Source organism: Liolophura sinensis, chromosome 4 (assembly GCF_032854445.1).
Source record: "Liolophura sinensis isolate JHLJ2023 chromosome 4, CUHK_Ljap_v2, whole genome shotgun sequence".
NCBI lineage: Eukaryota > Metazoa > Mollusca > Polyplacophora > Chitonida > Chitonidae > Liolophura > Liolophura sinensis.
Window position 1 is genome coordinate 9461023 of NC_088298.1, and position 144179 is coordinate 9605201.

Sequence of the window (144179 nt, forward strand, 5' to 3'; positions counted from 1 at the left end):
GTGCATATTAAATACCCTACATTACTGAATTCCTGACTTAGTGTATTTTGTATTAGAATCAGAGTTAAACAAAGTGTTATGGGTGGCATCCCAAAAAGTATTGTATGTATTGACCTGAAGTTTTACATGCATATAAAGCACAATGACGCATGGCGGATGTTCCATCGCTGATGTTCTGTGAGCATATTAATGACTGTAAATCACCCAAATTCACGTTTTCAGTTATGTATGAATTGAGCTGAAGTTTTGCACTCATGTGTCTCATACAGGGGAGCCCTTTGGTAACTTTGCCACTAATTCTAAGTTATTATCAGCTTTGTTATGACGCTGTTATTGCCAGTTCGTCTTCTTAACCAACAAAATTTTTCCAGGCTTGCTGTTAATTTCCATTTTTAGCCCCCCAATAAGTCTTGGTATATAGGTTGGGAATGGTGGTTAGCCGGTCGCATTTTTGACATTATTTAGTTTATGAGGTGCCAAAATGCAAGAAAACATTAAAACTTTTTTTGGGGTTTGTCGTAGCTGTTGCACATTAGTTTTTGAGTATGCGCTGGTAGGTGAAATCCTGATCCTTATATGTTGGAAGTCTGTCAGTTGCCTGCCAAAAGGTGTTGGTTTAAACCAGGGTCTCTGGTGTACTCAGCCTGTGACACTTACTACTGTGGTATAATTGAAATATTGTTGAATACAACATAACGCCATATTTAGTCAGTCAGCCAATAATGCATTTAAATTTTACAAATGCCGTTCATTAAAATGATTTTTATATTAAATGTGTCTTTCAGAAGAAATGGGATTTTCATTGCATATGATTAAGTGTTCCTTTCTTGAAAGGAAAACAAACTACATGTAGCTGTGCATGTAAAACAGTGTAGTGTTTCTTACTTTCACTTTCACTTTGCAGGAGCTGCCTTACCAGGCACATTGCCGATGCCCGCTATGCCTTTACAGCTGCCCACCCCAACACCTTTACCTAACTTCTCCATGAATAACACAGGTGTGCCGGAGGGTTCAGGAGTAGCAGCCACTGCTGCCCCAGAAGTCACAGCAACAGCTGCCCCAGGGGTAAACGTTACCTCGCACATCAAGGACGCAACCTCGTCCACTCCGGCGCAGACCCCATCAGTACCCTCAAATGCTACACCAAACACAGTTGCAGATACATCATCAAAGCCCAATTCTGCGATAAACTCGACGACACCGGCGTCGGTTGTTGAAACGCCCCAAACAGCAGCCTCATGATCAACTACCCAAGATAATATACACTGTGACTTTGAACCAGCTTTTGTACAAACCAAGAGGATGTTTTTGTTTTGAGTTTTTTTGTTTGTTTTGTTTTTGTTTTTTTAGATATGTATACATACGTCTATATGTAACATCTGTGACCAAGTTATGAAATTTTATTTCCTCAAGATGGCTTCCCCTGTACAAATAATTGAACACAGTAATATGTCAGTTGGCAAAGATGAACACATGGAGTATACATGAACACAAAAGATGTATATAAACACAGTATCAAATGCATGGTAAATACAAATGAGGAGTACCCCCAGGTTGTCTGGTGTGGTCTGGTCAATGAAAAACAGCCATCCAGAGACCAAATGAAAGGAACTTGTGAAATCAGGGCCCAGGTTGACAAAGTGGTGCACAACATTTTTTTTTGTAGTACCTTTGTTGTGCGATATTTGGTACATCACTATTACCATACCGTTTTCCTATGTGTACAATTATCGTAAATGTACTACATCTTTGGGAAACTTGGTCCTGAATTTTGTATAAGAGTGACCAACCTTAACGTAGCATTCAATCCAAAAAGTTTAGTTTTCTGAATTTTCTAATTTTCAGGCTAAATTTTCAGCTTTAAGTTCTGTAGTACTGTGTTTCACCCAAAAATGCCTTTTCAGCAGGAAGTAAAAATAAAAGTTAAAATAAATATTTGATGCCAACACCTTCAAAAAAAAACTTGTAAGTGGCCCCCTAAGGTGGATGAATCAATCAGAATCAAGAATCAAGCACCACTTGAAAAATGCTTCTTAATATTTATCATTTTTTGAACATGTATGCAGCATGAATGTTGTACATATGCTATAGACATCACAGATAGTTTCTGTGTTGTTTATCTTCCCAGCTGTGTTGGAGTTTCTTGGAATACCCTCAAAATTCCAGTGTGAGAATATTTATCTCTCTTACCTCTGTTTTTTTCCCCTCCCTGTGCTGTAAATATACCCAGCCACCCACCTGGCCCAAAACCCTGCACCACCAACCGTAAAAACCTGCAGCACCCATCCACCCCCACCTCTCTGCATCCACTCACCCACACACCATGCCCTAATTTCACCCATGAACACATCCCCTGCTAGTAAACTGCTCAACAAAGACTAAGGTGTTGTCAAATGATAACGGAATGGTGCTCACTGTGAATGCTGTTTTGATAACCCGTATGTGTCTGTGAGAATCCCCTGTACCCTGTATTCATAACTTTATAAAAATGGCAACTTCATAATATTAGGTGAAATATAACATGAATTACCCTGATTCCTCAACCTTTTCAAATGTGAAAGACCAACTTTCGGTGCAATTTGAAAACTTAGTTACATTGGTTGGATTGTCCAATTTCAGGGCTGCACAAAAAGTATAACTTTGTTAGTCTACAGAGGATGATGCACTCACAATCGGCTTGATTAAACACTTTGTAAACATGCGGAAAGGCTGAAGAATTGCAGAAGGTACTGCAGTAAGGATGCAAGTTCTTTAAAGACTGGCCAATTGCCTGTCGTTTCCATGTGGTGCAGTTGTGGTGTGCCTGTAACGCGTCCTGGATGCCTGTAGCGCGTCCTGGATGCCTGTAGCGCGTCCTGGATGCCTGTGTAAGAATTGACTAAATAGATTTAACAACTTTATAAGAAGAATCTTGAGGTTGACATTTACTGGGAATAGTTTAAGATTTTACTGTTGAAATATTCAAGAAAATCGGGAAACATGGAAGTGGAATACTGGAAAGTGGAAATAGTGAGTCCAGGAAGAGTTCCTCAAAATGGGTACATACAATACACAAAATGTAGACATTTTGATACAGCCTAGTTGAGCATTGAATTTCAATGGTAGTTACTGGCTTCAGATTTAAGATATTCCATGATGTACAGAGAAGTAATGGATTGTATAAAATACGTATTTATTATTTGCATTTTTGTGGCAATTTGAATACTTCACAGATAATCAAGTTGTTGTACAAATTTTTTTCCTCGTTGGGATCATACTGAGGTGTGAATACAATGATTGGGCTGCAACTTTGGATAAAATTGTTTGTTATTTGTAGGATTTGTAACAGTCATTCCTGTTTTTACTGTTATTGTTTTGCTTCAACCATTATGGTAACATGCATGACAAACGAATAGACAGTTCTAATAATGGAACCTGGCTGCGTCATGTATTTGTACAACCCATTTTGTCAAAAAGAGCTGAAAAGTTTTTAGATATCATTTCATCCCCCCCCCCCTTTCCAACCAAAACAGATAGAAAAATTACAATAATTCTTAAAGAGCTTATTCAGTTGGTTTAAAAACAATAGTTAACAGATAAGGATTAAGGTAATCTGGATCAGCCTCAAGTAGGGTTGAAGTATGGCCACAGGTAATCCTCTTGTGGTGCTTTTGACGTCATTCCAGCAAGTTTGCCTTACGTAAGGTCATATTTGCCTTATGTAAGGTGATGTCTGCCTTATTCCCAGCACACTGGGGAGGCCACATATTTTTTAATCCCGCTAGGTGGCGCAAGTGTGAAGCTTGTATAGACTTTGAGCCATTGTTACTTCAAAAATGGATTTTAGCAAAACGTCTGTAATGTTACAATGTGTCAGTTTCTGCTGTAATGTGATGCTGTTCGCCACGATGAGCTGGGAAAGAAACATTTGATGTCAACAAAGTGATGTTATGGTCCTGCTGCTGGACGTTAGCAGGTCCTTATTCTAAGGCTGGCCTTGGCACGTTATCTTGCATTAACGTAGTGAGGTGGCACTGAAGTGCTGAAAATTTAACAAATAGCGCTGATATTATTCTTGATCACACTTCAGTTATACCTTATAAACCATTTTAGCTCTTCTATAAGGTGTTCTTGAAACTTTTTTTTTTTCTAATTCTGTCGAGTTTCTTATAAAACTGGAGACATCTTCATTGTATGAGTACAACACTGACTAGCATTATGCATTTTGAATCGTGTTTTAATGAAAACAACCAAAATCAAAGAAGTAAATAATATCCAGTATTATGGTACACTCGTAGAATCTCAAAGCGTTCAGTTCATAAGATTCCAGTAATCAGAATGTAATCCATTCACATTTCACAATCGGATGATTTGATAAGAGATGTGCATATGAGAAACACAGATCAAAAAAGCACACGTTTCAGCTGCAGTGCTGTATATACATGCATACGCTGCCTCTCAAAATTGTTCTTGTTGCATGCATTTGACACAGTGCGGGACGGTAACAAAAGTAGTTTTAAAAGATAGTAATAATAATGTAGGTTAACTAATATAGTGGGGATGTTTAAGCAGGCTTCTTCTATTTATGTAGCTGGTACGTTTTGATCATATATCCGTGGGAAACACAAGAGAGCATTTATTAGTGCAAGTAGTGAACACCCTTTCTCACCACTGGATTTTGACTGCTGTCAGTTGTAGTGTGCATTATATTTTTTCTTGGGAAGTAAGACGTTAAACCCCAGCACTCACTCACTCACTCACTCCTTCCTGGGAGGTGCCAGAGGAATGACAATTCTGTTCTTTTTGTCATATTTTGGATGCTGTTTTTGAAATAAATACCAGTTAAACAAAAGTTGACTCAGTTTGTCATGCTGGCTACTTTGATGATTTTCCAAATTTGAAATGAAAACATGCTTTTTTCCATAAATGCTCAATTTCTCAATTTTTTGTTTTCAAAAATGGAACTTAGTTCAATCAAAAGTGGTTAATATTAATTTCAGGATAATTTCAAAATGGGTTAGTTTGTATTTTTGAAAGTAGATCTTACTTCAAAAGTGGTCAATCTTCGTTTTGGTGTTTATTTTCAGAAATGGTTTTGACACGGCACTCATGGCTAGTTAGTGTTTTTTCACTGTTGTTATGAGAATTGTGACCGTGAATTAAATGTCACTGATGAGAGTGAACATGATCAAAAGTGGTCATTCCTAGTAGCGAAGTGTAGAAGCTTGTAATTCGCCAAATGTTCGTCCATCCTCTTGTATGAAGAAAGAGAGCAGATGCCATCTGTAAATAACTGATTCACATTCAACAATGCGACAAGCAGTGTGTAAAGACAGCATGCATGAATACATGAAGAAATTGTAGCCAGGGAACGTTTTTGTGTGGTCTTACATGATGATCCTGTATTATATACTATTCATATTTTTCTGTGTTTTTGTGTCCTGGCACAAAAACTTTAGAAATCTGTTGTATTGCCTGTTTAGATAAAGACAATGCAAATCAACTGTGTTATTACCCAGACAAAAGCATTTATGCAAGATAACTGCGGATGTCTGTACATTTTGTCAGTGGATTCCGTTCAAGACCAGAGAGTATGCAGTTGTGAAGAATGTAGCCACTAGTATATGAAATGTCTCTTTTTGAAACAAACCTCATATTGCTTTGCGAACAAGGCTTGGAGTATGTAACCATTGTAGCTATAAAAGTAAAGAATATGACATGTAAACTTGCCATGCATGGTTGAACAGGTCAGATTGGGGTTACAACTCGTGTAAAGTGAAATTATTTCTTCCAAATGATAGAAATGACAGGCGAACAGGAGATAACATGCTCATCTCATTACAGGAGTGCAAAGCCTTAATTTGCTCGGCTGTAGGCTCAGTCATGTGCTGATGATGTGTCATGTTTGAATTGATAATATTTTTGCAGCATACAACTACACTTTTCCTCCTTCCACTGCATGTTTTGAGTCCATTGTTAGCTTCTCATCTATAATTGCTGATATACTGCTTATTAAAACTACTCAGTGATTAAATGTCAATTGTAAATGTATAAAATATGTAAAAAAAAAAGGAAAAATGTATAGAATTCGTTGCCATGATTTGTGCTATGGGGTAATGCATTCTCAAATAAAATCTTCACTCTTTCACAAAAATTCAATTTTGTTATTACTTATTTTTGGAAGTTTAGATAAGATTACAGAAGCCCACACCTCATCAGAAAGGTTGATGTGGTGGTGAGTAGACTGAAAGTGCCTGGCATCGTTAGCATTCAGGGGGTTACTTGTGGAAAAGTTTGTCTGTAAATTACCAATATTTCTGTGAATCGTCCAGTAACAAACCGCCCTATGCTATGCTGAGGAGGAGTCAGTAGGTGTATGTGCATATACTGTGTCTTGTGGTACAGCGGGTCCATGTTGCCAAAGTGCTGCCTCCACTGAAGTATCATGCTGAAGACACCAGACATGACACCCCGCCCAGTAACATTATATCGACACTGGACCGACCAGTCATGTTTCCTTGCTCTAACCTCTCACTGCTGAGTGCCAGGCAAAGCAGCAGCAATTTTATAAGTCTTTGGTATGACCCGACTTTGGGTCTCCTGACTTTGAGGCAGACACTCTTACCACTAGGACACCGAAGCAGTCCCATTGTGCTGTTCACCTTTGTGTAAGTGAAATATTCTGGAGTATGGGGTATACTCCAGTTAAATAAATAAATACCAAGTTGGTGAAAAATCATACAAATTTTACTCCCAGCTCGTACAGCATGGTGATTAATTGGTGAAAACATCCTTGGGACTATAATAGGTGTTTTAGCATACAATCCAGAAGCTGGTGGGTTACTGCGGGCAATAGGAGTTTTCCCACCCAGATCACTGACTGTCTTCATTCAAATGAACAGTTGTCCAGTACTTCCTATGCCTCCTATCAAATGAACAAAGTCTATAATATACCTTGTGACCCTTCCTGGCTGATTTGGTCTAAACACATTATTCACTGGTTTCGTAGTGAAGCTTCCTGACTACACCTAGGATGTTTGTAGCTTCCTGACTACACCTAGGATGTTTGTAGCTTCCTGACTACACCTAGGATGTTTGTAGCTTCCTGACTACACCTAGGACACATTATTCACTGGTTGCATAGTGTAGCTTCCTGACTACACCTAGAATGTTTGTAGATTCCCGACTACACCTAGGATGTTTGTAGCCTCCAACTACACCTAGGATGTTTGTAGCCTCCGACTACACCTAGGATGTTTGTAGATTCCCGACTACACCTTGGATGTTTGTAGCTTCCCAATTACACCTAGGATGTTTGTAGCTTTTCGACTACACCTAGGATGTTTGTAGCTTTCCGACTACACCTAGGATGTTTGTAGCTTCCCGACTACACCTAGGATGTTTGTAGCCCTCCGACTACACCTAGGATGTTTGTAGATTCCTGACTACACCTAGGATGTTTGTAGCCTCCGACTACACCTAGGATGTTTGTAGCTTCCCGATTACACCTTGGATGTTTGTAGCTTCCTGACTACACCTAAGATGTTTGTAGCTTCCTGACTACACCTAGGATGTTTGTAGATTCCCTGACTACACCTAGGATGTTTGTAGCTTTCCTACTACACCAAGGACGTTTGTAGATTCCCGACTACACCTTGGATGTTTGTAACTTCCCGACTACACCTTGGATGTTTGTAGCTTCCTGACTACACCTAAGATGTTTGTAGCTTCCTGACTACACCTAGGATGTTTGTAGCTTTCCGACTACACCTAGGATGTTTGTAGCTTTCCGACTAAATCAAGATTGTTTGTAGATTCCCGACTACACTAGGATGTTTGTAGCTTTCCGACTACACCTAGGATGTTTGTAACTTTCCGACTACACCTTGGATGTTTGTAGATTCCCCTGACTACACCTAGGATGTTTGTAGCTTTCCGGACTACACTAGGATGTTTGTAGCTTCCCGACTACACCTAGGATGTTTGTAGCTTCCCAACTACACCTTTGATGTTTGTAGCTTTCCGACTACACCTAGGATGTTTGTAGATTCCTGACTACACCTAGGATGTTTGTAGCTTCCCAAATACACCTAGGATGTTTGTAGATTCCCTGACTACACCTTGGACATTTGTAGCTTCCGACTACACCATAGAGGTTTGTAGCTATCTGACCTCACCTTGGGTGTTTGTACACGTAGCTTTCTGACCACACCTTAGATGTTTATAACTTTCTGACCACACATTGGATGTTTGTAGCTATCTGACCATACCTTTGATGTTTGTAGCTCTCTGACTACACCACAGAGGTTTGTAGCTATCTGACCACACATTGGGTGTTTCACATGTAGCTTTTGGACCATACCTAGGATGTAAGTAGCTTTTGACTACACCATAGAGGCTTGTAGCTATCTGGCTACATAATGGGAGTTAGTAGCTTTCCAACTACACTTTGGAGGTTTGTATGATATGATGACTGCACCAAGGGAGTTATAAGGTTACTTCAGACTACGCTATGAAATTTAATTGGTCTCACTAAACAAATGGCTCTACATGCAGAGGAATGACTTTGTCTTGGTAAGATTACTGCTGAATGATTGAAGTTAAATGACACATTATCACTGAATGTTTTATACCAACAAAAAAAGCCTCAAAAGTTTTCTTTACAAATCAAGGTTTATTTAAAAAGACCCGATACAGTCATTATTACCCTGACAGATGAAATGAGTCGATGATTTGTACAATGACGCATGGATTTGTATCGTGAGACAATTAACAGGGTCAACAACACAGTGTGTAACCACACAACAGCCGTTTTTGGTCCTGACCTTGAAAAATTACTTTTCAAGGTTGAAACCCTTCAAGGCTTTGCATGGGTGCATTATGGATGCCAGTGTTAACAGATGCCATCGAAATAATAGACACATTAACATATAACACAGACCTTTTCAATGATAGTTTGCAAAGCTGTTCCTTAAGCAACGACAACAACAAAAAAAATACATGGATATGTTGAAAGTTAGAAAATCTGTCATGGATTTCAACAGCTTTGCGAAAAGAAAAGAAAATATGCACGTACATATCTACGAACAACGGATGAGCAATGAAGCCCACAAAATAATGATGTTGATCTCAGTGTACAAATTTGTGATAATATCAATCAATGGCTGTTATATTAACATCTGGGATTTAATGAAAATGCAGGCAAGCATATTCACACATACCAACAACATCCCACTAGCCTGGTAGTCATAACAGATCAGAACTAGGAACAAATACATGTCCACTATGCCTGTCTGCCACAGAGCAACATCCAGAAAACAATGATTTAGGCTAAAACCTTAACTTCTGGTAAATGATCTAAATGAAGTGAAGCAAATCAGTACTGGGCTCAGGTACATGTTTCACAAAGCGACATCCCCAAAACAATGAACTAAAAACCAGCTAAATCCATCACTTAAATGTCCTAAAAGTTTGCCTCAAAAAGACATTTTTAGAAGTAACTAAATGTTATAGGGGGTCACTTTTGGTTCTGAAACTTAGGATATAAACCTACCTTAATTTCAAGGAAAACCCTCTTAACACTTGACTACAATCAAAGGAACTTTCGGAATCAGGAAGAATGTGCAACTCTGTCATGGGCAAGACTTCAGGTCATTTACCCCGTGGAGTTTTTCATGTGGTAGTGGTGTTCATACAGATGAAGACACTTAAGCTCGCTGCACCCCACAGTAATGGTACCTAACATTAGTTGTATGAAACCCTGGTGGTACCAGTGTCATAATAATGGTACCTGTACAATAGATGTCTCAGCAATGGTACAGATACTAGTGCAATAGGTGCCATAGCAATGGTGGCAACACCAGTACAATAGATGCCATAGCAATGGTGGCAACACTAGTACAATGAACACATTAGCAATTGTACAGATATCAGTGCAACACTTGCTATGGCAATGGTACAGACACTAGTACAATAGATCTTGTAACTATGGTACAGATACTAGCATAATATGTGTCATAGCAATGGTACAGACACTAGTACAATAGTTGCCATAGCAATAGCAATAGCACAGACAACGGATCTTGTAACAATGTATGAACACTAGTACAACAGATACCATAGCATAATACCAACACTAGTCCAACACATCTTGTAACAATGGTACAGACACTTGTGCAATTAATTGATGCAATAGCAATGGTACAACCCCCTAGTACAATGGATCTTGTAACAATGGTACAGACACTCATACAGTAGATCTTGTGGCAATGGTACAAAAACTAGTACAAGGGATCCTGCAGCAATGGTACACAAACATAGTACAATAGATCTTGTATTAACAGTATATAATGAAATACTTAACAAGCTGGTGGTAAATCGGAACAGTGGCACGTATAATGACATCAACTTTATGACAAATGAATAATGTAGACATAATCTGACAGATGTAACAATGTAATAATACACACTTAGCCAAAATGGCAGTGGCTAGTGGTTGCCATGGTAAACACATTCTGGAGACGAATAAAGATAAAGTATTCCTTGCGAATGTTAATACTCGAGTAGATGCATATTGTTTTCTTTTGGAATACATTGTTGTTTTTGTTTTTTGTTTTTTTTCCAAAATCATTTTGATCAGTATCATAATACCCGTGTTGAATTGGTTTCTGCATAGAAAATAATGTACATCTGATACTTTTGACAATACTTGCAGTTTTGAGACATGATTTCCCAGTATTCACAAAACCAAAAGGTTCCTTCAGACCTTTACCCCCATAGTTAGTATGGTGACAAAGTCTGACCATACCACTTATTCATTTTCATTTGAGAAGCTTTCATTAAATGACAGTGGAATACGAAACAAAATGCAAATCTATTCCAATCCAACTTATTTATCTGAATTTCATTAAACTGTACCATATTTTAAAAACCTCACACTGCCCTGTAAGCAAAACTTACATTATTACCAAACCAAAATGCTTCCAAAATCATTAAATGGTGCATTGGCATGTCAGTCTAATATTAGAAATTTTCACTGCATTTCACTAAGGACATTTAAACATGTGTAACAGCCCCATTCTTCCTCCTCTTTAACCAACATGAGAGAGCGAAAAAAACAAAAAAACAAAACAAAAACAAAACCACAAATCAAACTAATATTAATGTTCTCAGTATTAGGACTATGCAAGCTTATTCTAGGATTCTAGACATAAAAGCTTGAAGCCTTTGTACCATCCACGTTTACTTAACACCACTAATTAGCAGACATTATAAATTCTTCTAGTTTTTAGGACATCTTGTCTGCCCTTTTCATGTCAATACACATATAATTGTAACAGTTTCTATTTTCAGTCCATCCACAGAACGCATATCCATTCATGATCTTTCCTTTATCACAAAACTGATGAGGATAAATGCAATTTTTAGCTTCAGCACTTTTACTATCTGTCCTAAAATAAGAGATACAGTATTCTACGACTGAATCTGATCAGAGCAGATGCAAGCAAGGATTAAGACTGCTGTCTATCTTAATCCCAGGCGCAAGTAATGCTGAACTTAAAAAAACCCTTTCAGTTGGACATAAATGTAAACGGCAGAATACAGGAAGCTAATCTGATGAAGCAGCTATACGTATCTGTTGAAAACACTAAATTCAAATTAACCAGCTCTAACAAGCCTGCCTGTTTAGTCTGGATTCCTAGAAAATCAGTTTTGTAAAGCAAATACAGAAAGAAACCACAAGTGATAAACTTAAGCTACATCAAATTCTACTCTCAATGTCTCAACAATGAAGACTTTGTTTTCCCTAGTGTTCCCTAACAAATGCCACAGATAACCTCTTCATCTCTACAAGCCTGTAGCCAACTAGTCATTTGGTATTTACTCCTTTAGCTGAAAATGCTTCTATAATATGATCAACATTACACATGAACATATTTGCTACAAAGATGAAAAATATAAGGTCCAGTATTGTCCAAAGATAACGTTAAGGTCTCAACGCAAAAATAAACTATCGTATCTATAGTTTTACCACAGAACACTTTCTTCACCAGGTTGGTATTTTCGCCTTGTATTATGCCATTGTGAATGATGCACTGTTTGAGTGATGCGTCCTGATTGGATATGCTGCAAAGAGCGTATAACCTTGAGCTCACCTTCAAAAAGCAAAAAATCCTTCATCTTTCGTAAGAAGTTGTCATCTCTATCAAAATTCCTAAGTCACGAGGACTAACTAGAGAGTTAGTTATGAGTATTAAATGGAGTGAAAATGCCTTCTGAAGGTATGTTATTCATTTTTTTAAACAAACTCTGTCCAAGAAAGGATTAGCCATAACATTATAACAGGTCAAAACAACGCTGTGCCTTGTTTCCAAGCTGTACATGACAAACTGCTGGATTTACAAGGAACTGGAACTTCTGGTGTACAAGTAACTCTATACATACAGAATTTCTTATCATATGTACTTATGGTTTTTGACAGAATAGGCCAGAAAGACAGGAAGGATATTTAACTGAGTATGCAACCATAAGTTCTCAGACTGGTGGAATTCACATTATGGAACACAAGAGATATGCATCGATTAGGAAAATGGTATGTTCAACCACAATTACACTTAGTTACGCAGTTTAACAAAGCACCTGAAAAAGTGTCAACGTCCACATTTTCTACTATTAAGAAGGATTCACTGAGATTCACCGGGAATTCGTTTTGTAAATTATCGAAAAAAAAAAAAGATCATGGTGTAACTGAACTACATATATTAATGGACAGGGCGAATGGACTGTGCTACAGCATTATCCAATCGTATCACTCAACAGCTTCTACAAAAGTTCAAAACCGGCCAATCAAGCCAACCCTCTATGACTTCTAGGCCAATCAGGATCACTCGAATTCATTTCAAATCACCCAATGAAAATCTGATTATTATTATTATTATAAGATACCTTGAAAATCCGACACTGGTAACAACTGACAAAAAGCTTTGGCAAAAAAAGCTGATCACATCTGGAAATTCAAAAAGAGCAAGGGTTGGATTGTTCCACTATATTTCCATTGCTCTTTTTTGGTATTTTGCTATACATATAACCCTGTTGTACAGAGAAAAAAAACACCCCAGAAAACGAACGAAACATTCAAATATATATACAAACTCCTAGCCATGCTCCATAACAAATTTCATATTTGACACAACTGAAGACTACATGCATGTCCATAGTATGCTAATGACTGCTTCAATGACCAATCAGAATGCCGCAATGAGTAAAATATCAGTATGTATCTAATGCCAATGACAATAACAGCAAACACGCTCCCCCATTTTCCCCATCCCAGACTGTTGGTGAATGAATTTGTAACTCAACTTTGTCACCTCAAATTACTGAAGAACTCCAGCTTCACGTCCATCGTTGCCACTTTAATAGCTGATTCTAGGCGTGAAGTACAGTGTCTTTTACAAAATCGTGAGGGAAAAATTCACACTTTTCGGGCATGAGTCTTGAGGTCGATTCCACAAAGAGATTTTTGACTCGAGTCAAATTACAAACCTAAGCATATAAATTTGCACCTATTTGTCTCAACATAACACTTTTCACCTTAAACGCTATAGTTAATCCGAAGATTGAAATGATTTGTACACATAAAATCAACTCATTCTTCCAATCTTGTACTCATAAAATGATATCCTGCTTTCAGTTTTGTCTTCATAAAATATCCTCCTTCAAATTTTGAACTCGTAACATGATATTCTGCTTTCAATTTTAAACTCGTAACATGATATTCTGCTTTCAATTTTAAACTCGTAACATGATATTCTTTCAATTTTAAACTCGTAACATGATATTCTGCTTTCAATTTTGGGCTCATAAAATGATATCCTTTTCCAATTTTGTCCTCATAAATGATATTCTTCATTCAATTTTGTGCCCTTAACATGATATCCTCCTTTCAATTTTAAACTCATAACATGATATTCTGCTTTCAATTTTGGGCTCATAAAATGATATCCTTTTCCAATTTTGTCCTCATAAATGATATTCTTCATTCAATTTTGTGCCCTTAACATGATATCCTCCTTTCAATTTTAAACTCATAACATGATATTCTGCTTTCAATTTTGGGCTCATAAAGTGATATCCTTTTCCAATTTTGTCCTCATAAATGATATTCTTCATTCAATTTTGTGCCCTTAACATGATATCCTCCTTTCAATTTTGCGCTCATAAAATATCTTTCTTCTAATTTTGAACTCGTAACATATCTTCCTGCCAATTTTGCGCTCATAAAAATGATACCCTTTCGTCAATTTTGTACTCATAAAATGATCTCATTCTTCAAGTTACGACTACCCGTGTTTTATTCTACTTTATGACTACTGATCCAGTTACCCATGAAGTATCAAAAACCTTTATAAAGCGTATCTGAGTGCAAAAGGGTCTCATTTTTCAGATTAGCACTACCTGGACTTGAAGTGAAAAGTCTCAGCTGATCTACCTGATTTTAATACTTTTTAAATGTTCCAAATTTTAAATACTACAGTGCAATAATAATTACTACACACATTGCAAATTTTCACTCAAGTCAGAAATGGCTTTGTGAAATAAGCCCCGGGAGCCTGTGAGTTAAACCTTACAGTCATGTCAATCAATGATGATCATGATGATCAGTCATGATGATCAAAGGTTTATGTGAAAAGTCATCGAAACACATACACAGCATTTAATATAGGGGAGCATAATGGCGTCACATATTTCCTACAGATACATTCCACAATGATAATAATAATAATAATAATAATAAAAGTAACAAACATTACTGAAATGTCTGTAACTGCTATATGAACAAGGGAAGGCACCGGATAATTTACAGAATTTGGTCAAACTGTCTACCGCTATGAATATTTGCAATATAACATAAAGTATACAGGTTCATGTATGGTCTATATACAGATATAAGGGAACAACAACGGGAAGGACATTCTGTAGTCTTCAGTTCTAAAATGTTTCCTGGGCTATGAAATTAACACAATCATCATCAACAACAACAGCCGGATTGCTTTCCCAAATAAAAAAAACAAAAACATACACCATCTTCTCCATATACAGAGCAATATTTCCTCACAAGCGGAAAACATCTTGCCACAAAGGAGAATATTTCTTTCTCAGCACTGAGAACATTTTCCTCACATGAGAACATTTCCTGGAACAGAACATTGTATCTCCATAGAACATTTCTCAAAGTTACAGTAAATCTTCCCCTGAGAGCATTACAGAGAACAGGTCTCCCATTACCATGGTAACACGTCTTAATTACACACATCTGCATGAAAAAAATGAAGAGGCTATCGTGTGATTTATTTATTTACGACAAAAAAATTAACACGTAAAGAAAAAAACAAAGGCAAATATGATGTGTTGTGAAGACTGAACTTGATATGCACAATTTTCCATTTTTCCCACAAGGAAAACAATGTTTTGTTATTCAATGATATTTTTGCATCATTAATATTTACCTGAGAATATTTTACTTTTTGGACAGCAGTGGGTCTATATAACAGTTCCATTGGAACAACAGTCTACAGCCTAGCATGAAGACGTGTCACTATCCACAGTGCCACATTTAGATGTCGGCCGTTTTGATTCACTACACTTGTAAGCAATGGCCAAAATTCCAATGTTTTCAGTGTTTTATTCCACCAAAAATTGTTCCAAAAACACACAACTTCTTTAATCAAGTCATTTAAGACCACTATGCTGAAAACAATTTTGAAGTACATTGTCTTTATTTTTCAAACTTACCAGAAAGTAAAAACATAGTGCGTGTGTCGAAACACAAAATTTGGTCATTTTGCAACCACAAATTTTCTATTTTCGTTTACTTCAAATAAATGAATAAGATTTCGTCTCGTTTCTTGAAAAAATGATGCAGAATTTCTCCGACTACTGGAGATGACCTTTCCTATCATCAGTAAATGGGTCATTTCTTACAATTGCATTTGTGAAAAAAATGTTTTATAGACTGAGAAGAATAATCCAACAAAGCCATGTTGTTTTCGCTGGAGTAAAAAATTTTGAAGGCAACAGAAATGTTTCCTATTGGATAACAGCAGTTTGAACTGTTGAGTCACCTAAAATGAGTCATGTTCACAATTAATTTACCACAATTTGATCTTTCAAAAATAATATATGTTGCATCATACTGAAATTACATATTTTGACTTGAGAAAAACTTTTTTTGTGGAACTGGAATTCGGTATATATCTTATGGAACAGCCTGAAGTCAGTGATAATAAAACTTCATGTTCAGCCATACTGTCATGTACTTAGACACACCTCCTATCCATGCATGGACTAATTTTGTATCATTGTTGCATCACTGCCCCAAAAAAGTACAATACGCTTTAAGCTCACCTCAGCAAAAGTCACAGAAAATCTGAACAGACAAGAAGTCTCTACCTAGAACCTGATTTTAGGGGACGACAAGTTAGAATAAAATCAAGCTGTTGTTAAAAGATTTCAGCTAAAGTGGGTAAATCAGAACAGAAGGGAAAAAGATAACACAAAAAATACCAGAGCACAAACACAGTAAAATGGACATTGATATCAGAAGTGGGATTTATGAAATAAAATAAATGAAGCTGATGTTTATGTACAAAATTTAAATTCATCTAACAGCTACTACCTTGCCAAGTGAATTCATACAATTATTATTTGCAGAATTAGCAACAATAGCAAAAATCAAACAAATACGCAAATGCACAGCAGCCATTGAAACATTAGTTTTTTCCAGCGAAGTTAGAAAAAAAATTAATATGCCGTGCTTTCAAATCATGAATATATCCAGCCTTGTAGGACATTCCAGCTTTGTCAAGTCTCTTCATATTTAACCGGTTTCTACAAAAATTCTACCATATCACCACTGTTTTCAGCCGCCTCAAAAATTGGATCACATATTTTGTCAGTTTGTCTTTCCAGGAATATCACCAGCACATTCCACCACTTCATCCACCCAGCCTCCATTTTCTCTTTGTCTCCCTGTAGTGTCGGGCTAAAACCTCTGCCATCACTATGGAATGCAAACGTTCTCCTCACGGTCCAACATTTCAACAATCAAGGGAGGTAAGTCTCCTGGCATTTCTAATCGCAGATGAAGCACCTTTTCAGCACCTGAAAACACATATACAAGTAAACGCTGAATTTGAAAGTTTCCAATGTACATTATTTCTGTTTTGTTTCGAAACAATCACTTCATTACCTTACTACTTACAGCGTTATGGCTGCAATACTGACAAAGTAATCATTCATTCATTACTTTATAACATTTACAGGTGATACATTAACGATCAGTGTAGACTTGGTGTCTACTTGGTATCCTCAAGTACCACATCTACACTGGTCACACCTGTTCCATTTGCTTTACTAAACCATAACTAGGTAACACCTCTACCATGGTGGTCAGCTTTACTGCTGCTCAACACCATACTCACAAATTTTTCACTAGCTCACAGTTTCACCGGAGGAAGAAAGCAAATTATCAGGGTAAACCAATGACCTCTGACTAGTTAGATAAGAACTCTCCCTCATAGGAGGTAAAATATGCACACCATACTGGTGGAAGTCAAGAGGTTTTCAACGAATGTTAAACAGCGCTAATGGCCACACGGGTGTCAACCTCATACTGTCACCAAGACTCCATGAACGATGAGACCTGGTCAGGTTTTTATTAACGACACCAATGACAATATCCATAAAAACCTCACCAGGTAGCTGACGTAAAGCTGTGGGCCGTCTCTTACTACCCTACTTCTCCCGTTGGTTGTCACAGTTGCGGGGACAGCACTATTGGTTGTGTTGTTAATAATTCCTATATGCTGTTTTATCTATGAAGGCTTTGAGGAAAAATTGTTCATTGTAAATTGAACGAGCTACCTTCAATAAATAAAGATATTATTATTATATACCTCATTAGGTACAGTTTTACCACCCAAAGAAATTAACAGTTCACTCCTAACTGCGGCTGCCCTCCTTAGCAAATGAAGATATGCTGCATTTAAAAGGAAGTGTCGCGTCATGTCACTTATCTCTAACACTCAGACACTCCTACTATAAAAGACTATAGCATAGAGAGTAAACCGACGCTGATTCATTTATTTATTTACTTGATTGGTGTTTTATATTTAATATAATATTTCACTTATACGACGGCGGCCAGCATTATGGTACGAGGAAACTGAGACGACACTGTGACAGTTGGCAAGTAGTCACTACCCTAATTCTTCTATTTTTTGTGACAAATATTAGTAGTGTTGAAAGTAGAATATTACATTTCTTTACCAGCCTTTTGGAAAAGTAAAGATATGAGTATGTTGTTCATTAGATGATCTAATCATGCGAGAAAAAACGAAATTCAATATTCCTGCTACAATTAAATATATACTGGCCAAAATGAGCAGACCAGGTGTCCCAAAAATTAGACGAAATAGGGCATCACTTCCTGTCTGTCAACTTCATGAGCAGTTGTGCATCAGTGAGCAGTTACAAAGGGCTATGAAGAGCTACAGGGCCAGTGACTTGCAAAGGTAATGCTTGCCTGTAACACTCGAGCTTCTCAAATCTGACAACTGGCACTGTTCTGTGTTGACTAACAAAATTATACTTTTTGTGATGTCCTGAAAATGGCCAACTCAACAGATGTTGATTTGATACCACAGGCAAGTTAAAAGGGTCCATAAAGTGCAATGGAAGTTGCTCTTTTTTTGGAGAAAAGGTCAAGAAATTAGGGTAGTAAACTACACGGCTCTAGCACCATGGCTTAAGCGGGATTAAGTATACATACTGAAATGCAGTCAATGATCTAGAATAATTCAAATAACTGTCTTCTCATCATATTTAACATACAAAAAAAAACACAAAACAAAAAAAAAAAAACAATGCAAATGGAGATTTATGGGACCAATTACTATTACCATGGTAACACTTACCTTTAACACTCAAGCTTCTCAGGTCAGTCAACTTCATGAGCAGTTTGGCAAAGATGTGTGGCTGGGTGGGTCTGCGTGACCTGATATAGTGCTTGAGGGCCTCCAGGATTGGCTCTTGCATCTGCTCTATCCTCTCGGGGTCTTCCCAAACCAGAGCGATCTGAAAAAGACATTTCAGGACTTACTGGTTGGGTGGGGTGCAGAGGGGTGGTGTGAGAAATAATCAGAATGATTAGTAACTCGTGTTATTGTCTTGTGAAGAACATGGATTGGTGGAGAAGAAAGAGAAAGTTTCAGAGAGAGTAGAGAAAGATTCATTGCTGGAGAAGCAACAGGGTGACTGACTGGCGCAGAGACGAGAGAGAGAGTTCACTGACTGATGGAGAGACACAAGAGAAAGATTCACTGACTGGCGGAGAGACAAGAGAGAGAGTTCACTGACTAATGGAGAGACACAAGAGAAAGATTCGCTGATTGATGGAAAGACAAGAGGGAAGATTCACTGATTGATGGAGAGACACGACAGAAAGATTCGATGATTGATGGAAAGACAAGAGGGAAGATTCACTGATTAGTGGAGAGACAAGGTAAAAAGATTTACTGACTGCTGGAGAGATGAGAGAGAGTAGTCAATCACTGGTGAAAACACAAGAGAGACAGATTTTCTGACTGGTGGAGAGAAGAAAGTGAGTAGTCACCTATAGGTAAAAACACAAGAGAGACAGATTCGCTGATTGGTGGAGAGATGAGGGAGAGTAGTCACTCATTGGTGAAATCACAAGAGAGACCGATTGGCTGATTGCTGGAGAGATGAGAGAGAGTAGTCACTCATTGGTGAAATCACAAGAGGGACCGATTGGCTGATTGCTGGAGAGATGAGAGAGAGTAGTCACTCATTGGTGAAAACACCAAAGAGACATTCGCTGATAGGTGGTCTCCACCACGTCTCCACCAGATACCTGACGACCCCCCCTGATATAATCCACCTGCTAACAATTCAAGGGCAACAGGCATTGTTCCAAAACCAAAGAGTTCACTGCAACTCACCTCCGCTTACTAAACATATTGCTGATAGAATTGAGAACTCTGATTCATCGACGTCCATTCTTTTCAACGAAGCTGCAAAGTTGAAAATCGTGTCTGTTAAAGATCCAAATCCTCCAGCTTGTAGCTCGTTCCGCGTCAACTCTAACCCATTGGAAAACATCATGACGTCTTTTTCCAACGTGTATCGCAAACACAACCGTAATATCTGAAGAAGAACAGAAAATTATAAACTTTTGTTAATAAAAACTCAACAGCACGGTAATTAACAGAAAGGTCCCTGCGCAATATAGAACAGATTTATTTACTTACTTATTTGATTCACGATTAACACTGTGCTCAAAGACATTTTCACAGTTAGTTTCAAGAGGAAATACAAAATAAACCACCAACCTTTGCTCAGTAATCTACAAGCTTTTCCACAGGTCATGTACATATGTATATTACACTGGTAGAAAGTGATCTTCAATGAATTTCATGTAACAATTGTTAATTGTGCTTAGAGCCAAGAAGACCCTAAAAACAGTGGAATCAGGGGACTCAATGATTACACCCGGTCACAACATGGGATTGAAAACAACAGACCCCAGAAACAGTGGAATCAGGGGAATTGATGATTACACCCGGTCAAAAGATGGGATTGAAACAACAGACCCCAGAAACAGTGGAATCAGGGGATTCAATGATTACACCCGGTCTCAACATGGGATTGAAACAACAGACCCCAGAAACAGAGGAATCAGGGGAATTGATGATTACACCCGGTCACAACATGGGATTGAAACAACAGACCCCAGAAACAGAGGAATCAGGGGAATTGATGATTACACCCGGTCACAACATGGGATTGAAACAACAGGCCCCAGAAACAGAGGAATCAGGGGAATTGATGATTACACCCGGTCAAAAGATGGGATTGAAACAACAGGCCCCAGAAACAGAGGAATCAGGGGAATTGATGATTACACCCGGTCAAAAGATGGGATTGAAACAACAGGCCCCAGAAACAGAGGAATCAGGGGAATTGATGATTACACCCGGTCACAACATGGGATTGAAACAACAGACCCCAGAAACAGAGGAATCAGGGGAATTGATGATTACACCCGGTCAAAAGATGGGATTGAAACAACAGGCCCCAGAAACAGAGGAATCAGGGGAATTGATGATTACACCCGGTCAAAAAATGGGATTGAAACAACAGACCCCAGAAACAGTGGAATCAGGGGATTCAATGATTACACCCGGTCACAACATGGGATTGAAACAACAGACCCCAGAAACAGTGGAATCAGGGGATTCAATGATTACACCCGGTCACAACATGGGATTGAAACAACAGACCCCAGAAACAGAGGAATCAGGGGAATTGATGATTACACCCGGTCACAACATGGGATTGAAACAACAGACCCCAGAAACAGAGGAATCAGGGGAATTGATGATTACACCCGGTCACAACATGGGATTGAAACAACACACTATTACTCCACTGAGCTCCCTATTAACCACATGACCACGACCACAGGCAGTTTTAATTCCTACAGCAGAGCAGATACTCGGTAACCAGATTGTACAATAAGACGCATTACTACACAGTACCGCCCAGCAGACCTGAATCTGTTCCTAAATTGGTGAATTGGTGGGCACTTAGATTGTCATATTGGAAGTATGTCAAGTACAAAGGGAGATAAATAACCGAATGGGGAGTTTTGATATGAATTATTTACTACTCTGACTTTGTTTTACGCCCTACTCAAGAATATTTCCCTTATACAAAGCCGGCAGTTTTGATATGTAGCTATGTAAATCACTTTGTAATCATCATACTACTCTAATTCCTCAACTTTTTCGCATGTGAAATTTTATGCACATTTATATTTTATTTTTTTTTAGACAAAACTACAATGACTGGATTCACCAATTTCACGTCTTGACAAAAAGTATAATTTCATCAGTCTGCACAGAATAATGCCTTCAGAATACCTCTGATTAAACACTTGCAACCATGCAAAAAGCTTGAAGAATTACAGTAGCACAAGTATTTTAGGCACCATGTGATTTTCGGGATAAGTTACCAAAAATTGATTCAAACAGTTTTGTAAAAGTAGGCCCAGAGCTCTACCTGTTTAATGGTGTTACACAACAGCTTTTTTCAGAAATGCTGTCAGGTTTCTCCTGGAGTTTTTTTTTTTTTTTAAATTAACTTTAAAAATTCAGTCTGGCTTCTCTCAACACTAGAGTACATGTGATTGGGGCTCTTTCACTGCTCAGACTGACAAGTGTATGTGTTACAACTCACCATAGAGTAAACACCAGAGTACACCTGCCTGTGGCTCTTTCACTGCTCAGATTGACAAGGGAATGTGTTACAACTCACCATAGAGTAAACACCAGAGTACATCTGCGTACCACTCTTTCACTGCTCAGACTGACAAGGGAAAGTGTTACAACTCACCATAGAGTAAACACCAGAGTACATGTGTGTGTGGCTCTTTCACCGCTCAGACTGGCAAGGGAATACGTTACAACTTACCATAAAGCAAACACCAGAGTACATGTGCCTGTGGCTCTTTCACTGCTCAGATTGACAAGGGAAAGTGTTACAGCTCACCATAGGGTAAACACCAGAGTACGTGTGTGTGTGGCTCTTTCACTGCTCAGATTGACAAGGGAATGTGTTACAACTCACCATAGAGTAAACACCAGAGTACGGGTGCGTGTGGCTCTTTCACTGCTCAGATTGACAAGGGAATGTGTTACAACTCACCACAGAGTAAACACCAGAGTACGTGTGTATGTGGCTCTTTCACTGCTCAGATTGGCAAGGGAATGTGTTACAACTCACCACAGAGTAAACACCAGAGTACGTGTGTGTGTGGCTCTTTCACCGCTCAGACTGGCAAGGGAATACGTTACAACTTACCATAAAGCAAACACCAGAGTACATGTGCGTGTGGCTCTTTCACTGCTCAGATTGGCAAGGGAATGTGTTAAAACTCACCATAGAGTAAACACCAGAGTACATGTGCCTGTGGCTCTTTCACTGCTCAGATTGGCAAGGGAAAGTGTTACAGCTCACCATAGAGTAAACACCAGAGTACGTGTGTGTGTGGCTCTTTCACTGCTCAGATTGACAAGGGAAAGTGTTACAACTCACCATAGAGCAAACACCAGAGTACATGTGCCTGTGGCTCTTTCACTGCTCAGATTGGCAAGGGAAAGTGTTACAGCTCACCATAGAGTAAACACCAGAGTACATGTGCCTGTGGCTCTTTCACTGCTCAGATTGGCAAGGGAAAGTGTTACAGCTCACCATAGAGTAAACACCAGAGTACATGTGCCTGTGGCTCTTTCACTGCTCAGATTGACAAGGGAATGTGTTAAACCTCACCATAGAGTAAACACCAGAGTATGTGTGCCTGTGGCTCTTTCACTGCTCAGATTGGCAAGGGAATGTGTTACAGCTCACCATAGAGTAAACACCAGAGTATGTGTGCCTGTGGCTCTTTCACTGCTCAGATTGACAAGGGAAAGTGTAACAACTCACCATAGAGTAAACACCAAAGTACATGTGCGTGTTGCTATTTCACTGCTCAGATTGGCAAGGGTAAGTGTTACAACTCACCATAGAGTAAACACCAGAGTACGTATGCCTGTGGCTCTTTCACTGCTCAGACTGGCAAGGGAATACATTACAACTTACCACAGAGTAAACACCAGAGTATATCTGCGTACCACTCTTTCACTGCTCAGACTGGCAAGGGAATGTGTTACAACTCACCATAGAGTAAACACCAGAGTACGTGTGTGTGTGGCTCTTTCACTGCTCAGATTGACAAGGGAATACGTTACAACTCACCATAGAGTAAACACCAGAGTACGTGTGTGTGTGGCTCTTTCACTGCTCAGATTGACAAGGGAATACGTTACAACTCACCATAATTTCTAAGCAGGCCGCTTTTAACAACGTGATCTGATCAGATGTTGTTAAGGACATAAAACCTGGAATCTTCTTGGAAAATTCCACTATTTTGATTATTCCTTTGGACGACAGCTCGGTGACCCTCTCCCACAACATCGAACTCGGGCCGTCTGGCTTTTTTAAGGATTCCTGAAATGGAATTTCACAGATATACACGCATGCTAATTTTTCAGTTAATCACAGAATCATTACTGAAAAAAACAAAACAGCTTGGTTAATTTAGATGAAAGTGTCACCCTTACCATTACTCCCCACTTGTCTCTCTCCCAAAACTCACCTTACAATAAAAGACAACCAAATGCACATATGCACTGATAAAGCATTCCTCATGACGTTTAAAAAGGATGACTTGATTTTTCTTTAACGTTACACAACCGAGATATCACGGTAAAGTGAACCGAGCGCACTGGGAAAATCGAAAGTGATGCCATCCTATTAATTTTAACCAATCAGATGAACTTTATATCTATAGCCCTAAGATGCAGCTTGTCCCACTTACAGTTCTGCCTTTTAACCATGTGTGCATGGGGTACAAGTGACACAACACAGTATTTCTGTTTGCTATATTAACATGGCATACCCCATGGCCTTGTCATTCCTGATTAAAACTTGATCAGAATATGCAGTCACGCTAGAAAAAAAACATGTGTTTAATTAGATCTTCCTAACTTACTCAGGTTATATTGTTGTCTTTTCTTTTAATTTCCTACATCTGAACTGGTATACATGTACATGTAGCTATACCAATGCCTCTCCCATCTGCCTTCTCTTCCTTCACTCTCCCCTGCCACACAGTATCTACGTACCACCATTTTGCGATCCTCCTCTTGTTCCTCGTCCGTCAGGTCACCCCGAGGGAAGGTCGCCTGGTGTGCCTCCAGAATGTCCTGGATTATGTGCGTGTCGTTGTCCGTCAGGTCCTCCGAATGCTGGGAAGATGATGACGATGTGGAACCAGAGTCCATTGGCTGTTTGGCTTTCTTCTTCTTATTGCGGTCGTTCCTCACAGCTGAAAAAGCGTAACTAAGAATTGTTACTGAAAGTCTTTATATTTTTGTAAAGAAATAATTCTTGAATGCATGGACACGAATGTTTCTTACAGCTGATAAACATAACTCAGAAATGTTCATTTACAAACATGGAAAACATCTTAATTACACAATTGTTTCAACCTAAGGATTCAGGAGTATTTATTTACATATCAGTGGACATCATTATAGTGGGAGGAAAACAGGCAGAGCTTGGGGGAAAACCATGCCCATCCGCGGGAGAGGAAGCCAGCATGAGATGGACTCTCAGCAATTGCACAACTGTGAAGCTCCATCTTTCACTGTATTGCCCAAGGCCACGAACAACTAGGCTACAGAGGTCCCCTCTTCATGAAACTGCTTCGACAAATATCTAAGTCAACTAGGACATATAACGCAGTCTGCCAAGGCTAGGCCTTAGACCTTTTTTGAAACCAGGCCATTATGGCAAGAAAGAGTTTTATCATCAGCAGGTATATATATCTAGAAACACATGAAGTATACACCAATGATGACAGTAATATTCCCTGCTAATGTTATCAAATCTAATAAAGCAGTGATGCTAAGGTCAATACAAAATGAGAAAACTGTATACTGAGAAATGACTATTCATTTATTTATTTATCTGATTTGTGTTTAACGCTGTAATTTTTCACAAATCAGGTCAGGTATATGTGTGGAGGAAACCAGAGTGCCCAGAGTAAAAAATCTTTGCTAGATATGTCGCAAACCTCCTGACTTAAAGCTACAGCTGCAAGAGTGAGTGAGTGAGTGCTTGGGGTTTAACAATTTACTTAATGAAGGAGGCCTTAGGGTGCATGTAATGCACCTCCTTGTTGCAGGACTATTTTATCGCAATTTCCATCGCTATTTTATCTTGTGCTGCCTCACTGAGACAACTTACTGAAGGTAAGTAAGTCACCCCGCCCGAGCCATTATACTGATACCAGACGTGCCTACTCCTTGTGAATGTAATGTGTACAAACACTCATGTACAAATTAAATCTTATGTGTACAAAATCGCGACAACATTGTGGCAGATATATTTTTATCTCTTGCAAGCAAAGTTTTAACTAGAGTAACATTTTACTTGTGTCACTAAAACAGAGTTGTCAGGAATTCCCCCCCCCCCCCCCCCAAAAAAAAACAGGGGGCTAAGGTACCCCAGAGGACAAAAAACGACATGTTTGGTGTGCTAGTTTGGGTCAATTAGAGGAAAATCATGCATGTTCTAGATCAATTTCAAAATAATCATGTTATTAATGATTTAACATGTTGAGCTGGTGCTTAAAAGTATAATTTCAATTTTTCAATGCTTTTGACACGTTCTTTTTTAGACGGATTGCTTAGTACGCTGTAAAAAAAAATTGCGGATTTGAACAAACATCGGATATGTGGATACCCTAAAATATTCATGACAGGAGCAATCTTGAATTCAATGAGTTTGACAGCCGTTCTACACCGGGGACATGTAATGATCAAGGGGTGCTTGTTCAAGAATTTCCCACTGTAAGTGATTTCATGCTTTTACATCTGCTTTCTTTGTCAACATCATCACCAGGCAATTAATCACCAGCCATTTTGTCACCGAAAGTGTGCTCCACCACAAGGGTTGACTTAAAAAGACGGAATAAACGGGTCGCCATTGGGAAACCCTTTGCGCGCTACATTTAAGCTATATTAATTCACAAGTTGGGGGTTTCCTACTAAATCCGGGCAGTAATGTGAATGCTCAACTTGTGGATCTGATCTGTGTTAAAATAAAAAACGGAATTGGATTTCGGGTTTTATTTTCTTCCGTGCATGGCCCTGGAGCGTATTTTCTACATGTTTTGAGTACAGATCAACCAGTTGTGGCACTATTCCCTTAATGCAGAACGCCAAGCGAAGAAATTACAACCTCTTTTTAGGTCTCCGGTGTGACCTGACCCAGTAGCTGAAACAGCAACAGCTAGATTTGAACACACGAACTCATTGGTTCAGGACCTGTGAGATGCAGCAAGCAGGTGCTTTAACCATCTGAGCCAGCGAGGCTCACTACGTGGAAGTACAAGCAGTAATTCCCTAGTACAAAACCAAAAACCCCATGTTCATTAAAGTCTTCACATACCTTCTTTGGACATGCCTGTGGCGAAACACTTTTGAAGTCGACAAAACTGACATCGGTTCCGCGTCACCTTATTGATTGGACAGTTTCTGTCTTTGTGACATGTGTATTGCATATTTTTCTGAACGCTTCTTCTGAAAAAACCCTGAAAGAGACGACACTTGAAATATACAACACTGACTTCAACTTAAGCACAAAATACATACGTGTACGGAGGAGATCAAATTAGAATTTTTCCATATATTTCAGACAAGAAGGAAAAAAGGCTTTTTACATCATAAATATCCAACTTTTTCCAATAACCCACACAAAATCATGCAGTCTATTCATCACAGTGCTGCTTATAGATCAAACAATTCCGAAGTATTATAAAACTACGGTAACAGATTATACAATACTTCAGAGCTGTTTGGTCGATATGCAGCAAAATGGCCTAACCTCGTGCAAACAATATTTCGTATGTGTCCAAGCAAAAATGAGTTTTTTGCTAAAGGATTACTTCCAAACGATGTATGAACTTTGACCCCTGACCTTACCTTGCAGCCTTCACAGGAACTGACCCCGTAGTGGAACCCCGAGGACTTATCGTTACAGACGACGCAGGGTTTATACACACGTGGTGGCGGGGGTGGGGACGGAGACTGGTTAGGTTCTGACAGCGTGGTGGGACTTTGCAAGTCCACTCGGTACATTCCCTGCTCGTACAGGTGCCCTGAGGATTACAACAACAACAACCACTTATATAGTTTTTTCGACAAGTGTGTTTTCATTAACAAAACAGCAGTGTGGTTTATGACGTCAAAATTATTTATTTGATTTTATTTCATTGGTGTTTTATGCCGTACTCAAGAATATTTCATTTATATGATGGCGACCAGCATTATGGTATGAGAAAACCTGGCAGAGGTTGGTGGAAACCCATGACAATCCGCTGAAGACCTTCTCACTTACGGCCGGGAAGGAGGCTAGCCTGAGCTGGGCTTGAACTCACAGCAACCACATCGGTGAGAGGCTCCTGGGTTATAAACGCTGCACTTGTGCGTTAACCAACTGAGCCACGCAGGTCCCCCGTGATGTCAAAAGTAATTTCTTCTGATGTCACACAAACCCTGAAGAATTCTCAAGCACTTCAGAAAACTATGACTGAGGCCGTTTAAGTCTGTTTCCACACCTCTAAGGTAACTAAGGTTATATCATTCCTTGTTTTTTAAACTCGTGTATTTCACCTAAAATTTGGCCTGTAAAAATGCACCTTCAGGAGCATGTTAAGGCCTTGAAATGACACTTCTGATGCCAAACTCTTGTGTTTTCCTGATTAGATATTTATCAAACTTCACAAAAACCTCTCAAGTGACCACATAAGGTGGCTGAATCCATCAGACTCAAACCAAATGTGTTACTTCAAAAAGGCTAGCCTTAAAGGCAAAGAAAACAGTTAAGTATTTATCACATGAAAGACCATTAAACATTGTCCAGGAAAACAGTTTACTTTATTTTATTAGAATTTTATTAGAAACGGACTAAAATGCATTTAAAACACAGGATTCTATGGTGATCTGTTGCGGGACCCAGAGCGCATCAGTCACCTCACAACAATTTTGGGGGCTTGAAATAGTTCATTTCAAGGTCCATTTGTTAAATACATTCATAGCTCTAAATGAAGATGCATTCTGAATGATGAAATATAGTGCTATGTGTATCAAGAGGCCAACATGACATCACTGGTACCAGAAAAGGTCAGAAAAGGTCACTGATGAATCTCAAGTTTTAAATGTATTTTACAAGGTCGAAAAATATTCCCCAAAAACTATTTTCTCAGACAATATTTAATGGTCTTTCATCTGACATGTACTTCATGCTCGTGTGTTCTTTGCCTTTAAGGTGAAACAAGCTCCCATTAACCTGGTCGGATATATTTTTGGAAGTTGAATACACCGGTGCTGGCTAACTGCCGATATCTTTCTTACAGAACTTACGCTGGGGGTCACCTTGCTGGGCGAGGCACGTCATGCGGTAGACATAGTTGTCATATGCCTCAGGGTTTGTAAATGTTGTCTGACCCATACCGTATGAGTCACTGACTGGTGGCATCTCCATGTCTGCAACAACAACGTCGACTATCAAACAAAAGTACCGCTGCAACAACAACAATGGTCAAAAACCAAGTCACTACTGGCAACAGGCAGATCAACATTCATTTAAACCATGAAATGAAGTTTTAATTTAACCCGTAGTCTATTTAAACTTTCAAAATTTCCTTTCCTTGATTATACATGTAAAAAATACAGATTTTGTGTGAGTTATAAAAATCATTCAGCTACCTGATATTTTGTTTTTGCCAAACGTGTGCTTTGCAGATTTGTTCCTTGTTCAGACCTCACAATAACGTCAAAAAATTTTCGCAGAAAACAAAGCAAAAATGCTTTTTGTGACAACCAAAATGTTGAGGTGCACATATTATACAAATACAACATCGCCTGAATCTTTACCACACTGTTTTAACAAAGGAGTATTAAAGTACCCAATTTAATAATTACACAAGGCACGTGTCACCCACCATACATGTACATGAGCACTTAAAGCTGAAGCAAAGCTGAAATTAAAACAATGAAGCAATGGCAAGATGCATGATTGAGTGAGTTAGCAAAACGTAAAATGGACCGTCTGTAAATGCATAAAACGAAAAATCTGCAATACAAGAGAAGAAAGTAAGCACTTAATGATAGAGGTAAAAAGCTTTTGAGAAGAATGTTTTGTTTTTGGGTGCATACATATATGTTTTCTTCTGCGTAGCGCACAGACCAATAAAATATTCATTTGATTATTTATTTTCGTTGTTTAACACAATTTAACACAATTTTCAGTTGTATGATGGCCTTCACGATTTTATGTAGGGGAAATTTCTCAATCTTACTTTCCTAGGTACGCAGACAAGCCCAAATCAAACAAGTTACAAAGCTCATTTGAGTCAGCAGCCCCATAGGTCACGATTACAAAGAATGTTCAGTTTGTGCGATTGTTTTCAGGTATTGGGTAGAGAGGTTTCTCAATTCTTTTTTGCTAGGTACGTAGACACGCTCAAATCAGATTTTAATATCCAGAGCTCATTTGACCCCAAAGGTCAAGGGCAGATTGTCTAGACAAAATAACTACCCTAATTTTTCAACCTTTTCAGCTGTCTCTGGTACCAATATTCTGAAACATTCTGAGAGAGGTATAGAGTGTAGAGAAATAATTTGCACAGTCTTACAAAGCTTGCATCTTTAGTAACATAAACAACTCATTTTAGTGTCATTTTCATAATAACTATATGCATACATGTAAATTCCAGAGAAAAAAAGTGCTTTAGTGGTTGAAAAGGTTAAAGATTTACAGCATATATTTAGTGCTGAGTAAAATAGCAAAGGCCACTGTAAAATATTTGTTTTTAATCCGGTAGATTTTGCTTATGTTCAAAAAACTGCCGATAATGTTTCTTGCAGCAACTCCATGTAGCTGCAGTTAAAACATTCCCATGCTTGACAAAAATTAGCCTGCTTTTCTATCAAACTGTCATTTTATCACCAATGTTTGGCTAATTTTCTGCACGTGCAGCTAGATTTATCACTAACAAAAAAATTCACGATTCAAACCAATTAAAATCTCTCAGTTACAGACAACTTGCATTATATCTGACTAAAAAAGTGTAAAAAATATTCTATAAGCATATTAAAATGCTAAAATATTTTACAGAGCAAATTACCATTCAAATTATAAAAATGATGACGATGTTATGAAAATCACAGAGCTGCAATTGTTAAATATTGTCAAATAAGTTTTTGGGGGAGGGGGATAGAATATTCAAAATGATGAAAGCTTCGTAGTTAGCATATATATGAAAACGGCAAATCGGGAGTCCCAAACTACGTGTTCAGTTAGATCAACTCAACTGCCAGGAGGACTTTTCCCCCTACTATCTGTATCCCATGTTTGTTATACTAAATGTCAAGGTCCTTGCACTAAAGATTTGAAATTTCAGGCATGTTCAACACATTTCCCGGATTAAAATTACCATTTTCAAGAAAAATGGAACAAATACTGTACACTTATACAAGCTTGAAGCAATGTAAAATAACCTTAATTATTTGAGTTTCCAGTCTTTCACATATATACAGCAGTGTAGTAAGCTGTTTCAATGATGTAAAGGAAACTTTCTACAGATAATGTCAGCATACTATAAACAGTAGCTCAGGGTGGTTCTGTAGTCAACTTTTTGAAAGATAACTACAAAAAAAAAAAAAGCCTGGAAAAGTTTCACAGTTCTGAACCCTGAAATTTATGCACCACTTACAGCTTTCGATTTTAAAGTTCCACTGTAGTATATTTCTTCGTTTATTTATTTGACCGTTGCACAACGCCATACTCAGAAGTACAAGTTAAATGTCTGTGTGTATATTTTTTCAAAGGCAAATATGTGTTTAACAACTATTAATTTTAACAACTACACTTAACAAGTACTCCTCTTAACTACCACTCCTTTTAACAACTACTCCTCTTAAATGCTACTCCTTTTAACCGCTACTCCTCTTAACTAGTCATTTGAACAACTACATGTACAGTCTTTCTCATGAATATTCTATTCCAAGCACCTATATACATGTATACAGTAAATTAAATGTGCATATATGTCTCCACCACAGAAGCAAGCGAAACATGTACCGGAGCATTTACATGCTTGTTACACAAAGCTAACTGGACACCTTTCCCCCTGCAGTTATGGTGACTTAAGCCTAAACCAGCATGACCATTGGTCTTGGTAACACTTTGGTACTGTGTAACCAGCTGGTACACAAATCGTCACCAAACACAGAAATGAATGATAAAGTTTAGGCCCAGGTTAATTTAGAGGGGGGAAAAATGCCACATAGCAGCCTACACTGCTTAACCTTAATAAGCACATAAGTATTACATGTATACATTATATACACATCAGATGAGTGATCAGCATATAAAGGCAAAAAAGCAGCAGGCATTCCAGTACAGACAAGCACAGTGCAGTTCCCCCTGAGCACTACGCTATGGGCTGGCCAGGCTATACCAACACAGCCATATAATGGCCACTGTTATGGCAACAGGTAGTGCACACTGTTGAAGCGGGTGGTTCAGGTGGTACCTTTGGAGGTGTCCTCTTTGGGTTTCACCTTGGACTCCCCATTGTGAGGCTCAGTTCCAGTGGGTGGATTCATGATTATAGGCTTCATTAGAACAACTTTATCGAGGTGACTTCGCACTCACACCAACAATACCTGCGGCAGAACGGGTTAAAATGGACAAGGGTTATCTCCCTTCATATAAATGCTCCTTGTCTTCATTTGCAAAATCTTCAATTCTTTTCAATATTAATAATCTAAAACCAATGCAAAATTAGATCAGGATTTTAGACTCGTAAACTGAAATCATTTATAATGAAAATTTCGAAATTCTTAAAATAAGTTTCAAAGAATTTAAGGCGATGCGTCACGGGAACAAGATGTGTTGATCATGTGACCTCTAAATTCCAGTGTGTCAAAGGCGTAGATTTAGCCAGAATTTGAAATCAGGGTCTCTCATTTCCAATTTTAACTGTACTAGAATAGGCTGGGTGCCTCAAAGACACTGAGACGTCCCCAGGTTAAACCTGTGGCTGACATTCTCCACAGCATCGGTTGTATGACTACTGGCACTGAATTCTTAGACGCCCATGTCTGTTCTACTGTATCCAGATGAATGAAAATGAAAACTGCTTCGCTGTTGTTGTAACTGAACAAGTTTTCAAGTGTGCTTAAGATTAGGAGGATTGCTCAAAGTGAATTAAGTCGCTGACCTTTTTTTAAGTCTTAATTTTGACTCGTAATCACTGTATTTTGGGTGTTTTTCAGGACCTTTAATCAAGGCGTGTTAAGCGGTATGCCTTAGACCTGAATTCAACCCCCACAAAAATACAGGTGTAAATTTGTATCACTGGGCATCATGAACACAGTGTTAATGTATGTAGGAGTGTCTCTCTGTGATCATTTACCTGTAACCTGCCAGTTATATTTATTCATTTTCCTTAAGGAGCCACCAATTTTATTTTGTTTTACACGTGGGTCAACACTAAAAAAATCCAAAAAATGAAACAGAACAGTGAAGATTTTATTTTATTTATCCTCGATTTTCCGACCACATAAATATGTACAAGAACAATTCCTGTGAGACACTACACATTTTCCACAAATTAAAGGATTTTTAACTTCTTTGTTTTCAAACCCTCCCAAGACACTGAAACAAGTTTCGTTCTACTGATAAACCCAAAATTAAGGTGGTGTGACCCAATGTCAAATATCTCACCTATACAATGACTATCAGTTTGAAGACTGGAGAAAAGAGGAAACAACGCTTTGCTTTCGCAAGTTACAAACCGTCTCTTGTTTTCACTTTGTTCTCGCCACGATATGGCTACAATATTGTCGATGTGGCGTTAGGCCATAATCATTTATTCATTCATTCAATCATTCATTCACAAGTTAAAAATGAACCCTCACGAGCACCCTTGACTGTTTTGTTGCCCCCATAACGCCCATTCACAGAAAGGGCACCACGGGAAACAGTCTTATCTAACTTCAACCTTTTCGTATATGACAGAACAATTTTACGATTTGATCTTGAAGAAAAAACTACATTCCCAAAAAATTAAATTTTATTTTCTCCACAGAATTATACTTTGAGATTATGGCTGAATAAACAGCTTGCAAACAGGCCATAAGGTTGAAGAATTACAGTACACACATAAACCCCATACGATTCCTCAAGACGTGTTCACAATCCTTCCTTGTTGTTTTGATTACTTTCCTTCTAAATCTATGTTTTTCACATATTCTTTTTACCAGAATCCTTCGCTTTACTGCAGATGAAAATGTGAAATAATGCCTTACCTTTATGGTAAACACAGACTTGCGACTCAGTGTTGCAAAGGGGAGTAACTCCTTGTCACGATCAGGAGAGTTCTGACATCTGGATCACGGAAAAACACCTGAGATTCCATCAATCAAGCTGGGGAAGAGGTATACCTGTAAACACACAAACCATTTCTACTCCATCAATACAATTTTACAAGGTGTCCAGGTAATTACTTAAAAACTTAGACAAAATTAGTTAAACTTTTCGGAAAATGAATATTGTGTTACTACATGTATTCTAACAATGAAGGAAATTTTGTTACACTGAGGTAACAAAACCACAATAAAAAAATAATGTTAACTTTTATTTTGTAGAACAGGCTAGTCATTTAAAAAGTGTGCTGAAAGAAACAGTGTCAAGTAGCACAGTGTAAATAAGCCAGACAGGCAGCTGAAAAGATGTCAACATGCTCACCATTTTGTATCATGAAGCACAGCCAAAAGCAGTCCCAACCATTGCCTCAACAATGATTGAATGAATGAATGATTATGGCTTAACGCCACATTGGCAATATTTCAGCCATATCGTGGCGAGAACAGGACACGGTTCCTCAACAATGACAATGCACTCTTAAAAGTTTTGAAACAATTTCTTGATTTGATTTAAATATGTCGCCTTTACCGAATTAGGCAACACAGACAAAGGAGTTAAGACAGAGTTACGATGACCAATGGCATCCATTCTGTGTACACTGAATTGTGTTTATGAGTACACGTACCATGTTCAACCCAGCCTAGGTGGGATGGAATGAATTTAAGAAAAACAGTGACATCATCCATTCTCATTCTACTTTTGAGGACGGGAGTGCTCAGTCATATAATACTTATATCAAAACCTGTCTCATTATAAATAGTATACTAAAAACAAATGACACTGCGATACGTGTACTGATAGGGTCTTAATCACTGACACATCATTAACTTGAGTGCTTAAGAGTTGCTCAGCCCGACCAATACCACCGTGCATACATGATAAAGAGAATTCATCTCAGTCAAAGTATGTAGACACATACTCTCTCCTAACCTCAACAGTCAAAAACCAGGAAAGACTAGGAATTGCAGAAAGGGCAGTTTTCAAGCCATCACAGTCTACGGTCATTCTGACAAGGGCTGAACTTCTTGTACAATGTTAAAAAGGCTATACCAGAGTTTTTTTGTCAAAAAACAAATCCATATTCAGTAATCATATCAAATTGTCTATATTTACCAAACACATCAAACTATTGCCTTTCCAGTAAATATCACACTCGCAACTGTATTATTTATATAATTAAAATGATTCTGAAGTTTAAAAAAAGATATATTTTGACCTGCTTTATGAATTTTGAGAACTGTTGTACCAATTTTGCGTGGCAGCAACGGCACAAGCAAAGATGATATTTTGTGATGGGTAATTACTTGGACTACCCTGAGTCCTCAACAAATTAGACCAGTATGCCATTTGAAAGAATGATTAAGATTTTCAACACTAAAAATTTACTGTTTAGGCACATATGAACTTAATAGAAAGTGTACAATAACCTGTCCAAATCAGACCTCTCTTCTAACATGCCAAAAAACTTGCACAATGCAAGTGATCAAATTTGCTGAGGACTTAATAGGGTATTCTCAAAATTAACAGCAAAAATGTAATTCAATTTGCGTTGATCATTTCTCCAGTACAGCCTCTTTAAGTGTCCATCTGTCTGTGGTCAGTGAAAACTGGGTTAATCCTTATATCAGATAGCATAGCTGTCTACTGCACAGCGGTCAAGGACCAGGCAAACATCAGCTGTACACAGGCTGTGGTCAGGTATTCACCTACCTGGGTAGAGCTATCTGTTAAACTGACCACAGGCATGGTCAGCATTGATTAGAGTCCCATGATGGTTCTATACTATAACCTTAAAGCATTGCAGTGTCCAGTACACGGTCTCTGCCCCACTGTGTTAAATTACACAGTTAAATAATTTCAAATGTGCAGGCTGTTTCCCCCACTTTTCCTGACCCAAAAGTCACATTTTTCCGAGCAACTCTGAATTATTTACACAAGCTTCAAGTAAATGTAAACTAATCTGATTTAATTTCTCATAAACACAGTTGTGCATCAAGCAATTCCATAGATGCTGTCGGAGATATTCCGCCAGGAGAAAGTCTGATTGCTGTATGTATACATTTACACTGTTTTCAAGTATAAATCTCTGGTGGGTTTCGTAGTTTATCTATGCATTAGCCCATAGTATGAGTGCCAACCTGGTTCTCCATATCAGGGCAAAGTTTCCAGACCTAACCATAACAATCCTGATTTTCCAAGCTTTTCAAGAATACAAGACAACTCATTACTCACAATGGATTTTATAATTTCAACACAACCAATATCAGACAGCTTTCAAAACTACACATGTGCAGGTAAATTAAGGTAAAAGGAAAGACAAAAGAAACTTCTGAATTACACTTCTTTGCTGACTGGTTATTCAAAATTTCACATTCACTGCAATATTTGGAACTCCTTAAAAGGACAAAAAGAAAGGAAGAAAACATGAATGCAGAGCGAGAGTTTTTTTCAATGCCACATCAGATATTTTATATAAAAAAAAAGCCCAAGGCCACATTTTCAGCTAATACTTCCACACTTGGGTACAGGTTTTTACAGGTAAGTCCTTCAGGTAGATGTACATGTAGCTAAGGTGGTCACAATCTGTACAGGTACACAACACAGCTTACCTGACATTCCCTCGTTAACACCAGATTTATCTCCACCAAATAGGTGAAAAGTTGAACTGAGGAAATGAGAGTTAACGAAAGGTCAGCGTATTAGTGACCCCTGCAGCCAGAGAAACTATTAGTGAGCCTATGTCCACTCTAAGCTTGACCATGACTGGTCACTCCTACTGCTGGACACTTCTCTTATGCCATACTACAGCATAGTGGGACTGACCACTGTTCAGTGGGCACTGGGTTTAATCTCTACTTGGTAACACATTTCCCTCAGTAAGGCCAACCTTACTCACAAATCCGTTTAACAATCTGGTGTTTACTATAATAAGTAATACTGTAGACCTCTTTTTCTTCAACCAAATATCAGTACGATGTTAAACCCCACTCAACCAAATATCCCAGAGAAAACCACCTACAGGTACTGACATGATGTTCCATATAATTTGATTAGGAACAGAATGAAAGGAATTCTTTTCTTCATTCTTAACTGAATATGCAAACCAAAACTTGGCATACCTACTACAAAAAGTTTAATTGCTTCCTTAATTAACAAGGAACCTACCCTAAAACGATACCAAATTCACTATACATGCCATGTTGATGAAGGCAAGTTTATCTCCAATAAAGTTTGTGCAAGGTCACATACCCTAAATAACCTAAAATTTTGGCCACAAAAGTGCATTTTTAGAGATAAATAATTGTGCTTAAATATTACATGTATTTTTGGGTGTTGAGGCTTACATTTTACCAGCAGGATAGCATCTTACCGTCCAAACTAACCATAAGGCTCCTTTCTGTAATCATCAGAACTCTCAGAAACCGGAAAAATGAGCAAGTTTGTCACAGACGAAATTTAAGGTCATTTACAGTATAACACCACCATGAGCACCACAGTCACCAAGGCCATGAAAACGCTAGACTTTGCCAAATATGGGCGTTACCATTTCCACACGGTGTTGATTGACAGTTCAATAGACAAGGTTCAGTTGTGTGGAAGTTGGCTGAGCCAGTTCTTACTCTGTTCAACATAATGAGAGATTATTAACGTTTTAAGTGAACTACCCTACATCACCTAAAATCTTGCCCACAAAAGTGCATTTTCAGAAGCAAATAAATGTCACGAAATATTGTTTTTGGTGTTGAAACAGCAAAATATCATCCCATGTTCCAAGCAAACCTCAAAACACTTTTCTAAACTCAACAGAATCTCAGAACCAGGAAAATTGAATCAGTTAGTTATGGGCGAAATTTATGGTCATTCAGGGTACTCGACCATATTAGGCGACACTGTAAATGTATACGCGCAGGAAGATACGCAATATCTGCCAGTGGCTGGATATGAATCAGCGTATGTTTCCTGTAAACGTTTTCACGGAAAAGTATCAATGCATTGTTTTAATTTGCATTGATGTCATAGCTCCCATGAGCCAATCAACAGCACCCTCTGTGGTCATGTGAGGAGACCGAGTAGTGGAGGTGTAAACAAACAGAATTTGGCATGATAGGCCTTGCACAGGCCTCATCCTATACTTCAGATTTGCAAAATATCCACCAACCCCCCACCACCCCACCCCGGTCACGCAAAACAATAAAATAATTTTAAAAAAAGAGAAGAATTTAGGAAACTTTCTTGAAAGTAACCACAATGTGTCTAGCCTTCAAATATCACAGTTCCATTGGGCTATAGTACATGTAAATACAACTATAGATATATGCAAAAATCAGCATTTCACCCATTTAGCTCTATGCTGTTTATCACCCACTCTCACATACCGTATTTGCTCAACTTTTTCCCATATGAAAGAGCAACTTTCAGTACAACTTTTGGTAATATTTTATTTATTTTATTATATGGTTTGATTGCCTAATTTCAGGGCTTCACCAAAAGTATAATTCTATCAGTCTACGCAAATAATGCCATCTGTATATGCCTTAATAAATACCTTCCTAGCATGTGAAGAGGTCAAAGAATTACAGACAATAGTCCCTGAAGTTCAAAACTATGGTGTGGGATCAACCAGAAACAAGACTGCTAATTGCTATGGCCTTGTTTCACCTCACACTCCATAGGTCAAATCTGCAAATGTTACATAACACCTGGTTGTTGCTGGCAGGTTGCCAGCAACTGACCACTGCCTCTCTAGACTGGCCATACAGCTAAAGGCTAGCCATGTGGACACGCACACCAGCCAGGCCTCCTTCGCAGGTATGGTCAATAGAGCAAAGCAGGTAAATAACAGGTAGATCTAAAGAAAGGGCCATTAAATAGCTGGCAGAAACATGCCACAGGGGGTGTTGTATTTCATAACAGACTGTCAGGGGAAAAGAAAATACCAGGTACACAGATAGATTGCACCTGAGGCCAAGGTAAAATCCCCAATAAAAACACCATGTACATTCCAACTGAACAGACTATTTATAAAAAGATTTGGGACAAAATTTCAAGCAGTTCAAATTGAGGTGAATTTTTGCTATTGCTATATTTCACATAAAGTTGATCAAAAGTAACACATTTTGCCTAATTCTGATTCAACCACCTTACAGGGCCACTTTACGAGTTTCTGGTAATGTTTGCTTAATTCCTAAACAGAAAAAACCCAAGCATTTGCACGAAATGTACCATTTTAAGGCCTTCATTAACTTTTTGAAGTCATTTTCATAAACAAAACTATAATATTTTATCATGCATCCCAGATATAATTACCCATTACAAAATATCTTCATCTGTGCATACACATACATTACCATTTCACAACTGATGACAAGGTGCGTCAAATTTATCACAGGGGTTACTTTATAACTTAATAATAATACCTTTACTCTCTGAGGGAGATCAACTAGTTCCTCGAGTCCCTCATACTTACACACATTCACACAGAAGGATATTACAAAGTAGACATATATCAGATAGTTTGGATGAACCTGATATGAGATATCAGTATCGAGTTGGTGAGACAATGCTACTGTATATTCCTGGTTGGTTTTTTTTCTTCTTTTTTTTTTGTTTTTTGTTTGGCAGGGTCATCAGTGGAATTCTGGGGAGTAGGTAAAATAAAAACGCTGGAACTGTATGTTTTCATGTGTGGGTTTCTGAGGCTTTGAGCTGGCTTACTGTAATATTTTTAACATATTTACTGTAAAAGACATAAAATTTCGCCCATAAAATGACCCATCTGAACTGATTCTGAGAGGCCTAGTGATCTTAGAAAGGTGCTTTGTGGTTTGTTTGGAAAGTAAAACGGTGTGACCTATTTTCTCCCCTACTTTTTGTTTTCGTGACCTTCTAGATCAAATACGGCAAATTATTCACTATGACCCACGAACAATATAGAAATTCTCCAGCCTTTTATAAGCAGGCACAATGACAAATGAACACTGCTGATTAAAAGGGCGTTTTAATCTAGTATATCTACATTTAGTTTTACATTTTCATGTCACTTCAATTTTGCTCACTTGGTTGACTAACACTCACCTGAGCCCTTTTAACGAAACTTCTTAAGTTCAGTAAATTGTTTGACTACATAGTATTTTGACTAAGTTCAACATGAAATGTGTCTCGAAAAAACTAATGTACAACACTACATAAGTAAAATATTATGTTACAAAACACACCTAAAAAGTTTCATGAAACCAGACCTGGATTCACAAATTTACATGTATTTGTTTATGTATTAATCTGATATTTCAATGTATTAAAACACACACCAAAATGACTATTTTGTGCAAGATGAAAAAAGTATCAAAAGTGCCAAACCCAACTAATTTGGGTTAAAATATTTTCATACATTAAGACACCAAAAAATATTGATTTACATGAATATACCAAATTATTTTGTCAAATTATTAATTATAAATTTGTGTACAGTCAGTATATACAAACATAAGGAATTGCTTCAAAAAATGTAAGTCAAATATATCAGGTAATATTCCCCATAATTTCATCTTTTTTTAGGGTATGCTGTAATTTGGGCACCCTCTTTAAGAGTATCAGAATGCCGTACACACATGCATATCTGGTAGGATATGTTAAGCAACGCTATTTTTAGTCAATTACACTCCCTAAAATGTCTGCAAAGTCTCAAATGATAATGACCAGTGTGCACGCAAAGAACTTAAGTGGCTATTTTGCTCACCCAGAAAGCAGTAGGGTCTCTAATTAACTCCCCTTTGGGGAGGTCTTCGCACTAAACTGACCTGAAGTGATCCCAGACACTCTCCAGCAGATTAGATTTCTAGGTCAGCTGAGTACACTTAAGAGGCTATGTTTACCCGTTTGTGTACACAATCTAAAATACCTACATGTTTGCCCTTATTTGTCTACAACCTAAATGCAAATGAATATGTATTTTCACATGGAAAGCTTGGCCTAAAAGATCAACGTTCTTAACAGCTTTGTTCAAATGAGGTTAACAAGCATCTATGTTCTTTACATCTGTACAAATCTAGTTAATTTTTACCAAACAGTTTTGGATAATTTATCATTTTGAAATCACTTTTGACCAATCCAAGGTGAAACCCAAATATGGCACATGTATGTGAAAGCCAAATTTTATTTCACATTTTGGTGTTAGAGGTCTGAGCTTAAACTGTCCTTTTATGGTCAATTAAATTTTATGCCATCTGCTCATAAATTGGAACAATATTTTTAAGAATTAAATAGGATCAACAAATATAAGTTCAGTTTAATTACGGACAAAATAAACCCTGTATTTGACCTAAAGTTTGAAAAGTTTGCTGAATTCTCACTTTGTTCAGAGAGTCTATGCTTTTACACTATAGTACTAAGTTTAGTGCTGGATGAACAAGTTTAAGGGCCATAAAACTTGGCCACACTCTGGAGTTAGATCTGAGTGACCTGTATAATGGATCATAAACCTTATCCTCAGACCTGTGCTGGTCAATTCTGTAAACAAAGAAGACAAAACAAGGCTGGACAGGAAATTGCCCAAACAATGACCAGGGTACCCCAATACACTTGTGAAAACACCACACTAAAAAGGCAATAAATGTCTCAGATGTCAAAGGGCTATGAAAGTTGTTTGTTCAAGAAAGAGTACAAAGTGAAAAAAAAACATATCATCCAAATAAATAGCGGTGGTAATGTTCTTGAGTGGTGCTGTACTGCACTGCAAGAGTTTTGTCCAAAATATACCACAAGGCTAAACGTACCGTCTAAAATTGAAATATTATTGAGGATTCTTGGTCTTTCATTCAAATCCCTGAACAATCTTGTGTAAGATATGAAAGATTTATTTATTTACTTCATTGGTGTTTTAGGCCGTACTCAAGAATATTTCATTTATACAAAGGCGGCCAGTATTATGGTGGGAGGAAACCCAGGCAGAGCTCGGGGGAAGCACACGACCATCTGCTGGCTGCTGAAGACCTTCCCACGTACGATATGAAAAAGGTTATTAAAAAAAAATAGTACTGTTTTACTAAATCTAAAACTATTTAAATATAATCATTTAAAAAGTTTTAAAATAAATTCTAAATTTCACATTTCTCAAAAATTCCACATTATTTTACTACCATTTCTGCTAATAAGAATGTAAATTTTCCTGTCTACAAAGACATCTAGTGAGAACAGGACCCTCAAGTCCTTCATAACTAAACAACAACAACTTCTCCTCTGACTACATACAGTGATACTGGACCATGAGTGATTACAACAAGATAAGTCATTCCAAAACATACAACATTTCTACAACAAAACTATGCAAATACATAGTTCTCCTCTGTCCACATACTAGACACTGAGTGACCACAAGACCATTCATAAACAACATTTTCATACCACTGGGAACGCACAGCCCTCCTCTGTCCACATACTGGACACTGAGTGACCACAAGACTATTCACAAACAACATTTTCATACCACTGGGAACGCACAGCCCTCCTCTGTCCACATACTGGACACTGAGTGACCACAAGACCATTCATAAACAACATTTTCATACCACTGGGAACGCATAGCCCTCCTCTGTCCACATACTAGACACTGAGTGACCACAAGACCATTCATAAACAACATTTTCATACCACTGGGAACGCACAGCCCTCCTCTGTCCACATACTAGACACTGAGTGACCACAAGACCATTCATAAACAACATTTTCATACCACTGGGAACGCACAGCCCTCCTCTGTCCACATACTAGACACTGAGTGACCACAAGACCATTCATAAACAACATTTTCATACCACTGGGAACGCACAGCCCTCCTCTGTCCACATACTGGACACTGAGTGACCACAAGACCATTCATAAACAACATTTTCATACCACTGGGAACGCACAGCCCTCCTCTGTCCACATACTAGACACTGAGTGACCACAAGACCATTCATAAACAACATTTTCATACCACTGGGAACGCACAGCCCTCCTCTGTCCACATACTGGACACTGAGTGACCACAAGACCATTCACAAACAACATTTTCATACCACTGGGAACGCACAGCCCTCCTCTGTCCACATACTGGACACTGAGTGACCACAAGACTATTCACAAACAACATTTTCATACCACTGGGAACGCACAGCCCTCCTCTGTCCACATACTGGACACTGAGTGACCACAAGACCATTCACAAACAACATTTTCATACCACTGGGAACGCACAGCCCTCCTCTGTCCACATACTAGACACTGAGTGACCACAAGACCATTCATAAACAACATTTTCATACCACTGGGAACGCATAGCTCTCCTCTGTCCACATACTGGACACTGAGTGACCACAAGACTATTCATAAACAACATTTTCATACCACTGGGAACGCATAGTTCTCCTCTGTCCACATACTAGACACTGAGTGACCACAAGACCATTCATAAACAACATTTTCATACCACTGGGAACGCATAGCTCTCCTCTGTCCACATATCAGACACTGAGTGACCACAAGACCATTCATAAACAACATTTTAATACCACTGGGAACGCATAGCTCTCCTCTGTCCACATATTAGACACTGAGTGACCACAAGACGATTCATAAACAACATTTTCATACCACTGGGAACGCACAGCCCTCCTCTGTCCACATACTAGACATTAAGTGACCACAAGACTATTCACAAAAATCATTTTCATACCACTGGGAACGCATAGCTCTCCTCTGTCCACATACTGGACACTGAGTGACCACAAGACCATTCATAAACAACATTTTCATACCACTGGGAATGCATAGTTCTCCTCTGTCCACATATTAGACACTGAGTGACCACAAGACGATTCATAAACAACATTTTCATACCACTGGGAATGCATAGCTCTCCTCTGTCCACATACTAGACACTGAGTGACCACAACACAATTCATAAACAACATTTTCATATCACTGGGAACGCACAGCCCTCCTCTGTCCACATACTAGACATTGAGTGACCACAAGACTATTCACAAACAATATTTTCATAAAACTGGGAACACATAGTTCTCCTCTGTCCACATACTAGACACTGAGTGGCCACAAGACAATTCATAAACAACATTTTCATACCACTGGGAAAGGCATACTTCTCCCGTGTCTACAAACTGGACATCGAGCGACCATAAGACGATTCATAAAAACCATTTTCATACCACTGGTAATGCAAAATTCTCCCCTCTCTACAAACTTGACACTGACTGACCACAAGAAAATTCATTAACATCATTTTCATACCATTGGGTACGCATACATCTAGCTCTCCCCTCTCCACAACTCGGACACAGACTGACCACAAGACTGGACACAGAAGATGATGACAAGACTACAACACAATTGTGTACAGACATTCTATCAGGAGACCCGTTAGTCATTCATTCTGTCCACGTGTGGAACGAGTAGATTAAAGAAAATCAATCGTGTAGCGAGATGGGCATTCACATAGAGGGGGGGGAGGGGGGGGGGGGGGGGGCTGGGATTAAGAGGGCAGGGGAGATGTAGTGGGGTAGCAGAGAGGAGGGGAGAAGGGGACAAGGGTGGTAAGGTTGCAGTAAGAACACTGTAACTTGAGCTTAGATAATCAGTGACAAATGCACTTTGGGATTTCCCCCATGATGAGTATGCTGCATTTCTTCACAGACAATCATAAATCCCTCCCGGAGAAGAAAACAGCAGTTGCACCCAGAAGCAGTACAATTAACAGATGCGATACCGTAAATGTTTAAATAATTTTTTTCCATTTTTTTCTCCTTGGCCTGGAAACGACTTTCTAACAAATTGTTCATTTTAAGTAGACAATGGTCTTTTTTAAAGGTTAGAAAAAGAGTGAATAATAAAAATTTCTTTGACTTAAAAGCTGAAAGTAAACTGAAAATTGTTACTGTCTTTAATTATGTTATTGTTCAATGGCAGATCAAGTTCTTTATTATTTCCATGGGTGCTGAGAATGCTTCAGTTAATCAATTAAACAGCAAAATCAATTAAACAGTAATCAAGTGAATAGTAGCCAGGTTGAGGGGTTAAGGACATTAAATGCAGGCTTGCTTACTTCAAAGTAAATGATCACCAAAACAAACAAGTAGCAAACAAACTACCTGACAAAAAAATACAAAAAACAAACCCACAAAAAACTCGCAACAACAATGAATACTTTGTACAACGAGCACAGTGAAATTTGTTTACTTTGATATTTCAGAATTAATGGGGGTCTATTTGTCAAAAAATTAAACAAAAATAAAATCATAACAGCACCAATCTGGAGCTAGGAAACATTATAACCTGAATATAGTCATTTTCCTTTTTTTTTTTCATTTCCTTTCTTTTTTTTTTCCTTTTCTTTCTTTCAGGTTGGTTGACCATCTGGGCAACCATTATATTTTGTCCTAAACACAGATTTTTAACTGTCACAATTATTCAGGAGTTTACAGTAGCCAGAGATTCCAATCTCCACCCACCCAAAAAGGGCTTCTGTTTGGGGTAGAAGAGAACAAAGCCTGACCTGAATTCAACCAAACTAAGAATAATTACACTTCTGTTCCCCAGCTGATAACTAACAGCTCTGAAGCGGCAAAAAATGGAATTTGGATTCTGACAATTAACATGGTTTCCGAAATCTCCTCTACCCAAAAACAGGGTAGGGGTCGTGGAAGGGGTTCAGGTAGTTTAGTGGAAAGGGTTGTGGTAAATGGTAACTACATACTTAGAATAGAGGAATGCACAAACTGAATGATATGATCTTCAATCAGAGAAAGACTTGCACTTGCAGAGAACATGCACTTGAAATATTTTTAAATGCCCTTGTGCACAATACAGTAAAACTCATACTTTGAATTTATTTATTATTAATTCATTTGATTGGCGTTTTACGTTATACTCAAGAATATTTCACTACTGATACGGCGGCCAGCATTGTGTGTCATGGGAGGAAACCACTTAAATGCATGCATACATGTGCTCCATGAGGTACACATGCATACATGTGCTCCATGAGGTACACGTGCATACATGTGCTCCATGAGGTACACACACAAACATGTGCTCCATGAGGTACACATGCATACATTTGCTCCATGAGGTACACACACAAACATGTGCTCCATGAGGTACACATACATACATGTGCTCCATGAGGTACACACACAAACATGTGCTCCATGAGGTACACATGCATGCATGTACGTGCTCCATGAGGTACACTCGGAACCACACAGAAAGTGACGGAGTCATGTTTTTACTTCCACTAATCAGTTTATATTGATTTGTTTGGTGTTGCCACAGGTTGACTACCAGGAAAAACTCAGTTTATTTATAATACAATTGGTGTTTTTTATTATGAGTTTGCTCAGGACTATTGCCATTTACACAATAATTGCTCTCTGATATATCTAATATGATTCTAAACATGAGCTTTGTATTACACGAGTAATTTCTAACATAATGAATGAATGAATGAATGATTTCAGTTTTTTTACATCATACTTTAACAATTTTTCAGTCATGTGATACACACCATACACTGTGACCTCTTGTGACCAATACCTACCGATGTGTGTCACATTTCACCTAAACTTTAGCAGTTTTCAAATGACACAAACTGTTTGATTCCCATTCCCCCTTATAGAGTCACCAAAGAGCCTTTCTTGTGAGTGCTTGCTTGCTTGGGGTTTAACGTCGTACTTAACAATTTTTCAGTCATATGATGACGAAGGAATCCTTAGAGAGCAGGTAATGTGCCTCCTTGTTCCAGGAAGGGTTTCCACCTCTCTTTTACCTGGTGCTGCTTCACTGAGATGCCTGCCCGAGCCATTATATTATTATTATTTCTTGTGAAGTGTGATTAATGTTCTATCAGAAAAATTGACATGTTGGCATCGAAAGTATCAATTTAAGGTCTCGGTGTGCCTCTGAAAGTGCATTTTTACATACTGGTACCAGACTTTAGGTGAAGTACTACAGCTGTGTCCTCTCATGCACCAATGAGATCTATTTATTTATTTATTCATTTGACTTGTGTTTTACACCGTACTCTGGAATATTTCATTTATACAACAGCGGCCAACATTATAGTCAGAGGAAACTGGACTGGGACCAGGATAGCTCCAATGACCGTTCGTAGGTTTATGTAGCTGTCAGACCTTCTGAACTCACAACCGCATTAGTGAGAGGCTAAGTAATAAGTAAGAACAATGACCATAAATTTTGTCCATGACTAATTTGCCCATTTTTCCTGATTCTGGGAGCTCTGTTTTTTTTACACAGATGTTTTGAGATGTGCTTGGAACATGGAATTATATTCTACTTGAAAATTGTAGTTTCAGCACCAACAAAATTATATTTTGTGGCATTTATTTGCCTCTGAAAATGCATTTTTGTGAGCAAATTTTTATGTCATGTAACATGGTAACCAGCGTCAAATACAGCTTATAAACTAGGGCATTATGATAATTTGGGCTAAAATATTTTCAGATATTAAGAAACTTAAAATTCATGTCTTACATACCAAAATATAGAGTCTGAAAGACTTACAATTTTTTGTACATTTAGTTTACAATTTACATGAATATTAGGAATTTTTAAGAGCATTTAAGCTAAATTTATCACTTGGCCCTGGCAACTGACCTAAATTTTCGCTTAAATTTTTGCTGGAATCTGAGAGCTCTACTGATCTTGTAAGGCTGTATTGGAAAATTATACTAGCAACAAAAAAGGTGACCCAAAAGAAGCCATACCCCTTTTTTGGGGTTAATCTATCAATTTTGGTGGCTTAAATTACATGTAGAATGGATTGGCTGAGTCCACAATGTTTAGTCTGCGTAAATACAACATTGCAATGGCCCAATCAGATGCATCTCAATTCAGGATGTGACAGGTGCAAGTTCACGCTCTGTGTAGACGAATTAACCATTAGATCTACTGACTGACGTGTAAATGTCAGCAGCCCCAATGATAAATTTGTAAACTGAAGGCTCCAAAGCCGAAGTTTTTTAGGTCCGGAAAATCTGTGTTAGTGTAACGATGGCTTAGAAGCCTATAAGAAAAAATGAAGGTTTCAACACAAAAAACACTCGCCTCTAAATCTGCACTTTTCGCAGATAACTCCAAAGCAATAGTCGAGAAAGGTGTGCTCAGACATAGCCTGGAATCAAAAAATGGAATCACAGCAAACAGCTCTGTTACAATACACACCATTTCTTTTACAAAACATTTTGAAGAACAATGATATGGCTGTATTAAATCAATAATCTTCCTTCACAAAACCCACATAAAAAGCTTTCTGTGCCATTCTTCATAATCCTTCATATCATAAAGATGGAGACAAAGCTAGTGATTCAGAACGGTCAGCTAATCTACAGGTATCTCACTGACCACTTCAACCACTCTACAGCCACTGGTCATCACTTGGCCATCTGCTGCCATTCCCAGATTAATTCCACACGCTAATGGACACAGAAAATGGACCTAAAATTTTCAGCACATAAACATGTACATGTAGGCTTTATACAGAAAATAGCTCAAATTTGTGCAAAAATATGTTAACAAACCAAAAATTCCAACTATAATTTTGTCCTTAAGAAAGTCTTTTGTGACATACACCAAATTTATACATTTATTTGATTGGCATTTTATGCTCAAGAATATTTCACTTATATGATGACAGTCAGCAGTACAGTGGGAGAAATTTTATGCCCAACATTCAAACAAAGAGATGTGCATGTGTTGCATTTGACCCAAAATTTCAACTAGAACACTAAGCAAATGTGATTTGAGGTTAACACGGAAGGTATGATGATAGAATAAGTTTCAGCACCAAAAGTAATATTTTATGACCTACATTAGCCTCTCAAAATCCATTTTTCGCCCAAGACATTTTTCGATACAAATTTGAGGAAAAGTAGGTGTCTGTTTCACAACATTAGGACATTACACATCAAACTTTGTTCATCAAGGGAGATAACTCTTACAGCTCCTTTTCACACTGTACAATCTTCAAGAATTAACTGTATACATAAAATATGTGACTTTGCAGTAAAAGTTTGCAAAGATGTTGAAATCAGTGTACTTGAGACATACATTTACAGGTGGGCGCTTCAAATAGTTATGAATATTAGCATAATTAAAGCAAAATATTACTACAGCTCTTTATCTAACTACATACATGTATATTTAAAACTAAATTTTTTTTTTGCCAGTTTATCGAAACTTAGTTGTTGAAACTGTCTTCGCATGACAAAGTCAAAATTATTTCTTAAAATATCCACTGTGTACACACACAGTATACAGGTAAGTCAGATATACACAGCCATTTCTCAGTTGTCTGAATTATCTGATGCCAGTCAAGTTGTCCTCTTTTCAAATACACACGCAGATATATTGAGCGTACAGCTCAGTCCATCCGTTTCCCTGTTTTTCTAGGCATGGATCGGTCTGATTTGACTTAATGAAGTAATGGAGATTGTCTTCCCATAGGGTGGTAACCAATTTAAACAATGGTGTGTTTCCCATAAATTTTCTCCCATAAGATTTGAAACTTGATTGCAACTATTTTACTTGTGCTGTTTTTGGGATTGTAAATGTATGGTGGCACTGATTTCTCTGGCTAGAGACCCATTGGCTGCATTGAGTAATGATTTAATAGCTCAATAAACCGGAGACAGTAGCCCACACCCTCCTCTACATTCACAAAAAAATGCCCCTTACCTTTTTCAATACAATGGCACCATGGCTATTTTTAGTGGAATTTTACTCTGTTGTCACGGTAACGACAATCCAATCTGTCTGTCCATCCTTCACAAGCTTTTGGTTACCTGTAACAAATACAAAAGAACTTTCATGAAACCGACTCAACTGTTTAAAGATTCAGTTATGATACATGACATCTAACAACAAGAGTTTTCTTCAAGCAGAGATATCTACATGTAACCTATAGCTGCAATAATTGCCCGGAAATACATCGACTAGATAAGATTTCCATGAGTGTCTTCGCATTTCTACTTAGCATTTCGCTCACCTAAAATCAATTAGGCCAAATGCGAATAGTAGTCCAGATGGATGAGAGCCTCTCACCAGGTATCAGTCGGATAATAACACAAAGATTATACATACATGCATATGCCATTATGCCAGCAGAACACAATTATGAAACGTTATGTTACATTTTGTTTTTTACAAGTTTATTTACAAGTCACATACAACATGAAGAATGGAATAAGTTAACAATAAACTACTCATATATATGTATACAGTGACATATTGGGTCGGCTTTAATCATGCACGACGCTGCATCTGCAGACTGGATGGGCGTTTTCAATCACTGGCTTTCAAGGAGAGAAGATTGTCATCAGTATTTTGGTACATGGATAAGATCTCGACCGACTTTGGAGATGAGGTAGTGTCTAAAGCAGAGTGTTCCAGGCAGCTGTTTACCGTACATTTCTATCATATCCAGTCATCTTTTCTACGGTTAACCCTGTGAGTATAGCCATTCTGGACAAGAAGACGTCCACCTCATTGGGAAGGCCTAAAGCTTATCTCTGTAGCTACCTGTGCCATCTTACAACAAGATGTGAAATGAATTTTCCAAACCATGGGAAGCTTATTTATATTATCTGTGATTGATGATCAGATAATCCAAAAGTGGTAAATGTCACTGTAATCCACTGAACATCGTTAAATGTGTCACTCAATCTAAGACGTGAACATCTTTCTGTCTCATGCTGTTAACAGCGCCGTGTGGGGTTAATCCTAATCCCCCAGTTAGGCGAAATGCAAATAAGCGAGTTCAAAAAGTAGGCGAGATGGGTATAAACCTTTCCAGGCGCTATCCAGCCAGATGGGCGCGTCTCGCTTGTTAGAGTCTAGTTATATGCACCGAATGACTTTACATAAAGACACACAACATTTATAGTGCAATGTGCAAAGAGACAGCTCAACAAACCGCCAACATCGTCTGAGAATAAATCGAGTAGATTATACAGAAAGTTATACTGTATTCCCATGTGTGACAGATGCATCCACTTCAACGGAGCATCCATTACAACGAAGAGATAAATTCTAGAAAAAAGCTTTTGTAATTTAAGGAATTTAGCCCCAGCCCTGACCCCCATGGCCCAGCTGGGATAGGCTCCTGAGGTGTGAAGGCTTGTAATATCCCAATGTAGTAAGCAGGAGATAATCTGACCTCCTGTGACTCAATCTATCAATGATTTCTTTTGACAAATCACGTTCATGCCACCAAAATCTACAACCAATGCCATTAAAAATTCTTTCAGATATTCTAGTGTGACATTGTGGAACGGACTACCTATGCATGATGAAATATCACAGCATGTCAATGTTTTCAAAAAAACAAAAAAAACAAATTGGAAATGTTTATCATGTCATAATATATCTCTGTTGATCAAGTATGAAATTGTCTATGATGTGCTACATTGTATATAGTCTTTGATCATCTTACATCAGGTTCATCTATATTTTATATACATGTATACTGTATAGACCTTGTAAATATCGTTTTGTGTGAATCTGTGTATGCATGAGGGACTCGGGGAAGTTTGGTTTTGGTAACTAATTGATCTCCCTCAGAGAATTAAGTATTATTATTATTATGCTGAGTTTGGTGGGCCATTATCTCTGTAGACACCTCACATTTTGTCTTCAGATGGTCAAAGTCAAAGCATGGCCTGTCACGAAGACGTGGCTCAATATGCACAAGCCAAGTTGCTATTCTTTGACTCCTTTAGTTTGCTGTTTCACCTGTCGCTCTGCGCTAACAGCAGACATGATACCCACAATACATCTACATGTAAACAACTTCCAGACAGTACACAGGTCCATTGTTCATACATGTACAACAGCCGCAGGGTTTTCTAGGAGTGAAAAAGTACGTTCTTATGTACTGGATGGTATGTTACACAAGGACACACCCAACCTAGTCTAACCACGCAACTACACTGAACACTAGTTGCCGCCTCCCCACATCACCCCCAAATACCACTCCTTACTTTGTAACAATTGTACGTTGTGATTTTGTATCAATTTGATTACTGCCCACACATTATTACACTGACTGTGAGAATGTGATCACAAATCACAACACCTTTCAGCATGTAAATACTGATTTCAGGTCCAAGCTCTATAGTACACAGGGTTCATATGCAGGCTATTTTTCTTATTACCATGTATAAAAAATGTTATGCCAAAGGAAAAAAAAAAACCAATGTAAGACATCATATAATTTTTAAAAAGATGTGACTATTAATATAAATATTAAACTTTTGTGAAGCCCTGAAATTGGTATAATGGTGCTGAAAGTTACTCTTTCAAATGTGAAATATGTTTAGGAAATAAGGTATTATTATTAGTTATAAGTGAAGGGATTCAGGCCTATGCATACAGATAATAATGGTACTAGATTCTATACAACACAATGCTGAGAGCCTATCAATGACTCAAGATTTCACCAAGTGATCATAACACAGTTTTTCACGAATGTTCATTACCCATATAAAACACGTATTTTCAGCTGCAAACTCTTAGTCTGTCAGTTGGTCACTCAAATTTTTCACATGTACTTCTAACATGGGCCATTCACTTAGCAAGTGCAATTACAACACCTTTTCCAATATGTTGTCACTGTGGATGTTTTTTGTTTTGTTAGTTAGGCCACCCCAGTTTTAATTGTTCTTTTACAAGCAGAAATAATTCTTTCAGTATCAGAGGAAGGTAGAAAAACAAAACCTTTCATTTAACTTGAGAAAATGTGGACTTTTATCATGGCAATTTTTGCTGTTGAATACATATTTGCAAGTTCAACAAATCTAGAAAAGCAGGATAATCATGAAAACAGAGATCCCAGAAAATGAAAAGGTGGATTTTCAGCTTGATTTTAATTTCCACTTTTGGAGGTTTGGTTTGACCACAAAATTACACAAAATAAAATTTAGCCTGCAAGAATTAGTACTTCACTAAAAAGCATACAGACTTTTAGGTACTTTAGGGTAATCCCTGGGTACAAGAGAAGCACACTTACAATAACTATATCGATTACTGTAACACTACTTAAAAACGTTTGTGTCTACACTGTACCATTTTGTTCTGCTAATAGGGCCCTATTCATAACCACACTCACATAAAACAATCAGTTAGAATGAAAGACAGCACCTGAAGGACTACCATTCAAAGTATCTTAAAAAGGCATTTAGTATGTTTTAGACTTTTTTTTCAACCCAGCAAAAGTTTAGTGAAACCTCGTCTTGACACAGCCCGAGCGCGTCTCCATTATTGACAGCAAGGTGACGTCATGTTTACACTAGCTCTCTATCGTCAAAGGTATTTTCCATATTATAGTCAAAGCAGTAGCCTATGACAGGACTTTGGTGATGAACGTCCAGTGATAAATAGTTTTCTGGGAAATTGGACATGCTGGAAGGATATTTCTTCCACTGCTTGATCGCTTGATATAGTTAAGCCTGCCGTATCATTTACAGTTTAAGTACCCTGCAGACGCACGGCTAGGGTATACTGGTTCAGGTCTTACCCTCCAGCAGGGTTGTGCTGGTGATTTGGACCCTTATTAAATTAAGCATTTACAAAATTACAATAGGACTGTGGTACAACTACATGTAGATTCAAGCTCAGTCCTGAAACAAATGGAAATAAACCTAAGCACCAATAAGGCTGATCTAGACATTCGACTGTCGCTGAATTTTATGCTTCGGTTTTCTGGCTGTGGCTTCTGAAATGAAAGCAGTGCTGACCTAGTTATCGCGGATATCAGAGAAAGCACTTCGGCTCGGACACCACGTTTCAATAATTTTACTGAATTTTATAAAAGAAATAGAAAAAAATCCTCCCTTGCGTGCAAGAAAGACAAAGGAGCAAAATTAAAATTTTTGAATTCTCATAAACTTGAAAAATTGATATCGTAATTTTTAATTAATTTTAAGCCTTGTCAGTGATTTTAAGCCTTCTCATCCACCTTCAGCATTCCCTAATGAATTTTTCACTGATTCTGATATCTGTTACTTAGAAACTGCTGAGTAAACAGTAAAATGAACGACAAAAAAATGTATTTGAGTAATTTGAAGAGCATGTCTAAGTTGGCCTTGGGTCTACTGGGGATATGAATGTGGTTTTGGCCGATACGGTAACTTCGCTGAATATTACACAGCTTAGAAATCAATTGAATTTACGTCTGTGGTGGTGCATAAATGAAACAGACCTGTCCCACAATATTGTGTGGAATGGCCCCTCGACTGTACGTAACTAAATCGTTGTAAACGATCTCAAAATGATGTCTTATGCAATAGTTCTGTGTTATCACATGTCACTTCAGGGAGTGAATAGTAAAGGCTATGTCACAGCTTAGGCTGCGCCATCTGATAGCAAAATGTTCCAAAATTCTCCAGATGTCTGTCTCGATTCACATCAACCAAATGTGCAGCATTGTCACTTTGTTCTAGATGCTATTCGGTGAAATCTCATTAAAATGATACTTTTTAGAAAGCTTGAGAATCCTGCTTTCGATTGAAATATATTTTAGCCAGGTGCTGTCTTGTCCTTTAAAAACTTGGTTGATAAATTTGTAATTTCCAAGTGATGTCATAGCTTCTCTGAGCCAGTCATCGGCATACCTGTCTAGAGCATTAAAGGTGAAAACAAAGTGAATTTAACCCAGGCATTGAAGAAGGTGTTCAAATAAAGAATGAAAAATATAGCTTTTAGGTAAGAAATTCTTACTGGAAAATCTATCAGAATGTATCTAGCCATCAAATATGGTAGTTTCAATGTTCTGTGGTACTTTATGAATGAGCAAAAAAATCAGGATTTTGCCTATTTAGCTTCTTTATTTATCACCTCCTTCTCCTTGTGAGGAACCCAGGTGTTTGACACCATGAATTGGGAGGATGGCCTTTGGTTGTTGTCACATGTGCAACGTACATGAACCTAGCCTGATGTTGTGTTCAAATTAAAACTTCTAACAGATGTTTTTACCCAATAATATATATTTTTATACTGTAAAACAAAAACAGCCTTCACCTTCTTCTTACAGGTCACTTTATTTGCAAAAGGATTTAACCAGTAAATCGTAACATGAAATCTAATTTCAAACAAATAATATGATTTGAGCTGATGTAAATTTGTATGTACATGTAATGATGTAGTATTGACCAAAAACGGATTTGTATTTATTTATTTATTTGATCGCTCCTTTACGTCGTACTCCAGAACATTCCACTAAAAGAGGAACCACCACTACATGTATGGTGGGAGGAAACCAGGCAGAGCCCAGGGGTAACCCACGACCATCCACAGGTTGCTGGTGGACCTAATTCCCACATCCCCCCTCCCCCTCCCAGAACAAGAGAAGCACAGTTACAACAACTATACTGATTACTGTAGCACTACTTGAAGTGGTCTGTATCTACATTGTACCATTTTGTTCTGCTAATACGGCCCATTCATAAGCACACTGATAAGAAACAATCAGTTAGAGTGAAAGACAGCACCTGAAGGACTACCATTCCAAGTATCTTAAAAAGGCATTCATTTCTTTTTACATTTTTGTATATATTTCTATTTCTTTAAGTATCGTTGTAAAGGGCTTCTGGGATAAGCAAACTGTACAATCTGACAAAGTTACCCTCTTAAAATAAAGGTTTCGTTCATTCATACGGACATCAATTAACTCACAAACTCAGGTGACTTAGGTTTTAACGCATCGACTCTACAACCTGCGACTAACACCAATTGCATCCTTGACTATATGGGCTATATTAAGATCCGCCACACAAGCTGGGGCAACAAAGCCTTATCCCATTGGAGCCCATACATTCCTACCAGAGCCCCAGGTCACGGTGACCCGCTGTGACATAACCTACGACCTTGATTCCTGACTTCTGACTATCAATCAGAATCAACTGTACCAGGTACCGTATCTATCTTAATAACCTGAAAGCACCATAGCTGAATGTACGGATCAATATGGCACGCTAAAGACGTATTAAACTAGTTGTAGAAGGCTGATCAATGTACCGATTTTAAATACAAAAGACACTTCATTACCTACATGTACACTTGGAGTAATTTTAGACCTTATTTAGAGAAGCAGAGCATTCCCTCATGTTACTCCAAAAACTCCACCACCAGATGCAAGTCTTACTACAGGAATTTCTCCTGAAAAAAAAAATGCATTTTTAGAGGCAAATAAATGTTATAAAAAATGTAACTTTTGCTGTTAAAAGTAGTACTGACCTACCTTCCAAGTAAACTTCAAAACACCCTCTTAAGATCAGGAAAAAGCCCTCTTAGAATCAGTTAAAATTAAGAAATAATGTCCTTGTAATCTTCTCAAGCCAAGGTATGACTCATAAGTCGGATCTATATCACTTGGCTGGGAAAGATGTATTCTTGGGTGTCATTTTTATATCCTTTTTTTAATTTTTCAACCTTATCCACCTTGTCGACTATAAATCTGCCGCTAGACACCCATATCAGGGACATTATTTCTATTCTATAACCCTCCCAAAAACGTTTAATGCGGGTAATAAGTAGTTAAATAAGAAACAAAATGAAAAGAACTCTAGCACACCCATGCGAAGTAGCATTGGAAAATCCCGGCACAGTAACGCTCTAAATATCGCACGGCTTCAAATGTCGTACACACCAGGCAAAATCATTGCTCCTAAACAAAAGGTGTAACATGGTCGCTGATTTCTGCTTGAACAAGTATGAAATGAACTGCAAATGCGATTGTTGGATATAATCTATGTACTGTTCTGAAGGATGAAACTTTTGTAGGTAAAGGTAATCTTTGACAATGACACTTGTCTTGCCGTGAAATGAATGCTGTTGGCAGGTGCTGTTTACATACCGTCTGACACACACCAGTTTGTACATATTTTCTTTGCTCTCTGTGAGGTAACTGATTTCCACAGAAATGAAAATACAATAATAATAATAAATCGCAACATGTGTTAATAGTGTAGGAAAACTTCCTAAAAAAATATACATGTGCAATGTAGGAACAGGTCAACAAATAGGAACGTTGTATAATAAATAGGAACATGTCTTAACAAATACTAGTATGCAATGTAGGAAGATTTCACCAAACATGAAATGTGCTTAATAAATAGGAGCAGTCTTCATAAATATAAAATGTAGCACAATGTCAACAGTAGGAAAATTGTTTAATAAACACATGGGGGGCCTCCATGGCTCAGTTGGCTCCCGGATGTACCTGGGGAGGTCTGTGAGCAACCTGTGGATGGTCGTGGGTTCTGCTCGGTTTCCACCCACCATAATGCTGGCCGCCGTCGTATAGGTGAAATATTCTTGAGTACGGCGTAAAACGCCAATCAAATAAATAAATAAATAATAAACACATGTAGGAACAACTCTTTCATAAACAGGTAAACTTCTTACTAGAGGAAATAAAGAGAATTTGTCTCACAAACAGGCAGATATGTTAATAAATAGGAGAGCCATGGTGGTATGATCCATTATGACAGATGTGCGGAGATTAATACAATCTGTATGCGAGATCATAATGTGTTCAGACAAGCATTTCTGATAGGTGCTATACAGTCCAGCCCAGCTCTCCCGTCAAGTAACAAATCACCCTGAACAAAGCTTCCTCTGACAAGTGCCTCCCACTGTATGTGGTTATGATTTTGACATAAAAGCCAATGTGGCATAAAAATGTAGTCATTTATATTTACAGCTAGTTTAACACCTGACTGGATGCAGCTTGTGGCATATCTCCAAACTGACACCCAGAGGGTGGAGGTTTGAAAGCAGGGGAGGGGGTATAACAAGCGTGCAGATTTGTAATCCTATCAACTTGTCACACTCTCATGGTAGATATATCAATACATCTATACAGATATTTTTTGTTCTAACCAAGGTAAATACAAACAAAAGCCTTGTTTAAGAATATATCAATATTTCCAATGTTTAATACATATATTTGGTCAATATTATTGGGTATTTCTGAACATGACATCAGGTGCTAATCCAACAGATAATAACAACATATTGTACAAGTAAATGCAAAATCAGCTGTCTTATCTCTCACCTTTGCAAGCACCACCACCGCCGTTTACACGGCTGGATTACTGTTTAAAGATAGTTTACCAATGCTGGCATTAACATATTACATTTTGGCCAGTTTAGGGATTTGGTGGTTGGCAAATATTATGCAGGGTTCGAGCGTTTTGGGGGGTTTTTGTTTTTTAAGGAAATTGTCATCGTGGAAGTCTTTATGACCGAAGCTGGGTGTTACAGTAGGAATGCTGAGCCTAGCTTTGGGCTATCCTACACGTTAGGACATGCCATATAAAGCATAACATACAGCACGCAGATTTAACTGTTTCGTAACTATTTCACAATTCTAATCTACATGTAAGACACCCGACAATACATCCATGTTGTGCTTGCATAATGGAATTTTTCCCACAATTTCACAAGTTGAATAACCAGTTTAATGTTGTAACATTTGTGTTGTTTGGCAGTACTGACATGTACACGTATGTAACTGAGAAAATCAAATGCTCTGATAATGTCAAGAGTACACATGAACTTCACAAAGAAAACACCCCAGAGAATGTCCCGAGTTGACCTTTGCAGTATTTATTCTCAGCTCAAAGGTTATAGGTCATATCTCAATATATCTGGAGGCAATGACATACTAACAAAATTATACACATGAATTGTTTTTGCTTTTTGGCTTTTTTTTTTCTCCTCTGGAGATATATCTGGATCAGCTTTGTACTAGCTGACAAAGTGAATTTTTTTTACTGAAGAAAGGTGTCACACAAATGTCATATTAGACAAGGTTCAGATTTCAAATCAGTCTATTGTAAATTTTGTAATTTGTCTAACAAACCACATGAACTGATTTTCAAATGCCTCTGATATGAACAAAATAAGCAATCCTATTCTCTTGTAAGGGGATAAACTTGTAAACCAAATTTATGCAGTACTCAAGAATATTTCACTTATATGACGGCGGCCAGCATAATGGTGGGAGGAAAACAGGGAAACCAAACCTAAGCTTAAGTCAAATAGAACATTCGTGGCATGCCAACGCTGAAGGTTCAGCAAGTCCAATGGCATCAATTTCTCTGCAATTTGAAAAACTAGCTCCACTGATTCTGAACGTGGCACTGACAATTAAATCACACTCAAATTGTCGATCTGCCTAATCTGTCTGATCTGTAACGTATGAAGCATGTTTGAGAGCGTCAGTTAGGCCTTATGCTTCCTGATTCTGATTGGTTTTTACCTTTCATCCAATGATATTCATCCGCTAGACCTCAGCAACCACAGGAAACCCACAAGCATAACCAGCTCTTTTCAAAGCCTATTATTATCAACACAATGGTTTATTGATGTTTGTTTGCTTGTTATGTTTACAAAAGATAGAGGTGCATTTCAACAGTGACATATTTTCAGTGTAGTTTTGCTGCAACATTGTGCCGCACATTCATTTATCTGATTGTAGCTGAATGCTTTATACAGGACTTTTTCATTATACATGTGTCAATGCGCCCAAATCAAAATACTTCAGTTCCCCTTGGCTCTGCCCAGTATCCTTCCCCAGAATGGTGGCCCCCATCTTAAAAGTAAAAATATTTCTTGAGTAAGGCATAAAACACCAATCAAATAAATCAAAATACTTAAGTGTACATGTATGCAATCTACTTTTTTACTACTATTTATGTATACGATAAGAAATACACCTTGGTCCGGACAGGAGAAGAGGACACCCCTTCTACACCCTCAACAGCCCATTGCTCCAGCCCAAAGCAGAATATTCACATCTCATTCGTCAAACAAAATTATAAATGTCACAACTTCTGGCCGGACTCCTTTCTTACGTAATAGAAAACACAATTTGGTTCTACATTTACATGCACACAGACCCTAGGTCGTCACCAGAAAGCAGTCTTCAGACATGCTGTGATGACTCAAACAAGGCTGTTAATTTCTCCCTTAGACTAATGAACTTCACGCTCTTCTGTGCACAGAAAAATGAGCTAAGCAGCTTTCTTCTGTCTTCACAATTCGTTGTTTATCGTACTGTGCAAGCTCAGAAATAATTTTTATGTTGGTGCTTATTAGAATCAATGGCAAGATGATTGAATACCACTCTGGCAATACTGTAGTCATGTCATGGCAAGATTGGCATGACAAACATACTGTTATTTTTCAACCTTTTTTGAATCTTTGCAAGGTTTTTATTCAAGCATATTCTGAAGACATACATGTAATTCTGTGTAGACTGATAAAACTGTAATTTTTGTCAGGCCCTGACATTTGCCAACCCAACCCATGCAGTTTTGTCTCCAAATCAAATCAAAATGCTGCACAAATCACACTGGAAGTTAGCCTATCATGTGCGTAAAGGTTAGGGAATTAAGGTAAGTAAAGTATTACAAAGGATGACATTTTGAAGATTTCAATACATCTCTTTGACGAAGACAGGTTTCTTTGGAGTTGCTGAATTCTTTATCTTTTTGTCACTGTTGCATTAACTGTGATAAAGTAAAGTTTACAGGTCTGAACTATCAATTATACACAACAAGTACCATACAGTTTAGTATCACATGTATCCTCATTATAATAAATCACCGATAATTTTGCCGGGTATTTGCATATTTTGTCTAATTCTGTGAATTACAGTCACCTGAAAGTATTCTAAGATTTATCTGGAAGCTATCAGGATATTCTAGTGGAAAGTTCAGCTTACAAAAAAAAAAAGCTTTCATGGCATTTATTTGCGTCCGAAACTTTAAAGGTTTTTTACCGAAAATACCAATATTTATTTATTTATTTGATTTTTAACTTCTTTGTTTTCACACCCTCTCAAGACACTGAAACAAGTTTCGTTCTACTGATAAAACAAAAATTAAGGTGGTGTGATCTAATGTCAAATATCTCACCTATACAATGACTATCAGTATGAAGACTGGAGAAAAGGGGAAACCTCGGAAACAAACAACGCTTTGCTTTCGCAAGTTACAAACCGTCTCATGTTTTCACTTTGTTCTCGCCACGATATGGTTGAAATATTGCCGATGTGGCGTTAAGCCATAATCATTCATTCATTCACAAGTTACAAATGAACCCTCACGAGTACCCTTGACCGTTTGTTGCCCCCAGAACACCCATTTACAGAAAGGGCACCAAAGGAAACAGTCTTACCTAACCTCGACCTTATCATATATGACAGAACATAATTTGATCTTGAAGACAAAACTACATTCACAAAAAGTATAATTTTATCTTCTCCACAGAATTATACCTTGAGATTATGGCTGAATATTTATTTATTTATTTATTTATTTGATTGGTGTTTTACGTCGTACTCAAGAATATTTCACTTATACGACGGCGGGCAGCATTATGGTGGGAGCAAACCCACGACCACCCCACCTTTTCAGAATGAACCTCTGAGAAAAGGGTCACTGCTTAACAAAAGTAACAAGCTAGTCTTCACAACTATTAAAACCAACAATTTCCATCTAAATAATACACACTACCATCAAGTTCATGACTACAAAGCAGCAAATATCAATATTATGACAAATTCTGAGGACATAATATTGTCCTAGACATTATTTCACTGCAAACCTACATGTAAAAATCAAAAAAAGATCAAGAAGAAGGAAGGTAAATGCTGAACTGATGTTTTCCCCCATTTCCATGGTGTTTGTAAAATAACAACACTGAATGAGTACAAAGTAAAAGATTAGTACAGGATTTTAACGTATGAGCTACAAAGTGGCTAAAGGATAAGGGAAGCAGGGGGGAAAAAAAGGATAGACCAATTACAGCAACCATAAATCACATTCATTCTCACCTACCACAGAGGAGAGAAGTTCAACGCCACTCTTCCTGAACAAACGCTGGATGAAGACAATGAAGTTTGGTGAAATAAAGCAGAAAATCCCAGGAAATAGTGTAAAAATCCAGGAGAAAAAGTTACTCCAAACTACCAAGGTTCTTGAAGAGTTAACACAAGTTGGGAAGCCCGGCAGTGGGAAGGTGTGAAACTCACTTTCTTCTCCCTAGAAGCACTATCCCCTCAGAGAAGAACAGGGCAGCTAAAGCCTTAATCCCTTGTGGTCAGGCTTTAGGTCAAGTTCAGCAGGATAGCTGAATCCCCAGCTACAGGCACTGTAAGCCACTGACCAGTACCATCTGTGTAAACTTTGCTCAGGACACTGCAGAGGCCAGTGTTGCTGACCACTGTGACTGTGAATAGAGTAGCTGAGCCCCACGGGCTCTTCTATGTTAACAGCTTCTCACCATGTTATAAGAGGGTTGAGGGAGAGACCATTGTTGTACTATACAAGGCAGGCACCACTAACCGACCCAGTTTACAAAACTTGACCTAGATTATGATTTCTCTCTCTTTCCAGCCTACAATGGAATATTTAAGGAGATTTCCATGTAAGACTGGCTGGAAATCTGCAACCCTTCAGTGTATGGCCAGCAGCCAGTTTCATTATAAACAGGGTCAATACATGCATGTGTGGCATCCAGTAATGGGAACAACCTTGCCTTCAGGGCCAGGCTGTTACATAATACCCCTTCAGCCCTCTCCAAACCCACTGGCCAGTCAGCTTTTGGAGCTGAGCCAATTCAGGCTGGTTATGTAAGATTTGGTGCAAAGGGACACCACTGGTCATCTGTTCTACAGTATTGACCAGTGTGCCTGGTCAAACATAGCTCAGTAGTGAGCTGTTAAGGGAGAGTGGTTCTGACCAGAGTGGGTGTACTGACCATCCAGCCATCCTAGCCCAATGTCCAGCCTGTCAGAATGCCTTAGCCCAGCCTAAATTGATCTCAGTAACAACTCAATCTGACAGCAACTCTCCTTCACTCATAAACCCACGACTAATTTGTTGAATTCCATCCTTTAGTGGTCAGTCCAAAAAGCCATAAATCTGTTGTACCGGGCTGCAGGGGAACTACCAGTTAAATAAACCAGATATGGCAGAATTGACCAGGAGCTTAGTGCTCAGTGCAGGCGATGATGCTTATCTTCATGCTCCAGTGATTTATAACACTTCTGTTTTCCAAAAGGCCTGGCCTTATTTATTTTGATAGCTATTTCCCACAACACAGTAAACCTAAACAAACAAATGGAATGTGTAAACACAGTAAAAATAGTGGGTGACACATTATAAAGATGTAGAAGTGCAGTTCATGAGCCATAACTCATGAGAGTGTACCTGTACCCCCCCCCCCCCCCGACTGCCACTGTTTTCACACATAACTCATGCGAATGTACCTGCATCCCCCCCCCTCCGACTGCCACTTTCACACATAACTCATGAGAATGTACCTGTATCCCCCCCTCCGACTGCCACTGTTTTCACACATAACTCATGCGAATGTACCTGCATCCCCCCCCCTCCGACTGCCACTTTCACACATAACTCATGAGAATGTACCTGTATCCCCCCCTCCGACTGCCACTGTTTTCACACATAACTCATGCGAATGTACCTGCATCCCCCCTGACTGCCACTTTCACACATAACTCATGAGAATGTACCTATATCCCCCCCTCCGACTGCCACTGTTTTCACACATAACTCATGCGAATGTACCTGCATCCCCCCTGACTGCCACTTTCACACATAACTCATGAGAATGTACCTATATCCCCCCCTCCGACTGCCACTGTTTTCACACATAACTCATGAGAATGTACCTGCACCCCCCCCCTGACTGCCACTTTCACACATAACTCATGAGAATGTACCTGTATCCCCCCCTCCGACTGCCACTGTTTTCACACATAACTCATGAGAATGTACATGTATTCTCCCCCCACCCCCCCCGACTGCCACTGTTTCACGCATAACTCATGAGAATGTACCTCTATTCCCCAACTGCCACTGTTTTCACGCATAACTCATGAGAATGTACCTCTATTCCTCAACTGCCACTGTTTTCACGCATAACTCATGAGAATGTACCTGCATCCCCCCCCGACTGCCACTGTTTTCACACATAACTCATGAGAATGTACCTGCATCTCCCCCCCCCCGACTGCTACTTTCACACATAACTCATGAGAATGTACCTGCATCCCCCCCCCCCCCCCCGACTGCCACTTTCACACATAACTCATGAGAATGTACCTGTATTCCCCGACTGCCATTGTTTTCACACATAACTCATGAGAATGTACATGTATTCTCTCCACCACCCCCCCCCCCCCGACTGCCACTGTTTCACGCATAACTCATGAGAATGTACCTCTATTCCCCGACTGCCACTGTTTTTACGCATAACTCATGAAAATGTACCTGTATTCCCTGACTGCCATTGTTTTCACCCAAAACCATGACAATGTACCCTGTATTCCTCCGACTGCCATTGTTTTCACACGTAACTCATGAGAATGTACCTGTATTCCCGACTGCCATTGTTTTCACACATAACTCATGAGAATGTACCTGTATAACCCCCCCCCCCCCCCCCCAGTCGCCACTGTTTTCACACATAACTCACACACATAACTGGGTATTTTCCCCATTTTAATCCCGTTATATTTCGGCCTGTTTATTCTTTCATTATGGCCTTTCCCATAAAAAGAGTGCAGCTTTCATTCCGAAAACAAGCACAAATTTGCAATAGCTGTTACATGTATGATTATCCGATGAAAAGTCAATGTCATCTGGTACAATGTCTCCTACCTCCTTGAGTGAATTGCTCATGTTAAAAAAAAAAACAAAAAAAAAAAACAGGGTGCCAAAAATGTGACTAACCCACTGGCATATCAATTCTGGAGCGGCATGTCACAGTTCCATGTACAATTTTATTTACTTATTTATTTATTTGATTGGTGCTTTACGCCATACTCAAGAATATTTCACTTATATGACGGCGGCCAGCATTATGGTGGGAGGAAACCAAGCAGAACCACATCCATCAGCAGGTTGCTGACAGACCTTCCCACTTATGGCCGGAGAGGAAGCCAGCATGAGCTGGACCTGAACTCAAAGCAACCACATTGGTAAGAGGCTCCTGGGTCATTACACTGCACTAGTGCGCTAACCAACTGAGCCATGGAGGCCCCGTCACAGTTCAAAATACACACAGTAAGTACATGTATTGCGAAAAAAGTACTGTAATTCATCCAAAGTTAAGTTAAAATGCACTTTCAGAAGCACATAAAGGCCTTAAAATAACATTTCTCTTGTTAAGACTTTAGTTTTCTGAAAATAAGTACATATAAATCAAACTTCACAAAAAATCCTAAGTGGCACTGTAAGGTGGATGAATCCGAATCAAGCAAAATGTACGACTTACAAATGCTCAACTTCACATGTAGGTGAAATAACGTATAAACTTCTCCCCACCCACAAGCCCATATCGTCTTAAAACATACTTCTGATTCCACAAGCAAGCACCTACGTTGTCAAATCATCAACTATCCCTACAGACATGAGTATCAAGTAAACTTCTGCAGTCAGGTTTAGGAAGATGTCTACCATCAGATCTCCCTGTAACACATACAGACTAAGATTAACACGGAGAAGCTGTCATTCAGGGATAGTCTACTGACCAATCGCCCTTTTCAATCTCCCCTTAGTAGCCTTACGTGCCCAATGTTTCAATTTATGCCCTAGATCTGTTCCCTACCCAGATGCTTCATTGACCTTTGAGGACTCCAGATGTACCTTGATAATACATGTATATTTATTTATTTATTTATTTGATTGGTGTTTTACACCGTACTCAAGATTATTTCACTTATACAACGACGGCCAGCATCATGGTGGACGGAACCCCATGTCCACCCGCAATTTGCTGGATGACCCTGATACCATAACAGGTACATATTACAGACGTGCAAGACCGATGGGTATAGGTCCTCCATATATATCAACATGAACTGTAGACTAAAAGGGTCAACATGTATATTTATCTATTTATTTACTTCTTTGATCATCAACACCGCACGCCAGAATTTTACACTCACATGTAAAATGTGCCTGTGTTAAATTACCGACCTTTGGGCAGGTTACAGACAAACTTTCCCACGTTATATATGCATCCCCTTTGGGTAGAAGAGCAGTGGTTTGCAACAAATGATGGACTGTGCAAATGGCAATACAAGCAACAGGTATCGTCAACTGTCATCAAGACTCCAAGAATAGTGAGAACCCAGGAATCCACAAATTCCCAATGCTGGGATTGAACCAGCACATCACAACCTAAAGTAGTGCATGTAGGCCCAGGGGGCATAGACTAAAGAGAAACGTAGTCTGCGTATATACACGTACTTGTAGAAGCATGGATCCATATTCGGATTAATCTGCAGACTACTCTAAATGATTAAAAAAAAAAATTAAGTACCTCACATAGGAATTTTTTTTTAAATTTTTTTTCATAGATATTTTCAAAGCAGTTTTCTAATTTTCCCTTTTGTTGATACATTTTTTTTTTTTTTTAGAAAGACTTCTTTTTAGGGGTTGCAGCAGACTGACTACAATCCTTATTGTTCCTTTTCAAAATGGTTATAGTACATATTCAGAATAGCTTTTCTTAGTTTCTTTACGAAACTATAATCCAAAAACAGTACACAACTAGTCTTGGAATTTCAACACCAGTCATTACGACATCGCATGTGTACACATGGACAAACTGATACGACCTACTTTGTTAGGTTAATTTAGCGGAAAACGCAGAATACGATAAAAACCTCTGCACGCATGCTGGAAGGGAATAAATCAAGCTGTGTAGCCGGTTGGGGATCTTTGGTGGCTCACTGAAGCTTCAATGATTCTCGCAATCTTCAACCCGCACTCAGTTCACATTGAAATTAAAACTCCATCTGGCCCACTCGCGAGGTTATCCAATTAGAAACGATTGCTACAGAATTATCCACAAATACTTGATATACTCCTCAATCAGAGCCTAATTATACACAATTGAGAGGTCACGATGTTCCAGCTGGATGTTAACAGTAACTACAACACAATTTTACATATATAACACAAATAGAAATGACTGACTAAATCTAAAATACAGGAGATTATCCAAAGAGAAACTTTGGCTAGAGAAAAGCCACAAAAGCTACATACATATACATTGGATACCCTAAAATCATTGGCTGTTGATGAATTATAGAGGTTATGATGGTTTAGCGGGAAGAGATGTTAACAATAACTACAACACAAATTTACATGCATACACAAATACAAATGACAGAATAAATTTAAATGTGCTTTTGAATTGAATTTAATGAAATATCTCCTGTACAACTGCCATAACTGCTGGATACAACTGCAGGTCTATGTTTAACTGTATTACAGACAGTAGGATCTGATCCCACAAATTATTTATCTTTCTACTTGAGTTGTTGTATACACGTCGAAAATGAAATCAATGTAATTTGTGATGTTGTCTATGAAATCTAGTGACTGTCTATCTTTTTACTACCGTAAGTTTTTTTTTTTTCTTTTTGTTACCTGAAAAATGTCAGGTCATCAGAATGACAAACAAATGTACTGCCTGCTCCTAACTCCTAAATTTCATCTCAGCCAGATGTGTTCAAATTACAAAACGTATGTTTGGCTCAAGCTCAGTTCATCACTTCACTTACATAACCCTTACAAACATTTATTACATTATGTACATGTATGTGATACAAAACCCAGTGTACACGCAAACTTGCGCGATTTCAATGTAAAGACTTCAGTGCAGTACAGCTAGTTTTCAGAGCACATTATTTGGTTCAACCAACTTCAGCACCTACAGATGTCTGACAAAAGTCAGACACTAAGCTAATCTCTCGGCCGCCACTATAAAATGCATCTATTGTAATTATTTAAACTTTTCACATATTTGCAAGGTGTTTATTCAGGCATATTCTGAAAGCATTATTCTGTGTAGACTGATAAAATTATACTTTTTGTGAAGTCCTGAAATTGGCCAATCCAACCAATGTAGTTGTGTCATCAAAATCAAAGAAAAATGTGCACAGGTATAGAACTGACTTTTGCTCTTTCATATATACAAAAAGGCTGAGGAATAAGAATCCCTTCGCCTTGACCCCACCCCCCGACCCCACCCCCCAACCCCCCTCTCCCGACTCCCCTCCCCCTTCCACAAACACACCACCACCACCACCACCAAACAATCACGGGTCAGAGTAAAAAAACAGTCAAATCATGCATGACTAACCAGATCAATGCAAGTATCTTTATAGATTCTGTAGCAGGCAAAATGCCCTACACAAATGCCTAATACGGTAACGCTTGAATGTCTACAAATCTAAACTGAAACCACTTCAGGCTTATTTAGTCCTGGCACGACAAAACTGGCACAAACCAAACTCATGTTGAAATAATAATCATCCCCCCATTCTGATTAGCTCAATAAAGCTTTCATCTCTAAAAACACATCATCGTTGTTTACGGTGGCTTTTGGACACACATAGTTTCGCTCAATGGCATTGTTTGCCAGCTACACACGCAGATTACTTGATGCTCAGCATACAATGAATGAGCGCATAATGGCTTCTTCATCAAACAAAATCAATGCTGCACGAGTCCCTTAAAGCGCTAATTATCTTGTATTGCGGCTCAATGTCCGTTTTACCAGCGCATCGTTAATATCCAGTGACAGCGCAATGGAAAATGGCCTGTCCTCAGTACCAGGCTGTGGAAACAAACCTTTCTCTTCTTCTTACAGGCATCCTTCAAGGAAAGTAGCACGGTGTCACAAAAAATCAACATTATTTCTGCCAGTAGGCTTTAAATGTAACATAATTTCAGAGATCAATTCATCAATTCAAACCGCTAGCTAGGGTGCCTGAACATGACAACGAAAATCAACATCATATCACTGAGTTGGGTGAATGATTATGAAAATGATATCAGAAAGATTTTACATCATTTTACACACATGGGCCTGAATATAAGAGGACGTCACAGATTACATTCATCCTGAACACAAGATGTCACAGAAAATCAACATCATTTCAGCCAGGAAGCTTTCAATGTAATGGGATATCAGAGAGATCCTACATCAATTCAAACACGAGGGCCTGACCATAGGATGATGTCACAGAAGCTCAACATAAATTCAAAAAAGTGTGCTTGAACATGCATGTAGCATGATGTCACAGAAAATCAACATCAATTCCAACAGGCTAGCCAGGAAGCTTTGAATGTAAAGCAATGCCAGAGAGAATCTACATCAATTCAATCAGCGGCTCTAAAATGATGTCAGAATTCAGTCATAGCCTCTAAATGTAACATGATGTCAGAATTCAGTGAGGGGCTCTAAATGTAAAATGATGTCAGAATTCAGTCATACATGTAGCCTCTAAATGTAAAATGATGTCAGAATTCAGTGAGGTTCGCTAAATGTAAAATGATGTCAGAATTCAGTGAGGGGCTCTAAATGTAACATGATGTCAGAATTCAGTCAGTGGCTCTAAATGTAACATGATGTCAGAATTCAATTGGTGACTCTGAATGTAACATGCCAGAATTCAGTCAGGGTCCCTATATGTAACATGTCAGAATTCAGTCAAGGGTTCTAAATGTAACATGATGTCAGAATTCAGTCAGGGGTTCTGAACATAGCACGATGTCAGAATTCAGTCAGGGGCTCTGAATGTAACATATGTCAGAATTCAGTCAGTGGCTCTAAATGTAACATGATGTCAGAATTCAGTCAGTGGCTCTGAATGTAACATGATGTCAGAGAGATTCTAAATCAATTTAGCCCAGTATATTTTGGGGTGAGGGAGGAGGGGAGGGGAGTCTAAATACAACTTGTCAGACAAAATTAATACAGCTCTAAACATAAAATAGCTTGCCTGTAAGAGGCACATGAATGCGACACACAAAGACCAAATTTACAAGTAACTTTTCACATGTAGGAAGCTCACATCATGTTTACATTTATGTCTTTTCATCCTACGCAAGAATATTACAGGTCACCAAACTGGGTGTTACATGTAAAAGTCAACGGAGCTGTGCTGTAAAGACAATGAACTGCCCCTTGGTCATCAATCAAAGTGGTAGATGTACAACTTCCTGATTGGTTACTGCACAGACTGTTCCTCCCTCTGCCGGGAATATTCTCTCCACCTGACACTCATCCCTGACTTGGGCTGTGAGGATACAAACTGCACCCCTATCACTACAACAGCTTCCCTACTTAGAACTCCCCATTTGGTGAAAGAAGAAAAACACCAGCTGTCAAGTTGTTGAGCTGGATATCTCCACTGATGTCATTTTTGCCAGTTAAGGAAGATAATAAAAAACTAAGCCAAGAAACTGAGTAGGAAAGCCATCAATTCGGTTAAAATAGTGAGATTACATTCGTGATTATGTAAACGGTACTTCTGTACTGGAACACGATTGGTTAAAATATAGGCAAGTGACATCATTGAACAGCCAGTCAATAATTCCATTCTTTCTGTTTCGGGTGCATTCACACAAAAACAGAAGAAAGTCTACTCACACTAGACTTCATTTTAAGATTTATTTCTGTTTATTTAGTCTAATCCTTCACAAACAATTTTTTTGAAGCCAATAGATCAAACATATTTTCTTAAAACTTATACAGTACAGGTACACACAAATGCGTACATCTTTTCAGTTTATACTTTTTTTTTTTTCATACTGTTTCTTTCCAGCAAAACTTTCCCACTTAAGATACAGTTAGTCCTTACAGCAACACCTGCTGTGAATCTAATCTTTCATGGACCATAAATCTGTGAGGAGGATGATAGGCTGTAAACCTCTGCCACATTACACTGCTCACAGTGACAGCATGATGGATAGCAACCTCTGCCACACACCACACACACCTCCCAGTGAGTTCACCTTCCACAGTAACTTGCTCAACAAATTTCCTCCATTTCAAACCAACATGAAGTAGATATAAAATTACCTCTGCCAATGTCCCCAGGCCCTTAACCCAAATCTCACACCCTCCATTTACCTCTTGATTCACAGGTGTTCTTAACGTAACAAATCACCCACCGATTAACCCTTGTTATGGAATATATGATAGCATTCGGTACATGCAAGACATGATACTAGTAACTACTGTAAATCTTCAACCCACAGTGGAATTTATGCATACACTTATTTTAAAAATGACACTAAAATGATCTTTTTTTTTCATCACTAATTAAAACTCTGCAAATTATTTCCTTGAATGTTTCAAAATATTGGCTGCAGAGGTGGTTGAAAAGGTTGAAAAATAAGGGAACTTCATTCAGAAATCAGTGTATGAACTAAACGATAAACAAAATTTACACCTGTTTGTAAAGTTCTGTTTATGGTATTTGTCCCAAGTTTTTAAAATTAAACTACATGTACATGTAGGCCTTATACAGGTACTTCTACATACATTGAAATTCCAAGAAATGAACCACAAAAAAAATCATGAATAGGATGCCTAGATACTGAAATTCTTACCTGAAGTGTGCTCCCAGTGAAAACTTCTGGCTGGTTATTCAAAAAACCAAAACTGCTAGCATCAGTGTTTTACCAAACAAATCTGCAAAGGAGAAGACCACTTGATATTATAATAAATGACAACATGATTTTGAGCTCAGCAAATGCAAGAATTAAAAGATACAACTCCATCCAACTCAACTGGTCATGTGGAGTTGGTTCCAGTTGCTGATGGCCAGATGACTAAGGCTGAAGCACACACTGTGTACATGTACATGTGACAACTGGTAGAAACTTTTTCTTTGGATTTCCTTAATAGCAAATAAACTTTCTGCCACTCCCATTTCGATGACGTTTCATATGACTGACTGTGATTGGCTGCAATCCTTTCTAAAGAAAGACTGTGTGTCATACATGTACGTACATGATTGCGACAAGGCTCCAGTCAGTCAGTCAGTCAGATGCAGTCGCGGATTTCTTAAAAAGCCAGAAAAATATGACCGAGTAAAACTCGCGTCAATTCCAGTGGAGCTGCGTTGCTATGTCACACAAACAGGTGCTTGACACCTGATGCAACGGCTAAATCAAGTTTTGTCTTACGGCTAGATTTGGCATATTCGAAGCTTTACAGCAAATCTACAGACAGAATGCACAAAAAACAACATATATACGTGTACACATTCCCAGATTCTCAATGTTGGTGAGGCGACACTTTCTCTCGACAACAAATGGCACTCAAAAAGTACTTCTGTTTCTTTTAACATTATTAGTAAAATACTTCTTTATCTGACTGGCATTTCGTGCCATGTTCATTATTGTTTAACTGAGCAGTCAGGTTTTTAAAGGAGTGGTTAAGCAACCATTACTTAAGGTCATCAGAGCTACACGATGTACTGATGGAATTTAAACTCCTAACAAATGAGACAGCTTAAATATTCTAAACAACAGCGGTTTCTACAGTCACGTCGTCAAATTAGATCTTTTCTCAACAAGAAACCGATCGATGAAACTGTCAGATGCTAAATTATCCGTCATGCAATGCCATAAATAACACCATCTTGTGCTGAATTGACAAACACAGGCACAAGCTAACAGGCTTTTGATTTGTGATGGCATTATGCCACTAAGGTCTTGGAAAACACTGCCGAAATACACACGTTCAAACTTGAGGATGAATTTCCACTTGATAAAATCCACCACACCGCAAATGTAAGCCAATTTGTCATTAGGCAAGAGTGATACATGTACTGCCTATTACGACACAGGACAAACATCCACAAGACAACGATACTTTCAGAGCTTCGTCTAGTGGTCGGTTTTCAAAATACAAAGAGAGGAACAAAAATAGTTCCAGAATGAAAGGCAAGCCATCTATATGCATTTATATATATCCATCCATCCAGCATTCAGCTTGCAGTTGTAGTCTTTCCTTTTGCGTCTCCTGCCTTTTCTTCTGGAGAATAAACCATAAAATTAATGAGCATGAAAAGACTCCCGATGGAGACTATATCTGAGTAAACTGTTATCTTTGGTTGTTCAATCAAGCCAGGCATACACATATATACACATCTGTACAGTTGCTAGGCACTGGTACTGATTCACAGAATGACATACTCATAAGCAAACATGCAGAAATTCTGATTTTGAACAGTATTTTATATGTTCTTCAAAGCTGTACTGTAGCCAGTTTTATAGGTAGACGCAACAGCAGTGCCACAGGAAAAACTGCAACCTTTGGCGAGCTCCTGACGCACTTCCCACTTGTGATGTTGAGATATGCATACCACATGATATGAATGGTCAACAGACATTAGACTGTGCAAATCGCCTCAGAGGCATTGTCCATTGCCAACATTATGTGCACATCTACACATGATATTGAAATGTAGATTCACCATCACAAGCCTGTACTACCAACCCACCTTTACATTCTTGATCCTGTACACACACACACACACACACACATATATATACATATATATAGGGTATTCAAAAAGACCATGTAGCAGGCAGCAGACAGCTGTCTACAGTTGTAGCTGTAACCGTCTACTTTGGATATTCTGACCATAGCAGGCTGCAGACAGCTGTCTACAGTTGTAGCTGTAGCCGTCTACTTTGGATATTCTGACCATAGCAGGCTGCAGACAGCTGTCTACAGTTGTAGCTGTAGCCGTCTACTTTGGATATTCTGACCATAGCAGGCAGCAGACAGCTGTCTACAGTTGTAGCTGTAGCCGTCTACTTTGGATATTCTGACCATAGCAGGCAGCAGACAGCTGTCTACAGTTGTAGCTGTAGCCGTCTACTTTGGATATTCTGACCATAGCAGGCTGCAGACAGCTGTCTACAGTTGTAGCTGTAGCCGTCTACTCTGGATATTCTGACCATAGCAGGCAGCAGGCAGCTGTCTACAGCTGTAGCTGTAGCCGTCTACTCTGGATATTCTGACCATAGCAGGCAGCAGACAGCTGTCTACAGTTGTAGCTGTAGCCGTCTACTCTGGATATTCTGACCATAGCAGGCTGCAGACAGCTGTCTACAGCTATCTCTGTAGCTGCCTACTTTGGGTATTCTGACCATAGCAGGCTGCAGACAGCTGTCTACAGTTGTAGCTGTAGCTGTCTACTCTGGATATTCTGACCATAGCAGGCTGCAGACAGCTGTCTACAGCTATCTCTGTAGCCACCTACTTTGGATATTCTGACCATAGCAGGCTGCAGACAGCTGTCTACAGTTGTAGCTGTAGCCGTCTACTCTGGATATTCTGACCATAGCAGGCTGCAGACAGCTGTCTACAGTTGTAGCTGTAGCCGTCTACTTTGGATATTCTGACCATAGCAGGCTGCAGACAGCTGTCTACAGCTATCTCTGAAGCTGCCTACTTTGGGTATTCTGACCATAGCAGGCTGCAGACAGCTGTCTACAGCTATCTCTGTAGCCGCCTACTTTGGATATTCTGACCATAGCAGGCTGCAGACAGCTGTCCACAGCTACCTCTGTAGCTGCCTACTTTGGATATTCTGACCATAGCAGGCTGCAGACAGCTGTCTACAGCCATCCCTGTAGCCGTCTACTTTGGATATTCTGACCATAGCAGGCTGCAGACAGCTGTCTACAGTTGTAGCTGTAGCCGTCTACCTTGGATATTCTGACCATTCAAAACAACAGTAACTGTGCAAGAATCACTTTCAATTCAGCTGCCCACTTTTGATCTCTGGCCGCCCTCTCTAATTCAAACTGAAAGCCCTGCATACACGTAACCTTGGCACATGGATGAACAACTAAATTTAAACTGAACTTATTTCTTGATTCAACTTATATCACGACTTATCACTAGCAGAACCGTCATGGCTTGTACTCTTCCAAAACTTCGGAAATCTATTTTTCTCAACGTTCCGTTTTCTTATCGCAGTAATCTACACTGTACAAGTACATGTACATAGCATCCTATCAAAACCTAAAACCCAGGGCCCCGTTGTTTGAAACTGTATTAACTAGTACTGGTATTAAGTCATATTTTGTATTTAAATTTTTTAGCCAAACTCAATGCAACCAATGCAGTTCTCCAAAGCCAAAGTATAACAGCAGCAGATTTAGTTCATATTTAATATTATGTTAACCCACCTTTTTTTTTAAGCTAAGTACAAAATTGAGGACTTGGTTTAAACTTAAGTATGATATTAAGCCTTGAACCAGTTTTGAACAACCAGGCCCTGATGTCCAACATACACATCTAACATCCAAGTCTTTCAACACACACCAGAAAGAACCACCCAGAAATGAGCAGCCTTGTCTGAAAGGTCATTTCATTCGATTCCAAATATATTTTTGTTTATTTCATGATATCTTCCTCGATGAATCAGGTGTTTTTGGCATTTTAAAATGGGCTGTCTGGGCTACAAAGAACAAGTTAAAGCACAGTAGTAATGTCCCATTATTTTGCTATCCACAAAATATGGTTGCTTCAATTGAACGTATTGCACAGATTATATTCATGTGACATTCAAGTTTAGCAGCTTAAAATCTAGTTTGAAACAATTTAGATCCTACCTGGCTCCGTTTTGATACCAGATGGACATGATGCAATACATTCACACCAACTGACAAGGGAACAACTACAATTATCAGGAACTTTACAGTAGCCTAGAGGGACTAGCTTTACACTAAATACAGTCATTACAGAGATTTACGGGGTGCTGTTTTCAATGTTCCCGGTAGGTCTGATTACCAACACACACCTGACACAACCTGGCACATCCTTAACTTTTGGGGGTCTCTTACATCGAGTCTGCTTCAGTTAGTTGCTACATACACCCCCAAAGGCCACTAAATCTTACAGGGTTTCATTAACAAGGGTTAAATTTCAGGTAATGTTAATATCAGGGACTTGTACATGTGTACCTATAGATGTACCGTTAATAACCTAAAACTTCGCCAAAAAAGAATTACATTTTTAAAAGCAAATAAATGTTTTGAAATATTACTTTTGGCAACTGACATTGATATTTTTGTTTTTCAGTATCAGGATGTCATCCTTCCATACAAATAGAACACATCTTTCTAAGACCAACAATTCTCAGCATTGGGTAAAATATGCAACTCCAGTCACGGGCGAAGTTTTTGGTCATTTATCCTAATGTCAGGTAGAAGCAATGTTAATCTCAGGTAATGTTAACTTTATGTGGGCTGTGTCACCTTACATGATAAATTTTCGCGTAATAAACGTCTCTCAGGTGAAGCTTCAACACAAACTCTGTTATTATCGCATGGGCCATAATCAGAGACATGTAAGTTTTGGATGTAACACTTGCGTACCCAAACCAATCACACAGTAAGGCCACTAAATAGTAGCAACTGTAGAAAAAGAATATGACAGTTCACCAATAAAAAGTTAAACTTTCGTACGACCTTCTTTCCTTCACTGGCATAAAGATCTGTCAGAGTATCATTTGTTATTACAATTCTCTAAAATTTCTTTAATCATTATCACAATGCCATCTTTAAAGTTTATAATCTGAGCCTTCAATTTTTTTTTTCTACATACATGTACATGCATGGCCCTGATCAGGTTTATTTATTTATTTATTTATATATTTATTTCATTTTATGTTTCACGCTGTACTCAAGACTATTTCATTTGTATGACGACGGCCAGCATTATGATGGGGGAAAACCAGGTAGACTCCGAGGGAAAACCCACGACCTTCCGCGGGTTGCTGGCAGACCTTCGCACATACAGCCAGAGAGGAAGGCAGCAAATAGCTGGATTTGAACTCACTGACATGTACATTTGAGTGCGTGCTTGGGGTTTAATGTCGTACTTAACAATTTTTCATATGATGACGAAGGAATCCTTAGAGTCTATGTAATGTGCCTCCTTTTTGCAGGATGGATTTCCATCGCTCTTTTATGTAGAGCTGCTTACTGAGACGACTTACCAAAGGCAAGTAAGCCGCACCGCCAGAGCCAGTATACTGATACAGGTCAACCAGTCGTTACACCATCCCCTTCAAGGTGAACCTCAAGCAAGGGTGTAACTTTCTCTTTTAAGGCCTTAAATGTGACTTGACCCAGGATTGACCCTGGATCTGCCGCCTCACGAAGACGGACGCTCTACCAACAGTGCTAACGGGGCCGGTGACATGTACATGTATGAGTATATAATAATATAATATAATATAATATAATACTGTGATACCTTGAAAACACATAGCACAGAAGATGGTGAAATTTCTATATAATTCAAGCAAAAGAAAAAAAATTATTGAGACAAACATATTTGTGATTGGTAATGAACAAGATTCTGGTGAGGGTGATAGTCCTCTTTGGTTTGTTGACAGATAAACCCGCTTTCCTTTAATAATAAACACCTTTCACTTTCACTGGTTGTCTGTGAGAGTAATGCATTTTTAAAGTCTTTTAGTATAATAAATACATGTATCAAAGATTTATAACTACTGTACTACTTAGGAACTGTATTACATAGTGTATATATGATGTATTATTGGACTTCAACCTCTAGGCATCATTCAGCCCAGGCTATACTTTTTCCTCTAAATTGTAACTACTGGGTCTTAACGTTTCAATGCTATACACTCTACATATGCCCCTGCCCCTATGATGCTTGATAAACCTTATCGCTTGTATCTTAAGGAGGTACATGGAAGTTCTACATTTCAATTCTAGGGTTTCTAATTTGAATTGGGTATAGTTCTGCAATTTGAGTCTACACCTGGGAGACAGCCTTGGAATCCAAAAAATGTGGACAAACAAAAAATTTTAGTTCATAAAAGGGGCAATTTGACATAGTGATTTCTCGGAAAACACTACAAGCCATCTTATTCATTTAAAAATAATAATTAGCACATGCAAACTGCTCATCATTCATCTTGAATACTGAACAACAATCTTGCTGTCTGGCACGGGCTTGGATTCCACCACCAACACAGACTCCAATTACGTAAGTTGGTTCCATGTCGTCGGGACGTCTAAAATCAATAGCAGTTTGACTACAAACTGGTCCCGTTAGAGTAATAACGCATTCATTGGCGGCTGAAGCAAACACAACAACTACACTTAAACACAGCTACGTAAGTGACTGTCTTCGAGGGAATAAAACAAAGCTGGCTAACCACCCCACGTGGCAAGATTTCAGTGTTATATACCTATCACTGGCCAAATTAACAGACAAAACAGATAAATTATGATGCATGGATCCTTGGTCACCGTGTACATGTAAAGGTATTACCCACAGAAACACTTAATATTTCCCTCACAACAAACAAGCAAATATACATACAACTGTAGTAATACTGTTATTTTATGTTTTCGGGGGTTACAACATCACCGTGATGTCCGTTTGTGCTTTATGGCACAGCTGGGCGAATCAGTGCATTTTAACCTAGGCTGCCACAGGTATACAGGTACGAAATAAGGGAAACTGTCCACAGTATGTCTTGAAATTGATGTATTAGCCTCAGTGGATTAGCAAGGTACATGCACATCTACGATTTAAGGTTTGTTATGAAAGTAGGATAATATCCTGATAGAAAAATGTAAGTGTCAGCAATAAATGCAATAACATTATGACATTTAGTGGCGTCCAAATTGCAATTTTTAGACCAAAACATTACACATATAGGTCACTTACCCTAAATGACCTAAAATTTTGACCAACAAAATGCATCTTTGGAGGCAAATAAACGTTATAAGACATTACCCATAAAATTGAAACTTACATTTTCCTAGCAGGATATCATCCCATCTTCCAAACAAACATCAGAAAGCCTTTCTAAAATAAATCAAACCCTCAGAATCTGGAAACATGAGCAGTTTATCCATGGATGAAATTATGGGTCATTTAGGTTGCTTCGGGGTTTAAGCACAACTTCAAATATTAATTTGTTGATTGCACTCACAGGTGTCGCTTTGAACATTGCTGATAAAGTTGTCAATGGTGACTTACAAGTAATGTTAGTTACAGCACTGCCTCTCTTGAAAAGAAGACAGTAAACTGACATCAGACTGCAAAACGAGGCATGAAGTTTAGTCATTTCTGACATCTTAGACAACTTCATGTACAAATGAACAGTAATGTGCTCGACAACAGTGATGCAATATTGCCAAAGCAGCGTTAAGCCATAATCATTCAATCATTCATTCTTTTTCAGCCTTAATCATTCAATCATTCTTTCATGTTAAGCCATAATTATCCATTCTTGTTAAGCTATAAATCATTCATTTGTGTTAAGTCATAATCATTCAATCATTCATTCATGTTAAACCATAATCATTCAAACATTCAATCATGTTAAGCAATAATCATTCATTCACTCGTGTTAAGCCATGGTCATTCATTCTTATTAAGCGATAATCATTAAATCATTCATTTGTGTTAAGCCATAATCATTCATTCTTATTAAGCCATAATCATTCAATCATTCAATCTTGCTAAGTCAATTCAATATTAGTAGGCAATTTTTTCGCTGTGTAAATGAAACCAATTTCTTTATGTACAGCCACAATTATTGCCCTACACACACTCACAACCTGCACGTAGACAAAATTATGTTTAGCAGAGATAGAAATGTTCTTTGTTATCAGATCAAACATGTACATGTATATTATCAATCTACATGGACATACATCCATGTAAACAATAGGGTAGTAATAACAGCATTCGCCTGTAAAGTATATAAAACAAAAAATAAACTGTGAAAATGATATATAATAAATGTACAGATAAACTGCAACAGTCTTTCAGTAAATTACATGAAATTTTGGTATTTGTGTTGGCTTTGACCGGACTTTAATGTCTGTAAATTTTAGTATATATTTAAATGCACCACCATGAATGCTAGTGAACTTTACTGAACAAATACCTGATGTCATGATCTACCTTAACTGTCAAACCCTGCCCAGCTGTTGTCCCTCATCATGTGTGTCCTCTCAAACTATATTTAAAACAGCAAATGACAGCTAGTCACCTAAAGTTTAGCATTTTTCAGATGATGCACTAACCATGATTCATCCACATTACAAAGCCATTGATGAATTTCTGAAAAGCCGGATTTTTCTCTTATCAGAAAAAGTTAGCTGTTGGCATCGCAGTATCATTTCAATACCTTTAATGTGTTTCTGAAAAGTGCATTTTTTTTTTACATACCAAACATTAGGGTGAAATACACTACACGTAAACTCTGTAGCAATGTTGAAAGAAGAATGTTTCTAGTGTCCCACATGTACATGTAATTTGTGTCCGCATAACTTGTTTAACTGACAGGCTATGTACTGTACAAGCACCACCCAAACTGCTGCGAGATATTTACATAACACTTCCTGTCGAGTTTGTTCACAAACCTCAGCCCGACTCTTCATATTAGTCATCAAGTGGCCCAGTCAATTCACCTAGTTTTCATCGGGGAAGCAATTTTCAAACTGAGAATGGACTTCCTCTATAACTTCCTGCTAATTCCTGGCCCTTAAGAACAGCCATGTTCTCCCCACTCAATAGAACTTCATTCATTCATAGGGTATGCATATACACTCTCATTTCTCGACAGAGAGCCATATCCCATCTTACAAAACAAATTTCAGTCAGATAAATTTACCGTTTGTAACTTTGATAACTGGAGACAAAACAACACTGGTATGGATAGTCAAGTTCAGGATTTTATAAAAAGCATGATTCTATCAGTTTACATTTGCCGTACATGTAGAATAAGGCCCTCAGAATATATATGTACTTCAACAAACATCGTGTAAACATGCCACAAGGTAGAAGAACTACAGAAGGGAGATCGTAAAATATGAAGGAAAATTAAAATGAAACCTGATAAAAGTTTAATTTTGCAGTAAAAATGATAAAGCGGATACTACATAGTTCATTCAGTTTTTATTTTTAGGTGCATTTCAGCAGTCGAAATATTTGGTCATTCACTCGCTTTTAAGAGCTCAAAATAAAAATGCTGACATCAAATTGAGCCAAGCTCATGCTGGCTTCCTCTCCAGCTGTAAGTGGGAAGGTCTGCCTGCAAGCTGCGGATGGTTGTGGGTTACCCCCGGGGTCTGCCCGGTTTCCACCCACCATAATGCTGGCCGCTGTCGTATAAGTAAAATATTCTTGAGTACAGCGTAGAACACCAATCAAATGAATAAATAAATGCAAGATGTCGATACAAATCTGTGTGGGTTTGTGAAATCAAATTCCCCCTGGAAAACCACTAACCACTGGCAAAATATTCACAAATTTTTCCCCTCGTGTGATGTACACGGTATTAGTGGTCTTCAAGGAAGGCTTGCAGGGAAAGCTACAAATTTGCTGTACAAGGCCAAGACTGAACTCATACCCTCCTGTGTCTCAGCGACTGACAAACCAGTGTCCAAACCACTCAACCATGACCTGCTCATTATGCTCTTGCTAGACACACAATCCACTGTAAGTACATGTACATAAAACAAGAGCAAATGTAGAGTTTGTTGGTGAAGATTTCCTGGGTGTTCTACCCTCGTGACCCTCAATTGATCCAAATGACCATGTCCAGCATACCATAAACTCGAACCCCACCCCACTAGGCCCTCCTTCTCTGCTGACTGTACATGTAACTCCAGCTATTACTTCACAGCTTGTAAACACAACTGGCCACTGGTCAAATTTGTCCCAAGGCATTCTGCTCTGGTATTTAGTGCTTCTGTGAGGAGGCCCCATAGGGATGGGTCCTCCAACTCTTGTACTTGAATGTCCCTAACAAAACCCAAGAGAGGAATGCATCCAACTGTTTCCAACTACATGTACATGTACATGTAGGTGGATGGATAACACAAATTATTTTTAATTTTCTTCAAAATATTGAAAGTTAGACTTTTTCAGCTGTACAATAAGTATACTATTTTTTTTTAAATCAACAGTGTTTAATTAACATGTATCATTTAAGTATCATGTATCTAACGTAATCATTTTATTTTTGCCTTTTTTTCCCCAGAATATTAATTTCTCATATCAATCCTGTACAAACACATGCAGTATGTCTATAAATCATTTAATAACATTTTACTTACGTTAGTTTTGAGGACCAAGCTCCCTGCTTCTCTGAAATTTTACTATTTCTTTTTCCTTTTCGCTATGTACAGGTGTACTTGGTTGTCTCAAGTCAGCTGAAATGTTGCCTGGTTGCATGAAGGCACATATATCTGTTTCGCCTTACGTAATACATTTTTCACTCGACACATATTGATTGATTCTTACTGATTCATGTATCTAATATACCACCTGGGGAGTTCCAAGTTCGAGCTCTTTTATTGCTGAGGGTAAAAAAAGTCCTACAACATCATGTGACATGTAATAAAAATGTTGGCCAACTTTTTATTACATATACCACAAGATGGCCGCCTGACCGTCTGAAATGTTATTTAGAGGAGAAGAATGAGAGAGAAAATTGAGAAGCAGAATATCTAAATACAGGCGAGATGTCAAAATCATCTACAAAAAAAACTGAATGTTCTGATATCAAACTTTAAACGTGACATTGTGACCGTTCATAAAGAAATTTTCTGAAATACAACTCAAAATGAGAGCCCAAACTTTTTCCAGAATTAAAATGGCTCTAGATATTCCCCTGCAGGTATACACTATAATACAGGTACATATATGTGTATGGCATGCGCTCCCTATAAGATCAAAGACATGCAGGTTGCACAGGCATACAACCAGTCCCAGGTATTTATGGAATATTTAAATATTCATAACAGCTAATTTATCAAACTGCTAAAGGAGCTCCTCAAAGCGTGACAGAAATGAAGAGAGCCAGGTAAGCTGCACTTCAGGTGTTACATGTGATCAAGCGCTTTCACGAGTTGCCTACCTGACACTTGTGCTGGCGTGCATGAACTACATATAACTAGGCCACTTTTACGCCCTGCCCGTCTTTGTATACTTTTACTATTATGCCACTGGTAAACTAACATAGATGTAGATTTGACGGATTGACATGTACGCCCGTGTAGGAGCAGCATAAAAATTTACCGCTGGCATAAATTTCATGTTCTGGTTCGATCCTCGATACCAAAGCCAGGAATGTGAGCATCAGCTGGAAAATACATCAACACTTGTATGATGTGTGGGATCTGTTATGTTTAGAGGCAGGTAGAAAATACTAAGGAATTCAAGCGAAAAGGTGTGCTTGATCCGAGTTAGGCAAGCAGTGTCTCTGCATAATCATTATAGAACAAGAGTTGACAAAACTGCCACACAAACAATATAGTATCTTTTTTAAAAAAGTGGGGTACATGTAAATGTAGCTGGATCATTGCCAGTTTTGTCCTGCACTAGCTAAAAAATTGCCAGAGTTGTCTGAGTGTCTGCCTCTCTAAATGTTGGTGAAGTTCACGGGTTCAATTCCAGGACTAGTCATGTCTAAGACTGGGTACAAATTTCTTTGGCAAAAGCTCAGTATATAAGGTGTCACGTATTACATGTACTGGTGAGGTGTGGGGCCTTTAAGCCTGGGAATAAGCAGGGAGACAAGGTCCATTACATGTCCAGTACCAAATAATATTCTCACAGGGGCAAATTGTTTGTTACCAGACAAAACTGCCATGTTGATAACTTTGTGAAACTTTGTTTAATAATGTGAAAAGCTGAAATATCTGCACTAACTTTACAAATTCTTTCCTGCTTTCACAGGCATGGTTTTTTAATGAAGCAGCATCATAAATAAGACAGCATTACAGAGCCAGCCTTCATACATGTATTGTCAAGTTTGACTGAAATATTAGAGACCACTGTTACCCTCCAGCAATCCAAGTTATGTAATATATTGATTTGCACACAAAGGCAGAACAGAGAACACATGCAATGTACCCCAAATGACCTTTAAATTTAACCCACAAAAGTCCATTTTTAGAGGCAAATAAAGGTCACAAAATCTTACTTTTTGGTGCTGAAACTTACCATTTTCTGGTAGAATATCCTCCCATGTTTCTAGCAAACCTTAAAACACCTTTCTAAACTTAACAGAGCTCTCAGAATTGGGAAAAATGGGCAAGTTAGTCATAGACGAAATTCATGGTCATATTTGGGTATATACATGTAACTATCTGAAGAGTGTCCATATTTTCCTCCGGCAAGTACAAGTGTTTGGGTTAGCCAATGGAGCATGTATGCATAACCTGGACTAACACAAACCCTAGTCCACAAAAAGACGATAAAAGATATCAATACACATGTACAATATACGCGGAAAGTACATGCCATCATATAACGTACAAGACCATGTAAATGTAAGCCTTCCTACGTACCTGATAAAGAACACCAGATAACAAAGTGAAGAGAGCCTGAGAGGTCGTTATGACATGGTTATGTCATCATAACCCAGCTAGCCCACGCGCAGAAAATCTGACGGAATTCATTTCCCAGTTGTGTTGTCGTCAGATCTAGCTCAGTCAAAAAGGCGCTCACATGCATGGTTAACTAGAGAAATAATCAAGACGTGGCAGCAGTCACATGCACGTTCATTGTGCTAGAACTCGGTGACTTCTTCGAGATGTTCGCAGCACTGACACAGACATGCACCGGATGTCTTTTCATATGTCTAATATAAGACATGCCGTATGTACTCTATAACCAAAGCCCTTTTGCTTTAATACCCATTTCTTAGTTATTTTATTTTTTTTCACTTTAGCGGATTATCAACGTCAAGTAAAAGACGATAATCACATAGAAAAAAAAAAAATTCTGAAATACTGAATTCGGAACATTTTTTTTTTAACTAGAATGAGTAAGTCTAAAATACCTTCAGGTTACCTGTATGCCTATATACGAAAAACCACTGTTATGCTACCAGATGTACCTGTGCTAACATGTATATAAGCAAAAAAAAATGTAAATTAAGAAAACACAAGCTGAGGTCACAGGATAAATGTATACCAATGTATAAATTCTCAGGCATTATGCAGAGAACCTCACAGAAAGACAGAATGATATCAGTCATTACCTCAACCCTCACTCTAACTCTGTCTATAATTCTGGACACATATACCCTAACCTTCTCGCCTATGAAAGAGCAACTTTAAGCAATTTTACAAAACTACGATGGTTGGATTGGCCAATTTACGGGTTTCTCAAAAAGTACAATTTTATCAGTCTACACCAAAATAATGCCTTCAGGATATGCTTGAATAAACACCTTACAAAGATGCAATACAGTTGAAGAATTACAGTACTTTAAGTCAAAGATGGAATAAGCAGTACATAAAACTCCACAACGATAACAGAAAAAGCACAATAGAATATCTCTTGACACACAAGGTGAAGGTTCTTTGTATTATTTGATTTCAAACTTTGAAAAATTGATAATGTGAATGCCTTACAAATTTAGGAAGCTTTTGAACGGTAACATATGCACACACGAGATAGATATTATGTGAAAATAATTATTTGGGCCATCCTGAAACACATTTCAAAGTCAGCAGCTGAAACCAGGCTTATCATTTACCTCAGATCTGATTTTAATAATGTGGACTTGAATTGTTGAAGTCTGTACCATTTAGAAATTTTCCTCATTTAGTGACAGAGATGGTTCATATCCTGTGTATACTATTCCGAGAAGATGTCCGTTTATGGACAGCTCCATTTGCAACAACAACAACAGTCACTTCCTCGTACAAGCTGTACATGTCACTTATACCAAACCAAGGTGAATTAAGCTCCATTTGTCTCAAATTTTATTCCTTTAAATATGCAGTGGACTAGAAAAAAACAGGTGAGTATACATGTAGCAACACAAAAATATGCCATTATATATCACCCGGGGGAATTTGTTTCAAACTCGCCAAGGTACCACTGCTTCTGTCGTTCGTCCAACACTGAACTGTATCATTCGGACATTTCCACACTAAGTCTCTTATTCTGAGCAGCTCCATGAACAGCACTGGTTAATGCAATGAAGTATAGGAAGTGAAGTGGCAGAAAACAACTATACTTCATCATTTGATATCTTGAATTTCTCAATGTGATCTCAGCTAATGATTTACACCAAGAAAAATATACCAACTAAAATCAAGTTCAAGAGTGTCTTCATTAACATAGGATTATCTCCCTTCTCTGACCTCTCTGGCCCCCAGTGGTGATAAAAGACAGTCTGGTGGAGCTGGATTAAACAAAGTGGATTAACATGCACTAGGCATAATGAGGACTGGAATACCCCTTCGGTATTCAGAACAGACAAGTGTCACTTCGGTCATTCAATAAATATAACGCATGTTACACATGAAACGGAGATAAAAAGCGGACTGGGCAACAGGGTCGGCACTGACAAGATGTCAGGTTTTAGAGATGTCAGTATCGGCAGTAAGTTTTACCGAAGTCTTCTTTTTCTTTTTTTTACTTCGGTTTAGCACATACAGTAAAGGCTATGTGTTTAAGTCATTTAAGGTGGATGTGTTTTTAAAGACAAAGTCTGTTTCAGGTGCTAAAGCAAAAACTTAATATCATAAGGTAAAATTTCAATTCATTCTTTCTGAACTTTGCCCATATGGAAAGGTGAACATTCTAGATATTATATATAACTGTACAAAAACCATGCACAAAAAGTATGCAAGTCTATACTGTAATAATGTCCAAAGAATAAGTATTTTACTTAGTAAGATTTTAATTCAAAAATGCACTTCTTCACTTCCTCTTAAAAATCCACTTTACACGCACTTCACAAATTTTTTTTTAAAAATCAGAAAAGAAATCAGAATTTATGTCTCTGAGAATATCCAAATTTATATCGTTCAACACATTCCTGGATTTCAACTTAAACAGCTTAAAATATAACCAAATCCCTCAACCACATTGAACTGCTCTACTCAATGTCCTTTTCAAGCTAACTGAACAGCACCATAAATTTGTAAGCTTATTTATGTGTGTTTACATGAACATCCATATTCATACATATTCATACATGCTCGTTCAAGTATTCCTTAGATAAGATACATACATTGACCCACAATACATGCCCATCTGTATACTTACATTTATGTTCATATATACATGTACATATAGGCTGGTACCTTTCTTTGATCAACAAATGTATTCTCTGTTGAGATATGTCACAGAAAGACTCAATGACAGCACTAACGCCTTACCCACGTGTCTTCACCTGTTCTCAAGAAAGGGAACCTTTAGTGCCTCAGTGGAGCCCTTTGCACCCAGTTAACAAGGGCAGGAAATCTTGGGTTGCTCACAGTTAGTCACACACCATTGCCATTTTCCACGCCCTGCCTGATTGCACCAGAAAACAGGCCAGTGAGAAGTGTATGCATGTGGAGGTCAAGATGACCCAGTGACACACAGCTGACGAGGGTCTACACCAGGGGGTCACGCCAACCGCACCAAATCACCCAGGCTAATACATACAACTATAAGGGAAGCTTTTCTTTATATTTTTATACACCTAGTACTATATCCACACCTATGCCATCTGCATGATCCCAAATTCAGACAAATGAAGATTCCATACTTTGAATGAATTGTGTACAATCGATGTAATGATTTGTGTGTAATCAATGTAATAATTAAAATATCAACAGGTAAACAGAGTGACTTCTAATACAAGACTTGCTTCACTTAATTCAACAAAAGAAAACATGTATACATTTAAACATGTCACAATTTTGATGCTATTTTAGTTTTCAGTATGTTATACATTTAAACACAGCCTTAGCCGTGTTAATCACAAAGTCTGTCAAATGATGAAAATCTTTAATGAGAGCCCTCTTACACACTGCAAGGCTAATCAATAACAAAAGCTCGCACGTAAATTCTTTCTCAGTTCAAGTTTTGTGACAATCTGTTTACTCAAGACTTGACAGAGACTGTCTTCAAGTGGGGTCTGTCAACAGGTTACGGAGTTAGAACTTTGAAACTTTATATAACCAGTCCTCAAAGTGAAGTACTGTAAAGCATGCATTTCAGTTGTCAGGGAGTTCAAGGACTGAATGATAAAACATACCAGATTACTGTCGCGCATGTAAGGCCGTTTTCATAAAGTCAATCTTGCAGCAGTGTCCCCTTTAAGCTCTGACGCAAGGAGATGATTATTTATAGGAAAGTCATTGGTAAAAACAGGTCAGCGCGACTCGAGAAAAAATGTCACATGCACAGAAAATACTGGGAAGTCTGCCATGTGCCAGGGTGTCATCATTACAATTTCCAAGTCTGTCAACAGCATCTGCGTCAACAAATTTCAGGGAACTACATGCAAGTCATCAGGGAACTACATATAAGTCATCAGGTAACTACATGTAAGTCATCAGTGAAGCATAAGCCATTGTGACTCATTAATTGCATAACTTTAATTGGTCAGGGTTTTTTTCTTCAAGAATTTTACAATTTGGAACAGGTTTTTTTATTATTATTATTTATGCCAGTTTCTTTGATAAGAAAGAAGACTACATTTACATTTTCAGGATAAAATACATTTAGGATAACATATACTGAGAATCGTTGCTTCATTCGATAGGTGTTTTATGCCGCACTCAAGAATATTTTGCCTAAATGACAGCTGCCAGCAATATGGTGGGGGAAGTCTAGGGGGGAACCCACAACCATCCATAGGTTGCTAGGAAAATCTTTACTTCATGGAAAATAAGTTATCATAAAGAATCATAAATAAGTTATTTACATCTTAGGTCTGACCATACATCTCCTAACCATACGCAGGTTGCTGACATACCTCCCCACATACACGTACGATCAGTGAGGAAGCCAGCATGAGCTGGATTTGAACTCACAGTAATCACATTGTGGAGAGGCTGCTGGGTGATTGTGCTGCCCTAGTACACTAACCTCTAGGCCATGGGGGCTTCCAGAAGCACATTTAAAGCAAACAATTAATGAACATTCATGCATTCTGAATAAATTTAATCAGATATATTGTTCTTTTTACCTTGTTATTGTACACTAGCATTATGCAACCAGTGTCAGGGGCACTTTAAAACTACCCTATTTCTTCAATCTTTTCGCATGTTCACCTGATGTTATTTTAGGTGTACTTTTAGAGCATCTGAGATCAAAAAAAAAAAATCATACATAAAAAATATTTTCTGTGTAGCCCTGGAGCTAGCGAACCTACCAAAATATAAATTAACGCCATTATCTAAAACTCCTGATGGATACATTACCTTCAGAGTTGTCTTGAAGAAATACATGCAGAGTATTTATCAATCTGATTAATCACTTTATCTTGGAGTTTAGAGTAGAGATTATGTCATACAAACTGAGCCAAGGCCTGATGTGTTCACCCAGGCTTGGGAAATTAATAGGTTTACCATATGTCTTAATGAGATCACTGCAGATACCTGTACAGAGTCACCACTGTGCTATATTGATAATCACTGGGTTCATTCAGTTCACAATATCACCTGTACACACACATGATACATGTACCTGTGAAAAATCAATTACCTGCCTGATTTCAATCTTCCAGGTGAGCTGAGTGTTGTCACATTATATTAATGCCATAAAAGCGGTAATCTATTTATTTGATTGGTGTTTTTATGGTGGGAGGAAACCGGCCAGAGTCTGGGAGAAACCCATAACCATTCGCAGGTTGCTGGCAGATCTATAATCTCTTAATACTTTCTCTGTGGTAAATAAGCACGTCCTTCATCATGCAGAGGCCCGCAGCCTGTTGTTCACATCCTCTGCTGAAAGAGCTCACAAACCTGACACACACGGCTAACTAAGATAATCCAGAATGACCAATGGAAATGACTGTAACACTGTAAGTCAGAACAAGTTGTTGTTGTAAAGTAACCAAGAATGAACAATGTGGGACAGTGAATACAGGCAAAATTTAGCCAAATTTGTGGACAGGGATAGAGTTTTAGGCATGCAGACTATTTATGGACCACTTCTGGGTGATTAGTGATGCAAGGCGTTGTTGAAGTAGTCTTCATTTTGTTGGAAATGCAAGGCTACAGAGTCAACTATCGGCATTTGTGTTATTGATGAGAACATTAATAAACACCTACACTTCCACCGGTCCACCAGTGAAAGTTTGCCAAGGCATTTTTCACGATCACTGGCTAACACCAGACAACCAGGTGTACTTGACAGAGCTTCAGGTCGATACATTGAATGGTCTGTTGTGGAGAGAGTGTTAAGCAACCTGACAGAAACATAATGGAGGCACAGGGCTAACGACCTTGACAAAAAATGGCCAAGATCATTCAAAAGTCCTTCTACAAGATTACATGCACATGTCGCCCAAGTCTGAAGACATCTCCTTCAAGAGTTACAGAGATATAGAGTTTACAAGCCTGTAACTTAAAAAGACCCTTTCCCGTCGTACCGTACCATAGGAAATTTTTGATTATATAAGAACAAGGAGTCATTGGGTGTACGCAGAATTGTTTCATCCAACATCTGCCAACTTTGTGGCATACCAAAGTGGTCAGTATAAGTTCTGTATACCTGACTACAATCATTCAATAGATTGTTCACAACGTAAATAGTGGCACAGGTCCAATGACCTTGAAAAACAGGTCAAGGTGAATGAAAGCAATACATCACTTCTGCATAACTAGGAGCACATGTGGTACATATGCGGTTTTAACGAAAACTTGCTCTGATTGGTGTCTGACACCATACTTCAGAATTTTCACAATCAACGTAAAGGGTTTTCCACAATGCCCAGGTGTAGGTATGTGGTATAAGTACGGTAAACCATGCAATGAAAATATAGTTTATTAAAATATAGACGGACAGACAGACAGATGGACGGACAGACTGATGCCAGCTCATGAACCTAGGTTTAAAAACTGGGCTGTGCATTGACGTGAATTGTTTACAGACAGACAGACAACAATGTATACACACATGTATGAAGGTATGCTTGGGGTTTTTTGTCATACTCAACGATGTATACATGTATGAAGGTATGTTTGGGGTTTTACGTGGTACTTAACAACTTATACACAGATGTACATTCTGCCTTCCTGTGGCAGGCAAATCAATGCCGCTAATGTGCTGCTACCCCAATGGAGTATCATGTTGAGGACATCCGACATGACACCCCACACCACCTTGCTCTAACCTTTCAGTGCTAAGAGCCAAACGTGCTGAAACATGTTTAAAGTGTTAGGAATGACCTGAATGATCCCAGGTCTCCTGACTTTGAGGCTCTGACAATTATGCTACTGAAGCCATTGTTAGATTGAAGAAATATTTCTATTCAGATAATAGTACAGTATGCATTCATGGTGCTGAAAGATTCAACTCGGTGTTGAACTAAAGTACTTCCTGACCCACTAAAAAGCAATGATGTGAATTTACATAACACTGATAACCACCTACTGTAATTTGTGTATATATGTGCATATATTGCACTGAAGATAATCACATATTAAAATCACATAATCACATAATACACATATTTACTTAACTGATTGTTGTTTGGCAAGTTAAGGACAAACTTTTCCATGTCTGACTTACATACCTGGTGGAAGACAAGTGGTCTTTAACTAATGCTAGACTACGCAAATGGTTACACAAGCGTGGTAGTCTGGTTGCTTACTGTCACCCACCCCCCACCCCCCAGAAAGCAGTCAGAGCAGTGGACTCTACGGCCCAATTTCGAACCCACTCCTTGTATGTCTTTCGCCTAACTCACCAAACTCATACATGTATGTACAAGCAAACACACATATAGCAGAAATGGTGAATACAAACGCTATTTCTTCTGATAAACATACAAACAAAAACATACCTTTAAGGGGTGGTTGACAATGCTGATTTGTCACATTCTAGAACGTACAGTCTTCATGTGTATACGTACCTCACCTAAACAAACAGGTAAACTTTCGTACCTGGTTTTATGCAATTACATGAAGATACAGGTATATCAAAACACACCTGTCTAGAATAAGAAGCCTAGAACAGACGGCTGACTGTGAATAAGCTAGACAGGCTCTGATCACATGTTATCACAAGTCCTGCCTGTTAATACATGTCAAGACGACATGACCTCTATTTTTTTCTCCTTTTCCTCAGGTAAATTTCATCAGTACTTAACAAGATGCAAGCGAACATACTAATTATGTTCGCCCTCCTAGATACTTCACTGACAATCCTGATGATGTATGAGACCGTCTATAATTAATTTCCCTTTTTATACCTAGAGCTGTAGGCAGTAACGCTCCTCCCAACAACCACTTACTGCGTTACAGTGATATCCGCAATGTTTAGCTCAAAGCGTTTTACATATAAACACATGAACAAAAACAAGTTTTTACACATTTACGTATCGGATTGTAACACCTTAATAAAGAATTTATAACTATGGTTAAAATGGAGCCTGTTTTTACACTTTTAATGCCATAATTTTAATGGCATACTCTAGATGTGTTCATTCAAAGAACTGGGGTGAGACAAAAGCATGGTCTGAATCAGTGCTCACTTACATGTACATATATGTTTATAATATTTGATTGTCACACCCCTATTCAAAAATTTGCACTTTTATGATGGTGGTCAGCATTTTAAAAAAAAAAGGAAATACAACCGGTTTGATCAAGAACAAAACTGTGTCAAATTATCAATAGTAAAAAAAAACTCCATATACACCTCCCCTAATTTTTTATTTTTTACAGATAAACCTGCTTAATCAGAGTTTGAATAAATCTTAGCTTGTAATGGGACTTTTCTTTTCTAAACTGTGGATTATACATGTAATTTTAATAAAAAGATGACTGTCTGTAAAAAGTTTGGAATGAAGGAAGTGGCTGTACACCTCAACCGGTCCTGAGTACACATAAAGCACGGCAATTCTGAAAGCTGAAATATTTACGCACATTTGGCCACAATCGCTATTTGCCTTTACGTCACAGTTCTCCTGTAAATATTAGCCAAAGTCGAAAATAGGCTCATATTCAACAGGTCACCTCACGTTGCCATGTTTATTAAATCTATTAAATCCTTCCTGTGAAATTAAATGGAATGGACGGCGATGATACCCCCCCCCCTTTTTCACTGCAAATTTAATTTGGCAGTTCACACAAACAGTGGGGTCCGAGTTTAATTTGCAGTGAGTAGCCAAGTCTGGAAGTCACCGAAGGCCGACAACAACAATGCAAGGAGCCAGCTTCGCGGGGGACTAATCCCATAATGGATGGTCTTTGATTGGTTGACATTTAAACTGTCCGTTAGTAAAACAGCTGTTATCTAATCAGATGTAGTCTGTCTAGTCGAAACAGCCGCTGGCTGGCTGGCTGGCTGGCCGGCGGATAGTAAAAACTTTGCAGAGCTGGCAGGAGTTGCATCACAAAGTCTAGCAGGCCAGCTAAATATTAACAGCAGTGAGGAGAAATTAAGATTTGAGCATGTATATACAAGCCCTGCTGAATTAGGGCATGGTGGGTAAACAAAGTGGGTGTTCATTGTCTTAAATTTAATCAATCTTTGGCATGCCCATAAAAGTGAAAGAAAAGTGGATACAAAGATGTGCTGGCTTACAGAGTATGTAGCTATGATACACGCTATCCCATTGGCTGTGTCTCTGCCAATGAGTTAGCTTCTAACAAATTATCAGCAATGTCACATGTTTGACAGCTACAGCTGTTGTTGCAGTTCTGACCAGCTACAAAGGATGATTAAAACCGAAACATATCCAAAACTAATGGGAAGATTGCAACATAGAGCTATGAAAAGGGGTGCGTGAACACATTTTGGTGAAAATATTTTGGTGGCTATTAGTATTACAAAGTGATGAAACTCTGCAGGTGGCAGGAATCAGAAGGACTGTGAAGTAACATTTTGTTTGTATAATTGATCACACCTATGGATCATATTTTTGGAACTAAAGGAAGACTTTGTTGTGACATGATACTACATGCAATGTTAAACGTTACAGCAATGTTAAACGTTACAGCAATGTAGAAAATTCATTACTATTGCCAGGGTCTTCATCAGCTACAATTTACTTCTGTCTGCTGCACCTGAAAGCCTTCGTCCAAGGAAGACTTATATTTTACTACCAGTATTTATAGATACATGTAGGGACTATGCAATGATCATCTTTCCCCCAAGCATCTTTGACTTACCTAATATTAAAAGGTCACAGCTGATCTCCTGGCTACAATCCTTTAGTATCTAACGTCTTATTGACCTTTTTTCATGTCATTAGTAACCAGTCACATGTACATGTAATTCCCTGAAAATAGATAATAATACTCTGTACAGGGTGCCTATCTGAACAACCCACAATGGTAAATCTTATTCACTTGGCACTTTTTTTCATATTTTCAGGAAGGGGTCGTTGATTTCCATGTCAAGTAACCCTACTCGCCTCTTGATTTTCCCGTCTTTTGGGGCCCAGTTAAATTATGGGTGTGACTTACAGGATTAATTTTCTCTTAATACTGTCATTGTTATTATCATTTAATTTTATACATACAAGTATTAAGGGTTCACATGAATATGTAAATATTTCAAAGATGATAGGTCAGATTTGCACGAGACCATGAAAGGAAACAAAAATATCAAATTTTCATCCTTAACTCATTCTTTCCTCAACAAAGTTGATGCCCTGTTTATATTTGTTTTGATCACTAAATTCACTGCGAAGGTATCAGAGATAAGCTAGAAACCAAAAGCTTCCAGAGACCTAGGCAGCCCCTAGACCCTGGCCTGTAGTCTCCATGCTCTCCGCTCTTTCAACTCCCTTATCGCTACGCTCAGTGTAAAGACGATGCTCTCCCCAGAATTTTTTGGGCCCTCCCAAATGAACAATTCCTGGCTAACACTATGTACACGTGTATGCAACCAATCAGAAATCACACATTTTAATATGAATTTTTGTGATCAAATTTACACTTTATGAGCATTAACAATGATGGTCCAAATGTACATGTAAACGTAGTACTGTACTTTGCTATTTACATTTACATTTTACACAGCACCACACCAATTTGACTCCAGACTTCTAAGTCCCCACCAACAAGACTAAATGTCTTTTTGACACTAAGAAGTCCAATAATGAAATAAAAATAAAACCGAAAATCCATATCTTTATTTTGTCTGATGTTTGTCTTTTTCTAATGATTTCCCTTTTTTGATCATGTAAACATATCTTCATGTCTAAAACACGTCTTTCGGGAAAAATTGCCCCAAGAGTCTATATTCTCCAAATTAGATGATTTTTAAATGTTACTTTCATTTTTATATTATACTGTACCTTTCTCAGACACTGAAAAATGATTTACCAATTCCCCCTATAAACATCAATTAAAATCCGTGTGTCAGAAAGGGCATAAAAAGAGAGTCAGATCAAGGCTGGAAAATAAGTAAAATAGACCAATTATAAAATAGGAAAAAGAAGAAAACATTATAGCAGACAATCGTGGATATGGGAAAGCTTGTTTGCAAATTCATCGGCTTATTTGAATGAGATTGGTATTTCAAGATGTATACAAGACGATTTCACTCTTTCAAGTAACATGTATGCAGGCAATCAAGTTAATGGGTGGAGAGAAGAGGAGGGCCTGTGGTCAACCACAGACTTTCAACATGTACAAGTGTACTTCACAGACAAAAAAGCGGAATCAAACACTGGGCTTACATGTATGACATAATCAAAAGTCAAAAAGTACTGAAGACAGAGCTTATGGAATGATGCAGTGGAAAAAGATGACCACTGTGCACATGGAATAACTGAACAGAAAAAGGTGAAATCTGAGCTACAGGAATCATATATAGGGACAGGTGAAAAGTAAGGCCATGGAATGATGTGAAAGGAAAAGGTGAGGAATGAGCTATAGAACAATCAGGAGGAAGAAGTGAAGACTCAGTTTATGGAATGATTGGACAGAAAAAGGGGAAGTGGTGAAGCCTAAGCTTATGGAATGATCAGACAGAAAAAGGTGAAGTGGTGAAGGCTAAGCTTATGGAATGATCAGATAGGAAAAGGTGGAAACTGAGCTTATGGAATGATCAGACAGGAAATAACAGTGAAGAGTGAGCTTATGGAATGATCAGACAGGAAATAACAGTGAAGCCTAAGCCTATGGAATGATCTGATAGGAAAAGGTGAACTGGTGAAGACTGAGCTTATGGGATAATCAGACAGGAAATAACAGCGAAGACTGAGCTTACGGAATGATAAGATGGGAAATAACAGTGGAGACTGAGCTTAAGGAATGATCAGATGGAAAAAGGTGGAGACTGAGCTTATGGAATGATCAGATGGGAAAAGGTGAAGACTGAGCTTATGGAATGATCAGATGGGAAAAGGTGAAGACTGAGCTTATGGAATGATCAGATGGGAAAAGGTGAAGACTGAGCTTATGGAATGATCAGATGGGAAAAGGTGAAGACTGAGCTTATGGAATGATCAGATGGGAAAAGGTGAAGACTGAGCTTATGGAATAATCAGATGGGAAAAGGTGAAGACTGAGCTTATGGAATGATTAGATGGGAAGAGGTGAAGACTGAGCTTATGGAATGATCAGATGGACAAAGGTGGAGACTCAGCTTATCAAATGATCAGATGGGGAAAGGTGGAGACTGAGCTTGTGGCATGATCAGATGGGAAATACAGGCAAAAACTGAAGAAAAAACGTACACATATACATACATGTATTCTAAATGGTTCAACTCGTACAGTGCTTGCTGAGCCAGCCAACGTCCTACTACATATATTTACTTTACAAACAAGCCAACAACAGACAGACGACAAGGGGAAATAACTGTGGTAAAAAATGTCTGGGAGCACTGATCATTACTGCCACAAGATCACTGGGAGTGTTGCCCTGTGAACATCAGGCCCTCGTTTTTGCTTTTAACAGGTGTCTGATAATTTAACACACTCTCTGTAGACGCCTACGACTGTGATTCAGACACCTACATGTGTCCACACTCCCCAAAATTCTACATTAAGTAATCTAGATTTGTTTGAGGAGTGCAAAGGTGTGGGAGTGTGTTACAGGACATTACTCAGGTAGAGGGATGTGACTTTGCTTGTTCCAGGTATTGCAGCACATAAGGTTTTGTGAAATAGCATGTGACAGGTGCATGATGACCAATGAAAACCTAGAATCGCTTCATATGCATGTATAACAATATGTATGTATGAAAGCGTGGAGTATAACGTCATACTTAACAATTTTTCAGTCATATGATGACCAAGAGTCATTAGGGTAGTGTACATATACTATATGTTCTTGTGGCACGACGAGTCCAAGCTGCCAAAGTGCTGATGCCACTGAAGTATCATGCCGAAGACACCAGACATGACACCCAGTCACATTACCGAGTTTCACTTTGTAAAAGCTATAATAGTTTAGATACAAGGTATACATGTAGCATCACTCCTTCTATATTGCTGGCAGGCTTCATGCAAACCTTATCTCGAAGTTACATGTACACTAATAAATCCAAGCCGATTGTCTTTGTTATCGAACAAGTGTCGCCCAAATAAAATACACCAGCCTAAAGAACTGGGCCTCAAACGATGCTAGCTCAGCATAAGAAAAGGAGTTGGAGTCTTTCGGGGCCAGATTCTGTGTTGACTGGCAACATTGTACCTTTTGTGAAGCCCTGAAACTGGCCAATCCAGCCAATGTAGTATTGCTTCCAAAATCAACGTAAAATTGTGCATAAATTGCACTGAAAATTGCTCTTTCCTACGCGAAAAGGTTGAGGAATGAGGGTAAATGTAATTTCTAGTTAGAAATAATTAAACCTTTACATTCCAATACTTCTCCAGAATGACTGATGGTGTTAAAAAATATATATATTAACCTAGATGTTAGAATTAATGATGTGGTGTCAAGCCACGACACCTAAAAAGGCATGCATGATTTAACACAAAAACGTATTAAAGTTGGTTTACTAGTTGTTGACCCGGGAAAAGCTGGTACAACAACCACGTGTGACTGTTTTGATTTCAGCAATGCTTGGTGGGTGGTTGGTAGTATAGGGGCTTCGAGTGTTCAAGAACATAATGACCTATCCACAAATCCATGGCGCATAAACCGCCCTTAGGTCGTTCATTCAACAGTTTTACGCACCACAATGGTAATCAGTCCTTCTAGTCGGACGGAAAATCACTGACTCCAAGCACGATCCACGCCTACCACACGTGCCAAGTGAAAGGGACATCGCCAAATTGTGTCAACATTTCTCCGACGATGCGAAGTTCAAAAACCATAACAACACATCAGCCTAGTGAGAGAGGAGAACTTACCTTGCTGTTTCAGCGGGGAAAAAACTGTACAGAGGCTTGCAGACACAAAATCGTAATGGCATTGACAGACAGGCCCGGGGGAACAACAATTCTCACTAGGTTTCGGCTAAACTTCGTCAACCATTTTCGTTCTTCAATGACGAAAACATCGACAAGTACTTCGGCGGAAACTCTGCCTCTTCACTTACAAGAATTCCACTTCCGCAGCAATGAGAACAAGTAGTGCGGATTTCTTCTCCGCTATACTGGCGAGAAATATGCGACCTTTTAGTCACACGCATCAACGAACAAATAAATGGGGCATATGTTTCTTAAAAACATTCCAAATGTTGACTGTCGATGGAATTTACAGCTGTTTTTCGGGCACCAGCTACAGGAAAGTAGTGCATAAAAAGTTGCGTAAGAATAACAGTGACACAATAATTATAGCTATATAGGTCAGCTTATGAAGGGCAAACAGTAGATGGCGCTCTGTCGCTATTCCACTGAGGCTCAAGACGATACAGTACGAAGTGGGTGCTTAAAATGTTCTTTTTCGCGTGAACTGATATTCGATTTATACACTCAATGAATTAAAGAATATCAAATATATTCGACAAAACGCAGATATGATTCTGGATCAAGCCCTCCTGACTGATTTTGGTCTGACAAGAATGCCGTCATCAGTAGGGCGAATTATACTCTAGACCCTCTTTTAATGAAACAGATCCTCTGACCGTTCACAAAAGGGAAAGAACATGGAAAGGAAAAAAAGAAAAAGATGAAAAGAAAGAGTAAAAAATATGAAAATTCATCCAGTAGCCAGGCTCACTACAATTAAGAGGATTGGTTTATTGACATTGACACGCTTGCCTTCAGGCCAGAAGTGACACAGTTTATCTCTATATGACTGGCTGTCACCATACCAGTAGGCTCTGAATTTAAATAGGCCTAGACTTTGTGCAGCGTCGTATTATTTAGGTGTCTTTACATATAGGCCAGCCTCTGTCGTTGTGCACGTTTAGAAGACCACGTTTATACTTATTTGTTCATTTGTTTGCTCGCTTTGGATTCAAGTCGCTTTCAGTAAAATTTCGGTCTAATTATGAGCGTGTCTTGCTGTGCAGGAGTCTATAGAAGATTGTCAACGCCGACCTGGTTGTGCCAAGTTATAACTAAATGCTGCCTCACTGTAACATAACTCCCCAAAATCCATTCACACGTCCACGGTGACACCGTGCCAACAATTCATCGTGTTTCAATTTGGATCACTTTATACACTACAGTATTGGCCGACGTGAATATTCCGTATCCCCCCCAATATATGGCTGCAATATTGCCGAGGTGGCCTTAAATCAAAGTCATTCATTCATTCTTTACGTATTTCCCCCTTAAAACTGGAAAAAGGGGGAAGAGTAAACATACTTAAATACTGATATTAAAAAGCAGCTGAATTACACTGAGGTTTTAAAAAAAGATGCGCATTGTTTCCAAAGTACCAATAAATAGTGAATAATAAAATCTTATTACTATCAATTAAACATCTACACTTGATTCTCACTGTATATTAAAATTTTGGCTACTGATTACACTGGTGTTAGTACTCTTCACGGGCCAGACCAAGAGAAACATGTAATGTATCTTTCTTATTATTTGATTGGTGTTTTACATCGTAAACAGGAATATTTCACTTATATGACGGCGACCAGTATTATATGGTGCATGGTGGGATCATGTAATGTATGCTACTATTTCTTTGTTCCTTGGTTTTAATGTTATTTTGTGTTAAATGTCTTGACAACACAACATTTTGAGTATTTCTAGACCAATGACCAGTGATTGCATAAACTGCAATCAAAATCACTGCATTTTTTAAAAACCTAATTCCGGCAACCTGCGGATCGTTGAGGGTTTCCTCCAACCATAATGTTGGTCGCCGACGTATAAGTGAAATATTCGGCGAAAAACACCAATGTTCTGTTTTTTTTTTGGTGGGGGTTCTTCGTTTGTTTGTTTGTTTTGGAGGGGGGCTGGGCGTAACCATTTAAGCATTTACATGAACAGTTAGAATAAAACACTATAACTGGGGTAAATTGACAAGAGGCCTGTCTTCACCGGTTACGCGTGACCTTTTGCCAGCTATCACACTGTTTTTATACAAATCTTCTGGCTTTATACGTCGAATATCTTTTACTATAGGTCTATCATTATAATGATACCGGTATAAAATATATCAATTATATGTGATAATAAGCTTTGTGGTTGTGTGAGTGTCTGTAATTCGTTATTTCTTTGATTTGCCTTCACGCGGTATGATGGGGGCTGGTATATGCGTAGATGGCACCTAGTGTGAGGAAACTACCGCTCCTCGTTAGCTATTGGACAACGTCTCTGTCTTAAAGCCGCATCCGAGCCAGAAATAGCTGCATTCCAATTTGGAATCGCTGTACCGATAAAAAGGTATTTACAGAATAAATTAATTAATGCATTAATTTTCTAACGCCCTTTTAAAATTAAAATCACCAGGAATATTAAAAAGAAACATCTTCAAAGCTTGCAGGCTACTGTGCACTGGGTGAGTGCAGAAAAAAAAACGGTGAAGATCGGTATCTATAAGCAACTGTATGTCATTGATGTCAACTGTTTTAACTATAATAGCTGATAAGTGTAGATAAGTGCTGCAGCTCAATCTGTTACGCCATGTTTGTAGCGTGCACCTGACCTACCGCGTGCTGTTCAAATGTACGTACGGGATCACACGTTCAGTAAGGAAGCAAACAAAAAAAACAACCAACACAATTATTTTTTTCCCTTCTCACCCCACATTGGAGATAAATGCATCCTCTTCCCGACTCCATCCCCCCCCCCCCCCCCCCAACCTCCATCGTAATGCCGGCCATCGTCGTATATCAGTGCAATATACGTAGGGCGTAAATCATCTATAAAATGTATAAATAAATGAATGCAGCAATGTCTGTCTACTATCTTTCATCAGTAAGAAAGTCGCTAATAAAGTAGATACGGGCAAATTTTTGGGACACCTTGTTTGCTCTTTATAACCGATGCACAATTGTAGCAGGAATATTCAGTGGGGTTTTTCATACATACATTTAGTTCATCTACTAAACAACATATTGCGAGATTTACTTTTCCCCCCCAAAAGAAAAAAAAACTGGGAGAGAAATGTATTTCTTAATTGCTTTCAGCGCTACTAACATCTGTACTAAAATTAGAAGAATTGGGAAGGTCTTGACTTAACCAGAAGCCAAGAGTTTTTATGCATATTATTAACTGAACGTGTACGAGACAAAAACAATCCATTTTTTTTTTCATTTGTGTGTATCCTGTTAAGATTTCTACTCAAACATGCAGACTAACATACTAAAGAGAACTGTTCCAAAAAGGTTTTGCTTTCTCAAGTAAGACAAAGAGGTCTGCTACTGTAACTGAGCTATGTAGAAGTAATGTTAGCGACTCATTGTCAAATTTCACAACAAAAGAAAAGAAAGTTGCGCATACTTTGGTTGAAAAAGAATAAAAGTTGAGTCTGACCCCTGAATCATGAAGCGATCATAGACTTAAGTTAAAGTTTTAAATCACTTTAAAATTGTTATTATCTAATGTAACAAGTAACAAGTAACGAGTATGTTATTGCACAAACAATTCCAGCTGAAATAACAGAAAAGAACATACCAAATTGAATGATTAAAACTTTGACTAAAATCAAATGTCTAAGATCGCTTCGTGATCCAGGGGCCTCTATAACGTATCTCTGTAAAGCTATGTATACCGGGGTTCAGTTGAGATCTTTGTATTGTCCAAGTGCACCTCTGTTTGTTTTGTGAAGTTTCAAATATTTGATGCAGACTTCTCCTGATACCAAAGACTGATTAATTTTTTATTGTTGTTCAACGCCATGTCCAAGAATTGCACTATGGCAGTCTGTTTATGAGTGGATGAAACGGGAGTATGCCTTGGGTAAACAACCAACGGCGCCGATGAATTGCAAAGTTCAGTGAAGTTTATTCATTTATTTATTTATTTGATGTTTAACGTCTTAACCAACAATTGTGAGGATGACCAGGCAGGTTAATAGGTAGAGAAAACCGGAGTTCCCGGATTAAACCGGACTACCCGGAGATAACCGGAGGGCCTGGAGTAAACCGGAGAAAATCGGAGTTCCTGGAGAAAACCGCACTACCCGGAGTAAACCGGATTAATCGGAGAAAAGCGGACTACCCGGAGTAAACCGGATTAATCGGAGTAAACCGGAGAGCCCGGAGAAAACCGGACTACCTGAAGTAGCCTAAACCGGACAACCCGGAGTTAACGGGCCACCAGAAGTAAGCCAAGAGAAAACCAAACTACTCGGAGAAAACCGGAGTGCCCGGATAAAACCGGAGTGTCTGGGGTAAAGCGGACTATCCAGGGTAAAGCAGAGAGCTCAGAGAGAACCGGAGGTCTTCGGAGAAAGCCGGAGGGCGTGGAGTAAACCAACGTTCTTCGGCATGTACATGTACACTGCTCTCCAATTGCCGTTATATATAGCATATATTTGACAATACATGTATATGACGTATACGTTCTTTGGTTGCGGTATAATGTTGACTCATGAACTGCGGGGTAACGGGTATTCATATATAAGCGCATGTGGCACGTATATGGACAAAGGCCTTTGTGGGCAACCGCACCTTTTCTATTCGTTACATTGATGACGCCTTCGTGCATTTCTCATTGCTTTATTATATGAATTTCCATGTTTTGACTTCACGTACCGATAATGCCTGCAAAGTACATGTAGTTATTGATTCCTTTCTAGCCTACGCTGAATACCGAGAGTAAACAATGGTTAACCATAGGTCTGCGAGTGGGGCAGGTGGAGCATTGGTGAGACACATTCGAGAATGCATATCCCATAAGCACCTATACTAGATATATCAATTTCTCCTCTCCAGCACATCTTTATAGATTTTCAACCGATTTATTTGTTTATTTATTTAACGCCATATAGTTTTCATTTCTATACGATTGTGAACAGTTTTAAGGATGATAAAAACAACACGTAGATTGCCCGGGGTAAACCACAGACCTGTGCAAAGTTAATGGTAAGCTTTCCTACCTGTGACATTTGTTATATTAGTAAGATTAAACTGAATTAACAAATAGGCCAAGTCAACATAAAACAAATACGTCACAATAGTCATCAGGTTTGATTTGTACAATTATTAATTTCACTGACTTTCAAAGCATAGTTAAGAATTTTCATGTAATTGGGGGCGAATAGGGATACAGACTTGTGTTAGTTTTCCAACACTTCTCCTGGCTTCCTGTCGCAACCGAACCAACGAGAGTTGCATTCGAACCTGCGACCTTATTGGTCAGAGAGGGATCGGCTGCAGCAAGACAGACGAATTGGTCAACTGAAAACAATCAGCTGATAGTACAAGCCTGCAAGTCTGACAAATGAGGGCCCTCAGCGGCCTAGCGGTTAACGCCCGAGCGCAGCACAATGGTCTGAAAGCCTCTCACTAATGCGGTTGCTGTGAGTTCACGTCCAGTTCATGCTGCCTTTCACTCCGGTCATACGTGGGAAGGTCTGCAGCAACTTGCGGATGGTAGTGGGTTTCCCCCCTGCCATCTGCCCGGAATTCTTTCACCAAAATGCTGGCCGCCAGTGTTTAAGTGAAATATTATTATTGTAATTCTTACGTTGGGTGAAAAGAATGCGATGAATTCACGTGATACAGGCAGAACACAACCCACAAGCATCACGTCTCAATATGAACGCGATCCATTGGAAAATGCATCAACATTTTTACACCTTATGCTTAACATTAGGTGTGTGTGTATATACACCGTGACTGCTTGAGACAAGGCGAGCCGATGCCGCCAAAATGCTGGCGCCCCTGAAATATCAAGCCGAAGACATCAAGTCTCACCCTATCACAGTATACTGACACTGGGCCAACCAGTCATGTTTCCTTGCTTTATCTCCTCAGAGCTGAGCGCGAAGCAAAACAGAAACAAGCACCATTTTTAAAGTCTTATGAACGGACCCTGGTTTGATCCCGGGTCTCCAGAGTTCGGGTCGGACGCTCTAACAATTAAGCCACCGAAATGGTATCATTTATTACACTATACGACCTAATTCAAAGGGCCGCCTGACAGGTGTAATTAACGGGATATTCACACACACACACACACACACACACACACACACACACACACACACACACACACACACACACACAAATGCATGCATACATTCCTCTCCGACCGTATGTGGGATGGGTTTCGTCGGGGCTCTGCCCGGTTTCCTCACCTCACTATAATGCTGACCGCCGCCGTATACGTAAAATATTCTTGAGTACGGCATAAAACACCGATCAAATAAATAAATAAATACATGGGAGTACGGATCCTTTCGCTTCAACAGTTTGCCCGTAAAGCTGGTTTCGGGAAGACTGTGGTCTTGGAAGCTGAACTTAAGAAGGCTGTGGTCTTGGAAACTATCATTGGGAAGACCGTGGATTTGGAAACTGGCTTTGGGAGCCCGTGGTCTAGAAAGCTGGTTTTGGGAAAACCGTTGTCCTGGAAGCTAGTCTTAGGGGTGCCATGGTCTAGGAAACTGGCCTTGGGGAGGCCGTGGCCTTGGAGGTTGATCTTTGGAAGGCTGTTGTCTAGGAAGATGGTTTTGGAAGCTGGTCTTCACCCTCCAAGTGAGTACTTATTTTCGGTTTCCAATTTGTTTTGCTTGGGAGTTTATATATCGTCATTACCTCCGTAGTATTGTTGGTATTTATATAAAATTCATTTGATATGATTTGCCCAAAAGTTAGTTTGGAGAAATCATTGTCTTCTCGAGTGCTTTATATTCCCTGCATGGACGGAATATTATTTAAGCATCACTTTAGATCTGGATTCCCCGACTTTCTTTGTTGCAGTTCCTCACTTACTTTTTCAGCTGTCTGAGTTAAAAGTTTTCATATTCCGATCTATCATACAAAGTCTTCTCCATACACGCAACGAGAATAAACATGATCCCAAGAAAACAATTTTCTTTTTTTATATTTTGAAGTCTAAATTAAATATAAATTTAATTGTCTTCACTACAATATAAACATTGTGTGGAGTAGAACGTTCTTAATTTTTATTATTCCAGTCATACATGAGTTTAATTAATAATCAATCGGTTTATGTATGCTGTAAATATATGATGAATAAAAATGATCAGTACGAGAACCAACGTAAACCGCTAATTATGGATTCTTATTTTACAATCAGTTTTTTCCCCCCCAAAAAATAAATACCGGTAAAACCGTCAAATTTAACAGAAAGTCTGTTGTTTAAGTTTATGCTAGAATGTTTTTGTTACTGCAGCAGATTATTCCGTTAAATGTGACACATCGAGACTGCATTAGACTAACAGCACATTATGTTGAATATGATAGAGTATAGTGTGATAATAACAGAGCGTACATTCTAACATCATTCAAACAACAATCTTTCTGTTAAAATTAACAGATTTGAGTGACCTTGAATGTACGTGACAAGGACGACCTTCACCTACATCTATGACTTCGCTCCGAATATTATTTTACCGCTCGCTCTATCCATTTCCATACCAGTTTATTAAAATATTAAACCCGCCAACCTTCTATTTGTGGGATAATCACTTTTTGTTTATATGTTCTTCTATTACAAGCATAATATTTCACTTTTAAAAAGGTTACCGAAATAAGGTATTTTGTTTTGGAGACATTGCATCAATGCAAGAACAATGATTATTCCTGGATGGTCACTCTCAAAATCAAGTACATTGTACTGCCAGAAGACTGTGGCCGTCCTATGTGAATTGCTTTTCAAGGGAGGCTACTTTTGAAGAGTTCTATATGCAACCAAATAATATGATGTAAAGTACCCTCCCTTGAATTTGTACATATAGCGTGCCCTTTTGTAACTTGGTATTTGGTGTAATGATTTGTAAGTTTTTACTATCAATTTCTGATTGTCTTGACGTTAGTTCCGATAATAGTATGACGGTATCCATGTGTATCAGTGCGGTGACAATACTGACGTGTTTAAAAGAAAACATGAAACGTTTGGTTTTTATTTCGTAATATGCAGTTTAGCATGTTTCCTAACGTTTAAAGAAACCAGAAGATATCCTAATTAAGACCCCAGCGGGTATCCGGAAATTAGGTAGCTGAGAAATTTGGACGTCAGCGGCAATGCCAGACTGTAAAAGCAACAATCACTAAGGCAATTTATTCCTATAAATCAGAGAAATAGATCCAAGGCGATTTTAGACTCACAGCCATGCTTCTTAAATGTAAATTCAGAATGTAATTTATATACGGAAAAGGGGATTCTCGCTGATCCATTCATCGATAGGGTTGATTCGCCGAAGTCGATCATTACCCGTTGAATCGTGAGGTCGCGGACTCGAATTCAGCTGTCACTAGTTAGTTTCTGTCCTGAAAAACATTTCCTAGAACGACAAAGGACTAACAGGATAATTTGTTGAATATGACATTTCACTTATACGAAGGCTCAGAGGAAAACCGCGACTATCTTCAGGTTGCTGGCTTTTTTTTCCAAATTAATGTCCATGAAAGGCGTTTAAATGTGATGACAACGTAACATTTTGACTCATTCTACACCAGTGACGTCTAATAAATTGCAGTTAACATCACTGCATTTTATTTTACCGAATTCTGCTTAAGCCATGGTCTTAGGGGGCGTGAAATTTGCTTCTGTTTAAGCATTAACATGAATAGTAAGAATAAAATCCTAACCAAGCTAAACTGACAAGAGCCGGTGTTTTACAGGTTACGTGAGAACCTTCGTCAGCTATCACAATGTCGTCGCTGCTCTGGTTTTTCCCTCTACGCTGTGTGGCTTATATTATATTTCGAGCTTCTGGTGACACCCGTATGACTCTCTCGTTTGGGCGACAAAAATACTACCTGTCATGACATGTGGTGAAAGCAAGTTCGGCTAATCGACAATTGTCAACATAAGGCCACAAGTCCATTATGTAACATGGTTTGATCTAGGCCATGGTGTTGCGTCAAGATGGTCTATTTACTCGGTAAGGTGTGCTAACTACACAGTCTGCATTTAGAAATGGTGCTTAGCTAACCGGTGGCTGGTCGGTCTGTTATTATACAACGGTATTGTGACCTACTGTGTTATTGATCACAGCCGTGCGCGCATGCGTGGTAATGGTGCGTTGGCGTTGGCATTGCACAAGGGTGACCATTAACTCCAGTATTCTTTACAGAGAATTTAGCAGAATTATATTCCAATGTATCGTTATCAAAGTTTTTTTTCTTTTCTTTTGTTAACAATATTTTATATTCAAATAAATGAAAAGGATCGACAAAATGGCAGAGTGTGTATATATAAATGCCTTTTGGTTTTAGAGAACGAATAATTGCTTTGATGATGATATTACATTGCCAGTCAGCTGGAAACCAAATTTATGATGGGATGGATTTATAATTGATTAAATGGATCATTAAGTTTAATATTTATATACTTATTTTATTGGTATTTTACGCCGTGCTCAAAAATATTTCACTTATGCGCCGGTGACCAACATTGTGGTGGGAGGAAGCCATGGGAAACCCACGACCATCCGCAGGCTGGTGTCAGACTTTCCCACGTATGACCGGAGAGGAAGCCTTCATGAGCTGCACTTGAACTCACATCGACCGCACTGGTGAGAAGCTCCTGGGTCAATTAGCTGCGTTAGCACGGTAACCACTAGCCACGGAGGTCCCTGTTAAGATATAAGTGGATTCGTTGTTTCTTTTTTTGATAGATAGTAGTATACCTTATAGCTCATTTCTTCCAAAACTAGTGTCTCAAGGATTTTTTTTATAAAACACTGAATTGTGTCTTAAGTTTCTTGAAGTTCACAATGAATGTAATTTCTTTGTCAGTAAATATCGCTCTATTTCATAATTGTGTTTTTAAAAAGTGAGAAGTAAAAATTCAGAATTCCTCTTATAAATCAGCGCAACGGGTTTATGCAGCGTGTTCTGTATAGAATTACTCATTGTACTGGTTTGAGTTGGACATGTGAACACTTGCAAACAAAGTGCAACTGAGGCGGCAGACAGAAATAAATCTTACCAGAGCTATGTTTAATCTGACCAGACCAGCTGGATAGCGAATTTCTTGTCAAACATAGACGGAGGCGGCAGGAGATTATTGACCAGAGGCTTCAAGTACACGTGTCCTTGGTCGGATTTCTTTGTTTAACCTACACGAAGCTTGGCCACGATCGCTATATTTTACGAAGGTACAAGATAACATAGAAAACCAAAGAGCCGGAACAAAATTAAGGAGTAAAATTAGAATTGGTTTGATTTGATTTATTTGATTTTTACCTAATGTTACGTTATTGGATGCCAGAATACCACCAACAAACCTGCGTAGCCAGCAGGTCGCTTCGCTCAGCAACTGTACTTACTTATTTATTTTTTTTTTTTTTTTTATTGTCGTTTAACGTCATACTCAAGAATTTTTCACTTATAACGTGGTGGTCAGATTTATTTGAGCAGAAAACCGGAGAGCCGGGCGTAAACCACGAACCTTTGGCAAATTAATAACGCTCTTACCAACGTGACGTACAGATATGTACAGCACATTCACGGAAAAAGAGCGCATAACGGAAGCATTTGCATTCGCGTAAGGGCAGATTTGCATGAAGATATGCAACATGGATTGGAACACAATGGTCTGATTTATTTGTTTTGTACGTTATGCGCACTTTTAAGCTTTCCTAGCGGGGGATTGTTTGTGTTATTTGGTTCGTTGTTTGGCTTATACGACGGCGGCCAGCATTGTTGTGGAAAGAAACTGTTATGTGTTCGCTGTGTGTCGTCGGAAAGTATGAAACTTGTAAGATTAATATAACAAGATAATGGTAATAAATGGTAATATTTTCAGAGGATAATTTACATATGCTATGCAGGAAAAATTGTGCAATCATACTTCCCTTAAAACTACATTTGTCAATCACGGATGCTGAATAAGTGCTAATAAGTTTACCTCAGCGGCTGTATGTCTCTGAGCACAATCACCCATGTCTAAACACCTTGTATCGTGTGTCGCGGTGATTGACGCTCAACGCCCAATTTGCAACTGGAAAATTTGCTGGAATTTCTTAAATTTTGGTCCTTTGTTAACACACGATAGACAAATTGCCTTCTAACGCGTGGGCGTTTTAATTGGGCCTTTGTTAAAAGAGTTTTTTTTCCATTGTTGATAGGACAACCAGTGACCGGGTACCCGGGGTCAGTTCGGGAACCTGACAATTCCTACTTGGAAAGTTATCAAAATTCAGTGAAACTCGAAAATTGCGACAAAACGCACTTGTCCAAGGGGGCCTCCTTAACTTCCTGTCCTTAACGACTTGATCCAAGCTTTCTCCTTTGATGAATTGTTATAGGCGCCAATTAGCCTCGTCACGTGACAGCTACACCCCTCTCGTCTGCGTCAGTGAAAATCACCAGGCTTGCTCTCGTGAGGATACATCGACCTCTGGAGCAAATCAGGAAAGTGACTATTGTTTGTGGTCAAAACTTGTGGCTGTGTCCCGGAAAATATACTTTGTTCCTCTACGGCTAAGTTTGAAGCGCGAGTTATAGTACTGGTCATTTCTTAACGAGGCCAACCGGTCAATGGGATGCTCGCACCCTTTTTGAACCTCTTGAAAAAAACGCGAAATCTCTTTCATTCCCCAAAGCGGCGGTCAGGGAGTGTTGCAGCTGCTGAAGTCATTGAAGAAAACTGACAAAACACGGTCTGAAAATCCTTTTTCGAGAAGCTGAAAAGACTGGTCATCTTTGACCGTTCGGAAAGGGAAAAGGTCTTAGTCTCGCGCGAGACACCATAGAAACAGAACACGTGTATCACCTCCCCTGCATAATCTTAATCCCCACTCAAAAATTTCTTTTGTGTATGTGTGGGTGTTCAGATAAAGAAAAAGAGAGACCACCCCATCCATGTCTTCATCCTATTCTATTTCTTTAATTTGCCAGATCGTTTTTCATTCTGGATCTAAACAGTCTTTCTCTGTGAGACAATATCCGAAAACAAACCTCAAACACGAGCTGGTCAGTTTGTTGAGAAGGTAAGCCCCAGATTGGGGACGATTGAAGAACAGCTCACAAACATCAGTTTACAACGGGTTAGATCGCACGATTCGTTGAGTTTAATTTCCAGTTTCTTTTCACCTCTTCATTTGAAGAGCGTCTTGAACAAAGGGCAAGAACTGTGCGACGTCTGCTTCGCCGCCAGGTGGGGTACTGTTTGTTTAAGATTTCTTTGTGGTACATTAACGAACCTGTAAAGAAATGCGGTTGCCCGGCGAAGAGTCCTTATTTTTTGGGAAGATAACGACGGTTTTAAGAAGACCAATAAAACTTAGACAAACAAAGTCTCGTGGGCACGTTGACACGCGCTAAGAGACAGAAGGAGGGAGGGGCTGTGCCGAGAGCCGAGGGTAGTCTAACATCTGCTCATTTGGAGGATCAAATTACTGACTCTTTTTACCTCCAAATTTAAAAAAAACACGATTTCATGATAAACAGACAATTAGATGGTTATATATTCTGTATGGTATAATTAGTAGTTGAGTAAAGGATAATTTCAAATTTAAATGATAAAACAATATTTTCAGATTAAATTGCTCTAGTTTACGCATAAGGTGACATTTACTCCGATATAAGTACCCCTTTAGCAATTCGAAATTCTCGTACAACACTCCTTCCATTAAGACTACTTGGCACTTCTTTGGAAATTGACAAAATACATACTTCCAGTTTTCCCGGTTTGAAAGTGTCCGTCAAAAGACATCAGATTTTTTTTACATTTGAGAGAGTCGTTCTTTAGACATAAAGAAGGTTTTTAAAATTGTGTGTCTTATAGTCGTATAGATAAGAACAATGCTTCACTCAAAAAAATTGATCTGTTGACTTTAACACTCTGTTGCCTGAGTACGTGGTGCGAGAATGTAGTTTGTTATTATAACACAATATTCTGTCATATTGAACATAATATTCTGTTAAACTAATAGAATCTTTATTTATTTATTTATTTGTTGATTGGTGTTTTTCGCGGCACTAAAGAATATTTCACTTATACGACGGCGGCCAGCATTATGGTAGGAGGAAACCGGGCAGAACCCGGGGGGAACCCACGACCATCCGCAGGTTGTTGCCAGACCTTCCCACGTACGGCCGGAGAGGAAGACAGCAGTTGGACTTGAACTCACTGCGACCGCATTCATATATAGTTCACTGCAAACTGACAGCTGACACACCATACGATCATTTTTAATGAAACCAGATATCACAGGGATAAGTGAAAACGTAGCTACGTATAGCATGTACAGTTCACATCGTTATTTACCGTACAGTTTTCTGTTCTCGTATTTTCAACACAACACAGTTTTTAGCCACGACAAAAGTAATGTTTTGGTTATATTACTCGTATGGGTCAATCCCATGTGAGGCAGGAATATTTCTTCATAAACTAAACCAGTGACATCTGAATATTGACGGGGCCCTCCGTGGTCGGGGTGGTTAGCACGCCTGCACAGCGCAATGGCCCAAGAGCCTCTGACCAATGTTGTCGCTGTGAGTTCAGTTCAGTTCAGTTCAGTTCAGTTCCCGCTTGCTTCCTCGCCCGCTTCCTCTCCCGGTTTCCCTCGGTCTCTGCCTAGATCCCCCCCCCCCCACCACAATGATGGGCGCCGTCGTATAAGTGAAATATTCTCGAGATGGCATAAAACACCAGTCACATAAAGCATATCTAAATATTTGCATTTAACATCTTAGCAATCTTTACATACTTCTGCTTAAGCCATTTCTGGACGTCATTTGCTACTTTTCAAGCATTTGGAATATAAACTATATACAACTATATAAAGGCAAATTAACGAGAGGTCGGATTTCTTGTTGACCATTGCCAACTATCACACTATCGTCGCTGCTTTAGGTTCCATTGTGTTGTTCTTTTTTGTATTTGGACTCCATGATAATAAATATGAACTTGATAAATATTGTCATCGACGGTTTAAGGAATAATTCATTTTTTATTTAATTATTTCTTTACTGTAATTCCTCAACCTTTTCGCATGTTTGTAAAGTGTTTATTCAAGCATATCATGAAGGCATTATTCTGTATAAACCGATAAAACTATTTTTAAAAATATGAAATACTTTTAATAAATCTTCGTGCATACTTGTGACTCTCAGAACTTCATCCGGAGAGCCAGCTGTAGATCCTACAACCGGTGTCAACTGCTCGGGACTAACATCGTAGGAGCCGTCCCTCAAGGCCCAGAGAACAATGAAGGTTAATTATCTCATCTTCAAAACAAATTACATAAAATAACAAAACCGAGAGTTAGTGATATGTATGTAGTGGTGAACTTCTTAGTTTAATTTTTAATTTAAACAAGATACTTCATCTCATTATTCATGCCATTATTTTAAAGATTATCAAAGACGAAAATTGTAACTTCGGCTTTCAAACGTTTAAAAAGTTTCTTGATCCTTGAGAAAGGTTGTAATTATTAAAATTTGTTCACAGCATGTTTTTGAACATGCCCGTGACACATTTCTCCCAGCTGTTCTTTACACATGCACGGAATTTTAATGCTCTGAAAGATTAGCATTTGAAATCAGTCCGCATGTGCGATGAACTCTAATGCTTGGGAGTATGCGCAGTAGAAACAGAGCACTGATGACCTAGTTGAAAACCGGGACAAGATGGCGGCCCGTTATGCAATTTCTGTTTACCTATCTGGGTACGGGGCCTGTTCGTAATTTATGACCGTGCTGGGAGCGGATAAGAGACGTGCCCAATCCTCAGGGCTTGTATTCCACACCAGTGTGTGAATCGAACAGCTTACACAAAGAAAATGTCACGACACCGACTCTAGACCCCCCAAAGCAAACTCAAAGGCTGGCATTATACAGGGGTCAGTGCTACGCCATACATATTTTAATACAGTGACAGGTCCATGGAACGACGCATTATAGATTGTTGTTATTAGACACGGGCAAATTCAAACCTTTATACGCAAACCTCTTTTTCTTATTTCCAGCCAACTGACGAGTGTTGCTCTCTGTCAGGACAATCCTGTGCCTGTTGACACAGCTTTTTGTCAAACAAAAATTCCGGAAACCGTCTGGTTTGGGAAAATAACTGTGGCTGTTGTGATAATAGCACTTGATATACACAACGACTCAACCGGTCAATAACCTTTTATCGTTTTCGTTGTATTTTTTTCATTTTTGATTTTCCTTAAAAGCTTTTCAGTCAGTGATGTTTCCTAAAGTTGCCAGGAACGTCATACAGACATACATGTAGCAAGGTCAATAACGTCATACAGACATACATGTAGCAAGGTCAATAAAGTTGTAAGTTATGCCAACATTGGTGAAGGTCATTGGTAAATAAGGTTAGTTCCAACGCCACGATTCTTTTTAACAGAGATCGTCGTTGACGTCACACTGGAAGCTGCTTAATTTCTAGACTGACCGCTGGGCCCTTAAGAAAACTGAACTTTAAAGCCATTTTTACCCTCCAAAACAGAGGCTGAAATATTTTTTGTAGTGTTATATCTTATTACACGTCCTAAACTGAACATTAAGAAATAAGTCCAAAGCGTTTCATGTATCCTCTATATACAAGCTTATGCGAGAATCAAGAGTTTACGAATCTGTTATGAGATAAAATATGTTATCATTTCAGAAAGAAATCCCGCATCACAACAAGAGGCGACACTGTAAATTTGAATTGTTCGAACACGTAAAAAAAAATTACATTAACACCCATACTAATAGTAAAAAGTAAAATTCAAGTAAAATTCAAATATGGAAGTTATGTGAATTATTAAAGGCATACAGCATAGAGAGTAAAACCAGAGCAGCGACGACGCTATGATAGTTGGCGAATGGGTCACACGTAACCAGTGAAATATGACATGCACATGGTGACGAAGAGAGGACGGGCACAGACAACACGACATATATACATATATTAGTTTACATGGCGACACCATTCCACAGAATTATTTACGCCAAGGCAATAAGATGTGTTTCAGGGATTTAGGCTGCTCTAATCAACCGTAGTCAGTCCATGCAGAACTATTGTCACAATGCTGTAGCCTAAAATCTGTGGATCCTACATAAATAACTCCTCACAGCTTTTAAAACTAACCTTGCATTTTTCGGTGGACAAAGCACACTCCTCAGAGTTGGGTTAACATTTCCAACATCTGCAACGTCAGAAAAGAAGATTAGTCTCTGAGCAGTGTACTGCGGACACACGAGTAAAACATGATGGATGGTCTCCTCAGCCTGACAAACATTACACAGATCTGAATCTCCTACCTTGAATCTTTTTAAGTAGCTATTAACTGGGAGATGCCCTGACCGAAGTGGGAAACACAAGATTTCTGCTTTTCTGCTAGAAAAGGGAAAAGGGAGGATGTTATGAAGTTTGACAACATGGTTAAATGAGTGATAAAAACCACCCTTCTCTGAAGCGTCCCACTCAGTTTGCCATAGTTTAAATGACTTCACTTCATTTTGGGCCTTGGATGTGGTCAGTTTGAAATTAGAGGAATTCACGCAGCCTTAGGGCTCGTTTGGCTAGACAGATAACACTACAGTAAATTGCCAACGAAGTATATGTACTACACAGAGCTACATTGATATTTAATGTAAGGTTTTATTTTTCTTCTGGTCATGAGAAATAACCACGGTCATCCGACCACTAGGACATCTACTCCACATAAAAAAGAGGAAAACAGTTTAGAACAACAACAAAATATTATTTATTACTTCGTGTTATCGCCGGGCTATGGAACCATGGTACAATGGTATGACGATGGTATGACGATGGCCTTACCAGGCTTCCATAGTTAACTAAGGTTAGACTACACAAATGGAGAAGCACAAGAGCGACAGACGTCTAATTATGGTTACTGAAGCTCCACGAACAACAGGAGCGGGGAATAAAAAAAAATTCCTCCGTGAATGCAGAAAAAATGTTGACGTTTCCCTCAGATGTAAGTATATCGTCATCAAGCGCACGTGGTGTCGGTAAGAGCCACGTGTGATATGTAATCCGCAGTCTTGTAGGTGGTAACAGTTGATGAGCATGCGCCAGGTGGACAGAGCTAGTAGCACTATGGTGACTAGAGACAGCTGTGATTCGGTCGATGCAGGGGGAAACAGTACCCTTTGGGAAATGCAACCAAAGGTATTATCGGATGAAAAAAGGGGGCGAGGTTGGAGGGATGTAGTCTTCAAGGAGTTTATTGTCTCTGTTCTAGTGAGACTATCCAGACAAGGGTTTGTTATAATAGTCACACTTGTGCAGCACAATACGAGCGTTGGGTGAAATTGATTAGCCGTCACTCAAGCACGTGCCTATTCCCACAGCATAAGAAAATTTACCACCCTTTAGATAATCCTCTTGGATCATAGAAATCAATGTTACAGTAGCTCTTGAAGGGGTGGGCGTCAATGGACTAGAGTTAATCAGCCTTCGTCCTTCCCTGCACCACCCCACAACTCCCCATCCAATACGAGTAAACAAAACCTGCCCAACGAGCTTCTCTCACATCGAACCCTCATGCATTCGATCAGCTAGTACATTTCATACTGACCACGTGATCAATTCGTCGAATCAGGCATTGTTACTAGCCACCAATTACAGGCCTCCCCTGTTTGTCCCACTGTCACCTGATTTCATTTATTCGACAGATAATGGGTAACAGACGATTACATAACTTACGTGCATAGCTTTGTGTATAGTGCCAATCTAAAATATAAATTTCAGACTTGTTGTCCAGAATGATAAAACCCGAGTCCATGCAATTCATGTAAAAGAAAGCCTGAATGAGTGAGTAGAGCGGAACGCCACTTCAGCAGTATTAAAGATATATAGTAGCGACAGTCATTGGAATATGTTTTCCCTTCGCATTGGCGATTCGGGTCCAAGCTGGACTGACCAATATTCTCCTGTTATGAAGTACTACATTCCCGGCCCTCCAATCGACACCGCAAACGTAACAAAATGAACGATATAGACTGCACAGTTGTTAAATTATCTATTTATTAATTAAGGTTACGATTCCTTCAAATTACCATACACTTTAAACGTGAACCTGAAGAATAATTCTGGCCGTCGTCGTAAAGTGAAAACACCAATCAAATAAATGAATAAATAAAGGAACACGAAGAGTCTTGTAAAAGACAAGGTGGTTTATGTATTTATTGGGACTTATTGGGACCTAACGTATTACTAGAGATTGTTTTTACTTATTCAAAAACGGTAAGGTTTATGGGTGGACGAAACCCGGGGTAAACCATCGCCTTTCGGTTGAAATCTGACACACTTACTGACTTACTGTTTTAAACGAATAAGCCAGATACTTCCTTTACCACCCTCACCACCTTTTTCTGTTTCACGCAATGTGCAGTACAACTACTTGTAATTATATGTATATCTTGCGACGAAACACATGCAACAGATTCTGGCGTAGCAATCTGTAAACCAGCTGCATGCAAATGTGCAGTTTTGAAAATATTTACTATCAGCAGTTACAGCCTTCTGTTGGCTTGTAACTGCTTATAGTTAAACCGCCTTTGCACGATGCGATTTGTCGAACAGACTCGTCGAAATCCACTAGTGGAATCAAAACCACTTTCAACACCATTAAAAAACCGTTTCATAAGCCGCGTTTGGAACTCCACTCTGCGAACTGACAAATACAACAACCGAATGACTCAGCGCACGTTCTTATTTTCACCTGACTAGCCGATTCTGACGGGTCGACTCGTGTGTCGAACTGTTTGAACTCAGCTTAACAACGATCACCTTCGACTATGCAATTCAATATTTCGATCATTCGGGTTACCCGCAAGGATTAACACTGAGATAAATGGGCAAAAGACTCATTTTTTCCGACTCCTAAAGTTTAAAGCACTAAATATCGGGTGGGCATATAAAAATGGGCCCTACTTTGACACTCAATATCTCCAAAACCCTCTTACGTCAGCTTCTAAAAATTTACAGTCAAAAGCCATTATGTTTTAAGTATACAGACCAAATTTCAATTTCATCCTTTAAGATTTCTGTTCATGGGACCAAAATCAAAATAGAGTCAAAAACACATGTTCTCGACAATTCAAAATGATGTTCTACCTTGTTTTACTTGCAAAGGTGACCAATTCCTTGTCCGCCGCGGAGAAAACCATCTTGATTCAGCAAAACTTGTGCCTATCTGGTAGAAGGCAGACAATGTTTCCAGACAACACTTGATTGACGCGTGTCACACAGGTGCAGCGCGCGCTCTACTTATGACTCCTGACAGGTGATGAAATGTGGGCCACCGGAACACTTTCCGGTTTTTGAAGCTATGTTTTCATTTTAACCCTGTGTACAGACTACTCAAGCTATGACCTTGAAAATTGGTCAGTATATTGACAAAATCGTGCCATTTGAATGTCTAAAAAGTTTGAAAGGGTATGAGCAAAGGATAATGGAGCAATGCAGCATCAAAGTACGGCCCATTTTTTTATGCCCACCCGATATAGTACACTGAACTATCATATTTGAAACTACCGGTACATTGTGATTACTTTTCCACAGAGAATGTCTGTCCCAACAGTTATATTTCTCATTTCTTATGTTTCTGAAATTTCTTCTTGGGTTTTCTGCGGTTAGTCGGGAAATTAAGTAGCTTGTTGTTGTGACGTCAGAGTTGATAGCTGTCAAAACAACTTTATTGGGAGGAGAACGCGAACTGGGGGCGCTATTCTGGTCCTGCGTTCCCAGTATATTCATCGATTTCCCACACTTGACGTAAAATATGAATAAAATAGAGAGGTTATTAAACTTCGTAAAATATGCCTCAAAAATTTCCTGATAATTTTAGAACATCGTTCTTCATTCTTCCTTGAAGTGCTACCTCAGTCCTAAGAGACGCTAGGCGGAAATATTAAAATGATCTGAAGGAAACCTTTGGGAAAAGAGTTAACATAACGGTTCAAAAATATTTTTGACGAATAATGCTATTTAGCCAGTATAAGCAAACAGTTCTCAAAAGCATTATTCCTTATGTGATGATGAATCAGATAGATGTGACGTCGAGTAAAGCAGTTATGCTGGAATGACGTCATGCACGTTTGAAAGTACGACGTCATTTGTTGTGTACGTCAGGAATCGGTGATGCGAGGTGTTCTTGCATGACCTTCACACCGGACAAAATTGGACAAAAAAACATTTGTATCCGTATTATCATCCGAAACTAAGGACAGCAGTTTTAATACATTGCAGTTTTCCTTATAAGTTAGGAAAGCAATTCAAACTATCTCGATCCTTATCATTTAACCCTGCTTTTAAGAAATACGGGTTTTCACTCTGTAGTAGGTCCTTAAAATCATACTCTCCGCTTCATGGTACCTTTTCATGGATCTTTTAATGCAAATTACACTGCACACATTGTTCATGATTGGAATCATACAGGTTCTCCATGACAAGCGTTCATAAGGACACCACACCTGTGCGTAGAGATGCAAGAGGGTTGAGCAAGAAATGTCAAAGTGACCGTTTTGCTCAGATGCCAGGCTTGGTGCTGAATAAATGATGTGCTGTGCCAGGAAGGTATCTCAGAGGGGTGTGAGGATGGTAAACATGATGTGCGCGTGCGCGATAATCTATCTCCTTACCCTCTCTGATGAACCTGTGTCCGGTCAGCTCTATACTTGATAAATTAATGATGGCATCACGCTTTATTAGTTGGCATCAAACAGTTCGTGCGGCAGGCGATCGAGGCTCCACGAACGAATGACTTAATGCCTGTATGAATGATTGAATGGATATATAGCCTAACGCCATAATACCTGCATGAATGATGGAATGGACGTGTAAATAAACCAATGACATAATCGTTGTAAGAATAAATGAATGAATGAATGATTTTGGCTTGATGCCGTAATGGTTGTGCTGCAGGTCTTAAAGGAGAAGAAAATTTAAAACAATGCCACTATAGGCTGAAAAGAGCACATTGTTTTTCTATCATTTCATGATAACGACATTATCACAGAAAGTGTATGGTCACCAAACACACGTCATAATCAAACTTCTAAGTAACATTATCAAAAAGGAAAAAGACTACCAAACATACACTCATCCCAGAGATGATAATAATATTAGGAAAAGTATAAGCCATCAAACGTACATTGATCTCAAAGTTTTAACAACATTAAGCCTTCCAAATACACTGATCTAAATAACCATAGTACAAGGGCACCAAACATGCATAAACATCAAACTTCTGAACAATATCATCAAACAAACTTATACACAAAAGATGCATCAGTGTAAAATTATTTTTATTTACATTAACATTATCACGGATGATGTAAGCCTGCCAAGCAAACATCGTTCTCAGGTTTTGACTATAGCATCACGAAAAGTATAAGCCTACCCAACACACGCCGTTCTCAAACCCCATGAAAAACCTTCTCACGAAATTACAGAATAAGCCCACCAAACACAGGCACTCTCAAATTTCACGAAAACATTATCACAAAATCACAGAATAAGGCTACCAAACGCACGCTGTTCTCGAATCTCAAGACAAAATTATCACAATAAGCCTACCAAATCTCATGACAACATTGCCAAGAAATTAAAACATAAGGCTACAAAATGTACAAGGATCTGGAACATCATAATAACAACATTATAAGAAAACGTATAATGCTACCAATCATATATCAAAATCAAAAAGTTCTTAAAGACATTATCAAAAAAAACAAAACAACAACAACAGAAGACTGCTTATACACTAAACGTACACCATACTCAAATCTCATTCAAATGGTCCTTTTCACGAGATATAATCTAATCATAAGCTGCAAAATATAGACCTACATCAAACCCAAATATTATAATCATATTAACGTAACAGAAATGAGCTTATCAACTGCAGGCCTACACTGAACACATATGAGACTTCAGCAAAACATGCTTGGACCAGCCTTTTGCAATGCAGATGACAAACAAATCTACTTGCCATTCTGTTTTTTATTTAAATGCAATGAGATATCGTGATGGTTGGCAGTGTTTACAAACAATCTGTCCTGACTTCCAAAGAAGCGTGAAGTCCTGTATCCACTCCGCAAAGAGCTGTTGTCACCACTATTGTTGCTGTTGTAACACGTCATTAACGTTGCTAAGGACGTCTAGAAAGATCGCTGCGGATACAACAACAACGGTGGTCTGATGACAATGTAACAGCTGAGAAATAGCCTTGCGCCGTCTGTTTTCTCCTTTGTTCAGTGACACTAATAGTAGAAATGAATCAAGCTTTCACGGTCTGATGACTCTAGCAGTGGTGAAGGTCAAGTCTATTTTTGTGGAACATTTTAAGTGCACTAGGTAAACAGACGTGAAAATACAATCCGGTACACCAGGTAGCCTTACTTGATTTTTGTCTACACAGCCACCAGACAAAAAAAGACCGAACCATTACGCTGAGCTGAAATATTTTAATAAGACACATGGGTACATTTCAAATGACCAAACATGTAGCTATAGTTAAAGGAAGCCTATTAACCTATTAGTTTTCACAAAATCTTGGTAGTTAAATCTACATTTTTAAAAACTGGTTACTCTCCAGAATCCGTTGGGAATTACAATGGAGCAATTTTTATAGAGCCCTTCGCAGCTCTACCTGGAACTTATTTTATTAAAGTTAATATTTCTTTTGCAGCCTCTGCATAATGAATGATTCATTAAAGAGTTGATGGCCGATTCTGTAATTCTATAACAGTACGTACATATGGTTTATTTATTTATTTTAGGCAATGTGTTAGTTATGTTTATATATATATATATATATATATATATATATATATATATATATATATATATATTCACGTACTGAAGCAGTTTTACTTGAAATCTATTTTTAATGACTTCTTTGATTGGTGTTTTGTGCCATACTCCAGCAGATGTCACTTATACGACGGCCGCCAGCATCATGGCTCAACCCAGAGGAAACCCATGACCATTCGCAGGCTGTCGGAAAAGCTTCCCACGTACGACCTCAGAGGAAGCCAGCATGAGCTGGGCTTGAACCCATAGCGGCCGCACTGATGAATGGCTTCAGATATAAGCGTCAAGTCCGACATTCCTATACCATTCGTAGTCCGTAAAGGGCGTTCCAAGTCGATAATCGCAAGATCCATTTCCACAACAACGTTTAACACTATCTCCCGAAGACAAAGGTTGTAAGAAATTATACAAATAAGAAATAAATCCGGTAACACACAAGAGAGTAGCGGTCATCAGTTTTCAGTGATGCCGGGCAGACAGTCATTGCCCCGCAGTGCACACGCAAACCACACCATAGAAGCCCCTCTGTCCTTGAAATGGTTATGTCCTGGAACCGACCAACATCTGCCAAATGACGATTTCAGAAACCTTTGATCTCTCTTTGTGTAGTTTTAATACCAGTCACCCGAACTATGGGGGACAGGTGCAATGAGGAAGAGAATGGGGTGAAATGTTGCCCTTAAAAAGCCCTCCCCCTCAACCCAGCGTCTATTCTGACAGCCCTAGGGATGTGAAATTCCAAATCTCCCGGTGCTCACATCAACTTACTACCTGGGGAACAATGCGTCATTTATAATGACCTCTCCGGACAACAGTGATTATTGAACCCCATCAGGACGGAGCCAGCGCTAGTATGCAGCAGTTATTCAAGAGAGCTGATGCATGTGCCATTTCTGTCGCCCAGGTCAGCGATCGTGAGGACCTGGATGTATAGATTTTAATGTCACATCAGTTTAATTGCAATTACCCCAAGGTATTAAGTTTTGTATTCTAATTGCAGCATTTTCTCATATTAGATGCATACCGATCACATAGTCCAAAATATCGTGTTTATTTTTCAAACGCACCGCGAGTTCAAGTCTAGTTCATGCTGGCTTCCTCTCCGGTTGTACGTGGGGAGGTTTTGCAGCAACCTGCGGATGATCATGAGTTTCCCTCTGGCTTCGGCCGGGTTCCTCCCACCATGAAGCTGGCCACCGTTGTCTTAGGGAAATACTCTTGAGTACGTGTAGAACACAAGTTGAATAAATAAACAAGTTATTTTTCGAACGAGATACGGGTTCAATCCCGGCTTTAGGCATGGAATTTGTACATTATCCCGCTCCTCTCACTGTCCGTGGGCCCTAGGTGACAATAAGCAGTCCACGGAATCTGACAGGCCCATTGATGACGACTTGTATTTCATCAATATGGTGTTCATGTTTATATGTCACACGCAGAAAAGTTCCTCGGTAACTTTGCCAAAGGTCGGTGGTTTACGCCGGGTAACCGACTTCTCTCACTGATAAACTGATCTTCACAGTATAAATATAACAACAGTCAAGCAAATAAATGGGTGCATGCGTTGTATGAGTCAAACCCGGATTGAACTTAGACCTTCTGTCTGCAAATGGACGAAAAACCAGTGCTTGACAGCCGTAATCTACGGAGCATGAACTGTATAGCCATCCTTATTGCAATGTGATATGACTAAGAATTGCAGCCATTTTGGTTTCCTCGTCATCTCTTGTCCGTCTTTTTGTAGAATCGTTAGGAATGGTTTAAAAGAAAAGGCGCATCCCATGAGCACATAAGAATTCCTTATTAGAAGTGAATTTATAGGCTTCCTCTTCCGTACGTGGGAAGGTCTTGCAACAACCTGCGGATGGTCGTGGGATTCTCCCACCCCCCCCCCCCCCCCCACGCTCTGCCAGGTTTCCTTCCACAATAACGCTGACTGCCGTCGTATAAGTGAAATATTGTTGAGTACGGCGTATAAATAAATAAATAAATAATTTATAGAGTTACCTAGTACGTCCGAAAAATGTCTACGATTGGGTAGATGTTGTTCTCGCTCCTCTTCCTAGACAACTGAGGTTATATGATTTGATGTGTTTAGCTAGTTCCGCTGTCCCAGGATAGGATACAGTAGGGTCAAAATGCAGAAAGCTGTTCTCCCTCGTGAGAATTGAGAGATAAAACATCTTAAACATTGCACAAAGGAGAGAAGATGTTTCCACTGACGTTCTCAGTGTTGCATGTTGGTAAAAAAAAATAACAATTTCATTCGGAAGGTTTTGTTCGTTAGGTATACTCTCCGTGTTTAAATGTTTGTGTTTAAATATTCACAAACATCTGACGTTTCCTTATAAGTAGGCCTACCTGTGTTGAAGTACTTCGATTGCACGCAGGGGCAGGCAAGGTTGATGGAACCGTAACTTCCGGAGATTTTGATCCGATTTATTCTGTTATCCTCGTGCATCGTGTGTGAACGAGCGGTTGTCATGGAGACACAAATGAGAGAGACCAATATATATGATTAGGCCTACATGTGAATTGATTCCTGATACGCGTCCAGAATATCGGTCTTGTCTGCATGATACCATAAAAAAACTTGCTCTTTATCTGATTGTTCTTAAAATCGTCCATAAAAGAGATTCTAAACAAAGGCTGTGGATTTAAAGGCAATGAAGAAAAAAATCTGTCCCAGTAAAAATGAAAAAAAAAAGTTTTCTAAAGCCCGTTTTATATCGATAGTGATAGAGTTACTACCCATGAACACAGCGTCCACTCTGAACTGATCTGGGTCCACTTGCACGAAGCCCTCTTAACGTTAAGAACACGTAACTACCATGGCGAAGTAAGGCCTAGAGTGCTGGTTGCCGTGATAGTTACGTTCTCCTAACGTTAGGAGGTTTTCTTGCATTTGGGCCCAGATCCAAATGATAGAGTTACTATCCATGAACACATTTTCCAGTCCTAATTGATCAGATCCAAATGTTATAGTTACTATCCATGTGTTCAACTTCCAGTCCCATTTGATCATACTCAAATGATAGAGTAACTTGCCATAAACACAACTTCCCCAGTCCCAATTGATCAGACCCAAATGATAGAGTTACTATCCATGAACACATCTTCCAGTCCCATTTGATCAGACCCAAATGATAGAGTTAATATCCATGGGCTCAACTTCCAGTCCCCATTGATCAGACCCTTTTGATAGAGTTACTATCGATAAGCACAGCGTCTAGTCCCACTTGATCAGAGCCAAATGATACAGTTACACAGTTACTATCCATGAACACAGCTTCCAGTCCCATTTGATAAGACCCAAATGATAGAGTTAATATCCATGGGCTCAACTTCCAGTCCCCATTGATCAGACCCTTTTGATAGAGTTACTATCCATAAGCACAGCGTCTAGTCCCACTTGATCAGACCCAAATGATACAGTTACTATCCATGAACAAAACTTCCAGCCCCAACTGATCAGATCCAAATGATAGAGTTACTATCCGTGAACACAACTTCCAGTCCCAATTGATCACATCCAAATGATAGTTACTAGCCATGAAGACAACTTCCAGTCCCATTTGATCAGACCTAAATGATAGAGTTATAGCTTCCCGCACAACTGCCAGCCCCAACTGATCAGATCCAAATGATAGTTACTAACCATGAACACAACTTCCAGTCCCATTTGATCAGACACAAATGATAGAGTTACCAGCCATGAACAGTTGTCTGTCAGTAAGACAAAATAGTGTATAGTTGATGTAGGTGTCCATTCACGGTGCGCGTGAATAGCAAGTAAATGGAGGACAATTGCCCTTGAGCTAACGTTAGTGACCATCTGGTCACTTTGTGGAGTGTATTGAAAAATTTCACTTTATCCGTTTTCTTTTTCAGATTATTGTTTGACAAAGAAAATATTTATCATATAATATAATTTACATGTTGAATTTGATTTATTAATATCTAGGCGATCATAAGTGTTAATAAGATTGTTATTTCCACTGGCTCAACAAACTCGTCTTTCGAAAAAAAAGATAAAAAAATCCCATAAATATGAATTAGACCAAACATTTAAAGTTCATATTTTATTTTATCTTAAATATAACATATATATCAGGTTTTAAAAGAGATATAAAAGAGATATATTAAATCTATCATAGTGGTACAAACAGATTTCTGCTAGTAAATGCATATATATTTCATTATTGGTACATTAATTTAGGCGTCAGAGCAAATTGTTTTTCTGTACAGTCTGATTTACTTATCAACGTCTCTTGTTCATGACCTCGCCGATGATAATGAGGTAAGATTCTCGGGCAAAATGACGACGTGAATCCGTAACTTGTTTATGCCTGAGTTTTCACACCAACACGACCTGACTCACCTCAGGCGACCTTTTGCCCTCCGGATTTTCGGTCAGGTCCGGGCTTTTATAATGACCGTTGGTGTGGCGCGTAAACAAGTGAGATCAATCAGTAACTGGCCGCATTTGTGGGCCTATATCGGATGTAACCGAGCAGAAGAGGTGTAGAGGTTATCGGTGTACAATTCACTTAGCATAACAAATTTTAAATTCGTCATGCCCAAAATATGCTCCATGGAAGAACCATAATTTCCACTCACCAGAAGTGGAAACATTTTGGGGTGAGCATTTCCTACCCTGTCTGATTAAAAGGAGACAATTCAATGTTTTAAATGAAACTTCACCACGTTTCATGTAGAAAACTTCTTCGCGCAACTCATCTACAAGAGGGTAGAGAGTATGGATCTGGCAGGGGGTCGGGGTTGGGATGGGAGGGGGGGGAGGCTGTAAATGCGAATGTGCCATAGTTCCTCCACCTTTTCGCATATCAAAGGTCAACCTTAGTGCGATTTGTGGACCTTTACATTTGATTTTTTTTTTTTGGATTGGTGTTTTACGCCGTACTCAAGAATATTTCACTTATACAACGGCAGCCAGCATTATGGTGGGAGGAAACCGAGCAGAGCCCGGGGGAAACTCACGACCATCCGCAGGTTGCTGCAAGACCTTCCCACGTACGGCCGGAGAGGAAGCCAGCATGAGCTGGACTTGAACTCACAGAACTCACCGCATTAATGAGAGACTCCTGGGTCATTACGCTGTGCTAGCGCGCTAACCGACTGAGCCACGGAGGCCCCCCTTTACATTTAATATTGGCTACAAAGCTAACTTGGTTGTGTTGGTCATGTTTAGGGCTACACACAAAAAATACGGAATATTTTCAGAATATTCTTGAATGGACATCTTGTGCGAAAAATTTACAGAATTGTGGCACAAGATAAATTCATATCATGATTCCACTGAGAATGTTTTTTGTTTCCTCAGTGATTTTTTTTTCTCCAATGCGCCATAGCTTTCGCAGAGCTCACTTGCCCCCGCAATAACCCCGCCCCTCTCATACACTACCCATCCTCCCTTACTGATTCTGTCTGGAAAGAGGTTCTTCATTCCAGAGCCATGTGATAACAGGCTTTCTCAGCAATAAACGTATAAAACGTTTTGTTTGATTTTGTATGGATGTTGTCATTTTCATATCAAAATACCAACATATTGTTGTTTCCTAGTTAAAACACAACCTGATTTGATGATAATACCTTATCTCTTGAATAATTAAAGGTGAGACCATTAGTGAGATCTAAATTGGACTATGTGTCCATCTTTTACGAATTCGCTAGAAAATCTCATACCTAAGTAGTTGAAACTTCTGTATTTCTATCTGAATATATCTCAAAAATAAAAAGTTTTCGTCTTGCTCACGTTAAAACAAAAATGGGTCTTTTTAAAATGTGGAATCCTGTATATAAGAATTTGAATTTGGGACAATCAAATAATATTCCTCGCTTTGAGAGTCACGGTAATTTTTGTAAATGGTTCATATGATTCATATATTTGCAGGGCGAGTCGCTTATTAATAAAATTTAATAGTGAATGGTTTGCATTATTCACACAAGTATGAATGATATGGCATATATATGTATGACGGGAAATTAATTGTCGTGGTATCCAATTATTACGAGTAAGGTTACGGGGAACCATATGGTTACGGGTAACCATACGGTTATGGGTAACCATACTGACTTTACTTGTTGTTATATTTAAAATATTGATGAACCATTGATTGATTAATATCTAAATCGCTGAAATGAAGTTTGCAATGACTTCTAGGAGAGAAAGCTCAGTGACTTTAACCCATAAGTTATTGTAATCAGTTCTAGCATGCTATATATTCTTGCAGAGTAAATTTCGGACCACAGTGTTTACGTGATGCCTTTTGTATCAACACACCTGTGATTGTAATGAATTTTAGCAGAGCAAATTTCGACCATACGGCTTTTAATAGCGCTGTCTGTTTTGTTTCCAACACACCATGTCAGTGATGGCGTCGGTGATACACGTTTTTTCAATCATTAATTTATGACATTAATAATATAACAATAGACCTACCTAGTTTTAATGATTTTTTTATGCTAAACGATCACACAACTTATCTCTAAAGATTTTTTTCCGAATTGTATATTGGATTTTTTTTGTGATTTGTGTTTTGCGCCGTATTCAAGAATATTTCCCTTATACAACGGCGGCCAGCATTGTGGTGGAAATGAAACCGGACAGAGTCTGTAACTAAATATAACGACCACGTAGAAGTTACGAACATGTTGGACTTTAAAATGGTTCATCTGGTAACGAGCGGATGCGGTATTTTCCACCCATATCTAATTCACTGTTGTTTTTATTTGTATCCTGCTCACTCTCCGGGTCTTATATAGTAACATCTTGAATCCTTGCATTTTCAGCTCAAATCACGTTATAGGACATATATCCAGCTGTTTATTTATTTATTTGATTGGTGCTTTTCATCGTACTCAGGAATATTTAATATCTATATATCTGGCTGCTGTAGCATTGTGATGGGGGAACTGACGACCATCCGTTGGCAGATCCACATACAACAAAATACCCACGTCATTTTAACCAACTTTGATCGCCAAGGTGCCACGGGTCGATTCGTGACAAACAGTCGCCATTTTGGTTGCTATGGGAACCCAGTTGACCCTAGCGACTGCATCTCGGCGTAAACAACTCGATGGTGACCTGACCGAGGTCGAGTGGGGCTGACGAGCTGAGGGCCGCTGACGACGGCGACCACGAAAACAAACCGTCTTCAACCTGCTGTATTACCTACATGCATTCGATACATTTAAAGGCTATTAAGACTGATAGATTTATTAACCTTACAATTTAAAGTTGATGAATTTTTTTTTTTTTTTTGTTAAATATCAAGGACTTGTTTCATCAGGGAGCGTAAGCTCATTGGTCTGCAGCAAACTGTGGATGTTCGCTCTGTCCGATTTCCTCCCTTCATAATGTTGACCGCAAAAAATATTCTTGAGTACGGCATAAAACACCAATGAAAGAAAATACATATATAAATATAAGCTGATTGTAACTGTATATAATGGCAACGTATGTCTGTAACGTGTGGGTTGGGATTTTGGTTAGAATCACTTTAATCTATGTACTGTTGTTTATTTTGTGGAAGATGGTCTCTCCAGGATAGTAATTAAGAATACGTTGGAGCATTAAACTGGGTGCGGCCTCTTCCACCCATATCTAATTTGTTTCCTCCTATTGCTTACTGGTTTACTCCTATCGCTGGCGGGGCCTCCGTGGTTCAGCAACCTGCAGATGGTCGTGGTCCCCCCCCCCCCCCCCCGGGCTGTGTCCGGTTTCCACCCACCATAATGCCGGTCGCCGTCGTATAAGTGAAATATTCTTGAGTACGGCGTAAAACACCAATTAAATAAATAAATCCTATCGCTGGCTAGTTCCCTCCAGTATCTGATCCTCCAATATCTGATTGCTTTCCTTCACCACAATAATCTTGTAGTGAAATGTGGTGATGGGTTACTCCTCTTACTCTGCTCAGTTTCTTTCCACCTGGCTGTCGTCGTATAAGTAGAATGCTCTTGAGGAAAGCGTAAATCACCCGCGAAAGAAACAAATAAATAAATTACCAAATACATGTAGTGGAATAAACCCATGTAAAGCATATCTCACTCTAATGAAATAAATACATGAACTTAAATTGCGATTTGTTTAGAATATAAAAATATAATATGTCAGAAATAAAAACTTCGACTAATTACATGTAAGTGTCTTCAATCCACGTGACCAGAATCGATTATTATTATTATAGTTCCTTAGTTGTGTACAGATTGAGGTGGGATGGGGGTGGGGTAGAAGTGCTGGGGAGGAGATATGTTATTTTGTTTTGGAAGTAAGCACTACATTTGAGACATTCACAAACTCTTTTTTCTGTTGACAACTTCATACTGAGCTTTTTCAGAGCGCTAATGACGCAAGGAAGTTAATCCTCGTCATTTAATTGAAAAATTATTAATTACGACGTAAAACCCTAAGCATACATACCCAGAAATTCAAACAAATGGCAAAACTTAACTTCGTCCAAGCGAATTATTTATTTATTTATTTATTTATTTATTTGATTGGTGTTTTACGCCATACTCAAGAATATTTCGCTTATATGATGACAGCCAGCATTATGGTGGAAGGACACCGGACAGAGCCCGGGGGAAACCAACAACAATCCGCAGGTTGTTGAAAGATCTTCCCACTTACGGCCGGAGAGGAACAAAGCGAATTAAGAAAGCGGGTTCGAGAACGAACTTTGAAGTGATTATAAAACATCAAAGATAACGAAATACACACACGTATTATTTGTAAGTCAAATGGAATGAAAAATTGTCAAGACGGAAGAAAGAGATTGTATATGGCATGTTTGCGTGACCGATTTCTGATGACCTCATGCGCGGCGAGCATGCGCAGTGTCCTCGTGATCTGATCCCATTCCGGACAGTTTTCCTCAGAGATATTATATTGTTTACAGGTCTGTTCACACCGGGTCACTTTTCTGGAATCGATGAGAAATCGCCCAAGAATGCGGAGTCGGTAGGAATAAGATGACAGGGGAGTGAGTGGGTGAGTGGATGGGCGTGTGGGTGAGTGGATGGACGTGTGGGTGAGTGGATGGGCATGTGGGTGAGTGGATGGGCGTGGGGTGAGTGGATGGACGTGTGGGTGAGTGGATGGGCGTGTGGGTGAGTGGATGGGCGTGTGGGTGAGTGGATGGGCGTGTGGGTGAGTGAGTAACATTTAAGGTGAGGCAACAGAGACATGACACTATCAAAATTCTACACCTAAAACTCAGAAAAACTGGAACACGGCTCAATTATATATAGTTCCAGATAAGTCGAAACTATTTTCAACCATATGTCTTGTCATTAAAGTTAAAACTTCGAGAGACTGGAAATCGGGATACCGGGGTTTATTTATGGTTGCAAATTTATTTATTTATCTATTTATTTGATCGGTGTTGTACGCCGTACTCAAGAATAATTCACTTATACAACGGCGGCCAGCCTTATGGTGGGAAGAAACAGGCAGAGCCCGGGGGAAACCACGTATGGCCGCAAATAAATCAAAACAATTTTCTTACAAATGTATGGCTATTATTCTTAAAACTTTGAAAAAATGAAATCCGGATGAAAGGACTTATTTATTGTTTCAAATAAATCAAAACAGTTGTCTTACAAATTTATGGCTATTAAACTTAAAACTTCGAAAGACGGTCAATCGGGATAGGCCTATAAGAGATTAATAATACTTGAAAATAGGTCGAAAAATATTTTCCCCGAAACTGAAAATTGGGATTCAGGGGATTAATTATGACGGTTAATAAAATGAAGCAGTTTTCCCACAAAAGTTGAAAAGATTATCGGTCCTCTGGTAAGTCACGGTTTCAAGCTTTCCCATACTGCTTAGAAATTACTATTTAAATAATGTATATTTTGACAATAAGTATGGACAGAGCGAAGTAGATGAAGAAGCGTGTGTAATATCTAATAAAATACACGATAACAATCTATAAACTATAAAGTTAAACAAGTTTACAATCTAGTACACCGTCACAAACTGAGATACAATAACGCAAGACATCTGAACGCATAAAAAACAAATAATTGAATGAAAAATAGTAAAAGAAGAAATATAAAGTGTAATTTAATTAAATATTCGGAAATGAAAAAAAGATACAGTGGCTCCTTTACTGAAGTCTTCTTAGTATATAAATAGATACTTAAACCTGTTTCCCGAGTTTTAGCATCACATTCTCAAGAATATTTCACTTATACAACGCTGGCTGCGCTATGATAGATGGAAACCTAATATAATACCTGCCTACCCAGCTCATGTTTTCAAGTTTGTGTTGTTAGTTATTTTGATTCGTTTTCAAACCTTGTCAAAACATGTTGTTTTCAAAGCTCATGACTTAAGTCCAACAATAAACAGATGGCGTAAGTACGGTACGCAGTGGATGTCGAGTTAGAGCGATTGACCTGGCCAGGCATGTGACGCCAGACGCCATAGTGGTAATGAAGTGATAATTGCATCACCTGAGGTAATACTTGCTTTGATGTAGAGCAGTTGGTTACTTGAGTTCATGCTAAAAAAATACCTGTACCAGATGACCAAATATCTAATAGACCAGCTGTCGTTCATGTTGCAGTTTTAATTGATCTTCACTAGATATCTGGTCGCCATGTATACGTACCGAGGTCATGTACATTTGGACAGTATGTTCACTAGGCCTACATGTCTAGTGAGATTGGTATGGAAGTCGATAAACTAGATCTCGCTACCTCCCTACCTCGACCTTTCTAAAAAGTTGGGTTCTAGAGACACCTGGCCTGTGATGCCGGTGGACATCAACACTCTGATGGCCAGTACGTGGAACTATTATATAATAGTCCCAACTAGGTCAGTACTTCTGTTTACCTGAGATGTGAAGCGAGGGCTATAGGAATTGAGGTGCAAAAGTACGGGGAATTTTCATTATATATAGTGATCGCTTTTCCTTCCGTCATTGTCCCTCTTATTAATCTTTACTACGCCATATTTCAGCACTGGTGGATGGTATTTAGTTAATAATTTATCTAGTTATGACAACATCCAGCATTATGGTGGATGGAATGGATTTAATGACACTTTTGTCAGTTTTGACAATATTATAGCAGTTTATTTCCTTGTGTTTACTTTTCTATATGTGCGCATGAATGTCTTGGTCGAATCAAAGCAATGACGGGGTTTGGTCAGATCTTACAGGTCCCCGACCATCATGCGCAGAACGAAATTCATTCAGTTGCTGACTGTAGTCCTGGGATGCCGAGAGAGCTATGTAGCGGGGTCGCGAAGCGAGACAGCGAGGCAGCGAAGCGAGGCAGCGAAGTGAGGCAGCGAAGTGAGGCAGCGAAGCCAGGCAGCGAAGCCAGGTAGAGAGCCAGCGATATGACTTTCCTCGCTTCGTTATCTCGCTTCGCTGCCTCGTTAGAAAGGTCGAGGTAGCGAGAACTCCTCTATTGGTTTCCATAGACTGGCGTTAAATTACAATCAATGAAACACACATGTGTCTGGTGTATTTAGACTATATTTTTCAGTATATCCTTTGGAACATTGTTTTGGTATATTCAATATACGCCTGGTACAATGTTACGGCATACTCAGTATACCACTGGGATATCGTTCGCGTATATTCAGTGTACTTCTGGGCAGTTGTTACCGTATGTTCAGCATACATCTGGAGCATTATTACACTACATTCAGTATACGTTTGGAACACGTTTATCTGGTATACTGATACTGTATATTCATTAGTATGTCCTCAGGATGATGAAGCTCTCGTCAAATCATCAAACTAGTTTACTAATCTGAAACTGTGACTTACCTGGAATTTTGACATTAATATATAGAGTTGTCAGAGGCATTCGTGACAAAAATGAAGATTAGTTTTTAAGTTTAAATCCAAGCTTACGAATAAAACCAAAACTTAAGTCTAACGCTGACTTAAGTCTAAGAATCTCAACTTCATGAGCGCAGTATATATCAACATCATGACCGCCATTATTATCAGGATAGCCATCATCATTACAACATCATTATAAAGATCGTTCCATCAACAACCATGTGCATCACTTTCATCATAACCAACATCGTCACTATAATCCGCATCGGCATCATCAGCATCACCATACAGTCACAGTGATAATCACCATCGTCGCCATCATCATTATTAAGACTGTTATTATCACAATACCCATCATATGCATTACTTTCATTATTATCATTGACATCATCATCAACATAATCATCATCAACATCGCCATTATCGTTATGATAAAAGTCATATGCATCGTCTTCATCCCCTCATAATCATTATCAAGATCGTTGTTTTCATAATTATCACAATGCGCATAATCATCATCATCATCGTCGTCATTGTTGTCAACCACCTTCGCTGGTTCGGTGCCTCAAAGGATAACCCATTAGTGACTGAGCAGTAGCGTTGCAAGTTCGAATCCAGTTGTCGCTGGTTCGGTTGAGGCATTAAGAGGTTTGTCAGGTAGTGCTACCGAATGAAGCCGGTGGTTTACTCCAGGTATTCCGATTTCTTCCACTGATAAACCTAGCTAATTGCCGTGAAAAATTCTTGAGAACGACAGATACCAACAAAAGCACGCCAGTGTGGATACGTTAACAACCAAATAGCAAGTTGACTAGAATATGAGAACTGATGGATTCTAACCATGATTGAGTGTACGAATTGATGGATTCTAACCACGATTGAGTGAAAGAATTGATGATTTCTAACCACGATTGAGAGTACGAATTGATTGACTCTATCCATGACTGAGTGGACAAATTGATGAATTCTAACCATGATTGAGTGTACGAATTGATGGATTCTAACCATGATTGAGTGGATGAATATATGGATTCTACCCATGATTGAGTGAAAGAATTGATGGATTCTAACCATGATTGAGTGGACGAATATATGGATTCTACCCATGATTGAGTGAAAGAATTGATGGATTCTAACCATGATTGAGTGTAGGAATTGATGGATTCTACCATGATTGAGTGACAAATTGATGAATTCTAACCATGATTGAGTGTACGAATTGATGGATTCCACCCATGATTGAGTGGACGAATTGATGGATTCTACCCATGATTGAGTGAAAGAATTGATGGATTCTAACCATGATTGAGTGGACGAATATATGGATTCTATCTATGATTGAGTGGACGAATTGATGGATTCTACCCATGAATGAGTGAAAGAATTGATGATTTCTAACCATGAATGAGTGGACGAATTGATAGACTCTATCCATGATTGAGAGTACGAATATATGGATTCTAACCATGATTGAGTGGACGAATTGATGAATTCTACCCATGATTGAGTGGACAAATCGATGATTTCTAACCATGATTGAGAATACGAATTGATTGATTCTGACCATGGCGGAGTGTAGGTGCGAAAGGGTGGATTCTACTTATGACTGATTGTGTACGAATTAATCGATTTTATCATGACTAACTGTGCGAAATTGTAGACATTCTATCTATGGTTGAGGGCGCCAACTGATTGATTCTGTCCATGACTGAGTATGCAAATTGATGGATACTATCCTGATTGAGAGTGCAAATTGGTGGATTCTGTCCATGATTGAGAGTGCAAATTGATGGATTCTATTAATGGATTATAGCCATGGCTGAATGTGTAGATGTATGGGTTTTATCTTTGACTGACTGGTTGGCTTACTGAATTCGTCATTCCTCAGTAAACATGAGCGTATAATGAACTCTACGATCCACATGCGCAGTCTGCTTTTAACTGTCCAGGCATGTAATGATCCTTACGGGCTATTAATTAATTGTTTGCATGGGTGAGCACACAATATCTTAATTGGCGATAGCTTTATAAAGGTTTATCGCTAGATATACGGGATGACTTTAAGTGATTGCATTGGCTTCCTGGCTGAATTGATTGACTGACTGACCAAGGGTGCGATTAATTTGTGTAATTACTTACACAAATTAATTATCACATGCATGCTAACTTGAATAGGCCTGGAGTGGTATATTGTGCAACGTACGTTTGGTTGACTGTTTGACTGATTGACTGATCGTTGTTTGATGCTAAACTCAAAAATTTTTCACTTTAATACACAATTTGGGTCAGTTTTAAGAGAGGGATTAGGGTACATAGTATATAGTATTGTTCCCGATTATCATTTCTCTCTCATCTCACATCTCATCTCACATCTCATCCCACCCCACCCCCACCTCCTCTTCGTCATCTACGCTGCAATATCACCTTTCGGTGCCCTCTGGATCTTACGCCACCACTGTGCAATTCTATCATCCCCTAAACAAAGCTGCAAGAAAACCATCAAAGCTAAAGTAAACAGCATCATCAAAAACACTGTAGTCAACAGCGACTGACCACTGAACTCAAGCCGGCCAGAGCGGTCAGCGAGGGGATGAACATTCACTGACCATACAACCCCAGGCCTGAGACGGCGAGGGGAGGGGTGGGGATGGGTAGAGGGGGGATAATAAGGGCATGGTCGGTGAAGTAGGACAGTATGACGTCACAGCTAGTGGTCACCTCCCAGCATGTCCTAAGCCGTAGTTGACTGACCACAGCGATGATCAGTACCGTGTGCAATCGTCACCTCGTCACACTGGTCACTGCATGTCCAGTTATTTGCCTGTATGGTTAATCTGGTCGGTCTAAGTGACACATAACATAGCATCTAGTAGATCCACTGATAAGCGTCACGTATAATAACGAGTAATGCACCTCAGAAAAAGGAAATCTTTATGATGGGAAATAAATTACCATTCACTTTAGTATAATTATACACAAGTAGTGTAACTCTGAAAAACGAATTGACAGGCTGCAAGTTATGCCATATTATACACTACACAGTCATCACAGAATTATTTATTGATATATTTAACTGGTATTTTACGCCGTGTTCAAGACTATTGTCATGACAATATTGCAGCTAGTCAATGATGTATACGTTGCCAAATCTGTGCCTCTGACAACACTACAATACCATATACGTTCATTATCAGGCTTATCTCGTAAGGCATGTTTGTTAGTTCTGCTTTTCTTAGAGCCTACGGTATACATGCAAACGTGCCTCACTTAGCACAATTGTCGTGAGTATCACTTAATTTAAGTCGAAATATTGGGATCGCAAAATAAGGAATTTCTTAGGAGTTATTTATTAATTATAAGGAGGTTTTGTTTTCCGAAGTGACACTATTTGTATACCACTCACAAGTTTCAAGTAATACACGTGTAGTGTAACTCAGAGAAACATGTTGACGATGTTTCTCGGAGTGAATTCATAAAAATTGACTGTTTATTGTACTGTTCGGGGTGTGATCCAGATTATGAAAAACAGATCATGTGTTTACAACAGAGAGGGACATAAAACGGAAAAATACAGTTGCAACACTTCATCGTGCATATCAGAACATTGTTCCCAAAGCAGTGCCCTCTATACTCACCTCCCCACCCCGCTCTTCTACCCCCACATAGGCGTGCCCCTTCCTGAGGCACCTAGTCTTCACCAGACCAAATAAGACACCAATCCCAAGCATGTAGGCCTTTATTTCAAAGCTGTCCATCTAAACATGCCAGGGTTATAAAGAGAGATTATATCTCTTATCAAATCAGTCACGACAGACTCGTGGGTAATCTTCAGTTCGTAAACCCGTACGTGAAGGCTCATAACAGTGAGACTGTAACGAGATAACGGTCCGTGAAATATGCGGGTGTAATGCATCGCTGAATAAAGCCATTTTATGCTGGCAATTATCTTCATACCAGATAAAAGCCCGGTTCATCCTAATTGGTTCAAGTCGAAAACGTATAGACTCAGGGCTGAGAAACGAGCTTAAAAAGAGCAGATCGTCTACCTTTAAAGGCCAAGAACGATTTTTATGAATTTTATTAAGATTTTTGCACAGTGAACAAAATGCAAATAAAGAGTGAGGCTATATAGGCTACGTTGTGGAGCGTTTGGACCGTATTCAAGCGGAAGATAGGTAACGTGCTTCTTTGGCTATTAGGGGGTCCCCGTGGCCTGGTTAATACTGGTGCAGCAGAATGACCCAGGAGCCTCACACCAAAACACGGTCGCTGTGAGTTCAAGTCCAGCATGGATGATCGTTGGCTCTCTCCAGTCTTTGCCTGGTTTCCTTCATAATACTGAACGCTGTCGTACAAATAATATTCTTGACTACGGCGTAAAACACCCATCAAATAAATAAATAAACAAACGTTTAGCTATGGCTTCCACATTCTAAACAGATATAGCGGTAACACTGCGAGCATATTAATCATAGATGAAGAAATGTATCCCCTAGAGCCTATTTAGCACCTAAAAAGAATCTGTGACTTCACTCAGCTTCAGGCTGTTCAATATGGCGCATATAGTCCACCGTACAGAATCTGAGTTTTCATTTTCATTTTATTCACTCTATAGAAAAAAATCGGGGAATCCATATTTGGATTCATCTCAATGCTGCATTGAGAGGTGTCATGGTGTGACGAAGGTGTCACACTGACTGATGACTCTCATAAAGAAAAGCTCCTACTTCGGTACACTTGTACCGAATTTGAGAGATCTGTTTTCAGTACATCTGCACAATTATTTTTGTGTCTTTATAGTTCTTGTTAAAACATACAGATTATGTTTTAGAGGTACCGACGTCATACACTGCAGACGGGTTAACTTATATGTATGTTTAAACATAAAATGTTGTTAACGTATTAAAGGTATTATTAAAATAATTTTTCCTCGTAGTCAAAGTTGATTGGCTAGTCTAGGCAGTCTAGGCTCGACACCATGTTGGGAGTCCCTATAAGCTGAAATGATGACATTTCAGCTTATTGAAACGTGTTATTGAAATGTGTCAATGCCTTTCTGAAGTTCGCCCGTTGACTGTGTTAAACCTTTATTGTATAACGTGTATAAGATGACACTGCCATGCATGAAGCCTTGTACAAAGCTATTAAATGCATTTACAGGCATTCACGAATTCGTGTGCGTAAGTTACTATCGAAATGCATATATAGAACAATTCATTGTCTTTTCCTTGACACAACAGTATCATTTCAAATTTCCTTCCTGTCCAACCATACGCAGTTGGAGAATCTCGAGAAGATCCGTTGAGCACAAATGTTGACAATGTCATTCTAACTTTCCACACTTAACCAACCGACCACTTCATCCTCATGATCAAACTGACACTGTTTACACAGCTGATGTTCGATCGATTGAAAATACGTGGACCTGATATAGAACAGCAACGTGTAATCGCCTCTATTAAATTATCTGCATCCCTCGGAGCTAGTTGAAGAAGATGTGTGCCTATTGTAGCCCTATCAACCCTCGCACTCCGTCATTAGGCTTAAGTGCAACTGTACCCGACGGGAACTAAAGGCTGCTTGTCGCTATTGTATAGGAGGCTTATACAAACTCCCCTACGCCAAGCAGATTTCAAGCCCTCAACAATATTGTACAATTTTCAATTTTCTCACTTCTTTTTGCAAAATAATAGGATTTGTCCCCAATAAGATTTTCTCCTCTGTGATAATCATCCCCACCAATACTGTGCAGCTGTTTTGCATGGCGTGCACGTGAAATGCACTTGCGGAAATTTACACTCAAACTTCTCAGTCATTTTCCATACAGAATCATTTTATCACGACGAAAACACGTTCTTATATACAAAGTCATTATATCAAGACGAAAACACGTTCCTATATATCATTTCCTTACTCGGATGTCTCAGTATTATTAGCAAACTCTTTTACCTAACTTTATGATTTATTTATTTGATTAATGTTTTATACCTCAGGTAATAATATTCCATTTATTCTTTACTGCGGCCAGCATTGTGGTGGGAGGAAACAGGGCAGAGCCAGGGGAAACCCACGACCATCCGCTAGCAGACCTTCCTACGTACGGCTGGGGAGGAATCCGGCCAGAGCCGGGGGAAATCCACGACCCTCCACTAGCAGACCTTCCTACGTACAGCTGGGAAGGAATCCGGCCAGAACCCGGGGAAACCCACGACCATCCGCTAGCAGACCTTCCTACGAAAGGCTGTAGAGGAATCCAGCATGAGCTGGACTTGATTTTATCTAATTAAATAGCTACGTGAACAGCTGTGCCTAGTTTATATATAGAATAACCTCTAATGTTCAACAAAAGTATATATTAAAATAGAAAGGTATAAAAACAGGTAAAACAATTTTCCTGTGGAGGTGGCTAATTTGGACTGATTTTTGTTTTGTCCGATTAACATATACATATTCGATGTCTTGTAGCCCCGAGCTCTGTTGTTTGAGTGATGCTATGTTGTATTCTGGTATTGCAGAAGATGTTCAATATAACAGACACAGTCGTTTAATTCAACATGAAGGTTTTATTATACTAACGGGATATTATGTTGAATATGACAAAGAATTACGTTAAAATACATGTAAAAGAATACACTCTAGCATCACTCAGACAACAGACTGTCTGTTAAAATTAACAGATTAATTTTTTGACGGAATGCAGCTTGTACTTTTGCCTAAAGCCTAAAGCTCGCTTACGGGAAACTGAAGGAAACAAAATTCACATCACAAAACAACTTGGTACATAAACAAGTCCTTTCAGATACTTCACCTGCTTCAATATGGAAGAAAATACGTCAGTTATTTGTCAAGCGTCGGTGGTTTACCGAACCCACAAAACTTACCGCCGCCGTATAATTTGTAAACGTTGTAGAGAGCGGTGGCAGAAACAAGTCATATGAATAAAAAAAAAATAAAAATTAAGTGTGGCCCAGTATTGAGAAATAAAAGTTATATGGTATTGAAAACACTAAAACTGAACAAATTCGCATTTTCAACGGCGAGGTAAAACGTGTTTGGTGTTAATTTCAAAGCGATCAAATCTGAGCAACTATATACGACGGCACCCAAATATGTGTTCTCCTGGTGAAACCCGGTCCACGGTATAATACCACCTAGTCAGCAGCAATGTACCAAATCAACCATATCAAACCAACTTGTGCATGCCAGCTATTTTTTTCTTTTTTAGTAAACTGGTTTTTATTGAGCAAAATACAATCTAATTAAAACGGCAAAATAGAGCATTGAGTCTTGTCATTTTTTGTATCTCGGTGAAATCGGAATGACGGATGGTAGTAAATGTCTCGTGAAATCTGATAGATCATATGGGCGGGGGTGTTGGCTTAGGCGGAGCGTGGCGGTGGGGGGGAAGCAAGATTGAAGTTCCGGGCGCACAACACAATGGTCGCACGGCAATGGATTCCTCAAGCAGACCCGGCAACAATCCTGTTAGACTGGGACGCGCTGCTTTACAAGTGATCTGGGGTCAGCAATGAGGTCATGTGAAGGTCAGCGTGACCCGGGCTCTGCTTTCGCCGAGGTCCGCCCTCGTTGTCTGTGTGAGTTGCCTTGATGGATAGCAAGTCCGCCGCCTGAGATAAAAACCAACACGCCCGGCCAGCCACCCAGGATGTCGAACATTATGACGTCACGGAACCCATCCAGCACTGCGGACAATCATTTGATATATGCGGATGTCCTCCGCCCCGCTTAATGCTGTTCGGTATTATTCGTCCAAAAAATCAATTTTCAGGCTGTAAACTGAGAAAAGGGACTGCCGTGGACTGAGATGTCAATTTCCCCCATGGCCTGTGGTCAGAAAGCGAAGAGTGAATGAAAAACACGTAGCACATGGCTGCCTCTAATGCAAATACGCCGAGAGGCTCAACGAGGGTTGAAGCCATGTACCGTGTGTTTAGAGCGGTCGGGTTTACAGAGCTGTTATAGGACGGTAAACTATACCGAATTTTGATGATAGAGTATAGGCAAGGTCAGCCTGAGGCCTCATTCAACACCCCCACCCCTTTTCACGCCGGTGAAGGGTGCTAAATTATTAAGCCAAAGTTAGAGAATAGGTATAATAATGAATCCATGACAAAAATGTTCTACACTCTTATGGAATGATTAAGATGAATTCCATCAATATATTTCTTTGAAAGAATATATTTTTCTCTCAGACGGTCAATACACAAAAAAACACAAAATAAAGAAAACCGATTTGCTTCCAGTAATGCCAATTTTAAATAAGTCTAATATGTTATCCTGGAGACTATGCGGATGGTAAATGCATATCTTATATTTATTCACAGCAACGTAAAATACTAGGACCATTTTCAAAAAGGGTATATATATAACAATATGTATACGCATACTACAATTACATATACCACCATGTATACGTTTGACTGCGCACTTCATAAATGTCAGAAAAAATGTACGGAAAATCAGCACAGCGTGCCTGTCACAATGATTTATTGGTTCGATGACTGATCAGTGTTTATAGCACTGTAATTCAGAATATTTCACCCAGGCACGCGTATGGACGCCATGGTAGAAGTGAAACATTCTTGAGAATAGGGCTGGGCACTAAAAACAATCGAATAAAGAAATGAACGATTCCACTATATGGGTTGGACAAAATACAAGAATATGTATCTTTGGTACTAAATGTCATAAGCGGGTATTTGCAGGACGGGGTGTAAACTGAGATTTATCTCACGACTGCGGATGCTCGTGGGTTTCCCCCGGGTTCTTCCCGGTTTCCTCCCACCATAATGCTGGTCGCAGTGGTATAAGTGAAATATTACTGAGTACTGCGTTGAACACCAATCACTTAAGAAATAGAAGTGGAACGGCATGCGTCACATTGAATGCAGTATTACAATCATGCCTGCATATCAATAAAAGCAGTAGCTGTCGGCTCAACGCTTATCATAATTTCTAGTATTGGTGATGATATTTTTTCATTTATGTATCAATCATTATTTATTCACATGCATTTTTTTCCTTATTCCTTCCTCATAGTGTTTAGCAATATTCATTACGGTGCATAGTTTGTATGAAACCCTGGCAGCAAATTGTAGTGTACAGATGTCAGAACCATCCTTTCTATGCATTATCCTGAACCCATGCAGTTTTTGTTCAGGTGCAGCTTGAGGAAGTCCTATATACAAACGCTTTTATATAGTTTTTATACGATCAATATTGCACCCGTGAATGTCACAAACCTTAGCTGACACATTTCCCGACTCCTAAAGGGAACAAAGGTGTTGGAGCCGTGGGTCAGTTTATTTACACAGTTCACTTGACCACAACGTATAAACATTTTTCCCAGAAGAAGTTTAAAATAAACGCGGCCAGAGGAGTTCACGCTAGGTTGGTTTTCGAGTGGACTATCACTGAAGCTGCAAGGGGTCAAAGTTTAAAGGTGAACAGAATTGACCCCACTATGGTCCTCGTGCAACCTTTGAAAGGTCAAAGGTCGTCGCCCTGGCCGATTGCGAGTGTAATTTGTCCACAAACCATTTGGAACATTGTCACCAAATGTGCTGCGGCCAAAACGATTGATCTCTCGAGTACTTTATAGCTGATTATTTTCAGAAGACGTCTTTCTCTTTTTTTGTTCGTTGGCGGAAAGGGATGTAATGAAATAGGAATTCCCTGCAGTCAAAGCAATGAAAATGTTTCAAAACAACATTTCACCTGCGAAATGTGTCACGAAAGGTGTCATTGATGTTTTCTCTTCTTATTTACACTAATTCTGATGTTTATGCAGAAAATTCCAAAGGACGACAATATCCAGGGATTATTCATGGTTTCATCTCGTCTAAAAATGGCTAATCCGACATTTTACAACTCTTAAATGTTCTTGCAAAGTGTTTTCGTATACCTATAATGTTATTAATATTTGGCGAAAAATCGAATTATTTTCAAGCTGCATTGATTTTTTTCTCTTTCTAAGATTTCTTTTATGTCATCTTGATAACGATGACAAAATGATTAGTTCTCGGATGCGTTTCCTGTTTTCCTGTCGAGGTAAACAATAGGTTTGGTGCATTTGGTTCGAATGTTTTGTCAGTCAGGTTGGCTTGGTAACACGGCGATTTATCTCCAGCTGTCGGGCCTAATCTCCAAAACATGAGCAAATCTGACCGTATCTGGCGTATAACTGTCATGGCAACACGCGTTCAAGTGATACGTTGCCAGTTTTCTTAATCTAACCGCCATTACCTGCGGATGGTCGTGGGTTTCCGCTGGGCTATGCTCGGTTTCCTCCCACCATAATGCTGGCCGCCGTCGTATAGGTGAAATATTCTAAGGCGTAATGCACCAATCAAATAAATAAATAAATAAACCGTCATTGTTACAAGTGAAATATTAATTCTGCAGTATGGTGTTTTTAGAATACAATTAAAGACGTACAGCATAGAGAGAAAAACCATAGCAGCGACGACAGTGTGGTAGCTGACAAATGGTCACACGATAAAGGCGAAATACGGCCTCAATTTACCTGAGTCAGGATTTTATTCTAACTGTTCATGTAAATGCATAAATACTAGCAAATTCCACGTCCTCTACCACCATGACTTAAGCAGAATTAGGTTAAAAAATGCAGTGATGTTAATTGCAATTTATTAGATATCACTTGTCTAGAAATACTGAAAATGATACATATTCTAAAATTTCAGGAGTCCATCACAGTCATCAAGAATAAATAATCCAAAATAAAAATTGAATTGATGTGAGGAAACAAGATTAACATAGGAAAATTCGTCTTTAACGCATAATTATCTCAAGTTCACCGTGTGATGCTATCACATGTAGCTCATTTACAAACTGAGATTCTTTATATGATACTGTATTTTTTTTAAGCGTAGTAATTTTTCAAAAAAGACAATTGTATATAAACTAGGTCCTGAATTTTTGCCGTATCGCAGAATATCACCAAATGTCATAATGAATTTCGCTCTGAGGGTCTAATA

At 38.8% G+C, this 144179-nt stretch overlaps 2 protein-coding genes across 2 annotated transcripts in view; one reads left to right on the forward strand and one right to left on the reverse strand.

Annotated features, from left to right (window-relative positions):
• LOC135464595 (Golgi reassembly-stacking protein 2-like) overlaps nucleotides 1-1334 on the forward strand; it is a 9657-nt gene extending 8323 nt beyond the window's left edge. Inside the window, 1 exon segment of the mRNA XM_064742037.1 lies at nucleotides 905-1334. Within this exon segment, the coding sequence (XP_064598107.1) occupies nucleotides 905-1242 (338 nt within the window). The 3' untranslated portion in view covers nucleotides 1243-1334.
• A 13470-nt stretch (nucleotides 1335-14804) lies between these two features.
• On the reverse strand, nucleotides 14805-98528 carry LOC135464646 (retinoic acid receptor gamma-like). Its single transcript, XM_064742125.1, is given in 14 exon segments — nucleotides 14805-17142; nucleotides 18957-19101; nucleotides 19103-19116; nucleotides 20004-20208; nucleotides 23941-24114; nucleotides 24792-24994; nucleotides 27124-27265; nucleotides 27657-27832; nucleotides 29097-29219; nucleotides 32273-32405; nucleotides 34053-34187; nucleotides 49918-50024; nucleotides 71694-71775; nucleotides 98399-98528. Coding segments are annotated over 10 exon segments (1371 nt in total). The 5' UTR covers nucleotides 32361-32405; nucleotides 34053-34187; nucleotides 49918-50024; nucleotides 71694-71775; nucleotides 98399-98528; the 3' UTR covers nucleotides 14805-17041.
• Between the last annotated feature and the right edge of the window lie 45651 nt (nucleotides 98529-144179).